The sequence below is a fragment of the Notolepis coatsorum genome (assembly GCF_963971535.1).
Source record: "Notolepis coatsorum genome assembly, chromosome: 14".
In the NCBI taxonomy this organism is placed as follows: Eukaryota; Metazoa; Chordata; class Actinopteri; order Aulopiformes; family Paralepididae; genus Notolepis; species Notolepis coatsorum.
In genome coordinates this window covers 28,236,277-28,361,214 of record NC_140178.1, presented here as the reverse complement: position 1 = coordinate 28,361,214, position 124,938 = coordinate 28,236,277, and the positions used below count along the sequence as shown (strand labels likewise).

Sequence of the window (124,938 nt, the reverse complement as noted above, 5' to 3'; positions counted from 1 at the left end):
CTCAGAATGGATTTGACTCGAGAGAGAGATCATCAAATTACACATGGGCAAAAACAGAGTCCATTCTCTTCGGTTCAAATAACAAAACTCAGCAAGACCGACGGCTTCTCAGTTACAGTGGGTGACAATATTGTCACAAGGAAAGATGAAATTACCTACCTGGGTTCCATCCTAGAGGCTAATCTCTCCTGTGACAAAATGGCATCCAATGTAATAAAAAAAGTCAACCAACGAACTCGATTCTTGTACCGGATCTCCTCTCTGGTAAACAAGAACACCCTGAAGACTCTGGCAGGAGCACTCATTCAGGGGTACTACGACTATGCTTGCACCTCATGGTACCAAAGCACCTCAAAGGCGCTAAAAACAAAATTACAAACATCTCAAAACAAACTGGTCAGACTACTGCTTGACCTTACTCCTAGAACCCACCTCACCCCTGCCCACTTTGACAACCTAGGATGGCTTAGAGTAGACGACAGAGTACAACAACTTGCAATGGGCCTGGTCTACAAGATACACTACACGACCAAGGTACCCATGTACATGTCAAAATACTTCCCAAAGGTCAGTGAATACCACGATCACAACACCAGAGGGAGCTCCACAAATCATGTTAAACCCAGATTCGGCTCAAATAAGGGACTAAACACGTTTCGCAATTATGCCACATCAATGTGGAACGCCCTACCCAAAGCTGTAAAGGAATGTGGATCACTACCCACTTTCAAAACCTCTCTCAAGGGACACCTACGGGAGACTGCAATTCAACACTGGCCCCTGTAAATATCCTAACCCAACCCCCTCCAATGTACAGTCATTTACCTAGTATGGTTTTGTCAATAGTTCAATGTACAATTGTGTTTGTTTGTACAGTGTCTCCCCCCCCCCCCCCCTCAATGTACAGTGTTACTTGTTTATACAGTGTGCCCCCCGGCCCCCCCCCCCCCCCCAACCACCTCCAATGTAAATTACCCAGTATGGTTGTCAATATCCCAATGTACCCAACCCCCCCCACCCAACCTCCTCCAATGTACAGTTTCTACGTCAAATGTATATACTCCCTTTTCTTGACTCCTTCTGTATCACAAACAGTACTGTATTTGCAAATCTGGTATGTCATAAATGTATAGATGTAGCAGTACTGACTATCTGTATGTCATGTATGTCATATATGTCTATATGAATTGAAAATGGGGGACCCTGATGGAAACAAGACAAACGTCTTTCTCAGGTCTGCATCCCCTTAACAATTGTATGTATTGAGCCGTACTGTATTGTACCCATTCTGCAATCTGTTAAATAAAGTTTTCATTCATTCATTCATCAGCAGGCTATTATATGATATTCAGACTCTAGATCTATTTGCAGAGCCAGATGAGATGAGGCAACCTGTGCGATTGGCTCTTGACAATTAATTTTGCACGTACTGTATAGCTACAGACAGTATGTGTGTATGCGCGCACTGCGGGAGGTGGCCAGAAGCGCGCAACTAGCCAACTACTATTATTACTACTATATTAATACAGTTTGATCCATCGCAAAGCGCTCCAGCGCTTGAATACGGCCGGGGGATCCGCTCTATACAATGCAGACCCACGGCTCTCGTATTATAATGAGCCCGCGAGGCGTGTTATTATTAGAGTTAATAATATTGTATATTGTTTACACTGCCTTTTTATTCCATTTTTACTTCTCCACTGTACTATAATTATGTGACCTGTACCTCTATGTCTTCTACTACCTGTACCTCCCCTCCCCATGCTGCTGATTTTATATTATTTTATGAATACAACGTTTAATGTTCGCTTAGCTAACGTAGAGAAACGTCAGACGTAATTCGAGATACGTCAGACGTACTTCGAGATACTTCCGCATAGTCCTGCCACAGGACTATTACGTCAGACGTACTTCGAGATACTTCCGCATTAGTCCTGTGGCAGGCCGGAAGTACCAATCTGGACCTCGAGGCTCCGAGTCTGCAGCTCGACCCTACTCGATTATTGGGCCGGCCCCGGTCGTTGACCAAACGGCCCACTAGCAAATAGTTACCGAGGTCCGGACCTCGGTGACCTCATAGCTGGCTACGGCCATGTGCATGACCTTGGTGGGCTCTAGGTCAACTCCTGAAAAGGGGGTCAATGTCAGACTTTGCAATCAAAATTTTTACGATGAATTGGAAATGGGGGACCCTGGTGGAAACAAGACGAAAGTCTTTCTCTGGTCTGCATCCCCTTAACAATTGTATGTATTGAGCTGTACTGCACTGTACCCATTCTGCAATCTGTTAATAAAGTTTTTCATTCATTTCATTCATTCAAAAGTTAGGGGGCTAATAACCCTTGCCATAATTTCAGTGCGCCCCCTAACTTTTGATTGCAAGGTCTGACATTGACCCCCTTTTCAGGAGTTGACCTAGAGCCCACCAAGGTCATGCATATCAAGTTTGGTCAATGTCAGACCTTGCAATACACTGTAAGGCACTGTAAGGCTACTGTCCTGCCTCACTTCCAGTGATGAAGCTAAGCTATGCTAACGGAGCGTCTATTCCCAAAGCTAAAATGCATGCACAGAGACAAAAAAGGTATGCATCTTCTTGTCTAACTCCAGGGAAGATGTTAAATAAGCTAATTTCCAAAAAAAGTGGAGTTCCCCTTTAACCAGTGATAAACTAGGTGTTAGGTAGTTTGCAGGCTGTTAGACCCGGAAATGGGCAAAGACACAGCTCGTCACGCCATTGGGCGCACATGTCAGTGGCCAATCAGAGAGCGTCAGTCAGTGGCCAATCAGAGAGCGTCTCCGCAAAATGCGGCTAGGTTTAAAAATAACTTCGGTTAGGATGACAGTGAGCGTGATTACCAAACCTAGCCGCATTTCTCGCAGACGCTCTCTGATTGGCCGACGCCTGATTCTACACTGGTTAAACTTAGGCACTCTTCGAAGTTGGTTATGGTTAGAGTTTGTCTTAGAGCATGGCGATAGAACACCAGGTAGTTTGCAGGCTGTTTGACGTGGAAATGGGCAAAGACACAGCTCGTCACGGATTGGGCAAACGCGTCAGTGGCCAATCAGAGAGCGTCAGTCAGTGCCAATCAGAGAGCGTCTCCGAGAAATGCGGCTAGGTTTGGTAATCACGCTGACGGCGAACAGGCTTCAGCTTGTGGCCTGCTGCTGTGATTGGTGGAGGAACAGGAAGCTAATTCATATCGTCCAATGTACGCGGTGAACCAATCAGCGGTCAGCTTCATAAGACGCTCCTATTTCAAATGAAATAAATGGTCAACAAGTGAAGCGCTGTGAAGAAGAAGAAGAAGAAGAAGAAGAGGCTTTTCAGGAGCATTTACCTTCGCTGTGAGTGTTTCTTTCTTTCTTTTAATTTAAATTCTTTCCTTTACTACACCCGTCGCTCCGTTTGGTAAGGCGTTAATGTTATTATTTCACACATTGTGTCTTTAACGTTAGCTACTAGCGTCGTTGTCCTCCTAGCTCTATTGACGACAACGCTCGTTTGTCTGACTGTATCAAATCATCGGAGACATTTTCAATGCTTTACATAAAAACGAACGTGGCTTTTCACTACAGAACTATATCGACGAGCTAACGTTAGGCCACGTTGTGTTGGCGATCTTTTTAATGTCGATGTCCAACTGACGTTGTCGTTGGCCAGCTAGGTTAGCTAGTAACGTGTGCGGCTACAGCAGTAACACGGGGCAGAGGTTTAACTTTGTTGAATGAATACACTTTATTTAACAGATTGCAGAATGACTACAGTACGGCTCAATACACACTTGTTAAGGGTGATGCAGACCAGAGAAAGACGTTTGTCTTGTTTACATCAGGGTCCGCCATTTTCAATTCATAGTGACATTTATGACATACACAATATGCATGACATACAGATATAGTACTGTTACATTTGTGACATATATGACATGCAAATATACAGTACTGTTACCCATAGATCCTGACAGAGAATATATACATATGATGGGGAGGAGACTGTACATTAGGAGGGGGTGGGAGAGAAATGTATATACATGTTGTGATGCACCTTGTTTTGTTGTCGTTATACTGTTGTCTTTGCTGCTCTGGTCTTGTCTTAATTGAAGTTGGTGGTTTTATTGAAGACTACCTAAACCGAGAAAGAACCATGGGGGATGACAGCGTGTGGATGAAGTTACCGGTCGACCAGAAATGTGAACACAAGGTAATTGGTACAGTCAATGTACAGTTTCTTTCTACGTCAAATGTATATACTCTTTTTTAGACTCTTTTTGTATCACAAACTGTACTGTATTTGCAAATCTGGTATGTTATAAATGTATAGATGTAGCATTACTGTCTTATCTGTATGTCATATGTTATGAATTGAAAATGGGGGACCCTGATGTAAACGAGACGAAAGTCTCTCTGGTCTGCATCCCCTTAACAATTGTGTGTATTGAGCTGTACTGTATTGTACCCATTCTGCAATCTGTTAATAAAGTTTTCAATCAATGGTTAACCTTTCCCCATTGCCCCCCCCCCCTGTCACAATCGTGACTCGAATGTCAATACTTTTAGTGGGTAACTTTAAATGGCTATAGTTCCCGTTTCACAGCCCCTCTATATAAAACATAGCTTCACCTATACCCTGATGGGGAAAGTGGTGCAGTGACCTTCTGAGCTTGTTCTGTAATCTACCTTGTCCCTTCTTGCTGTTCCAGGTATGGAAGGCCAGGCTAAGTGGCTTTGAAGAGGCTCTCAAGCTGTTCCAGATCTTGGACGAAAAGAGTCCAGAATGGGGGAGGTTTCAGGGCATCATCACAAAGTTTGTGACTGAGTCCAATGCCATAGTCCAGCTGAAGGGACTGGAAGCGGCTCTGGCCTATGTAGAGAATGCACACCAGGCTGGCAGGTACAGTAATGACTCACTTGAGTTGATTTGAACAATTGGACACGTCCTGTATTTGTTCCATGCCTTAACAAGGTCCTTAATAAGTGCTTAAATAATTTTTTTTAACAAGGTGGTTAAAGTCCTTGAAATTCAAAACAACCTTCACATTGAAAGTTTTGTTCATCCATGATCAAATTGTTCTGAATCAAGAAATATATATTTTTAAAGTGTAACAAGTTGTCGGAAATGTGTTTTAAAAAAATGCATTTAAAAGTAAATTGTATCCTTTTTAAATGCATTTTTTTTAATAAAATAGTGCTTAGAAAAGTACTTCAGTCCTTGAATTTCATTTTGCAATGTCTGTGGGAACCCTGCTTAGACTTTCTCTCCTGTCCACAGAACGGCAGGTGAAGTGGTGAGCGGCGTGGTGTGCAAAGTGTTTAACCAGCCCAAGGCCCGGGCTAAGGAGCTGGGCTCTGACCTCTGCCTCATGTACATGGAGATCGAGAAAGCAGATGTTGTACAGGAGGAGCTCATCAAGGGGCTTGACAATAAGAACCCTAAAGTCGTCGTCGCCTGTGTAGAAACCATACGCAGAGCTCTCTGGTGAGTGGAGCCAGGAAGTGGCCCCGACACGTCAGACCCGTGGAAGGCTATGCAAGCTAAACTGGCACTTTGGCCAGGAGCGAACACTTCTTAAGTGAAAATGGTGGTTGGTTTTGTAAAGTCACTCAGACTTCCCATGTTGGTGTTTTGTCTTTCAGCCTCTAGTGAATTCCACATGATTTAATAACAAAGTGGGGGGGAAATCTTATTCTTTTGAGTCTGTACAAGTCGACAGTTTTTCTCAGCCTTGCACGGTTGACCTGTACAGACAAAATTGGGTGTTTTTTGCCTTTCGTTGTGATGACATCACCAGGAGAGACTATATCCCAACACACCACCATGGTAGCCTCCTACAGATATGTTGTGTCATTCTGAGGTGTAGGATATATTGAACTGTGCATCCAACTATCTGCGTTTAGACAAATACGTTTTTTGCTATAAATTGCAGAAGATTTGTTATGTTTGTACCTAGCGTCCACACTGCCCTGGTGGTTTTTAGTTTTAATTTTTTTGCTCCAATGATTAAGACGCTGCCCATCGCCCGCTCTTGCTTCCAAAACAAACTACCATGTGCAGCACACAAATGGAATTTATATTAAAAACGCAAGATACTAGGCGGTTAGGTGGCGTAGCGGAGATTGCGTTCGTCACCAACCCCGGAGCTGTGAGCTGGATTCGCCTGTTCGAATCCAGCTCACAGCTCCGGGGTTGTCACCAGCTTGGCTGGCCGTTCACACTAATACAATTGGCTGTATTAGAGGGTGGGAGAAGCTGGCGGGGTGGGTCCGGGTCGTTGTAAACAGCGACTCCTACAGTTCGGTCGGGGCGCCTGCTAAGCGCGGATAGGACCTGAGTGCAGTGGTGCAGTGCTGGTATAACTCGGTATAACTGCGTTATACCTCGGTCACTGAGGCTGAAGTACGCGCAATCGCTTTTTACATGGCATTATCCAACCGGACTCCCGGAGAAGCATGCAGCTGCAGAGCCAGCGGCGCTCTCTGGGCCGCGCGCTGACGGCCGCGCTGTGAGGCAATAGTATCCAGCTGCAGGACGAGAGCAGCCAAAAAAAACTGCATGCGCGCGCAGCGTTTGACCTACTGTCAATTTGCCACTGCACCACTGCCTGAGTGGGATAGTGTGATCCTTCCACACGCTACGCCCTCTCGGGGAGGATCCGCGCTGCCAGGTGAAAAGAAGCGGTGATTGGCTGGACGTGTGTCGGAGGAAGCACGTGATGGCCTCCACTCTCCCAGATGATCTGACTGTGGCGGGTAAGTGCGCAGCGACCAGGAAAGGGATTGGGAATTGACATACGACTAACATTGGGATGGGAGAAAATCGGAGGAAAATGGAGGGGGAAAAGATCAACAAACAAAAAAAGCAATTGGCCTATTCGGAACGGGCACTGCACGAGTGTTATGAATGGGACATCTTTTGCCATCCCCACTGGAAACGCCCATTCATTTAATTTCTTAAAACCTTGTACCATGTGTTGGTACGACTGAATTCTTTGCCTCTCTCCCTCCAGTGAATTTGGGTCCAAGACGGTGACTCTGAAGCCCGTAGTCAAAGTTTTGCCAAAGCTGTTTGAGTCCAGAGAGAAGTCGGTGAGAGACGAAGCCAGGCTGTTGGCTGTGGAGGTCTACAGGTGGATCAGAGACGCACTACGGCCTTCACTGCAGAACCTGGCGCCTCTACAGGTCAGTCTAGCTGTAGTCTGCTCTTGACTAGGGTTGGGTTACAGGTCAGTCTAGCTGTAGTCTGCTCTTGACTAGGGTTGGGCTACAGGTCAGTCTAGCTGTAGTCTGCTCTTGACTAGGGTTGGGTACAGGTCAGTCTAGCTGTAGTCTGCTCTTGACTAGGGTTGGGTACCGTTGGATCTCCTGGCGCCTCTACAGGTCAGTCTAGCTGTAGTCTGCTCTTGACTAGGGTTGGGTACCGTTTGATCTCCTCGTGCCTCTACAGGTCAGTCTAGCTGTAGTCTGCTCTTGACTAGGGTTGTGAACCTGGCGCCTCTACAGGTCAGTCTAGCTGTAGTCTGCTCTTGACTAGGGTTGTGAACCTGGCGCCTCTACAGGTCAGTCTAGCTGTAGTCTGCTCTTGACTAGGGTTGTGAACCTGGCGCCTCTACAGGTCAGTCTAGCTGTAGTCTGCTCTTGACTAGGGTTGTGAACCTGGCGCCTCTACAGGTCAGTCTAGCTGTAGTCTGCTCTTGACTAGGGTTGGGTTCTACAGGTCAGTCTAGCTGCAGTCTGCTCTTGACTAGGGCTGGGTTCTACAGGTCAGTCTAGCTGTAGTCTGCTCTTGACTAGGGCTGGGTTCTACAGGTCAGTCTAGCTGTAGTCTGCTCTTGACCAGGGTTGGTACAGGTCAGTCTAGCTGTAGTCTGCTCTTGACCAGGGTTGGATCTCCTACAGGTCCGTCTAGCTGTAGTCTGCTCTTCACCAGGGTTGGGTTCTACAGGTCAGTCTAGCTGTAGTCTGCTCGTGACTAGGGTTGGGTTCTACAGGTCAGTCTAGCTGTAGTCTGCTCGTGACTAGGGTTGGGTTCTACAGGTCAGTCTAGCTGTAGTCTGCTCTTGACCAGGGTTGGGTTCTACAGGTCAGTCTAGCTGTAGTCTGCTCTTGACCAGGGTTGGGTTCTACAGGTCAGTCTAGCTGTAGTCTGCTCGTGACTAGGGTTGGGTTCTACAGGTCAGTCTAGCTGTAGTCTGCTCTTGACCAGGGTTGGGTTCTACAGGTCAGTCTAGCTGTAGTCTGCTCTTGACCAGGGTTGGGTTCTACAGGTCAGTCTAGCTGTAGTCTGCTCTTGACCAGGGTTGGGTTCTACAGGTCAGTCCAGCTGTAGTCTGCTCTTGACCAGGGTTGGGTTCTACAGGTCAGTCTAGCTGTAGTCTGCTCTTGACCAGGGTTGGGTTCTACAGGTCAGTCCAGCTGTAGTCTGCTCTTGACCAGGGTTGGGTTCTACAGGTCAGTCTAGCTGTAGTCTGCTCTTGACTAGGGTTGGGTTCTACAGGTCAGTCTAGCTGTAGTCTGCTCTTGACTAGGGTTGTTACAGGTCAGTCTAGCTGTAGTCTGCTCTTGACCAGGGTTGTTACAGGTCAGTCTAGCTGTAGTCTGCTCTTGACTAGGGTTGTTACAGGTCAGTCTAGCTGTAGTCTGCTCTTGACCAGGGTTGTTACAGGTCAGTCTAGCTGTAGTCTGCTCTTGACTAGGGTTGTTACAGGTCAGTCTAGCTGTAGTCTGCTCTTGACCAGGGTTGTTACAGGTCAGTCTAGCTGTAGTCTGCTCTTGACTAGGGTTGTTACAGGTCAGTCTAGCTGCAGTCTGCTCTTGACTAGGGTTGTTACAGGTCAGTCTAGCTGTAGTGTGCTCTTGACTAGGGTTGTTACAGGTCAGTCTAGCTGTAGTCTGCTCTTGACTAGGGTTGGGTTCTACAGGTCAGTCTAGCTGCAGTCTGCTCTTGACTAGGGTTGGGTTCTACAGGTCAGTCTAGCTGCAGTCTGCTCTGGACTAGGGTTGGGTTCTACAGGTCAGTCTAGCTGTAGTCTGCTCTTGACTAGGGTTGGGTTCTACAGGTCAGTCTAGCTGTAGTCTGCTCTTGACTAGCGTTGGGTTCTACAGGTCAGTCTAGCTGCAGTCTGCTCTGGACTAGGGTTGGGTTCTACAGGTCAGTCTAGCTGTAGTCTGCTCTTGACTAGGGTTGGGTTCTACAGGTCAGTCTAGCTGTAGTCTGCTCTTGACTAGCGTTGGGTTCTACAGGTCAGTCTAGCTGTAGTCTGCTCTTGACTAGGGTTGTTACAGGTCAGTCTAGCTGTAGTCTGCTCTTGACTAGGGTTGGGCTACAGGTCAGTCTAGCTGTAGTCTGCTCTTGACCAGGGTTGGGCTACAGGTCAGTCTAGCTGTAGTCTGCTCTTGACTAGGGTTGTTACAGGTCAGTCTAGCTGTAGTCTGCTCTTGACTAGGGTTGGGTTCTACAGGTCAGTCTAGCTGTAGTCTGCTCTTGACTAGGGTTGTTACAGGTCAGTCTAGCTGTAGTCTGCTCTTGACCAGGGTTGTTACAGGTCAGTCTAGCTGTAGTCTGCTCTTGACTAGGGTTGTTACAGGTCAGTCTAGCTGTAGTCTGCTCTTGACCAGGGTTGTTACAGGTCAGTCTAGCTGTAGTCTGCTCTTGACTAGGGTTGTTACAGGTCAGTCTAGCTGCAGTCTGCTCTTGACTAGGGTTGTTACAGGTCAGTCTAGCTGTAGTCTGCTCTTGACTAGGGTTGTTACAGGTCAGTCTAGCTGTAGTCTGCTCTTGACCAGGGTTGGGTTCTACAGGTCAGTCTAGCTGTAGTCTGCTCTTGACCAGGGTTGGGTTCTACAGGTCAGTCTAGCTGTAGTCTGCTCTTGACCAGGGTTGGGTTCTACAGGTCAGTCTAGCTGTAGTCTGCTCGTGACTAGGGTTGGGTTCTACAGGTCAGTCTAGCTGTAGTCTGCTCTTGACCAGGGTTGGGTTCTACAGGTCAGTCTAGCTGTAGTCTGCTCTTGACCAGGGTTGGGTTCTACAGGTCAGTCTAGCTGTAGTCTGCTCTTGACCAGGGTTGGGTTCTACAGGTCAGTCCAGCTGTAGTCTGCTCTTGACCAGGGTTGGGTTCTACAGGTCAGTCTAGCTGTAGTCTGCTCTTGACCAGGGTTGGGTTCTACAGGTCAGTCCAGCTGTAGTCTGCTCTTGACCAGGGTTGGGTTCTACAGGTCAGTCTAGCTGTAGTCTGCTCTTGACTAGGGTTAGGTACCGTTGGATCTTTAGTCTGCTCTTGACTAGGGTTAGGTACCGTTGGATCTTTAGTCTGCTCTTGACTAGGGTTGGGTACCGTTGGATCTTTAGTCTGCTCTTGACTAGGGTTGGGTACCGTTGGATCTTTAGTCTGCTCTTGACCAGGGTTGGGCTCTACAGGTCAGTCTAGCTGTAGTCTGCTCTTGACTAGGGTTGGGTTCTACAGGTCAGTCTAGCTGTAGTCTGCTCTTGACTAGGGTTGGGTTCTACAGGTCAGTCTAGCTGTAGTCTGCTCTTGACTAGGGTTTTTACAGGTCAGTCTAGCTGTAGTCTGCTCTTGACCAGGGTTGTTACAGGTCAGTCTAGCTGTAGTCTGCTCTTGACTAGGGTTGGGCTACACTCCTACAGGTCAGTCTAGCTGTAGTCTGCTCTTGACCAGGGTTGGGCTACAGGTCAGTCTAGCTGTAGTCTGCTCTTGACTAGGGTTGTTACAGGTCAGTCTAGCTGTAGTCTGCTCTTGACTAGGGTTGGGTTCTACAGGTCAGTCTAGCTGTAGTCTGCTCTTGACTAGGGTTGTTACAGGTCAGTCTAGCTGTAGTCTGCTCTTGACCAGGGTTGTTACAGGTCAGTCTAGCTGTAGTCTGCTCTTGACTAGGGTTGTTACAGGTCAGTCTAGCTGTAGTCTGCTCTTGACCAGGGTTGTTACAGGTCAGTCTAGCTGCAGTCTGCTCTTGACTAGGGTTGTTACAGGTCAGTCTAGCTGTAGTCTGCTCTTGACTAGGGTTGTTACAGGTCAGTCTAGCTGTAGTCTGCTCTTGACCAGGGTTGGGTTCTACAGGTCAGTCTAGCTGTAGTCTGCTCTTGACCAGGGTTGGGTTCTACAGGTCAGTCTAGCTGCAGTCTGCTCTTGACCAGGGTTGGGTTCTACAGGTCAGTCTAGCTGTAGTCTGCTCTTGACTAGGGTTGGGTTCTACAGGTCAGTCTAGCTGTAGTCTGCTCTTGACTAGGGTTGGGTTCTACAGGTCAGTCTAGCTGCAGTCTGCTCTTGACTAGGGTTGGGTTCTACAGGTCAGTCTAGCTGCAGTCTGCTCTGGACTAGGGTTGGGTTCTACAGGTCAGTCTAGCTGTAGTCTGCTCTTGACTAGGGTTGGGTTCTACAGGTCAGTCTAGCTGTAGTCTGCTCTTGACTAGCGTTGGGTTCTACAGGTCAGTCTAGCTGCAGTCTGCTCTGGACTAGGGTTGGGTTCTACAGGTCAGTCTAGCTGTAGTCTGCTCTTGACTAGCGTTGGGTTCTACAGGTCAGTCTAGCTGTAGTCTGCTCTTGACTAGGGTTGGGCTACAGGTCAGTCTAGCTGTAGTCTGCTCATGACTAGCGTTGGGTTCTACAGGTCAGTCTAGCTGTAGTCTGCTCTTGACTAGGGTTGGGCTACAGGTCAGTCTAGCTGTAGTCTGCTCTTGACCAGGGTTGGGCTACAGGTCAGTCTAGCTGTAGTCTGCTCTTGACTAGGGTTGTTACAGGTCAGTCTAGCTGTAGTCTGCTCTTGACTAGGGTTGGGTTCTACAGGTCAGTCTAGCTGTAGTCTGCTCTTGACCAGGGTTGGGTTCTACAGGTCAGTCTAGCTGTAGTCTGCTCTTGACTAGGGTTGGGTTCTACAGGTCAGTCTAGCTGTAGTCTGCTCTTGACTAGGTTTGGGTTCTACAGGTCAGTCTAGCTGCAGTCTGCTCTTGACTAGGGTTGGGTTCTACAGGTCAGTCTAGCTGCAGTCTGCTCTGGACTAGGGTTGGGTTCTACAGGTCAGTCTAGCTGTAGTCTGCTCTTGACTAGGGTTGGGTTCTACAGGTCAGTCTAGCTGTAGTCTGCTCTTGACTAGCGTTGGGTTCTACAGGTCAGTCTAGCTGCAGTCTGCTCTGGACTAGGGTTGGGTTCTACAGGTCAGTCTAGCTGTAGTCTGCTCTTGACTAGGGTTGTTACAGGTCAGTCTAGCTGTAGTCTGCTCTTGACTAGGGTTGGGCTACAGGTCAGTCTAGCTGTAGTCTGCTCTTGACTAGCGTTGGGTTCTACAGGTCAGTCTAGCTGTAGTCTGCTCTTGACTAGGGTTGGGCTACAGGTCAGTCTAGCTGTAGTCTGCTCTTGACTAGGGTTGTTACAGGTCAGTCTAGCTGTAGTCTGCTCTTGACCAGTGTTGGGTTCTACAGGTCAGTCTAGCTGCAGTCTGCTCTTGACTAGGGTTGGGTTCTACAGGTCAGTCTAGCTGTAGTCTGCTCTTGACTAGGGTTGGGTTCTACAGGTCAGTCTAGCTGCAGTCTGCTCTTGACTAGGGTTGGGTTCTACAGGTCAGTCTAGCTGCAGTCTGCTCTGGACTAGGGTTGGGTTCTACAGGTCAGTCTAGCTGTAGTCTGCTATTGACTAGGGTTGGGTTCTACAGGTCAGTCTAGCTGTAGTCTGCTCTTGACTAGCGTTGGGTTCTACAGGTCAGTCTAGCTGCAGTCTGCTCTGGACTAGGGTTGGGTTCTACAGGTCAGTCTAGCTGTAGTCTGCTCTTGACTAGGGTTGTTACAGGTCAGTCTAGCTGTAGTCTGCTATTGACTAGGGTTGGGCTACAGGTCAGTCTAGCTGTAGTCTGCTCTTGACTAGGGTTGGGCTACAGGTCAGTCTAGCTGTAGTCTGCTCTTGACTAGGGTTGTTACAGGTCAGTCTAGCTGTAGTCTGCTCTTGACCAGGGTTGGGTTCTACAGGTCAGTCTAGCTGTAGTCTGCTCTTGACCAGGGTTGGGTTCTACAGGTCAGTCTAGCTGCAGTCTGCTCTTGACCAGGGTTGGGTTCTACAGGTCAGTCTAGCTGTAGTCTGCTCTTGACTAGGGTTGGGTTCTACAGGTCAGTCTAGCTGTAGTCTGCTCTTGACTAGGGTTGGGTTCTACAGGTCAGTCTAGCTGCAGTCTGCTCTTGACTAGGGTTGGGTTCTACAGGTCAGTCTAGCTGCAGTCTGCTCTGGACTAGGGTTGGGTTCTACAGGTCAGTCTAGCTGTAGTCTGCTCTTGACTAGGGTTGGGTTCTACAGGTCAGTCTAGCTGTAGTCTGCTCTTGACTAGCGTTGGGTTCTACAGGTCAGTCTAGCTGCAGTCTGCTCTGGACTAGGGTTGGGTTCTACAGGTCAGTCTAGCTGTAGTCTGCTCTTGACTAGCGTTGGGTTCTACAGGTCAGTCTAGCTGTAGTCTGCTCTTGACTAGGGTTGTTACAGGTCAGTCTAGCTGTAGTCTGCTCTTGACTAGGGTTGGGCTACAGGTCAGTCTAGCTGTAGTCTGCTCTTGACTAGCGTTGGGTTCTACAGGTCAGTCTAGCTGTAGTCTGCTCTTGACTAGGGTTGGGCTACAGGTCAGTCTAGCTGTAGTCTGCTCTTGACCAGGGTTGGGCTACAGGTCAGTCTAGCTGTAGTCTGCTCTTGACTAGGGTTGTTACAGGTCAGTCTAGCTGTAGTCTGCTCTTGACTAGGGTTGGGTTCTACAGGTCAGTCTAGCTGTAGTCTGCTCTTGACCAGGGTTGGGTTCTACAGGTCAGTCTAGCTGTAGTCTGCTCTTGACTAGGGTTGGGTTCTACAGGTCAGTCTAGCTGTAGTCTGCTCTTGACTAGGGTTGGGTTCTACAGGTCAGTCTAGCTGCAGTCTGCTCTTGACTAGGGTTGGGTTCTACAGGTCAGTCTAGCTGCAGTCTGCTCTGGACTAGGGTTGGGTTCTACAGGTCAGTCTAGCTGTAGTCTGCTCTTGACTAGGGTTGGGTTCTACAGGTCAGTCTAGCTGTAGTCTGCTCTTGACTAGCGTTGGGTTCTACAGGTCAGTCTAGCTGCAGTCTGCTCTGGACTAGGGTTGGGTTCTACAGGTCAGTCTAGCTGTAGTCTGCTCTTGACTAGGGTTGTTACAGGTCAGTCTAGCTGTAGTCTGCTCTTGACTAGGGTTGGGCTACAGGTCAGTCTAGCTGTAGTCTGCTCTTGACTTGCGTTGGGTTCTACAGGTCAGTCTAGCTGTAGTCTGCTCTTGACTAGGGTTGGGCTACAGGTCAGTCTAGCTGTAGTCTGCTCTTGACTAGGGTTGGGTTCTACAGGTCAGTCTAGCTGCAGTCTGCTCTTGACTAGGGTTGGGTTCTACAGGTCAGTCTAGCTGCAGTCTGCTCTGGACTAGGGTTGGGTTCTACAGGTCAGTCTAGCTGTAGTCTGCTCTTGACTAGCGTTGGGTTCTACAGGTCAGTCTAGCTGCAGTCTGCTCTGGACTAGGGTTGGGTTCTACAGGTCAGTCTAGCTGTAGTCTGCTCTTGACTAGGGTTGTTACAGGTCAGTCTAGCTGTAGTCTGCTCTTGACTAGGGTTGGGTTCTACAGGTCAGTCTAGCTGTAGTCTGCTCTTGACCAGGGTTGGGTTCTACAGGTCAGTCTAGCTGCAGTCTGCTCTTGACTAGAGTTGGGTTCTACAGGTCAGTCTAGCTGTAGTCTGCTCTTGACCAGGGTTGGGCTACAGGTCAGTCTAGCTGTAGTCTGCTCTTGACTAGGGTTGGGCTACAGGTCAGTCTAGCTGTAGTCTGCTCTTGACCAGGGTTGGGTTCTACAGGTCAGTCTAGCTGCAGTCTGCTCTTGACCAGGGTTGGGTTCTACAGGTCAGTCTAGCTGTAGTCTGCTCTTGACCAGGGTTGGGTTCTACAGGTCAGTCTAGCTGCAGTCTGCTCTTGACCAGGGTCGTGTAGCGTTGGATCTTTTCGATCCTGGGGCCAAAATCCATACTCTTCCTACATTTTCTCCCTCCAACAAAAACCAAGCCAGTTTTGGGGGGAAACGTGAAACGTGCTTGAAATGATCTCATCTATAGAAACCATGGCCAACATTTAGGATTTAGGCGGAAGTAAAGCAAACTCATAAGTGTGTGTGTAGTCCTTCGAACGATTTCATAAAACAAACTACACTTCCCAGCTCATGCCAGCCCTTTTCTAGCGTGAACCTTTTTTCTTTATAGTTTTTTCGGGATCATATCTCAAGGGTGGAACACACGCACCTGAACGTTATTGCCATAAAATAGAACGCAGTTAGTTTCTCTACCTTCTGTGAACGTCTGGCAAAAAAAACTTGTTGCAATCTGATGAAAAATGGCAGATATTTACATTATAAAAAAGCAACTACTTGCAGTAGATTTCATTCATTGTGTTTGCTGCCCTGTCAGGGGCTCCCGGTGGTACTAAATCCAGATTGAACTCTTGCCATTGGAAAGGGGAGATTTGGCCCGATCCATAGATGTGTAACTTGACCGGAATGTAATTTATAGGCCTGATATGCTATATTCATATTTCATGTGTCCGCATGGCAAAATTCAGTATTGTATCTACAAAACCCCCTGTAAATCATCTGCCCTTTATTAATTTGCTTAGATTTCTTGTACACGTGATCTCAAGAAGGTGCTAAATGAGCTCGGTGGCAATATTTCATGCCTGGAGAATGTTAGCATGGCATTATTCACTGTCGGATGAAAGAAGAAAACATAAACGCATTCCAGGGCTGCATTATTAGTGTCCCATTACAAAAGTATACATTTCACATGATTAATACTCTATTCTCTAACTTTCCCAATTATTATGGTGAATAATTTCAAAATTATACATCCGCAGGCTGTGGTAATTAACAAAAGGGCCCAGTACTTAAAACATTTTAAGTAAGTCTTTCCATTGTGTATATTGCCTAATAATGTCCATCCAATTTTCTTTAGTTGGACTTGGAGGTTCTTGTTGATACCAGCAACACGTGATCGCTTGCCTATGACTAGACCCTTCCAAGAGAAATAAAAACATTATAATTTAAATAAAATTTGAACATGAAATCCATCAAATATAAGGTCTTAACGAAATTATATGAAGCAAATTACCAGCCCTTAAACATCCAAATTAAAGTCCATACCAGTGGAAATCCCTGCTAAACAGTTTAATGAGTGGGACAAATTGATTTCTAGGTCATATGGAGCGAGGGAAAAAACTAAGAACTACCATCGGACACTTCAACTCCCTAAAGAAAGGGGAGGCATTTAAATCAACTGATATCCCACTCCAGGCAGTAATTGGAGATGGGACAGCAGGCCTAGACCCTATATAGAACCTTGAACCCATTTATTGTGCTCACTCTGCGAACATGGTTTAAAATTGTGAAACGGTTCAAGTAAAAAAAAAAAAAAAAAAAGGATCGGGATCCTGAGGTGGTTTGCCTTCGATTTAGGATTTAAACCAAGAATGTATAATCAAACATTTAAAGAATGGGCTCTCCATGGTATTTCCTCATTCTGTACAATGTTAGAAAATGGAGAACTGGTGAGCTTTTTTAATTTTTTTTAAGATGCCTACAGCTACGCCAGTATTTTCTAAAAGAGGTTCTTCTTCTGGTGTGTCTTTAGACCTGCAGCTCAGTTGAGGCAAGCCAGGCCAACGTTTCATCGTCCAGTTCCATCAGACCGCGTTCTCCATATGGTGGCCGGTGTTTGGGGCCACTGGTGATTATATTTTCCACAGTCTGTGCAGGGGCTCCACACTCGCATGAGGCACTGTCTTTGAGGCGACGTAGTGTCCAACGCCGGTCCTTAGGCGGTCGAGGGTTGTCCACTGCTTCTGGGACAAGTCCTGACCAGGGACATCCAGAGGGTCATTGATGTAGAGGTGCAGCCTGCATGGTTCTGCTGACCTCCACTGGTCCCTCCATCTCGTCCTCCTGACCCAGGAGGCCTTGGAAGTGTCAGATGGTGTTGTGTGGAGTAGGCTTGCATGGAAAAGGGGCACCGTGACTTTAGGCGCACACACGTCGTGGTGGTATTGTGAAGGAGGAGGGATGCACTGATCTGTGCCTTGCGGGAAAGGGCCAGTGTGGCTGCTTCTCGTCTGATGGTAGCCGGGGCAATACCAGCGAGTACGGGCAGTTGGTTTACCGGTGTGGCTTGTAGGCAACCAGAGACTGTCCGCAGGACGCTGTTGAGAACAACATCCAGCTTCTTCACGTGGGTGCTACGGCACCAGACCGGGGCGCAGTACTCGGCGGCAGACAACACCAGGGCCAGTGAGGAGATGCACAGTGTCTTTGTTGAGGCTCCCCATGTGGTGCCGGCTAGTCGTCGTATCAGCGCGGCACGGGCGGTTGTTTTTCCCCTGGCACCTTCCAGGTGTTTGAATGACCGTGTTCTGTCAAGCTTCACACCGAGGTATGTTGGTACTGTAGCCGGACGTTATCCACCATGACGCTCATCTCACGGGTCTAAAAGAGGTAAATGTGTAAGTCCAATAGACTGTGTTATACAGATATTCATTCAGGCATACAAAAATAGGACAAGTAAAACTGTCTTAATTATATAATGGCTTGGTTCAGGCCAGAACTGACTCACAAGTTCCATTAAAATAAATTGGGAAAATTAATAAAATATTGAAATAACTGATTTATGAATGGGAGAACATGTGCAGAACTCAATGTAGCTCGACTAACTCAAAAACAGAATTCTGCTGGAAAAACATGACTAGATTTGTCATAACTCCCAAAATCAAGAGCAACCATGTTGGAGACTGTGTGGCCAGAGGGAGGCAAACCACTCTCGTATCTTTTGGAATTGTCCAGGTATTCAATGTTATTGGCAGGAGGGGACTTTTTATTTTTTTTTATATTATATTTTTGGGTTTTCTGTATTTGCCCCACTGTCAGCCTGGGGAGGGTGTACTGGTGTAGAACTACCACATGCCACCTCCGATGCATGTGGAGTCGCCAGCCGCTTCTTTTCACCTGACCTCCAGAGTCTCTGCAGTGGTAGGCGAGCGCTTGGTCCACTGCGCTACCCAGCTGCCTAGGAGGGGCCAGATATTTGATAAATGCTTTCTGCAGCCATTTAACACAAAAGGATGACCCTCATGCATTGCAAATTTGCATCAAATTCAAAAGTTAATCGCGAGTTAAAACAAATGGTGGCATTAATAGAATTGTGCGTTAATACCACGTTAACTTTGACAGCCTTGGTATATACCTTTTTGATTTGGGGTTTCAGGCGATCAACCAGAACGATTTGGGCATATTGCATATAACTCGTCATATCTTGCGATCTATGAAAAAAGACTGGATTATTTTGAAAAGGGGCGATGTTTAGCGTGTAATGGTGCACAAACTACACTATGTAGAAATTAACTAGTTAGTCAGTGATGGACTATAAACAATGCCTGCCTATGAGCCTTACTATTGTCTCCATAGCTATAATACAGAACACATGATGGGTCTGCAAATATCGCTAAAATGGTCTAACGCTGGCGCCATTAAGTAAAGATGGGGGGGGGGGGGGAGGGGGGGTGTGGCGCTCAAAAAGATAAGGCGTAAATATACTTTCATGTGTATTAACAAATGTTGGTTGTATTGTTGTGTCTTGTCACCAGTTGAAGGAGCTCGATGAGGAGTGGGCTAAGTTGCCCTCGGGAGCCCCCCGGCAGAGCCGCTTCCTGCGCTCCCAGCAGGACCTGCGGGCCAAATATGAGCAGCAACGGCAGCCAGAAGGTGGCGTGGATCAAGCCGACGGTACACAACTGGCATTACTAGCGTTGCAGTGGTTGTGTAATATGCTAAATGTTTTCCAAGCCTGAAATTTCTGTTGGATGTACAGGTTTTGGAAATGGATTAACTTTTTAAAATTAGTTTTTACTTAAGATTACCCTAACCAAAAATAACAATTCCATATATGGCCCCAAGTTATAGCTTCAAAATCCAACAAACATGTACCTCTTGATCATTGACGGTGACAAATATTGTTCATAGAAGTTGTGCTGTGTACAGGGATTAAAGCGCTCAGTCTTGAGACTGATTTCCGGCAATAAAAAAAAATAATTATCTTTCCCCCCCCTCCTTTATTCCGATTTTTCTCCCATCCCACGGTTAGTCGTTATGCCAATTCTCAACCCCCTTCCTGGTTGTTACGCACTCCCCCCTACTGTTGGTCCGAGAGGCCGGAGACTGTCTCATGCTTTCCTCCGACGCATGTGCAGCCGGCAGCCAGCCTGGCAGCGCAGATTCTCACCGGGAGAGTAACGTGTGGAAGGTCACACTACCTCCCTCCAGATCCTACCCTCGCTGTGCAGGCGCCCCGACCGAACTGTAGGGGTCGCTGTCCACAACGCCCAGGACCCACCCATCAGCTTTCCCACCCCACACTGCTGATAGTAACGCCGAGAGCTGGATTCGAACCCAGCGTCTCCAGCGTTGATGGCGAGCGCCTTGCCCACTACACCACCTAGCCGCCCAAGATTTCCGGCAATTTGATTCAGATTTTCCGTCAATTGGCTACCTGGTATAATATGATTTGTAGATGCATACAGATTGCAACTAAATTGAGCCAATCGGCGGCTTCAAATATGATTTTAAAAGGGGCTTTTTTCTGTTCCGCCGCCGCCCCCAAGCAGAGTCATTGGTGTGGGGGTGCGCGGGCTGATGATGACGAACAATGGATGCAGCGACTCGAGAGACGGATTACGCTAAATAGTTTGTCGTCGGAAATGGATAATAATCGCAAGATGCATTCGGACAGTGTTGGATCTAACGATGGATTTATGGACACATTTCTGCCTGGACCACAAAGCTTATCGAAGGGTTAGCGCGGCAGCTCTACCGGGGAGACTCAGCCTGTTGTGATATGAAGATGTAATTGTAGTGCTGTCAGACCCTGATAAGAGTTGTCTTTTCCTTTTTAGCTAAGACTATTAAATAAAAATATACAGTGGAGGTTAAAATAAGAATATGACTTCAGGAGTCAGTCAGATTTTTTTGCTTTAATCCCTGTGTAATAGAATGTGATTACTAGTGGTGGGGGGAAATATCGACAACAAGGACGCCTAGTATCTATATTTTTTCTAGTAATAATAGTACAGTAGTCCACACACTCGTGTGCATTCAGTTAAGTTGTAATATGACTGTAATACAAACGGTTCAGTTTGTCGGGTACATGCAACACAGATTAGTGTTGACATTGAAGTGAGATGAACAGACTGAAAACTTTATTTGATTAGATAAACATGTTGACAACGTTTAACTTTGCAGTTGAGAAAAGGTAATATATCGCAATACTCAGCATATCTCAATATATTTTGAATCGCAATACTATCGTATTGTGACTTAAGTATCGTGATAATATCGTATCGTGAGGAACCATCCTATTTTTATTTAAAATGCAGGTAAAGTGAAGCGTCATCTTTTAGGACCACACCGGTAGCCATCCCACCAACATCCTCCCACCCTACACTACCGCTCTCCTAGTGTAGCATAGTGGTGAATGGCAGCTTTCCCTTTTACATCCCATTAATGGCCTTTAAAACAGCTTGCATTATGCGTTCTATAAAGGTGACTGTATGTTGGTCCAATTACTGCCTACCATAAAAAGGAAGTGTAAGCACGGACCAGGTAGGCTAGGTTTATCACTAATGTTTGGAAGAATAAAACAAAAAAATGTATTTGAAAAAGTGTATAATGGTCAGGGGTAATGTAAAATATGTGCTGATTAGTAAATGGGCTAAAACTCATTAAGACTAGTACGGTGGTCCTTTTAACATCTGTTGAATAAAGATATTTATTCCCTGAGCATCGGGTCCCCCCAGGGCTGTGTTTTCAGTCCCCTGCTGTACTCACAGGTTCAGCTCCAACTACAACTCCATAGTGAAGTTTGCGGACGGGGTGGTGGCTGATGTACTGGGGCACGTTGGTGCAGGGATAACAGCCTACTCCTGAACATTGGTAAAACCAAGGAGCTGATCGTGGATTTTAGGAGAATACAGCAGGGGACACACAAGCTACTGTGGATAAATGGGTCTATCGTAGACAGGGTGAGCAGTTCTTAAGTACCTGGGGGTCCACATCTCAGAGGACCTGACATGGTCAACTCGCATAGCCACTGTGGTTAAAAAAGGTGACACAGCGCCTCTACCACCTGAGACAATTAAGGAAGTTGTTCAGAGTATCGGGGAAGATACTCCACTCCTTCTATTCCGGGGCTGTAGAGGGCGTTCTGACTGGGAACATCACTGCCTGGTTTGGAAATGGCACAGCCCAGGATAGGAAGGCCCTACAGAGTGGTGCGCTCATCAGAATGGACTACGGGTATTGCACTACCACCCCTGCAGGATTTATACAATAGGAGGTGCAAATCCAGAGCCTGTAGAATAATGAAGGACCCTCACCACCCCAATAACAGCCGGTTCAAACTGCTGCGGTCAGGCAAGCGCTTCCGCCTTCCGTATACACGCACAACAAGAACAGCGAACCTAAGGCTCAGCTTCTTCCCTCAGCCCATCAGAACAATGAACACTGATCTCTCCACACACACAACATTCTGCACTCGCGCACACGCACCACAGGTCACTTTACAACAAGTGTCCATTTCTTGTGTGTTTATATTAACCGCAAGTATAGCATGGGGACAAAAACGGCACATTGTATAAGAGTGTACATATGATCCAGTGCCTTTGCACAATCGAAGCGGGCATGGTCAACCGCATTTCACTATGTGATGAATAAAACTCTTGAATCTTTCTTAGGTGAGGAGATGGAGAACACTGTGCCACAGGTGGACTCCTATGAACTCCTGGACCCAGTGGAAATCCTCTCCAAATTGCCCAATGACTTCTATTCAAAGATTGTAAGCTTCGCTCGTCTTCCTATTAAAGTATTCATTGAATAAGCCTGGGGGGGGATCGATGCGTAGTAGTATCGTGATACTTTGCGTGGTGATACTGTATTGATATTTAATTACCGGTATTCATACAAATTACATTTTAAGTTTTTTTGTATAAGGAAGTTGCATTGTTAATTTCAATACCTGAAATAGTACAGTAGTCCACACACACGTGCGTTCAGTTAAGTTGGAATATGATTGTAATACAAACAGTTCAGTTTGTCAGGTACATGCAACACAGATTACAGTGTTTACATCCGTCTGCTTGAGAAAATACCATGTTCTGCAATAAAAATGATTGAAGTGAGATGAACAGACTGAACTTTATTTTATTAGATAAAACATGTTGACAAAGCTTTACTTTGCAGTTGAAAAAGATAATAAATAAATTAAAAAAAGATTTATCGCGATACTATCGTATTGTGAGGCCTCTGGCGATTCCCACCCCTGGTAGCTGGTAAATGAACGTCCTCCGGTGTTTCATTGCAGGAAGCAAAGAAGTGGCAGGAGAGGAAAGAGGCCCTGGCTGCCTTGGAGACGCTGGTTCAGAACCCCAAGCTGGAAGCGGGAGACTACGGGGAGACGGTGCAGGCGCTGAGGAAGGTACTGCAGTCTGGAGTCTGGGGCTGTAACTATGGTACTGCAGTCTGGAGTCTGGGGCTGTAACCTGCAGTCTGCTCCCTGGGGCTGTAACCTCAGTCTGCTCACTGGGGCTGTAACCTGCAGTCTGCTCACTGGGGCTGTAACCATGCCACCTCAGTCTGCTCACTAGGGCTGTAACCATGCCACCTCAGTCTGCTCACTAGGGCTGTAACCATGCCACCTCTCTGGGGCTGGAACCATGCCACCTTAGTCCTTACTGCAGTCTGCTCACTGGGGCTGTAACCATGCCACCTTACTGCAGTCTGCTCACTGGGGCTGTAACCATGCCACCTCACAGTCTGCTCACTAGGGCTGTAACCATGCCACCTCTCTGGGGCTGGAACCATGCCACCTTAGTCCTTACTGCAGTCTGCTCACTGGGGCTGTAACCATGCCACCTCACAGTCTGCTCACTGGGGCTGTAACCATGCCACCTCACAGTCTGCTCACTGGGGCTGTAACGATGCCACCTTACTGCAGTCTGCTCACTGGGACTAACTATGCCACCTTACTGCAGTCTGCTCACTGGGACTGTAACGATGCCACCTCAGTCTGCTCACTGGGGCTGTAACGATGCCACCTTACTGCAGTCTGCTCACTGGGGCTGTAACGATGCCACCTTACTGCAGTCTGCTCACTGGGACTGTAACAATGCCACCTCAGTCTGCTCACTGGGGCTGTAACGATGCCACCTCAGTCTGCTCACTGGGGCTGTAACGATGCCACCTTACTGCAGTCTGCTCACTGGGGCTGTAACGATGCCACCTCAGTCTGCTCACTGGGGCTGTAACGATGCCGCCTCACAACCATTCATTTAGATTACCATTCTTCAGGCAACTATTCAATCATGCATCATGAAATCTCTTTTGACCACGATTCGATACATTTTCTTTAATTCCCCCAAAAAATTTGAATACACAAATGTGGCTGGGGGAACTGATTCACTCAGCATGAATGGACTAAGTCAATAAAAACAATACACACACTCTTTTATTCTTTCATTTTGATTATAATCTATTCTAACATTTTCAAATCGATGCAGTTGAATCGTCACATTAGAATCGATGCATCGTTACACCCCTACTGCTTACTGCATCAGATTCCAGCCTAATGGTACTAAGGTTGGGTAATTCCCATTTGAACCGGTACCAGTTCCTGGAGTATCTGTACCCAGCGGTACCTCTTGACTCTAAAATGTAATTTCAGTTGTAAATGAATACGTTTTTGTTATTTAGAAAATTGTATTGTAACGCCACACAAAATAAATAGCATGATCATGTATTGTGTTTTTTAAATATCAACATTATCTGGCCATCCTCAGTAAAAATTGTCAAACTCCTCTGACCTTGTCTGGTCTTTCCAAAGACCCAACAGACGGGTCATATATCTAGTAATGTATATATATTTGTGGAAAAGGCTCCCTCTTGTCTAGCATATTACACTCGATCTGGCGTGAATCGGTACTCCGTAGTACCTACCGATGTAATTCGTACAGAGTTCGGTAACCCAACCCGACTGTATACCACATACACTAACTCTTACTCTTTGTTTGAAGGTCATTGGCAAAGACTCCAATATTATGTTGGTATCTCTGGCGGCGAAATGCCTTGCTGGGCTGGCCTCTGGTCTGAGGAAGAAGTTTGGCACATATGCTGGCCATGTAAGTTCCCTTTATGTCATGAATGAACAAACTGACTCGTATGACTTTATAACTGATATAAAGGCTGATTTTTTTTTTTTATAGTTGCAGGCAATCATTTTTAATTGAAAAACGTATTTAAATTCTTGTGATTTTATAATTTTTGGGTGGGGGGGCGGGGTCTGTACAACAAAGTATTTACCGGTATTTTAAGTCCGTTAAATGCAATTTGTAGGCCAGGGCATCTCTGTAGTAGCACAATACTTAATTTATAATGGTATTTTGATATACATTTTGCTTGATATATTCAGGGATTAAAGTTCTCCGTCCTGTGACGGATTTCCGTCAATTTGATTCCTAGTCGTGATGGATTTTCCATCAATTGGCTACCTGGTATAATATGATTTGTAGAGGCATACAGGGTATTTTGTAACAGTAACTTGCGCATAACGCATGGCACAGACACGGAGCCCTGCGAAGCCTGCATACAGTAAACTAACTTGATCGTTAATCTAACTGTTGTCCTTGTATCTTTACGCTTATGAAACCATAAAATAATAATTATCTCCCACAAACCTGAACGTTATTGCCATAATACAGAACACTTGCTCTACCTTTCTGCGAAAGTCTAGCAAAAAAAGGCGTTGCAATCTGATAAATGGTGGAGAAATATGCATTAAAAAAATTTCATTCACGGTTTGTGAATCACACCTGGTGATGCTAAATCCAGATTGAACTATGCAATTGGAAAGGCGAGATTTGGCCCGATCCATAGATGTGCGACTTGGCCATAATAAGGTAATTTATAGGCCTGATATTCTATAAATCATATTTCAAATTTGGATGGCAGAATTCAGTACTGTATCTACAAAACCTTCTATTTAATCATCTCTTTATTCATTTGCTTAAGATTTTTCAGGTCTGGAAAATTTTAGCATGGTGTTTTCAGTCAAAGATTAAAAAGAAATTATGAATAGATATTCTCCTTTTTTGGTTCATTACAATTTACTCAAGCCTAGTAACGACACAATATTTCTGACACTGGGAATACATCCCCTGAGATCCATAGAATCGGATACCAAGAACATGCAAATGGACAATAAAAAAAAAAAAAAAAAAAGTCTGTAAATATATATATAATTTTTTTTTATTATTTTACCATATGGATGGCACATTGACCAGTTGGCCACCCCTGGCTATTCTAATGGCTATCCGCTGTGGGCTATCTCCTCGCCAACGGACCAGTAGCATATATCATTATGATCACATTCCTATGTCTCCAAGGAATCGTGCGGCTCTGGGGAAGAAATCTTGGGAACCCCTCCTATAGCCTATCCTTTATAATGTTATAGGCTATTTTTATTTACAGTAGTCTATATGATTTTTGCCATAGCCGGTCTCAGTTATGCTGTGGCTGAGACGGATCGGGATTAATGAAGCTGCTAGGAGACTGCTTCTCTTAAGGCTACGAATTAAAGCCACAATTAAAAATAATGTACTTCCTTTCTTGACAATAGCCTATAACAATATTATGAGATCCATATTTTGTTATGCTTGCATAAAACCCAGAATTAGGAGTTTTCTGTATGTAAGCTGCACTTCTTGCACGTTTCCCTTTTAGTTCCTTGTTCAAGTCATAAGCTTGTTCAGTTGTCACAATGTAAATAAAAAAACCTGCACTGAAAAGTTACAGTATGTATTGTAGATGGTTGATTATTTTTATGACTAAGTCAGTCAACCCAAAAAAAATCATTTGATTTAATGAATTAACGGCATTTATATTACGTAAAAGCAAACGGTCAATAGAAAATATGTTCAAAATATACAGTGCAGGTTAAAATAAGAATATGACTTAAGTTCGGTCAGGAGATAAAATTAAGAAAAAATGTATGCGCTTGAATTCCTATATCTCTATGAATTGCACGTGGCCATGTTGCTATTTAGATGTTGTATTAATTGTGCAGCGCTAACTGCACCCGAGTGATGTTTGAATCTTTCTTTAAAGGTGGTGTCGACGCTTCTGGAGAAATTCAAGGAGAAGAAGCCCCAGGTGGTGCAGCAGCTACAAGAGGCTATTGATGCCGTCTTCTTAACTGTGAGTGGTTGGGTTCCATTAAGTTCTTGTTCGCTGATCTCCTGTCATCTCGGTCCATGTCCTGTGTTGGGTTTCTTTATTGCTTTTCATGCATCAGAACACATTAGCTAGTTGAGAGGTGAACCAAGAGAATTCCCTGACCATTTACAGCTCCATTCCTCAGGAGTCTCTAAACGAACTAATATTAAGGAAGTTTGTTAACCTCTTAACTGGCACTGACCCGGGACGTTTTGAGGACTATTTGCCCACTGGCCCGATACACCACTTTGGTGACCTAGCGGCTCTGTGTGCATATATTTTTAATACAATATAGATTAAATTAAAGCCCTAATTTGTTGCCGTCGATCGACAAAAAATCTGCTCGGCGGTTCTCGAGTTGCATGCTGATATGTGAGGCGTGCGCCAGCAGACTTATTTTTTAGAATACCACCCGCGACTCCTGTCAATCATTTGGCGATCTCAAATTATTGACAGGGTTGTAACTAGGGGTGTAACGGTACACAAACCATGGTACGGTTACGGTACGTACCTCGGTTTTGAAGTCACGGTTCGGTACGGGTTTTCGGTACAGTGGGGGAAAGTTTGGCTTTCCATGTTCCACTCAGGGGTGATGTAGTGTGCAGTAACTAATTGTACTTGTAGGGCTGTCAATGAATATTAATAATGTACTTGTAAAAAAATTATAATATTTGTGGGGAAAAGCCCCCAGTGGGCGGTCGTTAGTGGTTAACATACCGTTGTATTCCTTCGGTACACAATGAAACGGTTCCGTTCGGTACGGCTACATGTACCTTTACACCCGTAGTTGTAACCAATGAGTGGCTTCCCAATGATACCCCATGTGATGTGGGGATGAGCGAATCAGGGATCCGATTCCGAATTTCAGCAATACAAATTTATTTTAGTTATTGCAACTACGGTACTACAAAAAAAGTTAATTTTCTTTATTGTATCAAACTTCAGAATGTTATCTTGCATATGCTATAAGTATAAAGTGTAGTATTTTGGTTTGGAAAAAAAAGTATGCAGTCCTCAAGTTCAAGTTTAAAAATGGCCACTTTTATGGGCGCCAGTTAAGAGGTTAATGAATAGAATGTCTCATGTGCATTTGGAGCTGCCTGTACTTAATCTTCCTGGAATTAAACTCCAGGACTGGATCGATGCTTAGTCTATCGAAGCCAATTAAGAGCCCGTAGAGCATATTTGCCAAAGGAATGCTGTGATGTAGGGTATCGAGAGTATCTGCACAGGGGCCATAGTGATCCATCCATGCCATCATTCCTTTGACAACTAGGCATGTCTGTTAGATGTATTCCATTTTGACCGTGTTGTTGCATCATGTCCTCAGACCACCCTCCAGAACCTGAGCGAAGACGTCCTGGCTGTGATGGACAACAAGAACCCGAACGTAAAGCAGCAGGCCTCCTTGTTCCTGGCCAGAAGCATCCGTCTCTGCGCCGCCTCCACCCTGCCCAAGGCCCTGCTCAAACCCCTCTGTGCTGCCCTGCTCAAGGTGCGCACAGCTAGTGCCGCTCCAACACCACTGCTCATATGGAAACCTTCAAAATAATGCTTTAGGGATGTTCGATATTGGCTTTTTACCGATATCCGATATACCGATATTGTCCAACTCTTAATTTCCAATACCGATATATGCGGGGCCCCCCCCCAAAAAACATTATGCATACTTTTCACAATAAATATAATAAGAATTTGTTCTTACTTGCCTGGGTAAATAAAGGTTAAAAAAAAGATTGGATACCGATATTACATTTGAATGCCAATATCGGACATCCCTACTTTATTCCATTGATCCAATGACATTGTAGATGGTACATTCATTTGTAACCATTTCATTTCACACCTACCCTGTTTGGTCCACTTTAAGTGGACCATGGTCCCTTTAGATCAATAGTCCGTTTGGTTTGTACAGGTGTGAACGCAAACCGAACTATATTGAGGACCAAACAACCGAACCATGGTCCTCTTGAAAAGTTGGGACTCTGTTCGTTTCAAAGTGGACCATGGTGCGTTTGCTGTTGGTGTGTACGCCATCGAACTTTATATAGTACCTAATCTAGAGCAAATGAGTGACAGACTCTTAGTGGCGGCTGGCGCGCTCGTAATCGTATCTCATTACGCTGCCGGCAACTGTTGTGAGTGCTATAGTCCAATAGATGCGACTGTATGTCCTTTGTTTACAAATTAGATCCGCACCAAAAAGGGTAGTGTGAACGCAGACCAAAATCAAACAATGTATCATTTTCACATTTGGTCCACCAGAAAGTCCGGACTATCCCCGGACTTTTAGGTGTGAACACGCCCTTAATTAATAAATGCATCACAGGAAACAAAATATTGCTTGCTATTGATCAGTTTTGTTTTCCCTGTCCCCATGGTAGCAAGTGATGGATTCTGCTCCTGAAGTGCGTGACGCTGCGTTCGAGGCGCTGGCCACCATCATGAAGGTGGTTGGAGAGAAGGCGGTTAACCCCTTCCTGGCTGACCTTGACAAACTCAAGCTTGACAAGGTGAGCTACAGGGTTCAATTCACTTTTCATTCAAAGTCCAACTAAACGGTAACGGCTAGCTACAATGGCAGACGATTCAAGAGATATTTTGCTATAATATTATCAAAGGATGTTCACCAAATCTCAGGTTTCATGCTCGACATATTTACTCGCAATCTATCCTATCTCACACAAACTATACACTATAACTGGATAGTTGATGATCATCATAAATAGTTCAGTTAATTAGCTATATTGGAAATATTCCCAAATGATTTAAGTCTGCTAATGGGCCACTACCACTCTGGTGTGCGTGTAGGTCTAGTGTGTAGGTCTATAGCAGGGGTCGGCAACCCTAGGCACGCGTGCCTGCATAGGCACGCGGGGGCATTTGCATAGGCACAGGGGGCAGCAGTAAAAAAAAAATATATATATATATTTTTTTTTGCTTTTTTTTTTTGCTCTGAAATATTATAGTGAAATATTTTGCACTGTTGTCGCATTTATCTTGTTGAAATCCTCCGACAGGTTCTTTTACTACCACATATTTAATTGAGACCCTTTATTTGTTTATTATTTCAATTTAGCTGGAAATACATTGCTACATCATTCAGTAACATTTGCAGAGCCTTATAACAAAAACATTATTACGGTCACCATTGTGACCAGTGGGATTAATCAACAATTTTTTATTTTTTTTTTTATCCACTTTTTCTCCCATTTTCTATATTTTCTCCCATCCCAATTTCGTAACATCCAATTCAACCCTCCCCTGTCACGAACTCTGTTTCTTGCCTCCCACAAGCCGGCTGCAATGTGGACTAAGTCATACATAGCACAAGTCCCCTCCGGTACTTGAGGTAACAGCAGTCGCATCTTTTCACCTGCGCAGCTCGATCTCTCAGTGGCGAGGAGTAACGCGTGGGAGGCTCACGCTGCCCCCGACACTTCCTGATTCTACTGCGCAGGCGCACCAACCGACCTGTAGGAGTCGCTGTCCACAACGCCCGATCCCCACCCATCAGTTTCCCACCCCCTAATACGGCCAATGTGTATTAGTACGGACGACCAGCTAAACTGAAAGCAAATGTGGAGCGCTGGGCTCGAACAGGCAAGCCCAGCGTCTCCAGATTTTGTGGCGAGCGCCTTGCCCACTACGCCATGTAGCCGCCCTAATCAACAATTTTTATTATTTATTTTTCTATTTCATTGAACATTGCACATGTTAAAAGCCATTTTTTTTTACTCAAAATGTGAGTATTACCAAGTCAACTTGTGTTCTTAAAACAATGACAATAAACATAGTTTTATTAGGTTGAAATAATGTGGTTGTGTACTTATTTTTCTGTTAACTTATTATGGATTGAAAACTGAACCTTAATGCACAGTAACTGAACTCAATATTTTTAAGTTCTGGTAACTTATTATAATTTTTTTTTACAGTGTAGTCTTGCGATCAATCAAAACTTATTTACACGATATACCTCACATTCACCCTCCATTCACATCCTGGTGTTCTCCATTAGGCCTGTAGGTGGAGCTATGACAGCACACGTACAGTACACACACCGATGGTGTGTGATGTGTCCAAAAATGAATGGGCAAATGTGAGTGAAATGGTCGCACTGTATGCAGCTGTTTGTCTGCATTGCATTCCCCATCCCCCCCCAAACTCAGATTTAGGGTTGATACAACCATCATAATAATATTGTTAATAATAACAATAACAATAATGATGTAATAATGTAAAGATTAGCATTAAAAATACCTGATTATCAGAAAAAAAATTACGATGCATGTAATATTGTTGAGGCACACTAGTTACAACTAGGGCTGCAACTAATGACTAATTTGGTAGTCGACTAATCTGCAGATTATTTTTTCGATTAGTCGACTAATCGAAAACCAATGTAAACAACAATTTTTTTTTTTTTTTTTTTTTAATATATATAAATGACCTATCTTTGAAAGTGGCTTCTCAGCTCTGGTCCAGCTGAAGACAGAGCAGAGGAACAGATTGGACATTGAGCATGACCTCAGAGTTGCTTGTCTACCATCACCCCAGACTTTGAGACTCTTGTCAGGACCAAACAACAACATCATAACATGATGATCCCATAGCAAATTAAAATAATTACTCATGAAACATTTGAATTTGGATCTTTAAGCCACTTTAAATGAAAATGTATTTGAAGAACAATACAGCAATCACTCATAACAAGATAAATAAATTAAATAATACAAATTAAAGTGGAAGTGTACTTTAAATAACTTTTGTTTGCTGTGTGTGAGAGGAGTGTGTGTCTTACTCTGATCGCTGTGAGTGAGAGGAGTGTGTACTGTGTAATTTGTGTGTGTCTTACTCTGATCGCTGTGTGAGTGAGAGGTGTGTACTGTGTAATTTGTGTATGTGTGTGTGTCTTACTCTGATCGCGCTGTGTGAGTGAGAGGAGTGTGAATGTGTGTGTGTCTTACTCTGATTGCTGTGTGTGAGAGAGAGGAGTGTGAATGTGTGTGTCTTACTCTGATCGCTGTGTGTGAGTGAGAGGAGTGTGTATGTGTGTGTGTCTTACTCTGATCTAAAGCTAAAGTAAACCGGCTTCTCTGCTGGCTGTGGCTCCAGAGGAGTTGAACAGTTCTGGCTCTGCTAGTTTATTTTCGATCTTTTGGCGCTTTTTTGGTGGACAAACCACCGCACATGTGCACTGTGACTCGTGACTGGAGTCTAGTTCTGCTAGCACACATAGCCTACTGTGTACAGACGGTTTCAAAATGTATTTTAAATTAGAAAGCAAACTAAATAAATGGACAAGAGAAAAAGAAATCTGAATTTGGTCAGTATTGTCATTTGGACAAGCAAAGCCATTACTTTAAGTTGCAGGCAAGAAAGACAAGTCTGTCCACTGTCTCTGGTTTTAAAACTGCCCTGTTGCAGGTAAAAAAAATAAATAAAAAAAATTAATTAAAAAAAAAAAACGATTTTTTGATTTTTTTAATTTTGATATTCGATATCGATTATTAAAATATATCGCGATATTTATCGTTATCGTTATATCGCCCAGCCCTATCTGGAACCCTGAGAAGCCACTCTCACAAAGATAGGTAGTGCACAAAAAAAAAAAAAAAAAAAATTAAATAAAGTTTTTTTTTTTTTTTTTTTTTTTTTTTTTTTTAATGACTAATCGACGCAACAATTTCTCGTCGACGATTTTTTTATAATCGACGTCGTCGATTATGTCGACTAATCGTTGCAGCCCTAGTTACAACTATATTTCAAACGGGCACTCCATGTCAAAAAGGTTGCTGACCCCTGGTCTATAGGCTACTCCTAATGCAGAAAAAGAGGTCCTATTTTTTTTTCACAAGGAAGATGGCTGCTTTTCATTTGCGTTATTATATTCCCATAGCCCCCCTGTCTTTTCATAATGCCACACAACCCCAAAACATTCTAATCAGATGCTCCACAAAGAATGTAGAACGGGTCATATGCAGCACTACTCTTTCATGGCTTTAGATAAAAGTTCATCATACATCTGTTATTAGGCCGTCCCGCCTGCCGGAGATTTGTGCTTTCTAGTAAAAAAAAAAAAAAAAAAATGCTTTTTTTATATGCATATTTAAATGTTTAATAGTGTACCTATTTCGAACAAGGCTTTAAAAGTATTTTTCCTGTAAATTCTCTTGATGACTTCAGTTCTTTAGAACGGTCAGTCGGCCCAGTCCCATACCTCTTATGGCTTGATTGCTTCAGTAATTGTTTGTTCTCCAGATAAAAGAGTGTGCGGACAAGATGGCGCTGGCCGGGGGGAAGAGAGGAGGAGCAGAACAGGAGAAGCCTGCCCCCAAGGCGGCGCCTGAGGCCCCAGCCAAGCCTTCAGGGCCTCCGAAGAAGGTAAGGCCTGACGTTTTAGATTTGGAATTTTACTGGGTTGTCCTCTTGCCTCACACCAGTTGATTTTACAATATCCAGGGTTTGCACAAGGTCCTTGAAGTGCTTGAAGAAAAAAAAAAAAAGTCAAGGCCTGGAATACAGCCCATTTTCTTTTACACTGTGCTTAAGTCCACAATTAGAATCTACCCAAATCAAAAGCCCTGGGTAGATAAATCCGTCCGTGAGGCTCTGAAAGTGCGCACATCAGCATACAACACGGGGCTGGTGACAGGCAACATGGAAGAACACAAGACGGCAAGATACAACGTCAGGAGAGCAGTAATGGAGGCAAAACGGCGTTACAGGGATAAAGTTGAACTTCAGTTTGAACAGGCTGACTCTAGAGGCATGTGGCAGGGCCTCAGAACAATGACAGATTACAAAGGCACCCCCCTCAAACTGAACAGTGACATCTCCTTAGCAAATTATCTCAATTCCTTCTATGCAAGGTTTGAGGCTGTGAATAACAACACCAGCCTACAAACCACAGCAATGGGGGGGGGGGGGGTCTGCTGATGGGAGACTCAGTGTTCAGGGTAACAGAGCATGAGGTGAGACGGATCTTTAAAAAAGTTAATATCAGGAAGGCAGCAGGACCGGACGGCATCCCCGGCCGCGTCCTAAAAGTCTGTGCCGACCAACTGGCCCCGGTATTCACTGACATCTTCAACCTGTCCTTGGAACAGGCTGTCATCCCCACCTGTCTGAAGAAGTCCACCATCATCCCTGTACCCAAAAAATCTACGCCCGCTTGCCTCAACGACTACCGCCCTGTAGCCCTCACCTCCATAGCCATGAAGTGCTTTGAGAAGCTAGTGAAGGGCTACATCTGTTCCTCCCTCCCCATCAACCTGGACCCCCTGCAATTTGCATATCGCCCCAACAGGTCCACTTTTATGGGCGCCCCAACAGACGCCATAGCCCATGTGCTGCACACAGCAGCATCACACCTGGACAAGAGGCAGGGGAACTATGTGAGAATGCTGTTCATCGACTACAGCTCAGCATTCAATACCATAGTCTCCTCCAAACTCATAGCCAAGCTCAGGGACCTGGGCTTGAACTATGACCTCTGCCAGTGGGTCCTGGACTTCCTGACGGGCAGACCCCAGGTGGTAAGAGCAGGCAACTGCACCTCCTCATCCATCACGCTCAACATAGGGGCCCCCCAGGGCTGTGTTCTGAGCCCCCTCCTCTACTCCCTGTACACGCATGACTGCGTGGCACAGCGGAACAACAACACAATCATCAAATTGGCTGATGACACAGTAGTGGTGGGCTTGATCTCTGCCAACGACGAGAGGGCCTACCTGGAAGAGGTAGAGAATCTGTCACAGTGGTGTCAGGAGAACTGCCTCTCCCTGAACGTCAGCAAAACAAAAGAGATGATTGTGGACTTCAGGAGGTCAGGGGTCAAGGACTACAGCCCCCTCAGCATCGACGGGGCACCGGTTGAGAGAGTGAACAGTTTAAAGTACCTCGGAGCCCACATATCCGAGGACTTGACATGGACCACACACATTGAGTGTTGTGAAGAAGGCACAACTACTTCCTCAGGCGCCTAAGGAAGTTCCAAGTCAGTCAGAAGATCCTTAGGAACTTCTACTCATGTACAATAGAGAGCATCCTGACTGGCAACATCACCTCCTGGTTTGGGAATAGCACTGCACAAGACCGAAGCAGACTACAAAGAGTGACACGTTCAGCCGAACGCACAATTGGAGGGGGGCTTCCCACCCTCCAGAACATTTACAACAAGCGGTGCAGGGGGAAGGCTAAGAGAATTATTAAGGACTCGAGCCACCCGAACAACTGCCTCTTTGAACTGCTGCGGTCAGGCAAGCGATACCGGAGTCTTAAGGCGAGCACAGAAAGACTCAGAAGAAGCTTCTATCCCCAGGCCATCAGGCTGCTAAACGAACAATAAACACTATGCAACAACCATCAAATGCACACAGCACACACACACGCACACACTCACTTAAACCACACAAACACACTTTATATTTATTGATAAAGGATTTGCACTACAACTCGTACACCCACTGTAAATTGTACCTAAATTGCACCTCATCCCATTTCTGCCTTGCACTATATAGTATTGTATTAGTACACTGCACAGTATTGTATATTATATGGTAACTCAGTAACGTCTATTCTGCATCGAACATTGTACATATGTCTATACTGAACACTGTGACCTCATTTTTTTTTTACTTCTAATTTACATGCTATACTATGTTATTTTATTTCATACTTATCTTGTCTTGCACAGTCTCTGGAGCGTAACAGTAAGAAGCATTTTGTATAAAAGTATTCTGTACTTCTGTATGACAACTATTAAAGAAACTTGAACTTTAAGTCCTTGACATTCAAATCGACCATTCGCATTGAATGTTTTGTTCATCCATGATCAAATTGTTCTCAAACAAGAAATCGCTTTTTTTGTTTTTAATAAAAATCTGACTAGTCGTTGTCTCACACGCTCATTTCTTCACGTGTGATGCTCTAGCTGGCAAGCAGGCCAAGAAGATGCTTAAAAAAACTGCATTTAAAAGTGAATTGTATCCTTCGAGTGACATCCTTGAAAATGAAATAGTGCTTGGAAATATAAAATTAAAAAAAATCTCTGAAGCGAATGGGGAACCAGTGCTGGGAAGCCAGCACTGGTTTTATGTGTTCACGCTTCTTTGTGCCGGTCAAGAGGCGTGCAGCAGGGTTCTGCACCAGCTGCAGGCATCGCAGGGAGAGCTGGTCTAGACCCACATACAGCCAGGCATTACAATAGTCCAGCCTAGATGATATGAAGGCATGGATAACCCTCTCCAGGTCATTGGGAGAGAGGTAGGGCTTTACGTTAGTCAAAAGCCTCAACTGAACAAAGGAGTCTGTCAAATTTAAATCTCAAAAGTGACACCAAGGCTTTTGATAAAAGAGCGTTTTTTGGCATCGAGGGGCCCTAAAACACCAGCAGACTTGTTTTTCTATACAGTCCAGATGCCAAAACACTAACCTCTGTCCTGATGAATTGAAAATGGGGGGCCCTGATGTAAACAAGACAAACGTCTTTCTCTGGTCTGCATCAGTGGTGTAGTGGTGTTTCTCAAGCGGCACGGTGGTGTAGTGGTTAACACTGTCTCCTCACAGCAAGAAGGTCCAGGGTTCGATTCCCGCTTGGGGACCAGGTTTCCATGATGCCAGGTACCCAGGTGGGATATCTCCCAGGCCTTTCTGTGTGGAGTTTGCATGTTCTCCCCGTGCTCGCAAGAGTTTCCCCCCCGATAAGAAACCCAATGGAAAAACATGCACAACAACAGATCGCTAACGCTGTGGCGTCCTTGACGAAGACTGACAGGAGCACTTGGATTGGTCCCCTGGCGCGGCTCACGTTGACTCCTGTCTGCTCCCGGCTGCCCTTGGGGGGGGGGGGGGGTGAAGGACGACGGGATGGGTTAATCGCAGAGACAAATCGCATCTGCGATCCTAAAGAGACAATGCATGCGTGTGTGTTCCGGTGTGTGCTAAAAAAAAAAAAACGAACCACTGTGTACCACTAAAACATTGAGTGTCGTTCCATGCCGAATAAAGACCTCTGCAACAGGTCCTGCATTATCATTATTATATTATCATCCCCTTAACACATTGAATGCCCATCACGAGAATTCTCGGATTTTTTTTTATTAGTGATCTGAATTCATATTTCATCAACCGAGTCTACAGTTGGTAATCCTGCCCTGCCAGGTGCTCTGATGTGAAAAAAGCGCCCCTATCATCTCCCAGATGGTAATGCACCATTTTGGATTGGACTCGATGAAAATCGATGAGAAAAAAAAACCTCCGGAATCCACATTTTACTTCTCGCACATACCGGAGCCGATCAGATTCATTCTGGACCCTCAGCACAGCGTGTAATGTGTTTTACAGTATACGCATGGGATCAATAAAAGGATAGATTTTTGGAATGGCGATCAGGAATTGGAATAATCCATTTGGATACCATCTGATCTCGTGTAAGGAATCTATTTTACCAGTCTTAGGATAATCTGACCCGTTTTCACGGAGATATAAGCTTTTCCCCTATAATGTGATATGGCTGTTTGACTGTAAGATCAATCGGGAACGGAGATAATCGGATTTTCAGCGCGCGGCACCAGTGTGCACACGTACACATACTATCGATCTAGCGTTTATTTGAAAACTTCATAAATAGGCCGAAAAATTACAACGTTCTAGAATATTACAGTACAGGGCGATTTTCATGGAATGTTATTTTTCCGTGAAAACGAGGGCTTTTCAAAATGCTATAAAACGGAAATGAACCGATAAAAAAACAATCCGCTTTGACAATGTTGACTGGAAATGAGTCATTGATAATGCGACGGGCAGATTAGACGCATAGCATTAATATCGCTTAATCTGTTCATTATGGCTAACATTGCAGTGGATGGTGGGCATTCAAGCACTAAATGTGCGTCCCCTGCTGGGCACTGAAAGTGTTAACAATTGTGTGTATTGAGCTGTACTGTATTGTACCCATTCTGCAATCTGTTAATAAAGTTTTCAATCAATGTCTTACTGTCATTAACTCAATGGACGCCACAGCGATATGCCTGATGTGTTGTTAAAGGCCGACGCTCTAAAATATAGGAATACGTGGCTGTTTGCAGGGCTATTACTATATTCTATATTATAGCTATGGATACAATACTATGGCCCATTTGACATTGACTATCAATTCTATGTGTTAAAGGTCCCCGGTCTTATAAATGGCCTTTTCCAGTGTTTAGCATTGTTTTCTAGCAATGGGTGGTTGTAGGGGTGGACGGTATAAACGGTATGAATTTGCTCTACGGTATGGATTTTAACTATACAGTGTAACCGGTAGTGCAGCTCTAAAATAGCAATGACGTCATGTAACCACAGCGCGACTATTTCACTCGCATTTGCCCCTAAAAATAGATAGAATTAGTCATAGATAATAGATATGTGCGAACTGGAAAAAGTTATTTAGGAGGCTTCGTGCAGTGGGCGTGCCAGTCCCTACAGCACGCATGTAAACACGGGTCTAGTGGGACGGGACACGGGAGCTGTCGGGAGGACGGCGGCGTCTCCCTGAGCTAACGTTAGCTTAGCTACCGTTACAAAATGACCCAGTCAACTATTCACTTTTAGTTTAATACATGATGAGGCATTGTCTAACCGAACGGTATCTAGTCGGCCAGCTACCGATAGCTCCTGACATCAACAAACGCTCCACAAAGTCTAGTAGAGACGTGTGTGCTACCTGTTATCTGTTAGTTCACCGTTCAAAACGAAATGTCCCATTGAACTAAATAATTCACTGAGGCGTTGTATTAACGTTATATATCCGGCTAGCAGTAGCTATAGATAGCTCCTGATATCAATGTCTTATAACACTGATTCGATGCGTATTCGAGCTGAGGGCTTGCTAACGTTATACCAATACAATAGGGTCCAGGTGCAGCGCCGGAGAATCCTGGCCGTAGCTCTGCTCGAGGCTACTCGAGTATAGGTCCAGGTGCAGCTCCGGAGAATCCTGGCCGTAGCTGGAGGCTACTAGAGTACACACAGACAGTGGAGCTTGTTGCGTGGTGGCGATGTCTCGCAGATAATTCAAGTACAAGTCTAATTATATATATTTTATATAAAATAAAATAAAAAAAATTATCAAAAACGATGATACCGTGATATATACCGTTACGTCTATGCTTCAAATTATACTGTGGTATAAATTTTAGACCATACCGTCCACCCCTAGGTGGTTGTATCAACTGTCTGTCTCAGATTCTCATTTTGGCGGATTGCTCTAGTTCAGATATCACGAGATCCTCCCCCACTGAACTAAGCCATTCTGATTTGACTGTTTTGCTGACGTGAATAAGGCACTGATCTGCTCAGCCCCTGGTTGTAGTCACCGCCCAGAATCAACAATTCGCTCAACAACGGAGCAGTGGGAATAATGCAGAAGCGGTTTCTCTGTCCCCGACTCTCTCCCTCTCTATCTCTCCAACCTGCATTTTACACACAATCGCAGCCTCTCACACAGCGCATACGCACGCTCACGTCCCTGACTCTCCCTCTCTCTCTCCAACCTGCATTTTACACACAATCGCCGGTCGAGCCGCTCGCACACGTTCACGGAGCGATCTCTCCTCTCTCTCTCGCTCCCTCTTGTATGTATCACGCTGTGTGGGTGACTGTCACTCAAAGCGCTTTGCGAGTATGGGCGGAGCCCAGCCCAAAACGGGGAGTACTTGATTAGAAATACAAAACAAAGATTTTTTTTGAAAACCTTACAGATGTGTTCAATATTATACTCTCAGGAATTGTGTAAAATTGCCAGAATAGCAAAACGGGGGACCTTTATTCATCCATACATTCCCATTTTATACCGTGATGAATACGACCATAGTTTTAGAGTAGTCCTGTCTAATCCCAGAAAACGCTATGCAGCAATACGTGCAACTAAAAACGTTGCCGTTTCTCGCCTGTACACGCTACTATTTCGAAATCACATCTATATCGGCACGTTTCATCATGAATGCATGAAAGGGTGGGGGGGTGGGGGTAGTTTTTTGATGCTTTGATCGTTACCAACGGCACACGTTGTAGAGTAACGTTACACACATATATTGTGATCTAAGTGAAATCATGGTTGGATCACAGCAGGATTGATACCATATAGGCCTTACCTTCACTAGGATGTACCACAAAAGAATATTCCAATTATCTGATCGCAAGTCCAGTGCTGCACTTTGGCATTCTCAGGATGATTCCCCATGTTAACCCAGATGTCCGTGTGCCTGTAATGAATGGAAATATCGAATAAAATAAATAACGATGAAAACCCGACTATACTCGGGTCTGGCGCTGATGAGTTAATATTGAGGACATGTAGGTCCATCCAAGTCTTAATGTCTGCAAGAGCAGCTAGCAGAGGCTCAAGAAAATCCTTGCACTTTACTTTTAAAGGAAGTTAGATTTGCATAACAGTGAAAAGAAACGATATGCTTATGTAAAATAGAACCTAAAGGGCCTATGATGGAGCCTTGGGGGACACCACGGGTAAGAGGGGCCACATTTGAGGAGAATTCACCCAGAGGGACAAACTCCTAATCAGTCAAGTACGACTGAAGATGCATAAGAGAGCAGCACCTCTGATGCCAACACACTGTTATAGGCGGGATAAAGGGTCTTATGATCCACAGTATCAATCTAATGTTACCATTATCGAAGCACACCCAGATTCCACAGATTCCACAGTTTAAAACAAGATCATTGTTCATCAGGCTGTGTGCAGCAGGCTGAAAATATGAACCACTAGGGCAGCGAAGGCTTGTGTTTCATTAGCTGTGTTTCAGTCCTCTTTAAGAATCCTTTTTCCTGTGATGGTCTAGGCTGAAGGAGGACCTAAGAAACCCAAGCCAGGAGTTGCCAAGAAAGGCAAGGCGGCAGCAGGGAAGACCAAGAAAGCGGCAGACGCCAAGGAGGCAGTGGAGACGGAACTCTCCGTGAGTGACGATGAGCTGAAGAGAAACGCCGGCTAAATCAAACCCTGATGACTTATTTTTTTTTAATGCAAGCGGTGGGTTTGAGATATGTTTCATACTGAGGTGTGCTGCTCTGATCTCAGGTGGAGGCGTGTGAAGAGAAAGCCGCTACTGTGCTTCCTGCCTCCTGCGTTCAGCAGCTGCACAGCGCCAACTGGAAGGACAGGCTGGCCAGCATGGAGGAGTTCCTCAAGGTCACCACCAGCACTTATTTTTGCAAACGGTGTCTGTCTTATGTTTTCGTAATGGATGCCTCCGACACATCGACTAGCAAAAAAAAAAAATCACATCCCTAGTCTTTATATTTTGCTCACGTTACCCTTCGCAGAGCGTCTCTTTGCTATTGCTTTGCCTCCCATGTGTATGAAAGTGTTTTTGTGATCCTCTTGTCTGGTCCAGGCTGTGGAGGCAATGGAGAGCAGTGAGATGCCCTGTCAGGCTCTGGTCCGCATGCTGGCCAAGAAACCAGGCTGGAAGGAGACTAACTTTCAGGTCCTTGCCCACAATACAGTATTTACCAATGGATGATAAGGCCGTGCAAAATAAATGGTTTGGTTCCGGTTGCCGACCGACCCTGCCGATTTTAGGTGCGACCCAAATTTATTTTATGAGTTTTCAAAAAATCTTTTTTTAAACTAAGTTTAGTTAAAGTCTTTTTAATACTACTACCTTTGTAGTACAGTGTCTTTGTATTTTAACCTTTAGTATTATGGATATTAAACATGCTGGCACTGGCAGAGTACATGCATCCATGTTGTCGTGAACATTTTTATTAAATAAAGAAATTCCCTATCCATAGTCGCCGTGGGATAAAATAAAATAAATTCCCTACCTACCCATGGCCTTAACTGACAACAACCAACAGGAACCAAACTAATTTATTTTGTTAGGCCTAACCCTTATCCATTGGATAAGGCTACCTGTATTCCATTAGACACGGAGCAATATGTTGTATTTGCTTAATGTTTTGTCCTATTCTTCATTGTTTCAGGTGATGCAGCTGAAGCTGCAGGTGGTGGCAGCAGTAGCCCAGAGGGGTCGTTTCTCCAAGATGTCTGCCTCTGTGGTGCTGGATGCTCTGGTTGACAAGGTGGGAGACGCCAAGTGTGGAGAGAAGGCCAAGGAAGCCCTGACTGCCATCGGGGAGGCCTGCTCTTTACCTTGGACTGCTGAGCAGGTAACTAGTAGAGATGGGCACGTTATTCTGTTCTAAATGATGTATTTATTCTACTATAGCTGATGGCTTTCATTTGTCAACGGCACTGATCCAGCCTACTTATTGATCGAGTTTATTTGTTCCATATTTATTCAACTAATAAAGGGAAAACTGTTCTGATTTATTTGTTTAGTAAAGGCAAGGATCTGAGAAGCCCTTCTGGCTATGAGTGCACTGCGCTCTTCTTTATTTTTAATTTGGGGTAGTTTGATTTAACACTTTGAGTGCCGTGCTGTTTTCGCGCCCCATCTATTCAATGCCACGCTTTAAAAGATACGAGTCCGTCACCTTGTTTGTAGAGCTATAACTATATTCTATATTCTAGCTATGGATACAATACTATGGTCATTTGACAGTGACTTTCTTCCGGTCAAGATGCAAAAAAGAGAATTTTACCATGCATACATTCAAGCGTTATACCGTGGTGAATATAAGTGTTTTTTAGATCGGTCTGGGGTAATTCCTGAAATGATGAGGAATGGCCTTATAAGTGTATACTATAACTGTTGCAGTTTGTTGCCTGGACCCGCTATTATTCTCAAATCTATATCATAGGTATTATGTTTAATCATGAATGCATGACGTTTTTTGATGCTTTGATCGCCACCAACGGCATACGTTGTGGACTAACGTTACACACACGCGCTCGGATCGAGGTGAAGACATGCTTGGATCAACTCAAGATTGATATCATATAGCACTTACCTTGACTAGGATGTACCTCAAAAAGAATATTCCAATTATCTGATTGCGATTCCCAAGTATTGATGTCCATCGTGTCGCCAACATAATCCACCACACATCATGTATCGGGAACATTTGATTCTTCTCACTCCGACCGTTATAACCGCTCAGCTTGAGCAACAACAAAAACGACCCGGAAACATTAGATCGACGCACAGGCCAAGATACAAGGTGTCAAAGGGTGGTCGATACCGACGTCTAGCTCGATGCGGCCGGTATTGCACTTTGGCAACCTCAGACTCATTCCCTATGGTAACAACGGTCTCCCTGGATGGATAATGAATAAAAATAACGACTCAGAAACTACTTAAGTTGTTTTTGGCACTGAATGTGTTAACGGATTCTACAACAAATCTACTCAGGTGGTGTCTCTGGCCTTTGCCCAGAAGAATCCCAAGAACCAAGCTGAAACGCTGAGCTGGCTTGGTAATGCTGTGAAGGAGTTTGGTTTTGCAGGGTAAGCTGGTGACATTGGGATGGGGTTCAGATTTGGGTCGATTAACAATGTTGTTTGTTTGCAGTTGTATTTAATCTAGCGCCTCCCTTCTCCTTCCAGAATAAACGTGAAGGCTTTTCTCGACCATATCAAGACTGCTTTGCGAGCCAACAATCCTGTGAGTGTTTCAGCCTTAGTTAATTCTTATTCAGCACAGCGCGTGTCTGAGCTTTCCTGGCTCAAAGCTATGCTGTAGGTAGGAAGGCGTACCTATTTGGAGTCGCAGGGCTTTATCTAATTTTATTGTTACAAACGACATATCACATACGGTAGTTTTTCCTGCGGCAGAAATGTTAGGTGGCATCTTGGTGCGTTTGTCAGAGTTCGCACAAGGTTCTTAAAGTGCTTGATTTCTTTTTACCAAAAAAGCCAAGGCCTGGAATTCCTTAATACAGCCTATTTTTTAACGAGGTGCTTAAAAAGTCCGTGAAATTCAAATCAACCATTCGCATTGAGTTTGTTCATCCATGATAAGAAATGTCTGAATCAAGAGATTACATTTTAATTTTTTTAAAGTAACTTAATTGTCGGAATGGTTTTAAGCCATACATATTGGATCCGATCTTTCTTCTATAAAAACGGCATTTAAAAGTGAATTGTATCCTTTTAAATGCCCTTTTAAAATGAAAGATGTTGCTTGGAAAAGTACTTGCGTTTCATTTAGCAATGTCTGGGAACCCTGTTTTGTGTTGCAGGCTGTGCGAGCAGCAACCATCTCCCTGATGGGTGTCATGTATCTGTATATGGGCGCTCCTCTGCGGATGTTCTTTGAGGATGAGAAGGCTATCTCCGCGATAGACGCAGAGTTCCAGAAGGTAACTGTACACAACAAATGCTACCTTTTTATAAGTCCTGTGTGACGTTACTTGGAGGTCCAAACAATGTTTGTTTAAGCTCCCGTCTGTACAAGCTCACCGAAATTTACATTGTGTGCACTGTGGGGTAAATTTCAGTGAGCCTCACCCATTTACTTTGCATTGCTTTGTGGCTAACTAACTAGCCGGAGCTAGTATTGGGGAACAGCTTTGATTGTACTGAAGGTTCAGTATTGGTAGGTAAGACATTTTAATGGGGCTAGGGTTCCAAAAATCGGAACCTTCTATAGTCGGTGCCTCAGCACCAGGCTTTACATCCATGTGACGACACAAATTCAAGCATTCTTAACAAATATTGACTGAACTGTCCCAGAGCACAGGAATAACGACCATTTTGAAATTGTTCCGTGCCGTCGGGCCTCCTTGAAGTATGACCGTATATGTTCACTGACTGAATGTGCTGTGTTTTAGATGCAGGGCCAGAAGCCTCCTGCTCCTACCAGGGGCTCCACTAAGGGGCCTGGGGGCCAGGAGGATGACGACGAGGCTGAGGAGCAGGAGGAAGAGGGGGGACCAGCAGCGGTTATGGACCTGCTTCCCCGCACAGACATCAGGTCAGTGTCTCCAGCTCTACTCTGACTGAGCGTTAGTGATCTTTCTTCTTTATTTATCATTTTATAAAAGGTGTAAAGGTGCAGAATTAAGTATTGCTTTCTCCCAAAAAAATATTATGGATTTTATGATTTATTTATCTTTGGGTGTCAAATGAGTTGTATGCATGTATCCCCTACCCTACTTCCCATTTCCACATGTGGAATGCACCTCATTGGATAAATATGCTGCTAGTTGTTGACTGGTCCCTATTTCGCTGCTCCGTTTTCAAAAAGAAAATGGCGGCTTGCTTGCTCATCAACTTCATTTTCAACCAAAAATGTTAATGTTTCTGACGACTATAGTATAAACTAATGGTAGTAGACGGATTGATCTGCACTTAATTTGATACGCAGCTTCAAAATAGTGTACAATAATTGTAATTATCTAGGCATCCCGCATGATTTTTTCCTGTAGCCTCTGTTTGCGAAGACGCTCTCTGATTGGCTAGCCCGCGTACAGCGAAGACCCTCTGATTGGTTTAGCTCCGAAGGGCTCTGGGATATAAATGTCCGCTTTGTACATATATTCTCTGCTTTGAAGTGGTTATACTTTGGCCCTCTTTCGAAGTGGGTTAGGGTTAGCCCAACCCTAACTATAACTCTAAGCATAACTTATTCTGTTTTGCAATAATTTTTTTATTTTTTTGGACCCCAGGAAGACTAGCTGGTTGCCATGGCACCAGCTAATGGGGATCTGTAATAAAATCATAATCATAACCCACTTCGAAAGAGGGCCAAAGCATAACCACTTCGAAGCAGAGAATATATATGTACAAGGCGGAAGAGACCCTTCGGAGCTAAACCATCGGAGAGGGTATTTTCTTCTTCGCTGTACGCGGGCTAGCCAATCGGAGAGCGTCTTCGCAAACAAGAGGCTATGGACAAAAATCACACAGGCACACCATTGTTTGTGGCTGGTGCTCTAGTGCAGAATCTAGTGGCTGAATTATATATAGCACATTTTAGACGGTTATATGGTTTTCAGCTGACCTTTGTCCATATTTCTTCTTGCAGTGATAAAATCACAGGGGAGTTGCTGGCTAAGATTGGGGATAAAAATTGGAAGATCCGGAAGGAAGGACTAGATGAGGTGGCTGCCGTCATCTCGGAGGCTAAGCTCATCAAGCCCTCTGTGGGAGATCTTCCCGTCGCTCTCAAGGCACGCCTTGGCGACTCCAACAAGATCCTGGTGGGTAGGAAGTCCATTGCTGCCACAAACGTTGGCCATGATGCTTGATGTGGCACTAGTGTGCGTGTGTGTGTGTGATACCATCCTGTTGGTGTGTTTCAGGTCCAGCAGACCCTGTCTATCCTTCAGCAGATGGCCACGGCCATGGGCCCTGCCCTCAAACAGCATGTCAAAGCGCTTGGCGTGCCAGTTATCACTGCTCTGGGAGACAGTAAGGTACAGAGTTGGAAAATGGGTGCAGTTTGAATACTAAGGCCTGTCGACCAAAGAGAGCTCATTGGCGAACAGTGTTTACACTATGTGAAAATTCATCAACTAATATTCTGACCACCCCTGCTGCTCACTGCCGTGTCCCCCTCATGGTTGTTTGTGTGCGTTTACCTTAGAACACTGTTCGTGCCACAGCGCTGGCCACCCTGACCATCTGGGTGGAGCAGACTGGTATGAAGGAGTGGCTGGAGGGAGAGGACCTCGCCGAGGAGCTCAAGAGGGAGAACCCTTTCCTCAGACAAGAGGTGGGACCACCACCACCACCACTAGTTCTTCTTGACCAATATGGAATTTATTGATTGATTGATCCTGGTGTCGTCATGGCGAGATGATGCCCTATGGTGGTCTGGGTTACAGACAAACGGATGTTCTTTAGTATGGAAATGGTACATTTCTCTGACCTGAAATAAAGAGAATTCTCATAAATAGAATATTAACATGTATTCCCATCTCATTTTAATTACATAATTAGTCTGTCTGGAAGTTTGATGTGTTTAGAGGGAAACTATCGGAAGTAAGACTTTCCTCTGACTGCTCCTCCTATCCAACAACTCTTCCATCCACTTAAAGGATTACAGTTTGACATAGTTTGATTTATAGCATATGGTTTCAACAACTGGCCAAAATTGATAGCAGCTTATTTGACCAATGTTATGCTCCAAGTCGGCCTATAGCAGGAACTGGTTAAATGTGCAATCTTTTGCAAATATTGTTTATGTATAACTTCTTGACATCCATTAGGGGCAGGGGTGGTGTGTGCTAGGTCACTTAATTAATGGCAATGGTAGGCATAATAAGGCACCAGCTGTTGCACCATGTCAACGGGCTCATCTGTGCTCTCGATGGCTCCTCCCCCTAGGTGCTGGGCTGGCTGGCGGAGTGCCTGACCTCCATGCGATCTGTGCCCTCTGACCTGATGCTGTGTGTGGCCCCTCTGTATGTCTGCCTGGAAGACCGCAATGGAGACGTGAGGAAGAAGGCCCAGGATGCCCTGCCTGTTTTCATGACGCACTTGGGGTTTGATAAGATGAATAAGGCTGCAGGGAAACTCAAGGTAGGCCACGTGGACTGGATTAAGTGACTGCGCTTGTGCCATGAGGTCAATTGGTCCGTCTTAAACCCTGCCCTCTTTTTGTGATCCTCCAATCGCCCTTTTTAAGCCCTTGTTCTTCAGTGGGAATTTGTATGCCTGGTTCTCTGCAACGTATTCCAGCTTGTTTAGGAAATGTGACTATGCTTTTGTTTACTTATGTTTCTCCACTGTAGCCTTCTTCTAAGGACCAGGTGGTGGCCTTGCTTGACAAGGCACGGTCGCTCATGCCAGCCAAACCAGCTGCTCCTGCTAAACCAGCTGCACGTGGTCCCCCTGCCAAGGTGACCACAGGTACGGTCCTCCTGTCTTCATCCAAACGAGGGGAACGTGTCCCTGTTGATTTTCAAGCATGGGTGAGCGTTGTGATTAAGTGTTGACTCTGTCCTCTGCAGCGCCATGTGAGCCCCCCCCGGCTTCAGACTCGTCGGAGGGCAAACACGATGCCAAAAACACCAAGACGGGAGGAGGAGCACCCAAAGGAAAAGTGAGTTATAGACAATTATTGCTTATAGGGATCAGTCAGAATATTTTAATTGTTAGAGTCCCTGGTCTGACTTTGTGGCTGCTTTTTTAATGTACCAGGGGAGGGGTGAGTGAGTTGCAGTCATGGATGTATATCACTTAGGGATGCTCGATATTGGCTTTTTTTACCTATACCGATATTGTCCAACTCTTAATTTCCGATACCGATATCAACCGATACCGATATATGCAGAGTTTCCCCCCCAAAAAACGGAATAATTTCAGGTAATTAACATTACATATCTCTTGTTGTGGAATTAACACAACATTATGCATACTTTTGATTTTATAAATAAAATCACAATTTGTTCTTACTTGCTTGCCTGGGTAAATAAAGGTTATAGAAATATTAAAAAAAAATAAAAAGAAAAATCCGATATCACATCCGATATCACATTTAATGCCTATCTGCCGATAATATCGGACATCCCTAATAGCACTAGATTTAGATGACTCACCCGCGCTGCTGGCCAACGGAGACCGACACACGGCCATCTTGCGTGGGTGTAGCATGCCCACTCGTAACATGCATGTCTATGGTGCATGTACTATTGAAATAACCATAACTTGCTAAATGTTCAACCGTTTTGTTTGTTAAAAACGTCAGATGGACTATGATATAATAATACTCTTAATAACCTTAACACATTGACCGCCGGGGGTTGTGCCCATCTCATACCCCTCTCTGCCACCATTAAAAGCCTATGGAGATGTTTACCTTCTTTGCAGGGCTATAACTTTTTTAATTGTATTGCTATATTGACATTACTATGGCCCATTCAACATCGCCCATTCAACATCGATTATCTATCGTTCAGGATGTGGGAACGTTATACTTTTTCTTTCATACATTGTTGTGTTAATACCTTCGAGAATATAAGCGTTTTTAATCTTTTCTGCTGTAATTCCAAAAACGCTAGTTATAGGCCCATCGCATGATAGATTATCGATTGTCGTTTCTCTCCCATACACGCTATATTAAAAAATTCAAATGTATATGATCGGTATACATTATGCTTCATGCGTGGAGGGGGGTCGTTTATAATTCCTTGATCATCAGTAACGGCTTTATGTAGTATGGGTGATGTATTGATCAGATGGTTTGCAGTGAAATGAATAAACAATCGGTCTGAAAATAACGTTATATTCCCCTTACCGCGGGCCGATGAGACTGGTGGTGAAATATCCCAATTATTCGACGCCGATCGCCTAGGTCCATTTCCGGTTTGTATGGCGCAATAAACTCCAAAATCATGTCGATTATTAAGTTTAGAAAGCGATCCATATGTACTATAGTGTCTTGTCAGGAGTAGGGTTGGGAATCGTTTGGATTTGAACGATTCCGATTCTCCATATCGATTCCTGTTCTAAACGATTCTCTATTCCGATTCTTTGAGGTGCAGGTCAAAACGGGTCACAGCTTATTTCGAGTTTTCATAAATTTTCTATTGACTTGATGCAAAAAAAAAAAAAAATATTAAGAATCGAAATGCAAATATGTCACTTCCGGTTCCGGAAGCGGTTCCATTAGAACCATTTTTCGGTGCCCAACCCTAGTCGGGAGTCCCGTAGTGAGACTGCCGGAGGAATTTCTTTGATGCACCGATGGCACTTCCGGTTTTTGTGAGGAACTCTCCCAACCATCCACCAGGGCGGCGGTATTGAGCCGTTGCAGTCACATCTAGGGTCCCACTGGAGTCCGGAAGTTGGCTGGATGAATTATGAATGCCATGGCAAAAAAATGAAATATTAATCTCAAAACGCTGTACAGCGATCTTGGCAGACAACGCATGGTGGGCAATAACGCTGGAAAGCGTTTCTGGCACCAAATGTGTTAAGCCCGGAGCCCTATTCTCTGAAAATCCGCCTAAAATACATGTAAATGGTAGATTGCTCCACTTCTGCAAGGTCATGTTCTTGGTATCTATGGACCTCAGTGAAATGTATTGTGTCTATTACTAGGCTTGCTTAAATTGTGATGAAACAAAGGAGAATATGATTTTTCTTTGCATCTTTGACAGTGACCAGACATGAAGAACTGCCACTGAGCTCGTTCAGCATCTTCTTGAGATCAAACGGAAGGTTTTGTAGATGCAGTACTGACTTCTGCCATCATTCTGGAGCCATGCAATTTGAAATATTATTATAGCATATGAGGCCTATAAATTACCTTATTATATAGCCAAAGTGCACATCTATGGATCAGACCAAATCTACTCTTTTCCAATGGCCGAGTTCAATTTGGATTTAGTATCACCAGGCGTACATGAAGAACAGAATGAAATCTACTGTAAATACAGTCTGCTTTTTATTTTTGCGACAGGTCTGACCGCACGGGTGAAAGAGGTTAATAACGTTTGTAAAAAACCAAACCGACAGTATTTTTGTTTGTGCAGATCATCACATTAACACATTGGGTGCCACGCCCCTTCCGGGAAGTGTATAGGCTCATGTCACCCATTAAACCAGTGTAATCGGTCACCTTGTTTGTAGAGCTAATTCTATATTATAGCCATGCATTCAATACTATAGTCATTTGACACTGGGTTTCTTCCGGTCAAGATTAAAAAAAAAAAAAAATTTCCATCCATACGTTCCCGTTTTATACCGTGGTGAATAAGAGTTATTTCAGAATGATCCGGGCCAATTCCTGAGAGGCTGGTTATAAGTCGCAACGTGTATTATAGTAAATGCATTGGCGCTTTGTCCCTACACACGCTACTTAAAAGAAATCAAATGCATATGATCATATGTTCCATCATGAATGTAGGGGGGGGGCGGGGGTTTCGAAGCTTTGATCGTCACCAACGGAATACGTTAAGAGTAGCGTTACAGACGTATGCTCGGATCGCAATGAAAACATTATTGGATCAACGCAAGATTGATACCATATAGCCCTTACCTTGACTAGGATGTACCCCGAAAAGAATATTCCAATTATCTGATCGCCATTCCAAGTATTGATGTCTTATCGTTCCGCCAACATAATGCAACTCTCCACTTGCACAACCTGAAAGTAGGCACTTCCGGCTGACTTCCGGTTGATGGTACTTCCTGTCCCATCCAAATACATTGGTTTTAGCTACTTTTCTCCCCTTATTTAAACAACTTTGTCGTCACAGAGAGGCAATGAAACGTTTGTATTATTACAAGCAAACGTTTGTCAGCAGGGTTTTTGGGCTGTATTTCATGTAAAAACGTTTACTGTTAATTTCCTTGCTCAGCCAGCATTAGCCTTCATTAGCTAAACATGACCTGTCTATATAACGTTGAGGAACAAATTATAAGTGTGTGGGTGTGTTTTGGTGAACATTGGACTGCAAACAGAAAATGCATCACAGTTAGCATTCCATTCTAAACGTAACGTTAGTTGTTCAAAACATTACCCGTCTATATAATTTGTTCCTCAACGTTATAGACGGGTCATGTTTTGTAAACTAACGTTATGTTTAGAATGGAATGAATACATGGGTCGGGAAAGATAGTTAGCTCAAAGCTAATCCGGAAGGGCAGCTAACAGTAGCTACTGTCTAACTGTGATGCATTTTCTGTTTGCAGTCCAATGTTCACCAAAACACACACCCACACACTTATAATTTGTTCCTCAACGTTATATAGACGGGTCATGTTTTGTAAACTAACGTTATGTTTAGAATGGAATGAATACATGGGTCGGGAAAGATAGTTAGCTCAAAGCTAATCCGGCCTGTTTAACCACTAGCTTCTGTTAGCTAATGAAGGCTAATGCTGGCTGAGCAAGGAAACTAACTGTAAACGTTTTTACATGAAATACAGCCCAAAAACCCTGCTGACAAACGTTTGCTTATTAAATACATTAATACAAATGTTTCATTGCCTCTCTGTGACGACAAAGTTGTTTAAATAAGGGGAGAAAAGTAGCTAAAACCAATGTATTTGGATGGGACAGGAAGTACCATTGGCAACCGGAAGTGCCTACTTTCAGGTTGCAAGTGGAGAACACAGAATCCACCACGGGAGTAATTGTTTCTTCTCAATCCGAGCATTAGAACCGCTACACTTGTCTGACCTATATCATCGACGCACAGCCAAAGACTCAACGGATGTGCAATACCGGCCACATACCACCAGGCGGCAGCATTAGACTTGGCTCTTCCATCCATAAAAAAAAAGAAAATAAACATTTAAAAAAAATTAATCGTCCATTTGCATGTATCTGAATCTAGGGACATATATGAATCGGTGTCAAATAGTGTCTGTTACTAGGCTTGAGTAAATTGTAATGAACCAAAGGAGAATATCAATTCTATTTAAAAAAATTTTATCATTGACTGTGAATAACACCATGCTAAAATTGACCAGACCTGAAAAATCTAAGCAAATGAATAAAGGGAAGATGATAAAACGGAAGGTTTTGTAGATACAGTACTGAATTCTGCCATCTTCTTTATAATGTAAATTTCTCCACTATTTTTCATCGTATTGCAACACCGTTTTTTGCCAGATGTTCACAGAAAGGTAGAGAAACTAACTGCGTTCTGTTTGATGGCAATAACGTTCAGGTTTGTGGGAGATGATCCCAAAAAAAGTAAATCCAGAAGTCCGATTGACTGGTGTGAGCTGGGTAGGGTAGTTTTTCAAAATTCGAAAGCCCTGAGTCTCTTCCTTCAAAAGACTACACTCTCTTTTGGATGTGCCACTTCCTCCTGTCAATATGCGCCGGTTTCCGACTCAATACCCTGAGATTTCTATAATCTTATATTTCACTAACAGTTAAAATAATTGGTAAACAAACGTAATGCTGAAAATATACACTTTTACTGTATATCTCGGGCTTAAGAGGTGAACCCTGTGAGGCCCAAATTAAAAAGACATTAGCAACTTCAGAGGCCAGAGGGTGGGACATATAAACACATTTACTGTCAAATAGCATTGTGAGGCTGAACAACAGGACCAATTGACTATACATGTGCTTAACATTTTTTAAATAAACATTATTTTTTTTAAATGGCAAGTGATTTTGTCATTTTGCAACCGTGGGTCTCACAGGGTACTTTTAACCCTGAGGCCCAAATAAAAAAAGACATAAGCAACTTCAGAGGCCAGAGGGTGAGACCTAAACATGAAGGGTGCCGTGACTGAAAAAAAAAGGTTGAGAAAAGCTGGTATATGGTGTGGCTCTTTGTGGTACCACAGCAATGTTTGTGGCTCTTAGTCTCCGACTGGTTGGCCACCCCTGGAATAGGGTATTAAAATCGGGGGGGGAAACTATCCAGAAATGTGTTAACTAGGGATGTCCAATATTATCGGCCGACCAATATTATCGGCCGATATCGGCAGTAAAATGTGATATCGGAAAATATCGGTATCGGTTAAAAAAAAAAAAAAAAAAACAATAACAATATTTGTTATATATATATATCCAGTGAAATTATTAGTTACCTGAAATTATTCAGTTTTTTGGGGGGGGGGAAACCCTGCATGTATTGGTTGATATCGGTTGATATCGGTATCGGAAATTAAGAGTTGGACAATATCGGAATATCGGTATCGGTAAAAAAGCCAATATCGAGCATCCCTAGTGTTAACACGTGGATGGCACTCAGCCGTCGGCCGTCAGAAACGTGTAAATCCGTGATTGGCACTGGTAGTGTTAAAGCGGTAGTCTACTCAAGCAAGATGGCCGCCTGTGAACTACGCAGGAGACTCCACCTTGAGCCATCTAGTGTATATATCTATGGTTGCAGGTGCACAGGCACCCCGTCCCGACTCATCTGGGGACATGCCATCTAACTGCCCCCTACCCACCAGCACAACATGTAACAATATGCTCCTCTAAAATCCACCAACACCAGATTATAGCTCATATTCAGAAGCCGTAGAACGGGCACTATTTTTCTTCTCTAGGAACACATATTTTTTTATTAACGGCGATTGCCTCAGAAGTAGTTCAGGCAGACTCTAGGCAATTGCAATAATAATTATACTGACCAAAGCAAACGACAACAGTGGAGTTCTGACTATGGGCTACAATTTAGTATTTGCTGGACTCTAGAGCTCTTACTTTGATCTTTAACATTAATAAAATGTTAAAGCTTGTACTGCTCCTAAAAGCATTATTTTTTTTATTGTCAAACGTATGTACAGTTGCCGTCCATTTCTAAATATACCATGATATACAACATTTTAGGCCATATCGCCCAACCGTAGTGCAGCGTGTCATGGATCCTCTTGGTTGAAATGTGACTTGTTAACTTACGTGGCTAAAAACTAAAGGCTGAGTTGTGATGTTGTCATGTGGCCAGCGGAGGTCTCAAGAGCTCAACAGCAGCGCCAACAGCAGCCACAACAACAGTGATTCTTCAAACCACTCTTCCACTATGGAGAAGAAAGACTGCTCTAGGAAAGCCACAGCCAAAGGAGAGGCGAACGCACGCAGACGGGTACCTGATGGCAGTGCACTTAAATTTTCTTTCACTTTGGTTAACCAGTTTGTTTGTGTTGTCACGTGGTAGAGGTGAGGCTTGTGGTGTCTTCTCGCACTCTGGGTGTGGTTTCTACCTTCTCATCTCTCCACGCACGGCGAAGGATGAGTCTCTATACTGTTCACGATGACTATATCGAACTCTGACTCAACCGACTGAAGATTATTATTATTATTTTTTGCTTGGCTTTGGTTTTCATCCCTTTCTCCCTCTGGTCATTCCTTCCGTTCACCAGACTGTCGCTGCAGGGAAGAAGGCCCCGGGGAAGGAAGAGGAGGACAAGACGGGGCCCCTCTTCATCCTGGTGCCCAACAGGAAAGAGATGCGCATCAAAGACGAGAAGAGCTTGAAGGTGTGTAGCCATACGTTGCACTGAGACGTAATCCAGGCGTTGATTTCACTTCCTTGCAGCCGTGTACAGGATTTTAAGACTTTAATGATTATACTTTAACTCCAAACCAAACGCAAGACACGGCAACACAATTCTGTGTTTAACAAGTACCCTCTTTTAACATTAAAAACCTTATCTCCCAAGGCAGGAAGATATTTACTAAAATGTCCAATGCACACTATTTTAAGTGTGTAGGACATTAAAGCTTTATGTGCTCACAGTTGACTCGTCCACAAGGCTCCTACTCTGTGTGTTTCAGGTACTGAAGTGGAACTTCCCCGCTCCTCGTGACGAATACATAGAGCAGCTGAAGACGCAGATGGCTCCCTGTGTTGCCAAGTGGCTGCTGGAGGAACTTTTCCACCCCGACTTCCAGCACCACATCAAAGCGATCAACGCCATGATTGAGGTAAGGAAGGACGCACAACCCTGGGTGTTCAAACGGCACACACTGATGTAGCGGGGGAGGGGTGCGAGAGTGATGAGTTGCACTCTTGTCGGGGCGCTGGTTGCAGTGTCACAGGCGCCCCGTCCCGACCTCATCTGGGGACACGCCATGTGCACGGGGGCCATCTGACTCTGCCCCCCCCCCCCCCTACTCCTCTAGAATCGGGCATGCGTTTCACAGCTCCTTCTCTGTAGACTGTAGGACTGAGCTTGGGTCGTATTTGTGTTTTTTTTTTTTTTTTTTTTACTCAGTATTTTAGATGATGCAGTCAGAGGAAATGTACTGTACGCACACTCAACCATTCCACTGGTGGTGCTGGATACAAAGTTTAGTTGCATCAAAGAAGGATATCCACACACTGTATATTATGCTCCCATGGTGAGATTAATCATGCAAGGTTTCGTCGGAAGACAAAATACGTACAATACAATAAAATACAATACGTAATATATTATAATATAACTTATGTAATTTACCTTTTCTCCTGTGGTCGATTAGTACGGCACTTTATTTAGGATTTCTGATCAAGTCAAGAGTTTAATTTGTCACGGCATACAAGGCATGCGGGTGGTCATGCCCGCAGCGATTGTGCAATAATACAAGTAATAAGAATAACACGTAACGGGTATAATGTACATTTAAGTATTTTTTTTAAATGCATGGTAAAAGACATGCTAAGGTCCTGCGATAGTGCAATACAGTGTTGGCTACAGATGAGGCACTGGGTCTTATGTACACTACTATACAATACTATGCTATACAATATGTCCTTATAGTATTGTAGTGTACATATGTCCTTATGCTATCTTGCTGTATCCATCTATTTACTATACAAGAACCACTCCCGTTCTTAATATTTTTTTAAGTATTTAGTATTGAGATGAGATGTGTTCAGAGCTCTATAATGGGAATGTGTCCAATCTTTCAACATATGAAAGGGCAGAATGTTTTTCTGAGTGATCTTGTATATATTAGTGCGACTGACTCCTCTTCCCTCTTTTGAACCTGCACCAGCATCTGGATGCGGAGAACGAGGCCATCTTGTCCTGCTTGGACTTGGTCCTCAAGTGGTTCACCCTGCGCTTCTTTGACACCAACACCAGCGTGCTGATGAAGGCCCTGGAGCTTCTGAAGCTGCTCTTCGTCTCTCTCAGCAGACAGGACTACCACCTGAGTGACTCGGAAGCCAACGCCTTCATCCCTTACCTGGTCCTCAAGGTCTGTATAGTGGGTGGACCGTCAATACCAGCCCACGCTGCTATTGTACGTTTTTGCGATCACGATAATGAAAATCTCATGATATTGTGATTTTAAATGACTTATCAGTTAGTGGTGGGGGAAAATATCGATACGTAGTAGTATCGCGATACTTTGCGTGGCGATACTGTATCGATACAGGGACGGCAAGTATCTATATTTAATTATTTATTAAAAATTAAATGGAATTGTATAAGGAAGTTGCATTGTTTATTTCAATACCTGTAATAGTACAGTAGTCCACACATGTGCATTCAGTTAAGTTGGAATATGACTGTAATACAAACAGTTCAGTTTGTCAGGTACATGCAACACAGTTTACAGTGTTGACATCTGTCTGCTTGAGAAAATACCATGTTCTGCAATAAAAATGATTGAAGTGAGATGAACAGACTGAACTTTATTTTAAATGACTATCAGTCGAGTTGCTGGTGGCAGTGGCTCATCTCCATTGACTCGGCCGCTTGTTTGTTGGTTCTGTTGGCACTCTCTCCCTCCCCTGCAGATGGGCGAGTCGAAGGACGTGGTCAGGAAGGATGTGCGGGGCATCATGGGCATGCTGTGTAAGGTCTACCCTGCCAGCAAGATCTTCCCCTTGCTCATGGAGGGCACCAAGTCCAAGAACTCCAAACAGAGAGCTGGTGAGTGGAGATTCGGGGACCCCCACAAGTCCTCAAGGGGTTCCAAGCGGTCCTCGCAAACTGGATTGGTTTAATTTTTACAATTTCACTCTGTAAAAGTAATCTCCTCAACTACAGTATAGAAACGGCCATGGGATTGTGAACTTAACCCTGTATTGCCTGACCCAAGAAATAATGGACTGAACTCTATTTGCCCCTTTAACTAATTCAGGGCCAACCACGAGATTAGTCGGGTTAACTCGCCATGCGTTGTGTGCCAAGAAAACTCTGGTTTTAATCGTTATTTCTTTTATTAGTGATATCCAGCCTGACGTTATCATTGGGAATGGGTCTGAGCTCGCAAAGGGCAAATACCGCCGCCTATCGTCTCCCGGATGGTATTGCACATCATTGGATTGGACTGCATCAGAAAAAAACTCCGGTCCGGGGTTTCCCTTCTCGGGCAAGCACTATCGTGTTATCACATTCACTGGCGAGGCTGGGAGAAGGGTCGATTATGTGTTTTGGACTATAACGTTGGATCAATAAACGTGATCAATATTTGGAATGGCGATCAGTAATTGGATTAATATTTTTGCAGAACATGTGATGTGAGGTAAGGACTCTATTTGACCAGTATTGGGTTAATCAGATTTTTTTTCCTCCACAATCGGAGTGTGCCGAGCAAGGCACGTATAATCGATTTTTCAGCCTGCTTCTCTAGCGTGCATAAAGACACATATACTATCGATAATCTAGCGTTTATTTGAAAACTATTCATAAATCAGCTGAAAAATGACTACGTGTTTTGTGTATTCCACTAAAGAGCTATTATCACTGATTTCTCTGGAATTACTAGAAATCTCAAACTATACTCTTATTCAAAACTGAAATGTACCATGAAAAAACAATCCGTTTTATACATGTTGACTGCAAGCAAGTCATTGATAAGCGACGGGTGCATTAGACCCATAGCCATAATTTAAGATATAGTTTAAGCGTTCGCAAATTTTATCACATTTTTACCCTTCACTCACACGCCGATGGCGGAGGCAACCATGCACGGTGCCAACCTGGTCATCGGGAGCAATTGGGGGTTAAGGGCGTTTTCTCATTAGGAACAGTTGCCTCCGTTCCGTCCTCGAGAACGATAGTCCCCACTCCCCCGCTGGCCAGCTTCCTCACTACCAATCTGGTTTCGTCCCCGAGCACACTTGAGGGAGCAACACCCCGATACAGCAGGTGGCGGTATGCGCCTAGTTGGTTTGCTATAGCTGGCGCTCCTTCTTTGCTCTTCGCTCTCTGCGAAAGCATTTCGGGATCAAATGAGATGGAATGAGACGTGCTTTACCGGCAGCACTTCTCTCTCTCTCTCATCTCTCATCTCTCCCTCGGCTCTCGGACACACGCACACACTCGCCCAACTTGCGTCATGTACACGCACATGCATGCACGCTAGGGCTGAGCCCAAACATTCGGACCTTCGTTCGTTACGTTGGCATTCGAATTCTAAATAAACATTCAAATTCTTTATTTTTTTTTAACCAATGGGGGTTTTCTTCAGTTGTAGAATGGATAAAGATTAGGCTACACTAATATTATAGTATTAAAAACTGAGTTATATTCATTAGAGACTAATTTAATCACTTTATTCAAATTGAGGATTTAGTTTGAGGATATTTATAAAAAAAAAAAAAATTTAAATTAAAAACGAAGGTTCGAACATCTGTTCGGAAAAACCCTGACGGAAGTTCGAATCCCAAAAACGGGTTTTGGGAACAGCCTTAACGCACGCATGCCCATAGACAGAGCTGCGCGTTTGTTACGTTTGGAGGAAGAGAGAAGCGTGAGAAGTGAGTTTAGCGAGTGGACACGGCGCGTTAAGGTGGTATGAGAGGGCACATATCTTATCACAATCTTAGCATCTGAAAAGACATAATTGCAGCTTCCCTCATTGGATCAGCTTTATAGACTTATCCCAAACGGACCTAAATAATAATTTTAAATTGTAGTATGAATACAACTCTATTCTGGGCAAGCAGGTTAGAACTCAACTCGGACAGAAGCACTTATTACAGCAAGCCTCTTCCGTGTTTTGGTGCAGTTGTGCTCACATTTGCAATCGTTCTGTGCCCGGGGACGCTGATTCGCTCCCCAAACCACCTTTTCAAGTGGTCCCGATTACCCGTCCCCGGGGACGGAACGTAGCGTTCTCATTACACTACTTTTGGGGCGATCGTGCTCCGATTCGTCCCCGGATGCCTAGTGAGAAAGCCCCCTCAGTGTCTTGCTCAATGACAATTCGACAAGCTGCCCGGGAGTAGCGGGAATCGAACCGGCAACCTCTGGATTGCCAGACGACTGCTCTACTTCCCGAACCACTGTCTAATATTGGAAATGCTGCGTACCAAATTATGTGTTTTTAATGTTTTGTACTGCATGTTCTCTCTCCCTCTCTCTGTACAGAGTGCCTGGAGGAGATAGGCTGTCTCATTGAGCAGTTTGGTGTCTCCGTCTATCAGCCTACCGCTTCCAAAGCACTCAAGGAGATCGCAGTGCACATTGGAGACAGGGACACGTCTGTACGCAATGCAGCCCTCAACACCGTGGTGGTGGTCTACAAGGCATGCGGAGAGCAGGTCTACAAATTGATCGGCAATGTATGACATCATCTCGCAGCTTCTACATCTACACTGAGCCCTGCACTGCTTTCCTTTTCTCCTCGTCATGTTAACGTCGTAACATGAAAACCTTGTAGTTTGGCCTTTTCATGTCTCTGAAAAGCACTTTCTCTGGCTGTTTTGAACTGTTGAGGAGATATTCCTTTATTGATCCACTTGGGGAAATCCAGGCAGCATGGGGGAGGTACAGATATGGGCATGGTAATAGTAGAAGACATAAATATAGGCAATACAATTATAGTACAGTAAAAATTAGGAAGTAGGCAGTGTAATCAAAGGTGCAGATGAGGGTCAGTTATATTATGTTACAATAAATAGTGCTGTCTATAGATAAAAAAAAATCTAACTAGTTAATCTCAACTTCACTTTCTGTAATTAATCTACATTAAAAATAGCATTTTTCTACATGAGACCGAAGCTTGTAACAGATATTTACTTGAGTAAAATCATGGAATTAATGTAAAATCAATACAGACTATTTTAATAGCTTTCTTTGAATACAGTTTATTGAAGATTTTTCACTCCATAGATTAATCTAGATTAAAAGCATTAATTTTGACAGCCATACACTATTGAGGAAGTAAAGTATACATGAGTGCAGTGTACATAGGTATCCTAACTGCCATGATATGTTATATGTTGACTCGTCATATGTGCTCTCTGTGCCCGTGTGCCAGCGCCCCACACACGTGTACAAGGAGAGACTTTAATAACTATAGTTTCTTTCCCCAGCTGTCCGAGAAGGATATGAGCATGTTGGAGGAGAGGATCAAGCGTTCAGCCAAAGAGACTGCCCCGGCCCCCAAGCAGGTGGAGGAGAAGGCACACCGGGTCCCTCCCGCCCACCCTGGGGCCGCTTCACATGCTCTGGTGGCCCAGCGCGAGGCCCCGCCTGCCAACACCCCAGCCGAATTCTCCCTTGATCAAGACCTGCTCGGCGACCTTTGCGTCCTTTGTCCTTCCGTCTGCGAGCTACCGGACTTGGTGCAAATTGACGACGTGGAGCCTTTTCCTTGGCCCGAGTAAGACACACGCGCACACATTCTGAGCCTCAACAGAGTAATCTAGGGAGAGTAGTTCCCCATCTACACGACAGACCAGATGCGGTCTTGCAACTAGTGCGCCATTGGAGGCAAATTCGGCGCCACCTATTTCGTCTTCATTAGAGATATAATGGTGGTTGCTCCTTTGCTCACTCTCCCCATCTCTTGAGTAGTTGACGCTGTTCTGTTCAGCTGCCCTCCAGGTAGCGTTGCATTCCCAGACCATAGGGTCTCCTAAGCAGTTGGATATGATGTTTCTAGTGTCTTAGGTCCAGGGACTGAGATCCAGCTGATGACTCGTCTGACAGTCCATTCAAAGTATTGAGGTCGGAAGTTCCCAATTGGAAAATGTAATTTGAATTATGAGCTTGATGTGTTCCAGTGCCCAAAACTGCCCATCTTGGAAAAAAACCATACATATGATATGTAGATTATGTTGTTTATCTAACGGAGAAGCGCATGACCCTGGAAGCAGCTGGTGTTTGAGCACAATGTATGCTTGGAAATGGTTATAATATTAGGCTGCCACACTGGTATTGATGAAAATCTAGCTTCAATTGTCATCTAAAGATAAAAAACATTATTTATAGTGTGTGCATGCCACCATGTTAAAATTACGTCTGATAACCGCATTCATCAGACCGGCACACCTGGGATTTTTTTTTGCGCAACCCTGCCTACTTTTGAGGAAAACTTACATGGTTCCTATTGACCGCTATATTTTTCCTGTATAAACACTCGCACTAATGAAACGTTTCCAAAAATGTAAGCGTTCCGCTGGATCATCTTAAGTCAAGCAATTTCTTTCCAACACTGGCCTCCACTGGGCATCACACCACTGGGGAAATGGGCCTGATAACATCAGTCGGGTGTAGGATGTTTCCTAATTTCCTTACCTGGACTTTTAATATTACGCTTATGAATCTCAGTGACTTAAAGGGGACATGCATTGCTATTCCCTGCACTATTTGGGCAACTTTACACAATTCCTGTGAGTCTATGGAAGTGTGTTTTTTTTTTCTTTTTTCATTTGTTCAAAAAAATGCATTGTTTTATATTTCTAATGAAGTACTCAAAAGCATAATTTTTCAACCTCAGGATTTCAGGCTGTTATTGGATGGGCTCCGCCCATAAGCGCTTTCGGTGACAGTCACCCACACAGCGTGATACATACGAGAGAGATGCGTCCCGACACACACGCAGTCAAGTTTGTGTGTAAATGCTCCGACGAGGGAGAGAGATGGTGCACACACATTTACACACTTATGCACGGTCCCGCCGGTCCCTCTCTCTCGCTCGCCCGTTCTCGGCCTCTCTGTCAAAACCCGTTTGAGGAAGTGTCGGGTTACACTATGCGCTACAACCATAGAGGGGGCGTTACTGCAAATCAGTACCTTATTCACGTCAGCAATACCGTCAAATCAGAACAGCTTAGTTGAGTGAGGGAAGATCTCGTGAACTCGAGACTAGACTGTATGATAATTAACGACACAGACCACATTGATATAATCCCCAATTGCTAGGATACAATGCTAAACACTGGAAAAGGCCATTTATAATTACCTTTAATATTACGCTTATGAATCTCAGTGACTTACAACTAAGATGTAATGACTATCTGCCTTGATGGTCTTCAATATGATTTTTTTTATATCCCTAAGTTTTGTCCTAAAGTTATAGTTTATGAATAAACACCACTATTTATTCCCCGAGATGTTTTCCCCCAAAAGAGGCATGGCGATCAAAATTTGGGTGTAGATGACAATACTGCTGGTCTGATGAATCTCTAAGTTGAGACGCTAATCCTTTTTCCTGTCTCAGTTTCATTACCAGAGCCCAACCACTTCCCCCTAAAGATCTCCACGCAAGCGTAGCCGCCACTCTCCACCTGGCTATAACTCAGTTTGCCTCTGGAGACATCGACAGCAGCATACAGGCCCTGACACAGGTATACATCCAACACACACCGGCATGCCATGTCCTCTACACACACGACACAGTAGTGTGTGAGCCATCTCACATGTCCCCCTCATTGTGTGTAGATTGACAAAATGATGATCCGGGACGGCCCGTCGTGTGACGTGATGGTGGGTCACGTCGACCAGTTCCTCGCCGCCGCCTGCCTCCAGTTGGGCCTCGTGCAGAACAGACTCACGGGCCACCAGCCCAAGCAAGACCTCCCCAAGCTCTACACCTGCATCATGGGCACCATGCTGACTGTGAGTATACTGTGGACAAAGAAGAGGCCTGAAACTGGTGGCTGCTCTGCTCAAATATTCCTCTGTGAAATGGGTGCAACTCGGTGCCCTCTTGTTGTAGGCGTAGATTGGCACTGAATTATTTATTTACCCCCCCCTCATGTTGTCACGGGTTGGGTACCTTCACATTTGAACCGGTACCCAACTGTTCCTTTTTTCGGTACTTTAGTCTCTAAAAATGTAATCTACCTACCTCAGTTGTAAAAGAGAATTCAAAACTTCAAATAATTTATTATTTATTTAGAATTTGTTAATATATATACTGTATATAATATTGCAGCGAGCGTTGTCTGCATCTAGCTTTGTAAAGTGTAACACTTGCAACCGTTTTCGGCTTGCCATTGCCCCGACTGCTTTGTTTAATCAAGTCAAATCCTAGGTGAGCGTGGGGCGGCTGATTGGCGCAGTGGGCAAGGCACTCGCCACTAACCGAATGTCATTTTTTAACATTCAAAGCTTCTATTGAAGCTTTAAAAAATAATAATTTACTCTATAACAAATATATATATATATTTAAAGTGATTAATCTGATTAAATGAGTTATATTCATAAATAATCCAATAAGGTTGGTATGAAAGTGATGGTGACATCTTATACTATAATATTAGTGTAGCCTAATCTTTAACTGCAACTGTGAAGAAAACCCCCATTGGTTTAAACTGATTGAATAGACTCATACAAAAAAAATATTTAAAAGGGAAACAATTTTATTTATTTATTTTTGCAGTCAGGCCACTGAACTTAGAAGCAGGCCAGGACAGTGTTTCTAGTTGCAGCAGCGCAATAGTTAGATAACCTAGGTGGGGAACAACCAGGAGGTCACTGCAACTCGCACAAGTTGGAGAACTATCTCTCTATAATTATAATAATAATAATGGATTGGGTCTCTCTCTTGCTCTCACACACACAAAAGGAGCCGCATGTGATTGGTGGAGGCGGGACCCTTACAAAAAACTGTTGTTGCTAATCATTGGCACATGCTAGCCTGTAATAATCCCCCCCAGACAAATCTACTTTGCATTTGATATATTGCAAATACTGTATATGCCATCACACACACTGGCATTTAAAGGGTTAGAATTATAAAATTAATATGTAGTGTTATGATCAGGGCTGAAGTTTAATAAAAGATTGTATTATTTTCAATCTGACATTACAAAAAACTGAAAATCCATCAAAATCAGTGTTGTTGCTAATCATACATATGCTAGCCCCCAGACCCCCTGCTTAAAAAGTGGCCTGAATGGGGCTATATTTTGCACTATATTTCCTGGCCTGAATGATTTCCCCAGTTTGGCCCTGGTTAAAAGCCTCCAATGCTTATTAGTGTGTGCGTTTGAACGTGTGCCTGTTTCAACCATACATTTCCATTTATAATTTTTTTTTTACCTCCTATAATAGTGGGGGTCGCGGCTCTCTGACCCCGTTATTTTTGGGTCGCGGCCTGAGAAGTTTGGGAACCCCTGTCCTAACAGAGTAGTGAATAGCATGTCGAGTACCATTGCTGCTGAAAGAGCCCTTTGCTCTTAGTGCAGGTTGTGACATTAACCCTTTCACTACCACACTACAGACATACTGTAGTACATTATATAGTCTGGTAGTGAATATAGAGGAGAGTTTAAATTGACTCGTCTGCAATGCTCCTCAAGATCACCGTCAAAGTCGCCCGATTCTATTAACGCCACTATTTTTTTTAACTCACAATTACCTTTTACGATTTTTTTTTTTTTTTTTTTTTTTTTTTTTTTTTTTAATACTAGACTTCACTCGGGTGTATTATTGATGCTCTCATTGATGCTATGTTTGTTTCTGAAGTGTGTGTGTGAGAGAGGGGGGGTGAGAGATGAGGAAGGGGAAAGAGAGCTGGGAGAGTGTGAGGGGGGGGGTGTGTGATTACTCAGCCCTTGTGTGGGTGAACGTTTTCTTTCCCTTATCCTTATTTCATGCACACTTTATTCATTGTTTTAAATTATTATTTTGTGCATCACTCTGTTTTGAATTTGATGCAAATTTGCAATGCATGAGGGTCATCCATGTTAAATGGCTGCTTAAAGCAAGCATTTGTTGACTCATGTTAAGAGTATTAAAACTTGGAACTTGAAAAAGATCCGTTTAAGGTAGAAAGAAAATGCGATTAATCGTTTTAAATCTTTTTATTTTTCATGAGGTTTCACATTCAATCGACAGATCTACAGAATGTTCAGTGTCACTCATGAACAATTTTTAACAATTTTCCTTGTGCTCCCCACTCAATCCATTCTCCCATCTCTCACTCACACACACTGGGACATACACACACGTACATGCGCACACACGCGTATACAGGCATACATACACACATACACTTGCCCACATACACACAAATAAACAATTAGACAACAAAAAAAAGAGAATAATAATAATAAAAATAAAGGGACGGTAGGTAAATCATAAGTAAATAAGGAATAAGGAATAAAAGTGCAAATGTCGGTATTGTAAACAGTGACATTTTATAGCACCCAGTTGCTCACACCCGCTTATCGATGGCTACTCCGACAGAGAAGGGTCCGGGCCGCTGCGTGTTCAGCTCCCTTTCCCAGACCCGACCCCGTGGGGGCGGGGTTTTGACAGCCATGCGCAGGCAACCAGGCACTTATACACAGACAAAGAGCCTCAACAGATCAGCTAATCTAATCTGCTAAAACTCCAAGTCTGTTATTTAGATATGACACATTTATAGGACTACATTATGAGTTTCCAGTTGAGTATAGAGTGGATTCCAAAGTTCTTGAAATAAGTGACCCTGGTTGTGCTTTTCAAGCGTTATCTTTTCTAAGGGAAGAAACTGAGATATTTGTTCTATGAACATATTGAATGTTGGTGCGATTTCATTTTTCCATAGAAGAAGTATACATTTCTTTGCAAAATATGTTATGTATACCAACGGTCTGCATTTCTTTTGGTCTAAGTGGCAGTTTGTTATATTATTTAATAGATAGACACATGGTGATAACTCAAATTCCAACTCCATGACAGATTTAGTAAATAAGTGGATCTTGTTCCAGAAATGCTTCAATTTGCTACATTGCCAGAACATATGCAGAAATGTTCCTTCTTTAATTTTACATCTTGGGCAATTTGGTGAGTTTTCTTTCGAGATTTTGTGCATTTTTACAGGAGTAAGGTAGAATTTATGAATAAATTTGAAATTACTTTATTTGATCTTATTGCTTGTAAAGGGAAAGAAAGTTCGATCACAGATATCTTGCCAATTGTTTTCTTCAAATTTCGTTGCCAGGTCAGTCTCCCAGCATCTTAATAGAGCTGGGAAGACTGTTTGGCATTCATTATTTAGAATTTCATATAGTTCACTGATTTTACCTTTAATTGTGGATGAGGTAGTTAGTTTTTCTTCCAATTCTGTCATTTCAAAGCTTAACTTGTTTTCTTTAGTAAGTGAACTTAAAGTGCTTTGAATTTGCATATATTTTAAGAAGTCTGAGTTAGGAATGTTGTATTCTTCTCTTAGCTCCTGAAATGCTTTTAATTTCCAGTTTTTATGAAAAAGGTCTTTAAGTTGAGTTACCCCCAAGTGTCTCCACTTGTTTATATCAGTTGAATGAAAATATTTTTTTAGGTCAGGGTTTTGATGAATAGGTGAATAAACAGAGATGCATTTAGTTATGCCAAACTTTTTCGAGCAATCTTTCCATGCAGATAGGGTATTCACAACCGTGAAATATTGCTTTATATTTTCTATTTTGTCAATTCTTTATAAAAAACAGTTTAGAGGTAAAGGATCAACCTGTCCCGCTTCTATCTGTATCCAGTGTGAGTCTGGTCCTCCCAATGACCATGATACTATAGTTCGAAGTTGGGCTGACCAGTAGTAGTGTTGGAGATTGGGAAGACCTAGACCACCCATGGACTCAGGTTTCATAAGAGTCAGTAATTTAATCCTTGGTTTTTTATTGGACCAAATAAATTTTGAGATACGTTTATTCAATATGTTAAAATATGTTATAGATAGGTAGCAGGGTACATTTTGAAAGAGAAAGTTCAATCTCGGAAGGATATTCATCCTGATGACGTTTATCCTTCCTAGAAGGGATGGGGGTAGTTTGTCCCATCTACCTAGATCTGTGTTAATTTCAATTGTAAGAGAGTGTAATTTTTTTCAAAAAAATCATTTAATTGCGGTGTACTCCCAAGTATTTGAAGCCTCCTGGTGACCATCGAAATGGGTAGGATTTCTGCATTTCTTTTGTTGGTTTCATATGTAGGAGACATGCATTAGATTTATTATAATTTATCTTGTATCCTGAGTACTTTCCAAATTGTTCGATTGTGTTATACAGATGTTGTAACTGAGGGGTTACAAAACCCTGACTGTATTAAAGATTGTGATAGATTAAACCACTGCTAGTTATGTACTTTAATTACTGGCCAGACAGTACATCGAATATAGATGGTGAACACTCACAAGAACACGGCATTGACAAAGAAATAGTATTTGAGGGTATTTTATTATTATGCAACATTAGGTTACAGAATGAGAATTAGGGTTGCGCTTGTATGGCGAAGAATATGCGTAAAGTCAGTCAATAGCATGAGTCACTAAGAATAGCAGGAATCCTACGATGGGTCTAAGTTGATGCCACCGGTCGTATAATAGCAACTGTAGAAGGCAACGCTGGTACCGCCTGGAGACACTGGGTTCCCTCCGGGGTTGTAAGGCCTAGAGGGTAGAGGAATGTTCGGATACTCAGTCTGATTCAATGAGGAATAAAGGGACTCCACGTACAGAAGTCGGTCCTTGTAAATCCAACGATCAGCAGCAAAGCAATAATTGTAATCCAAATGCTCGATAGCACTGATGACAGCTAGCCAGCCTCCTCGGGTGTGGGCGACGTATTTAGGCCACACACCCTGGCTAAGGTACACTAGCTAAAACACGACGAACCGCTGGGTAATGCTACACACGAACGAACTGTGGCCGCACAATATACAATAAATGAACGACTATTTACTTCACATTAGATTAGGTCGAACTTGACGTTACTGCATTAAACTCTGACACTTTACTATTCTATTCGCACATGTTCTCAACGCACGGTTGCTCACTTCACCACGATGAACTACGTTGGCTTGTTTTGATGGACAAGCAGGTGATCGGGGTAAGGTGGGGTAAGGTACTGCTGTGCGCACCTTGCGCTGTATATATACTTAAGTGATTATCTAGTCCCAAACCGCAGTCCTTGTCTGGGATCAATACGCTGTCTCCGGGCATGTTCTGACATGCCTGAACTTGTCTTTGAACCTGACGTTGGGGGCTTGCGAGGTGGCGCCTAGGGCGCTGTCCAATAAGGAGAGCGAATATTACTCTGGTTTGAATGCAGGTAAAGGGATATTCCGTGTATATATAAATAATATACAAAGTATATCAAACAATAAAGGTAGATTCTCAGTTTTAATCTGGCCCTTCACAACAGATGTAATAAGGAGTTTTCTGGTTGCTCAATGTATAGAACAATGTCGTCAGCATATAAAGATATTTTGTGTTCAACCTTATCGATATACACTCCTTTTATGTTAATGTTGTCTCGTACAGATGCAGCCAAAATTTCTATTATTGCGAATAATGAGCTTGACATTGGGCACCCCTGTCTTGTTCCCCTCATTAAGAGAAACGGATCAGATGTATTGCCATTAGTAATAACTGCTGCTTTTGGAGTTTGATAAATTGCTTTAATCCACTGGATAAAATTTGACCCTATATTAAGTTTTTGCAACACGTTAAAAAGAAAGTTCCACTCGACTCTGTCAAAAGCCTTCTCTGCATCCAGAGATGGGAGTAGAGAGGACCTCTGTTTTAGATTCAAATGATTGGTTATATTTAATAACCTTCTGATGTTATCGGTAGCATATCTTCCCTTAACAAATCCAGCCTGATCTGGGTTTACCAATTTCGGCGTGATGGTTTCAAGTCTTTTCGCTAATGCTTTGGTGGTAGTCTTATAATCATGATCTAAAAGACTTATAGGTCTGTATGATGAACAGTCTAGTGGATCCTTACCACTTTTATGCAGTACTGTGATGTTTGCCAAGCTCATTGTTTGAGGAAGTGCCTTGTTGCGTCCAAAGTTGTTAATGCGATTAATCGAGTTAAACATTTTAATCGATTGACGGCACTAATATATATATATATATATATTAGGGATTCTTGATTTTGGCTTTTTTACCTATACCGATATTTTCCAACTCTTAATTTCCGATACCGATATATGCAGGGTTTCCCCCCCAAAAAAATTGAATAATTTCAGGTAATTAACATTACATATCTCTTGTTGTGGAATTAACACAACATTATGCATACTTTTGACAATAAATAAAATCAGAATTTGTTCCTACTTGCTTGCCTGGGTAAATAAAGGTTATAGAAATGTGAAAAAAAAAACGATACAGATATTTTACGATATCACATTTTAATGCCGATATCGGCCGATAATATCTGACATCCCTAATATATATATATATATACCTACAGTGATAAACGTTGTTTGTTGTACGTGTGTGTAACCTGTTTGGGATGTCTCCGGCTCTGGTCTGCCGTAAATGGAATAAAATTATGAAGCTGTGGTCTGGTTGGTAGCTAACCGGCTCTCTCTCTTCCTAGATGCTGGGGATCGAGCGGCTGGCGCTCCAGGCCTCTTGTGCGGTGCTGAAGGACCTGGTGGCGGGCTTGCTGACGGTGCTGCTGGACCCCAGGGTGGAGGCGCTGCAGGACGGACCGCAGGTCATCCACTCTGTCAACAAGCTGCTGGGACGCCTCTTCCAGAAGGCGGAGCAGACCAACCTACTCAGGTGTGAACCAACTAGTCCACCGCTCTGTTTCTGATGTAGCATTCAAACAAAGTCATTGTGGCTCGGGAGGTAGAGCAGTCGTCTGGTAATCCGGAGGTTCCCGGTTCGATTGCCTGTCGGAAGTGTCCTTTAGCAAGACCCTTAACCCCTAACTACCCGATGAGCAGATTGGCAGTGGCACCTTGCATGGTTGCTTCTGCCGTCGATGTGAGTGAATGGGTCCAAAATTGTAAAGTGCTATAATATACATTTTCCTTTTCCTTCTCAGTGCCCTACTGCTGTTACTTCAGGAGTCCGTCATGTCCTCTTCCGGGGACACCAAGTTCTCTGACCTTGTCATGAAGGTAAAACCCACCTCTGGGGAAACCAGGAGAATGTTTTTAACCCTTTCACTGCCACACTACAGAAGGTTAACCCTTTCACTACCACACTACAGATGGTTAACCGTCTAGTGTGTGAAAAGTTTGAGGCTTAACATGCTGGCATATGAAGCTGTGCTCGGAGCAGTCTGTGTGCCTGTGTTCCAGCCATAATTATACTATTCTATTGTGCTTCTATTTAATTTACTTTATCACATTTTATTCCACCTTTTTTTATTTTAGTTGTACAGCCCTGGCCTATTTATTTCATAATTATATTCTATTGCTTCCATCTTAATTTGGTTAATATTATATTTTATTCCACCTTTTTATTTTATTGTCTGTCAGTTAATGTCGCACCAAAAACGACCAAATAAAATGTCTTGTATGTGTAAACTACTTGGCAATAAAGACCTTTCTGATTTTTAAAAGGCCAAACTAATGTTGACTAAACAAATGGGTAGCCCCATCACAAAAAAAATTTATGAATGGAAACAAGGATTTTGTTTGACTACAGATGAGCATGGTTTTTCTTTTTGTAGTTGATGTTGTTAATGTTTGCGAACACTGTTTTTCTTTTTGTAGTTTATGTTGTTAATGTTTGCGAACACTGAAGTAAAACACTTGTATTCTGATTTGACCCCAAACTTATTTTCCATCTACACATAAAACCTTCAAAGAATGCATGTGAAAATACCCCACATTCATATAGTCAAAAAGGAATTGCAGATGGGGCCTTTTTAACCCTTTCACTACCACACTATAGAATGTTAACCATTTCACTACCACACTACAGTTTAAAAAAGAGTTAACCCTTTGCAGTGAAAGGGTTAAAGAAATGTTTACATGGCGAGTCTTGTGCTTATCTTTTTTCAGTGTCTATGGAGGAAGATCAAGTTCCTCCCAGAGACCATAGGTAGCTTGAACCTGGACACAATCCTGCTGGACCTGCACAACTTTATGAGGGTCTTCCCCAGAGAGAGGCTGCGCCAGTTCAAGTCCGACCCCTTCCGCACGCTCAAGACCCTGCTATATACTCTGTGCCGCCTCGCCGGCCCAACGGTGTGTGTGCATGTGGTGCTCGAGACTTGACGTTAAATCATAATAATATGGCAATACCGCCAAAGATGTACATGTTTCATTTTGGAACAGATTGTGGAACCTGGAGGACTTCACAATCGCTTCACGAAAGTGCCGTTGTGCAGAATGCCTACATCTGTTTATTGAAAGAGGAAACTGACCAAACTAAGCACAATCTCCTTGAGATGACATGATGCTATTATAGTCTAGTCAAGAGTTTTATCTGTCACGGCATACAAGTATACAGTGACATGCGGGGGGTCTTGCCCGCAACGATTGTGCAATAATACAATAAGAATAGGATGAGAATAAGACATTTGTGCAATAATACAAGTAATAAGAATAAGACATGATGGGTATATGTACATAAAGTATATATAGTTTTCGTGAAATTTCAAGTCTTGTTATTTGTTGTGTGACTAGATCCTGAACCACCTGACCCTGATTGCCAACACTAGCGAGTCTGCGCTGGTCTCCTACCTGAATAAGGTGTTGAAGTCGATGAGCGACAGGGGGCAAAGGAACCTGGTAAGCAACCTGGTATGTCAACACACGGATGGATGAAGACTGGATGTGTCAGCAAACGGTATATTGTACACATTACATTATGCTTGTTCACTATGCCAGTTAAAAGCGTTTTTCTCCTTTTCTATAAAGGACCCTAGGGCAATGAAAGAGGTGGAGAAACGTAATATTCTCCGTGAGCGCAATAACAAGGTACTTTTTACACTCTTATCACACGCAATACATGCACAACACAGATGTCAGTCAAGTAAACTGCAGTAGATGTAGCAGGGTACCTAATGGTACTTTATTTTTTTACTTTCACACTATGTGTTATGACTAGGGATGTCCGATATTATCGGCCGACCGATATTATCGGCCGATATCGGCAGTAAAATGTGATATCGGAAAATATCGGTATCGGTAAAAAAAAAAAAAAAATTTTTTACATTTATTTAACCTTTATTTACCCAAGCAAGTAAGAACCAATTCTTATTTTATTTATTGTCAAAAGTATGCATGTTGGTTTAATTCAACAAGAGATATGTAATGTTAATTTTAACTTTTTTAATTATCATATTTTGCACAGATAATGCTTACATTTAGAAAGCCTTTTGAATGTATCCAGTGAAATTATTAATTACCTGAAATTATTCAGTTTTTTTGGGGGGAAACCCTGCATATATCGGTATCGGTTGATATCGGTATCTGTATCGAAATTAAGAGTTGGACAATATCGGTAAAAAAGCCAATATCGAGCATCCCTAGTTATGACTGTTTCTATTTGGACTAACTTATGTTCAAATTAGGGATGCTCGATAGTGGCTTTTTTACCGATATTGTCCAACTCTTAATTTCCGATACCGATATCAACCGATATCACATTTTAATGCAGATATCGGCCGATAATATCGGTAGGCTGATAATATCGGACATAATTTCTATAGAATGTAAAATAATAATAATAATTTGAAAACCGATACCGATATTTTCCGATATCACATTTTAATGCCGATATCGGCCGATAATATCGGACATCCCTAGTTCAAATACAACTAAAAACGACGTGTAAACACATCATCGGCGGAGAAAGGGTTAAATTAACTGCATTCGTTTTGAACACCACACACGCTGATCAGCTGGATCGATATGAAAACATTGTAGGGTGAAGTTGATGTCATGTAATCCTTTTGATAAGGGTTATTCCAAAAAGAATATTCCAATTGTCTGATCGCGATTTCCAGTATTGATGTCCATCTGGTCCCGGACATAATTTGGCACAATTTATGGATCGAGTGTGGTAGATGCGCTTCGAAGTGGTCGGATGAAGCGGTTTACTTGGCTCCGTCTAAATTCTGCGCCTGGAGGGGTTTAAATGTGACACAGGGTGAGATATAAGGTTTCAAAGGGTGGGCGATACTGCCACCAAGCAGGATGCGGCCGGTATTGCACTTTGGCGATCTCAGAATGATTCCCTATATGGGAACACCGAGGTCTGTGAAATTAATAATGAATAAAAATATCGAATAAAAGATCTCTGGTCTGGCGCCCAACACATGGCGAGTTAACCCGGGATATCTCGGGTCTGGCGCCGAATGTGTTAAAGGGGACATACGTTGCTATTCCTAGAACTATTTGGGCAACTTTACACAATTCCTGTGAGTCTATTGAACACATCTGTAAGGTTTTATTAAAAAAAAAATCATTGTTTTATATTAGAAAAATCAGAAAAATCATTGTTTTATATTTCTAATAAAGTACTCAAAAGCCACATTTTTTTTCACTGAGTGACAGTCATCCACAGTCTGCGACTGGCACAGAGAGAGATGGGGAGAGACTGAGGGGGATACTAATTAATTTTGCCGCGGGGGGCTAGGGCCGTCTTAAATACTTCGTTCGATGGGTATGGGATTCGATTATGATAGAGATTTTTTTTTTTTTGCAAAATCAACTCTGCCTCTCTGTTAATTACAACAATCAATGCTGTTATTTAAGATGAGGTCGGACTCGGCACTGACAGATTTGTGTTCATTGTGCTGCTTTTATAAAGCCTCAAATGTCTGCTTACAATAATTCATGGAAGCAAAGTGTTTAGTTTGTCTAAGGTTTAAACAACTAAGATTTAAAAAGGTTTAAACTTTACAGCACTGACAAAGTTGAACAAAGTGCTGTACAAGTCTCACAAAAATTTCGAAGTAAAATCTAATCTCTGCCCCGAAGCTTCGAATTCCAAAAAAAAAATCGAAGGTCAGCCCTACGGGGGGCATAATCCCACGGGACAATGCATTGGTAACTTGTTTCAAATGACAATATATACCTCTGGGATTATTATTGTACGGATCGGAATAAGGGCGTGCGCGTGGGAGCATGTGCAAAGATATTAGTGATATGCTAGTGCTCCCGACTCGAGAGAGACGACAGCGTGACGTATGTGTGCTCTGTCGCGAGTGTGTAAACTAAGCAGGGGCAGACAGCTGAGGAGAGATCGCTCAGAGAAACGCAGCGTATGAGCCTCTCTCTATCCGTTTCTCCCCCTCTCTCACTCTCTGCCTCTCCCTTTTGAGGAAGTGTCGGGTTTCACTATGCGCTACAACCACAGCCAATCTGATCACAATCAGCTCCACCAGCTCCCAGTTACGTCACCGAGCGAGTTAAATCAGAATGACCTAATTAACTGGAGGAGGAAATCGTTTGTCTCAACTGAATGAGAGCAATCCGCCAATATGGTATTTGGAGACGCAGACCCATTGATACTAACCCCTATTACTATATAACAATGCTAAACACTGGAAAAAGCCATTTATAATGCATGTCCCCTTTAAGAGCTTGAGGGTGCTTTCACACCTGAGCTCTTTGGTCTGTTTTTAACTGACCAAAGAAAATGGAAAATGTAACTTTTTGCCCTCATCGTTGGACCCTCGTGGCCTCCTACTGGTTGCCCAAGTTTGAAAACCACTGACAGGATATGGAGCAGCAGTGACTGAACTTGTGTTTGCCCCTCTACCCCAGCTGAAGGAGACCGAGGAACGTCCCACCCCAAACCCCCTGCTCTCCAAGTGCCCCGGTCCTCCCTCCCTGTCCTCTCGTCTCCAGAACCAGCCACGCCCACAGAGCTCTGCCCCTTCCTTTTAACCTTTTAATCTGTATATATATAATTGTGTTTTATTAATTTTTATGTATAAGATTGTTATTTTTTATGTATTTTTTTAATCGATTAAATGGACCATTTTATTCTTTATGTATATGATTGTTGTATTTTATGTATGTTTTTTAAATTAATTAAATTGACCTTATCAAAAGTATACATGCGAGTGTCTAGTCTTTCCCTAAACCATTTATTTACATTTGTCATCGCCATCTTAACCCTTTCACTGCCACACGACAGAAGGTTAGCCCTTTACTATCGCACAACAGACGGCAATGCTCCATCATTGGCTCCGCATCCGCAGAGCTAATGATGGAGCATCGCCGTCGGTTGTGTGATAGTAAAGGGCTAACCTTCTGTATTGTCACAGTGAAAGGGTTAACCGGCTGTCGTGTGGCAATGAAAGGGTTGACCCTTCTCTTTTGTCGCCAACTGTTCTTTCCAAACCACCTGTGGAGCCTTTCTTACGCGGCTCCTTCTCTCAAGATGCAGCTCAGCCGGGCGCCCCCTCATGGCTGCACCACATGGTGCCTGGCACACCCATGCAGCCGTGCCGAGCTCTCCTCCCGCTCCCGGGGCATCGGTTGTCTCATGTCCTCCCCACTTCTTCTCCCGTTCACCCTCTCCTCCTCTGTCGGTCATGTCTGACCATGAAAAACGCTAAAAATAAATCTTAAAAAAAAAAAAAACTTAGCAGCAGTTATGAATGAGATGAAAAATGTGGTTACTTGGAGTGCTGATGAAAATGCTAATGATATTGACATACCGGTAAGTCGTACAGTACTCTTAAAGATGGTGGTCAATTAAGTGGCACAAGTGGATATGTTTATTTGATGAGGTGCCAAACACGCATAGCATGAAGGACATGCAGTTTTCAATAGATATGGCCATTCAAAGGGCTTGGATAAAAGCGTCGGCTAAATGTAAATGATGCCCGTTTTCAGATTTGGATAGTTTTATTTGCCATTATACTAAAAGTACAATGGGATTCTTACTGTTTGCTCTACAACATAAATTAATAAAAAGCAACAATTAACAGGATGAAAAAGCAGGCATTTATATACAATAAACTCTGTGCTATGTGATGTCCAATAACATAAGTATAAGTAAGGGATGCAGCCCTTTCACTGCCCTTTCTGTGATGCATCCTTATTCAAACCAATAAAGTTGAAGAGCCACTTGGAGGTCCATTTCAAGTGGGCCGTTGCCTATGAAGGTAAATTTTGACCAACATTCTCTGGGAAATGCAAATGGAGTTATAGTAGAGACCAATTCCATTTGAGAAATTAATCAAAACTAACCCTTCTGTGATGTCTGGCAGGCATATGATTCAGATGTTGTGTAGCTTATTCAATTGACGGCAGTTCCTCCAGGGCCCTCGTCCATCAGTCTCCATCCACTTCTATCCATTCTTCCCTACCTCCTTCCTAGCTGGGTTGTCAATTAAAATATATATATTAGTGGTGGGACTCGATTAAAAATGTTAATCGAATTAATTCAAGACGTTATATCGCATATCAATATTTGATGCGAAAAGCAATTCTTTTTAATTCAAATGAATTTTGGTATACGATTGAATCAATGAATGTACATACGTTTAAGCAGAAAAATCCTGTATTGGCTACTACACAGACCAACGGATCGATGCAATTTTTAACAAAGTGCAGCAATTTTAGGAATAATATATATATATATATATATATATATATATAGCCCAAAGGACCTTTTGTAAACTCAAGCACTTTCGAGGTAAAAGTAAAACGCAGTACATTCCAGAACAGTTGACCATTGAAAGAAATCAAACTCTTGATCTCAATTTCTTATTAAATTTTTTTTATGAACAAACCAGACTAAGAAAAAATGTTTATTTGCGATTTATTATACTTATAGCACATGCATGAGTCTGGTCTCCTTTGAAAGGTAACATTCTTACACGATAAAGAAAAATCATCATGCGATTAAATGCATCAATTTTTTTTAACTGAATTCTTTCTGTAGTTAATTAATCGAAATGTATGAGATAAATTCCCAGCCCTAATATATATATATATATATATATATATATATAATAAAATTGACAAACTGGTTTAGGCAACTTAGGGCTTGCGTCCATCTACCGCATTTTTCCAGCCCCGTCCCCCATGTCTTTGTGGCAGATGAGGCCTTCCCTCTGCGAAGGCACATTATGAGGCCCTACGTAGGGAGAGAAGAGGGTCTTCAACTACAGGTAACATACCTGTCATGTATGTCCCTATGCCATAAATGTCATGTATGTTGTGTATGTCATAAATGTCACAATGAATTGAAAATGGGGGACCCTGATGTAAACAAGACAAACGTCTTTCTCTGGTCTGCATCCCCTTAACAATTGTGTGTATTGAGCCGTACTGTATTGTACCCATTCAGCAATCTGTTAAATAAAGTTTTCATTCATTCAGGCTTTCCCACACCAGAAGAACAGTCGAGTGCTCCTTCTGCATCATGGCGGCTCACTGGAGGCTGTATAGGAGGGTGCTGTGTGTCTCCAGAGGTTAATAATAATAATGCATTTTATTTATAAGGCGCCTTTCAAGGCACTCAAGGTCGCCGTACAACAATTTAAAAACAGTTAAATTCACAATCACAATCCATTAAAAAAAAATCGGACAAAAAAATTAAAAAAGAATCAGACATACGCCTGCCTTGCGGAGAAAGTTGTGAAAGCAACATGCATGCTCCACAACTTCATGAGGTATATATAAATATCTGTCAAATGTCCTGATGAATTGAAAATGGGGGACCCTGATGTAAACAAGACAAGTCTTTCTCTGGTCTGCATCCCCTTAACCGTTGTTTGTATTGAGCCGTACTGTATTGTACCCATTCTGCAATCTGTTAATAATGTTTTCAATCAATCAATCAATCAATCAGATGGGACGATGGATCTGTGCCGGTGCCAGCAGAGCCACTCCCTGGTGCCCAGGCCCTCAGAAGGATGGGAAGCAACAACGCCACCAGAGAGGCCATTATTGTCAGGGAAACCTTTACTGGGTACTTCTCAGCAGCAGGACAGGTGCCACGGTGGGATCATCTGAGGACCTCCTACTGCTACCTCCTGTATTCACCTGGGATCATCTGAGGACCTCCTACTGCTACCTCCTGTATTGACCTGGATCATCTGAGGACCTCCTCCTGCTACCTCCCGTATTCACCTGGGATCATCTGAGGACCTCCTACTGCTACCTCCTGTATTCACCTGGGATCATCTGAGGACCTCCTACTGCTACCTCCTGTATTCACCTGGATCATCTGAGGACCTCCTACTGCTACCTCCTGTATTCACCTGGATCATCTGAGGACCTCCTACTGCTACCTCCTGTATTCACCTGGATCATCTGAGGACCTCCTACTGCTACCTCCTGTATTCACCTGGGATCATCTGAGGACCTCCTACTGCTACCTCCCGTATTCACCTGGGATCATCTGAGGACCTCCTACTGCTACCTCCCGTATTCACCTGGGATCATCTGAGGACCTCCTACTGCTACCTCCTGTATTCACCTGGATCATCTGAGGACCTCCTACTGCTACCTCCTGTATTCACCTGGATCATCTGAGGACCTCCTACTGCTACCTCCTGTATTCACCTGGATCATCTGAGGACCTCCTACTGCTACCTCCTGTATTCACCTGGGATCATCTGAGGACCTCCTACTGCTACCTCCTGTATTCACCTGGGATCATCTGAGGACCTCCTACTGCTACCTCCTGTATTCACCTGGGATCATCTGAGGACCTCCTACTGCTACCTCCTGTATTCACCTGGGATCATCTGAGGACCTCCTACTGCTACCTCCTGTATTCACCTGGGATCATCTGAGGACCTCCTACTGCTACCTCCTGTATTCACCTGGATCATCTGAGGAGCTCCTACTGCTACCTCCTGTATTCACCTGGGATCATCTGAGGACCTCCTACTGCTACCTCCTGTATTCACCTGGGATCATCTGAGGAGCTCCTACTGCTACCTCCCGTATTCACCCAAAGGCTCTTTTCAGAGCCACCCCACTTTGTTTTGAGAGAGTTGTTCCCATGCTCAACCAAGATTATCCTTGTATCCAAAATTCTTGGACGGTGACTACAATAACTATTTATTACCAACAATTTTGTATAAATGTTATTCATAACTAGCATTAATGTTTTGGCTATTACGATGCAAATCAAGATTAAACTTTGACCAATGCATATATACAGATAATACAATATGGGCACGCACACAGGTACATTTTAAGACATTGAACTGATTATTAAAACAGTGTGTTACATATTTATTTATTTACAGATCATCAAATAAGGCACAGGTAAATTGAACTGATTACAATTAAATTAAATCATTAACCCTTTCACTGCCACACGACAGAAGGTTAGCCCTTTACTATCACACAACCGACGGCGATGCTCCATCATTAGCATCAATCCGCGGAGCTAATGATGCTAATGACGGAGCATCGCCGTCGGTTGTGTGATAGTAAAGGGCTAACCTTCTGTATTGTCACAGTGAAAGGGTTAACCGGCTGTTGTGTGGCAGTGAAAGGGTTAAAAACAAGCAAACCTAAAAACAATTGAACTGATTACAATAAAACAAAGTAAACCTAAAACTAATCTGAAAACTCTACCTCATGCAAAAACTGCTGGAACTTCATTCGAACAAGGGAGTTTTTGCGGCCATCTAATCTACCAAAAGCTGGTAGCAGGCTTAATAAAAAAAATGCATCCCCATTGACTGGTACTGGGACTGGCAGTTTCCTGATTATCCACAGTGTTTCCTGCTGGTAGGTAGTCAGGGCCGCGGTGGTGGTGGAGGTTCGAGCCCTGCGGTTCTGTCCCCGCGGACGATAGGGAGGCCAGGGACCTCCCTCTGTGCAGCAGGTGGAGCAGGTATCTCCGCTGGTGGTACAGAGTGGGCCAGGGTTGTGGCAGGACCAGGAGCACAGCGGCTGACTGGGATCAACTGTGATCCCCCCTCCTCCTCACTGCTCCAGTGCTCCAGCCTTGGGTCGTCTGGGTGACACAATATTTCAGTTTGGAGATAAATTACTAGAATAATTCAATTTAAGTTTCCAGTTTTCCACAATGCCAAAGCTATTGTTATATATATATATATATATATCGGATAGTTTGCCATTATGTAAACAAACCTGATTACATCAGTGGTATCTCGCACACATTTTGAGAATGTTTAACAATAAAAACCTTGTGACTGGAAATGTTATCTGTCCATCTGTGTTAAATCTCTGTACAGCTTTTGACTAGTTAATATATGATCAACTAGTATACTAGGCAAGACACTAGGTTACAGTCTGACGGCGTTCTTATAAACAACAGCCAAGGTTGAGGAGATATGACATTTGGCCTGGACTCCAGTTTGTGTGTGAAGACATAAAAGCCATAGACTCATTCTTTGTTATGATTCTTCTCATATTTATCATATCTGGTATCTCATATAAAATATGTATTTAATGTATGTCTGACCAAGACCTCTTTGTCACTTTCTGGTCAGACGCTGGTGTGTCTCTGATGATGAACTGATCACTTTTTTCTGTGGCCATGGAAACAGAAATAAACTATGTTCTATATTTTTATACAAATTGACTCCTACAGCTTCACTGTTTGGCTCATTTGAATATTCCACAACAACCTTCATCTCCTACTCCCTGCTTGCACTGAAGTGATCAGGCCCTAAAGTCAATACCTCTAGCATATATGTAGCAGGGTGGATTATCCCTGCTTTATGGGAGTGGTTGTACACGGCCACCTGGTAGCGGGATGCAGTAGAGTTTAATCTAGCTGAACCCCAGTCTTTGGGCCCGGAACGTCGAACTGGAGGTCGGGCAGCAGGAGCGGATGGGGCCCAGGATTTACTAACCTGGGGGGTGGTACTCTGGTCCTCCTCGCCCTCCAGGGCGGTCAGCATGCTCCCATCTACGTCTCCTTTATATAAGGCCTTGTCAAGTATCGGATACAGGGTTATATCTTAATGTGGTTAATATGCAATAGGTTCACACTAGGCACCGGGTGCTCTCACTCACAATACAGGGGAACGTTATTCCCCAAAATAGGCACCTTGTGCTCATTACATTAATTCTACTGCCCTGTTTTGCGGTGGGGAAGACCCAGGTACATATTAAAGGAGTTCAATGGGAAATTCAATAACGTCACACAATTATTACACTCAAAAAGAAATGACATGTGGGCCCACGTTACCAAATAAAAGATCCTAGCTAAATCTGGCTTAAAATGGTTGGGGTACCCCTAGACGCTGCTGCTAGCGTTCGTTTCGAATAGATATTGTTTTGGCACACTGAGTACCGCTGTACTTAACAGAGATGGCGGGTCCACTCTCACCACCACTCGTCCGGTGGACAAGATGGCCGTCGGGCGATCCCGCGGGCCGGGGCAGACAGCCAGCGGGCCGGGGTAGACAGCAGAGGCAGTGGCATAGCTGGAGGAGCGTGCTGTGTTGTGGCGACCTCTGCTGGAATAAGAGGTGTCCTCGGCTGCGTCGACGAGACGTCCACTGCGGGGCTGAAGGCTGAGCTGGCGCGCGCTAATCTGTGGGCTACCTTAAACACAGCTAAACTGTGGGTCTTGGTGGACCCTCCTGCTGTCGCCTATACAGCTAACGCAACGTGGCTATGTGCACCACCTGTCTTCAGCGACGCTCGCCTAGTGGTACACTCAGAGTCACTATAGCCGTTAGCAGCAAGCTAATATACCGCTTCAACTTCTAGGATAACCAGTGTTATCTACTGAAGTTTGTTCTTCTTTCCGTTTCACTGTTCACACACTTCTCTATCGCTTGTACTTCTAGGATAACCCGTGTTATAGCAGAGTTACTCGTTCTCTCCCGTTGCTCTTCAACAGGGCTCTTCGAGAGCACACGTCCGTTCACGTTCGAGTTCACTGTCGAAGAGAACTTCCTCCTGTTCCGCCCTCCAGGTAACCAGCTTCTCACTCGCTCGCTCCTTCCTCCTCCGCTCCTCCTGCCACCACCGCCCCCTGCTGGTGACCGCAAACTGGTCCCACAATGGGACACTCAAGGCAGGAAGAAAGATGATTTAATGTCACGTTAATGATCCTATCGAAGCCGGAGGGAAGAAGAGAACCTCGCATTATTAGTCCGGGCGAGATATCAAAGAAAAACACTGGTTATCATGTCTTTGTGCACACAGGGGAAGTAACAGGTTAAGTCAGCACTTCTGAATAATAGAAGAATATTCAGGATGCTACATATATGATGGAGACATGGAGCCAAGCAAGGAGTCCACAGTCTGCTGTCTCTCCATCTCCTCCCTGAAATGTGTGCTGGTCTCCCTGTCCTGATATAAGGTTCTAAAAAAAACTCAGGACGCTCAAAAACATCCACCTCTTTCTTTCTCCACCTTCTGCTCCACTCTTCTTCTCTTTCTCAGCCTTTCTATCTTTTCTATAATTTGTCCCTCAGGTATTTCCATTTTGACTGGCATGCAACATTCACCTATAATCAGATAGCAGTGACAATTATTATTAAATAATGACATATTATGTAAAAGGTATCAGATTGACATCGCTAGCTAACGGTAACTAACAGCATTAGGACCAACGCTAACAATATAACAACGTCGGATATCGTTTCGTACAGTGGATGATATAAACAAATATAGGCCTATAACTCACACTGTACACTGTACATTGGAATGCTGACAAAGCCATATGTGATGCCCACTAGAAGTGGTATCATGTTAATATCTTTAGATTATGTGTCAAAACAGTGTGAACATATGGGTACAGGATTACCTCCATCAGAAACAAGTTAGAAGAGTCATTTATATGTAATGGGAGACATTAACATAATCTGGTCAATAGGTGGCGGTATAGGACTGGTGTTTAGTGACTTCGCCTTCCAGGGACCCGTTACTGTGTGCTTAGGAACGCACAAGGCAATCTCAGCCTCACAACCGGGAGGAGCCAGAGTCAATAACATCGTGTCTGCACCTTTCCTTTGTCAAATGATTAACTACAACCTGTTTCATAGGTGGGTAATATACTACAAAACACACATAAAGGTTAACAAGGATACATGCAATGTCGAGGGTTCAAATGAAGTAACTATTGTCGATGTTTGAGTCAAGTTTAAGAAGTTTAAGACGACAGGTAACGTGGTTGAGAAGCAGACCGTCTATTGATGGCGCCACGTTTCGTTGGTACATTTAAATAGTGTTGGAACACAATTGTCCATTTAAGCACTAACGTGTCGAAGTTAAGTATCGCCAAGGGGATTATAAAGGTTTATGTTTTGAAATACATACTGTGTTGGGTTGAATTGCTGTGTAGTAAATGTGTATATTGTGTACAAGATGGTTAGAGGGAAAGTACTTTAGCTTACCCTACCAAGAAGGTAGCTAAAGACGGGGCTGTACCACATGCTCTCTCTCTCTCTCTCTCTCTCTCTCTCTCTCTCTCTCTCTCTCTCTCTCTCTCTCTCTCTCTCTCTCTCTCTATTGCGCCCTCAGTTAAATGTAAATATAAATCTATTCCCTTGAGTTATACCATGGTCACGGTTTAGCAAATTCCTAGTAGGGTTGAGAACGGCCCGATACAAATATATATATAAATGTACTTTCAGTGCACATTTGAGTTTCAATAGAACTTGAGACAGGAACACAACTATGGATAACACTGAGGTGTGGAGGTATTTCGGTATACTAGAGAATAGTGGATATGACTGATGATAAGTGACTGATGATAAAGGTAACACTTATTGGTGATTTAAGGAATTGTTTGACAGACAATGAGAATGACAGTGTTGGTTAAAAGACATACTATGGTCCCTTCCAACATGCCTAGACATGTCTAGACAGAGGTTAACAGGATAATGTTTCTCTTCTCACGTGCTTATATTTAAGACGCCAAATATGTATAAAGACATAAGTAATCACAATGTACAGTATATAATACTGGATAACTACATTTAAAAGGAAAATGCTATTGAAGTGAACCAGGGTATCCTAAAAGGGTAGAATGTGTGTTGCAATGATGAATATGCTTTTGAATTAATAACAAGTATGGGATTATAATTGAATGTATTGAAGTAATGTAACTAAATGATACAATGATGATACAATGATTATACAATGATGATACAATGATGATACAATGATGATACAATGATGATACAATGATGATGATGATTGATTGATTATTCTATTGAATGAATAAATGTTGTTGAAATATACAACCGGGAGGAGCCAGAGTCAATAACATCGTGTCTGCACCTTTCCTTTGTCAAATGATTAACTACAACCTGTTTCATAGGTTAAACATATCTCTGCTATCAGGTGCCATATCCTGGTACCTGTAACAGTTTATTGGGGGCTCGTCCGGGATCAGCGCCACCTGCTGGATGGGAGCTGATCCAGAGATCTTGACACCTGGACCAACCGCGACCCGATGAACCAGGAACCAACGCCCGGTGTAAAGGTCGTCGAATGAGGGATTGATCTGCGCAGTATCGACAGCAGTGAAGTGCCTCATCTGATGCCAGATGACAACAAGACTACGTCCACTACTCTACCTGACGAGAAGGAAGACCGGTGTCGTGTAGAGGAGATCCACCCACCACGGAAAGTCGTCACAGTGATCCTGAACTGAGAGCCAAGTGCGAGGAATCGGGAAGCAGCCATGGGAGACAGCGAGAGGAAAAGCTTGGTGTGGGACATCAAGAAGAGCCTGCTCACTCTACCTGCGGATGAACTGTTTCGCATTGCCGAGGCATTGGAACTGATACCAGGACTGGAGACGTCTGACCGAACCCACCTTACCGTAGACGACGTGGAGGGGTGCTTCGACTTTATCAACGACTACCTGTACAGTAAGGTTTTACTGGAGTTAGAGGATACAGGGTTGTCTTATTTATTACAGATAAAAGATGTAACTGATGGACTTATGCAGAGTGAGGTGGTGGGTCTAGAAGAGGGTAAAACCGAGGGACTACGGTCCACCAGTCAAAGTGATGCAGTACCAGTCGACCCCGTTAGCGTCTTTTATGATGTAAGTGAAACCATTGAGGGTGTGCCCACTCCAAAAGTAAGCAACCAGGTTTTACAGTGCCTGCCCAGTGTACCACCACCCACAGCTCAGGCTGTGCCATTGAATAAGAGTGTAACAGACACCGAAAGTAAACAGGAAACCCCTGGTGTGTCGCCAGATAAACTAATATCTTTACGAGAACTGTCGTACCTTCACCGCAGGGAGTTTAAGCTCCAGGGAGGTCAGATAGGAGACCAGGGATCAGACATTAGTTACAACAGTGTCTGCAAACAGATCGACGAAGGTCTGAAGGAGCAATTCCGCGATGCAGAGGTTGTTAGAGCAGTCTTGAGAGTGATCAAAGCTGGCAGCTTTAAGGATATGTTAATGGTAAAAGACGATTTGACTATCGATGAGCTGAAGGGTTTTCTCCATTCTCACCTCGGTGAACAAAGTAATACAGAGTTGTTTCAAGAACTCATGTGTACAAAGCAAAAGGATAGTGAAACACCACAGCAGTTTTTGTATAGAGTCATAGGACTCAAGCAGAATATTTTACTAGCATCAAAATATGCTGCTACTGACGTTAAGTACAACGAACGAACCGTTCAGGATGTCTTTCTCCACACTGTATATCAAGGTTTAGGACACAAACATGATGACATTCGTAGGGAACTCAAACCCTTACTTGAAGACAGAGTACCTGATGAGGCCATTCTCAGACAGATGAAAAAAGTCATGAGCGATGAGAGTGAAAGACAGCGACGGTTAGGGCCTACCAATCGCAATAGACCCCCCCATGTACATAGTGCAGGTGCTGAGGTGAAGGGAGCACAGTGTCCCCCCCCCCACTAGGGAAGAAAATACAGGAAAGAAACTTAAACTAGACCCGATCCAGCAGTTAACAGAGAAAGTAGAGAAACTTACCAATCTAGTGGATCTCCTGCAACAACCACCCCAGGTCAGAACAGGGAGGATAAATAGGCAGAGGGACAGGCCATATGGCTGTAGCAAATGTGTAGCACAGAATTTACCTAATTGCCCTCACTGTTTCCATTGTGGCGAAGAAGGCCATAGAGCGTTAGGCTGTCAAAAGAGACCACCGCGTCAGGGAAACTGAGGCCGGTCACTGCAAGAGGACAACCATTGACCGGTTCCCCTTTACTGTCCCAACCTGACAGCCGTCGTACTAGTGAGCCTGAGAAGGAAAGAGTAAGAGAGGAGAAAACTGCACCTAGAACAGGAACCAAGACGGTAAACCAGATACAGAAGCACACAGACCCCCCTAATTTACCAAACACTAAGAGTGAATGCCTCGCCAAGCTCGTAGGGAGAAGAGCTCTCACCCATTGTAACCTAAACGGTTTAGCAGTCCAAGCCCTGCTTGATACAGGGGCCCAAGTAAGCATGATTGACAGAACTTGGAAGAATAGATACTTACCTGACATGCCAGTCAGGCCCCTTAGCGAAATCATCGAAGAAGAAGAGGAGTTGAAAGTCTACGGCGGTAAACGGTGAGGTCCTCCCATTTGATGGTTGGGTGGCCCTTACGGTGAACTTGAAGGGGAATGAAGATCCTAACCTGTCAATCACTGTGCCTTTCCTTGTAAGCAGCCTTGTCCTTGAGAGACCCCTACTGGGTTTTAATGTGCTGGAAGTGATGATACAAGAACAACCTGGAAGACTGATCCCAACTCTCACCAGCCTGCTCTGTAACGCCATGGTGATACCAGCCAAGAAGGCAGAACTCCTGGTGAGTTATATCCAGACTGACAGACCCCCTGTCCAGGTTGGTCGCCTACGAACAGGTAAACAAGCCACTGTCATCCCCGCCGGTCAAGTGGCCTGGGTCAAGTGCCAAATCCCCCCCCACGTGGACCTGTCTGACCCCACCTTCCTGTTCGAACCAGATAACAGCAGTTTAGCGCTGGCAGAACTGGATGTTGGAGAAGGCCTGCTGCAAGCGCAAAACCCCAGGAAGCCGTATGTCACCGTGCCTGTGGGAAACAACACAAGGCATAACGTCACTCTCTCCAGGAAGACAGCTCTGGGCAGCATCCATTGTGTTGGGAAAGTCATCACGACAGACTCCCCACGGCAAACCCCCATCCCAACCTACTCACCTGAAATCTCCCAGCCCACGGTACCCCCCAACCGTGCTGCTACAACGTCGGCTGTGCCCAGCTCCATCCTGTTCAAACCCCCCGTCGATCTCAGTCACCTCGACGACGAACAACAGACAATAGTCAACCGGATGCTTTGTGAAGAGGCTGGGTCCTTTGCACAAGACAGTGGTGACATTGGGTGCATCCCGAGCCTGCAGATGACAATCGCTCTCCATGATACTGTCCCGGTCCAGAAGACGTACTCATCAGTACCAAAGCCACTGTTTAAAGAAGTAAAAGAGTACATACAGGAACTGTTAATGAAAGGTTGGATAGTCAAGTCAAAGTCTCCATATTCTGCCCCAGTAGTCTGCGTCAGAAAGAAGGACGGCAGCCTACGGCTATGCATCGACTACCGCCTCCTGAACAAAAAGACTGTGCCCGATCGTCATCCACTACCTAGAATACAAGACCTGACTGACACGCTTGGAGGCTATACCTAGTTTAGTATCCTAGACCAAGGGAAAGCCTACCACCAGGGCTTCGTCGCCGAGGGTTCATGACCCTTCACCGCCTTCATCACTCCTTGGGGTCTTTACGAGTGGGTGCGCATCCCATTTGGACTCTCGAATGCCCCTGCAACGTTCCAACGGAGCATGGAGGAGATGCTAGGTCCCCTCAGGGACGAATGCTGTATCCCGTATCTTGACGACGTACTCTGTTACGCAAAGACATTTGAAGAACATGTAGAGACCCTCCGCAAGGTTCTCCAAGCCCTTCAACGTCACGGAGTGAAATTGAGACCTGAGAAGTGTGACCTCTTCAAGCAAGAAGTCAGATACGTGGGTCGCCTTGTGTCAGCAGAAGGGGTCAAGATAGACCCACGAGACATTGAAGCCGTGAAAGCCCTGTCAAGTAAGACACCCAGAACTGTCGGCGAAGTGAGGAAAATAACAGGATTCCTGGGATATTTCCGTTCATACATTCAGGATTTTTCCCGAATTGCCAGACCCATCTACGAGCTACTCCAAATCAAGCCAGGAAAGACCCCAGCCCCAGCGCGGAGTAAGAACATCAAACGCCCCCAGTTGCCCTCCAGAGAGCCCATAGAGTGGACCACGGAACAGCAGAGAGCACTTGAACAACTAATTGACCTTCTCACAAACCCCCCTGTCTTGGCATATCCTGATTTCAACCTACCCTTCAGGTTGCACACGGATGCCTCCGACCAAGGCCTGGGAGCTGTTCTGTATCAACATCAAGATGGAAAACTGAGTCATCGGGTACGGGTCAAGAACATTGTCACCAGCCGAACGAAATTACCATATGCACAGTGGGAAACTGGAGTTCCTTGCATTGAAATGGGCTGTGTGTGTGAAATTCCGTGACTACCTGTATTATGCCCCACACTTTACTATCTACACCGACAACAACCCGTTGACCTATGTAATGAGTACTGCCAAGCTCAATGCAGTCGGTCATCGGTGGGTTGGAGAACTGGCAGACTTCCGGTTTGACATCAAATACAGACCCGGAAAGTCCAACATAGATGCAGACACACTTTCCCGCCTTCCCCTGGATATGGAGAGATATGAAAGGACCTGCACAGAAGAGCTCTCTAATGAAGCAGTACGAGCAACGTGGGAAGGAAGCCAAGCAGCTGAAAGGAAAGACGTGGCATGGGTTGCGGCGCTCAACATCGCGTCCCCAGACTCAAACCAGCAGTCTCACCCACACCTACAAACAATCAGTCACGATGAACTGGTGAAGGCCCAAAAAGAGGACCAAGCCATCAACACGATCAGGGAGTTGAAAGAGTCGAACACGAAATTGTCAGACGACGTACGAAGAACCGTAAGCGCAGCAACCCGAAAGCTACTTCATGAATGGAGCAGATTACATATTGAAAATGATCTCCTTTACAGAAAGACCAATCAATACCAACAGTTGGTCCTCCCTGTAAAATATAGAACACTTGCCCTGAAACATCTACATAATGAGATGGGTCATGTTGGAACAGAAAGAGTGATCCACCTCGCAAGAGAAAGATTCTACTGGCCTTTCATGTCCAGAGAGATTGAAGAATATGTGACCCGAAGATGTCCTTGTATCAAGTCTAAGAAGCCGGTCACCCATGTCCGAGCTCCCATGGGCAGCATTACCTCCAACTTCCCATTAGAACTTGTGTGTATCGACTATCTACATCTGGAAACCAGTCGTGGAGGGTATGAATATATCCTAGTGGTGATCGACCATTTCACAAGGTTTGCCCAGGCATACCCCACCAAGAACAAGAGTGGGAAAACAGCTGCAGAGCGTATCTTTAATGACTTTATACCCAAATTCGGTTATCCCTCGAAATTACATCACGACCAGGGTCGAGAATTTGAGAATAAACTGTTCCAAGCACTGCAACGGCTGTCTGGGGTCGGCCACTCTAGAACATCACCCTACCATCCACAGAGCAACCCAGCGGAGCGGCTCAATCGGACCATACTACAGATGTTGAGGACATTGACTGAAAATGAGAAATTGCGGTGGAAGGACCACCTCCCGCATGTGTTACACGCATACAACTGTACAAAACATGAATCAACGGGTTACTCACCTTTTTTCCTCCTCTACGGTCGTCATCCACACCTCCCCGTTGACCTGTTGTTTGGGTTAACGAAGAAAGAGGAACCGTACTCACCCAGAGGATACGCGGAGCAATGGGCTGAGAAGATGTCTGAAGCCTATCGGATTGCTTGCGAACATAGTAAAAAGTCCAGTGCAAGAGGAAAAGTAACTTATGACAAGAAAACAAAAGGAGTAGTGCTGCAGTCAGGAGACAGAGTTCTGGTGAGAAACCTCAATCAGCGTGGAGGACCAGGCAAGTTGAGATCGTACTGGGAGAAGGCGATCTACGTGGTCAAAAGCCAGCTCGCTGAGAGTCCAGTATACATTGTCTACCTTGAACATGGAGACCAGAAAAAGACCAGAACACTACACCGAAATCTCTTACTGCTGGTAAATGATTTGCCCGTGGAAATGACTCCACCACCAGCCAGAACTGTCCCTGCGAAGAAAACGAATGACAGACCAAGACAAGGAAGAATGTCAGACACACAAAGACAAGTAGAGACAAGGGACAGCAATGACAGTGATTCGGATGATGACAGTGACAGAGGATACTGGCTAAGGATACCTGTTGAAAGGACAGAGGAAAGATCACTTGGACACTGTGAACGACGACCTGAAGTCATGCCAGGCCTGCGCCCTGAGAGTGAAGACGACAGGGGAGGAAACATGGATGGGAATTTGCCTGTCTTGGCCAGACCGGAGGGAGATGTTAGTGAATCAGGGGAAGAAGAAGAAAGGGAGACCCCCCGAGCTCACTCTCCAATACCCCAAGCTCACTCTCCAATACCCCAACCCCACTCCCAAGCTCACTCTCCAATATCCCAACCCCACTCCCAAGCTCACTCTCCAATACCCCAACCCCACTTCCAAGCTCACTCTCCAATACCCCAAGCTCACTCCCCCGTAGCCCAGCTCAATCTCCGAACCCCTCCACTCTCGCCGGTAGAACAGGTCCAGTCAGAGGTTAGGAGGTCTGCCCGTGACAGAAGGCCTAAACAATGTCTCACGTATGATATGCTAGGTGAACCGTCAGTGCAGAACAAGGTGACCGTGAATTCAGTAGTACAGTGGCCACCGATGGTGCCCGCACCACACCACAGTCCACTACCACGTCAATTGATACCCTTCGTAATGCCATGGTTGCATTCAATTTTTTACAGCCTTCCACGACATGGCCAGTATGCTTACCGTCCAGCCGTCACCCACGGTCCGCCCATGGGAAGTTTGTTAGGGGTTCACGCCTGAGGGTGATATTGGATGGGTGTATTTAGTGATTTTCGGAAATGTCAGGAGCCATTTTTTTAAGGTCAGGGAGTGTGTGATGCCCACTAGAAGTGGTATCATGTTAATATCTTTAGATTATGTGTCAAAACAGTGTGAACATATGGGTACAGGATTACCTCCATCAGAAACAAGTTAGAAGAGTCATTTATATGTAATGGGAGACATTAACATAATCTGGTCAATAGGTGGCGGTATAGGACTGGTGTTTAGTGACTTCGCCTTCCAGGGACCCGTTACTGTGTGCTTAGGAACGCACGAGGCAATCTCAGCCTCACAACCGGGAGGAGCCAGAGTCAATAACATCGTGTCTGCACCTTTCCTTTGTCAAATGATTAACTACAACCTGTTTCATAGGTGGGTAATATACTACAAAACACACATAAAGGTTAACAAGGATACATGCAATGTCGAGGGTTCAAATGAAGTAACTATTGTCGATGTTTGAGTCAAGTTTAAGAAGTTTAAGACGACAGGTAACGTGGTTGAGAAGCAGACCGTCTATTGATGGCGCCACGTTTCGTTGGTACATTTAAATAGTGTTGGAACACAATTGTCCATTTAAGCACTAACGTGTCGAAGTTAAGTATCGCCAAGGGGATTATAAAGGTTTATGTTTTGAAATACATACTGTGTTGGGTTGAATTGCTGTGTAGTAAATGTGTATATTGTGTACAAGATGGTTAGAGGGAAAGTACTTTAGCTTACCCTACCAAGAAGGTAGCTAAAGACGGGGCTGTACCACATGCTCTCTCTCTCTCTCTCTCTCTCTCTCTCTCTCTCTCTCTCTCTCTCTCTCTCTCTCTCTCTCTCTCTCTCTCTCTCTCTCTCTCTCTCTCTCTCTCTCTCTCTCTCTCTCTCTCTCTCTCTCTCTATTGCGCCCTCAGTTAAATGTAAATATAAATCTATTCCCTTGAGTTATACCATGGTCACGGTTTAGCAAATTCCTAGTAGGGTTGAGAACGGCCCGATACAAATATATATATAAATGTACTTTCAGTGCACATTTGAGTTTCAATAGAACTTGAGACAGGAACACAACTATGGATAACACTGAGGTGTGGAGGTATTTCGGTATACTAGAGAATAGTGGATATGACTGATGATAAGTGACTGATGATAAAGGTAACACTTATTGGTGATTTAAGGAATTGTTTGACAGACAATGAGAATGACAGTGTTGGTTAAAAGACATACTATGGTCCCTTCCAACATGCCTAGACATGTCTAGACAGAGGTTAACAGGATAATGTTTCTCTTCTCACGTGCTTATATTTAAGACGCCAAATATGTATAAAGACATAAGTAATCACAATGTACAGTATATAATACTGGATAACTACATTTAAAAGGAAAATGCTATTGAAGTGAACCAGGGTATCCTAAAAGGGTAGAATGTGTGTTGCAATGATGAATATGCTTTTGAATTAATAACAAGTATGGGATTATAATTGAATGTATTGAAGTAATGTAACTAAATGATACAATGATGATACAATGATTATACAATGATGATACAATGATGATACAATGATGATACAATGATGATACAATGATGATGATGATTGATTGATTATTCTATTGAATGAATAAATGTTGTTGAAATATACAACCGGGAGGAGCCAGAGTCAATAACATCGTGTCTGCACCTTTCCTTTGTCAAATGATTAACTACAACCTGTTTCATAGGTTAAACATATCTCTGCTATCAGGTGCCATATCCTGGTACCTGTAACACATACATGGTCATTTACTGTACAACTGGGTTAGGACATTTGTAGGGGCCTCCTTGCTCAACCCCCTCCCCTCTCACACACATTTTCGAAGAATTACAGGGGATTACAGACTGAACAGAACAGGGGTGGATGCAGCGTGATTTCGGCAAATCGTTTGGTAAAATGTATTCTCATTATTATATTATGTGGCATATCAGATAGGCAGGCTATTAGAAATAATCACTGTATTGTATTGGCTGGCTATTTTGAAGTCAAATATTCACAATGTCTTATCTGAGACTTTTGAGGACAGGCATTTTTACTTTTTACAATAGGGTACAGATATGCTGTTTTGCTGTAGATGATAGTTTGGTAAAGAAAGCACATTACCCTATATTTGTGCATTTGTTTGTGTTAACCAATATGTCTTTTTGTTTGAACTATTATTAATTTGGTTGATTCTAATTGTGTTTATGTTCTGTTAACATATTTGTGGACTCAGCGTCAGGATCAACTGGGTAAGAGAGGGTTCTCATTTCTCCTTTACTTAAAGGTGTGTATGCGAGTGTATTCATGCATGTATGAGTTAATGCTAGGGATGTCCGATATTATCGACCGACCGATATTATCGGCCGATATCGGCAGTAAAATGTGATATCGGAAAATATCGGTATCGGTTTAAAAAAAATAAAAAACAATAACAATATTTGTTATATATATATCCAGTGAAATTATTAGTTACCTGAAATTATTCCGTTTTTTGGACGGGGAAACCCTGCATATATCGGTATCGGTTGATATCGGTTGATATCGGTATCGGAAATTAAGAGTTGGACAATATCGGAATATCGGTATCGATAAAAAAGCCAATATCGAGCATCCCTAGTTAATGCATTTGTGTGTGTGTGTGTATGTGTGTTGTAAGGGAAAATTATTTATGTATGATATCTCATTTATAATGTACAAAATTCACAATTAGATATATTTGATCTCAGAGCATAAACTGACTGTCTGTCCGTCCAAAGGTTCGCTTATGCAAACAAGCCATTGTACAAGCTAACTGCCCCCAACTCAGGGGCGGGGCTAGGGGGTGGCTACTGGGGCTCAAGCCCCGAATGTTTTCTGAAAAGCCCCGAATCTATTAAAAAATTAAAAAATTAAAATTATATATATATATATATATATATTTTGTTTTGACAATTCATCATTGTTACATGAAAATATGTTTGCACCAGATTTAGCAGAAGCTAATTTCCATCTGTGGTCTATCCAGCTGCTAACTGTATTTGAGTGAGTTAAGTCTTGGTGTTATGGTAGACTCAGACCTAAGCTTTAAATCACAATCAACAAGTTGACAAAAACGTAATTCTTCCACCTTAGAAACATAGCTAAAGTACGGCCATTTATAAATCAAAAGGACGCTGAAAACCAGATCCATGCCTTTATCTCAAGCCAACTCAACTACTGTAATGCACTCCTTACCGGCCTCCCGAAAAAATACGATGATAACTATTTTATTGCAATGCACTATTGCATTATTTTATTCTATTTTACTAACTATTTTATTGCACTGCACTATTTTACTTTGTATCAGTGAATCATAGACGCCTGGCCATAAGAGCATTCAGAGCATCTCTGCTCTCCCACTATTGAACTTGGGGGAGCAAAGGTATGCTCTTGCTCCACCACTTTTTGATCATATGAAAAATATGATATATCCCCCCCCAATATATAAATCTAACCATAACTACGTTATGGTTAACTGAGTTTTATAGTGAAAAGAGCAGCTTTATTGGTCAAGATTGAAGGCTCTATATTGCAGGAAATTGCACGTACAGATTCATTAAATAAAAAAAAAACTCAGGCAACCACCCCTTGCCTGCCCAAAAAAAAAGAAAAAAATACGGGCACCTATCTGGGCTAAGCCCCGGATCTCCTACAATCCTAAATCCGCCCCCTGCCCCCCACCTTCATGTAAGTCATTTCTATAAACCCTGTCTGCCCCTCAGAATCATACCACTATTTATCACTGCTTTTGTCATCATGACCTCAAGATGACATGACTTGTACCCCCCTTGTATTGGCCCTGTGTAAACATTACACCACTGCTTCCCTTAGATGCGACTTCCTTAACGTGCATGTATTGGATTGGATGACAACCGCTGTCATCTATGTGATTGGATCAAACACTATCATGTTACCATGCCCACTTTTACCCTATATAAACCATATTAAAATGTTCATTCAATTGTCCAACTCGGGGTAGAGCATTTTGTGTGCTCTGCCTTGACTTGTCACCATTTGTATTCTGCAGAATATGATAATAAATCACTTTTGACTGTGAAAGACTCTGTATCCAAAGCCATATTTATTTCATGCATCACCAGAGTTTATGACGACTTTTATTTCCACAACAGTGTGTGTGTGTGTGTGTGTGTGTGTGTGTGTGTGTGTGTGTGTGTGTGTGTGTGTGTGTGTGTGTGTGTGTGTGTGTGTGTGTGTGTGTGTGTGTGTGTGTGTGTGTGTGTGTGTGTGTGTGTGTGTGTGTGTGTGTGTGTGTGTGTGTGTGTGTGTGTGTGTGTGTGTGTGTGTGTGTGTGTGTGTGTGTGTGTGTGTGTGTGTGAAAGAGAGAAAGAGAGAAAGAACTGTTCCTTCAGTGCAGAATAAACATCCACTATGTTTCCAGAAAGATGTGGAGGGAGTGTTTCTTCATTTCCTGTGTCCTTCTCTTGGTCGACATATCTGTGGGTGAGTCTCCACTGACAGCAGCCTGTTAATGACATAACAGTACATGAAGAATGAAAACATCATGAGAATTAATGATCAACACAGAGAGAACCTCAGAAACATTTTGACTTGATTATGGTCGTAATTAAAACATGACAATTTAATACTTAAGAAATGCTTAGTCCACTAAGGAATTTGTTGACCTATTGATCACTTGATTCAATTGAAAAATCTGTAAAATTGTGTTTAATTACCACGTTGTTGAATGCAGTCATATATAGATGACTCATGAGTCCAAGAGCCATGCCTGTGAACCGCCACTAGGGGCAGAGTGATGTGAGTGAGTCAGAGAGTAATGGTTAACAGCATGGTTAAGCGGTGCTGCTGACGTCACGTGACATTGCTACAGACGAATGGCACTGAAGGACAGGGGTGGTGATATACATACTGTACCAGGGTGGCAGTGCGGGTTATGACAGGGTTTCCCATTAATTACCTAGACTATGGCGGCCCGCCACAGTCTTATTAGTCCCGTCACAGTTGTATAATGAACCAAAAAAAAAGTTCATAATAAAAAAAAAAATATTATATATATTGTAGCGCTGGGATAAAGGAGTCGGAGGCGGTGTATCGAAGTTGAACCTAATTCCTTTATTCAACAGCAGCATAACAACAATGTCAACGTAGTCGAATCGATAGATAGAATGTATGCTCGAGGCAGGAAGTGCTACACACAATATCGTCCGGGGGGAACTACTATTCCCAACAACAGTTCTGTGTGAATTATGTACAGTCACTACACAAGCCCCCCCAGAATTCACCCATAGTCAAAATCCCCCCGGCGTGGGGGAACAATTGCCCGGCCTCGGCGTGTGCGGAAAACCGGGGGCGGGGAGGGCGGAGCGGCGTAAGTGCTCGCGCCGTCCACGACACCCGGGGGCACGAAACGGCCTCGGCGAGCGCGGAAAACCGGGGGCGGAGAGGGGAAAGCGTCGCAAGCGCCCGTACCCTCTCCGACACCCGGGGGCACTGGCATCGGTGAGGCTGCCGGTGGCTCTGTGGAAGGCGGCTCCCGGGGCAACGGCGGACGACCCCTGCGGGGGGGGAAGGGCCAACTCCAAAGGTTGGGAAACGTCCACGTGAGCGGGCTTGATCCTGTCTATTGACACGGTCTCCGTCCTACCGCCCATGTCGACCATGAGGTCCTTATCACCGCGTCGCAAGACCCTAAACGGGCCATCGTAAGGGGGGGCGTAGGGGCCCACGGTGCACGTCGTGGCGAACAAACGTACTCCGCCGTGTGCAGGCTGCGCGGCACCCAGGAAACGGGGGTACCATGCTGCGACGTGGGAATCGGGGCGAAGGTCTGAGCCGCTTCCCGCAGGATGGAACGCTGGCTGGCCGCGGACCAAGGGGTTGTCGCGTCCGGAATGAAATCCCCCGGGACGCGCAATGTCTGGCCGTATAACAGCTCCGCGGACGAGGACTGCAGGTCTTCTTTGGGGGCACTCCTAAGTCCGAGCATGACCCACGGCAGCTTATCCACCCAGTTGCCGTCCGTCAGGCCTGCGCGCAGCGCTGCCTTCATGGACCGGTGGAAACGTTCGCATAGCCCCTTGGCCTGCGGGTGGTACGCGGTTGTACGGTGCAGCTTAACCCCCAGGCCGCTGGCGACCGCGTTCCAGAGCTCCGAGGTGAACTGCGAGCCCCGGTCGGAGGAGAGGTCGGACGGGGTACCGAAACGTGCGATCCACGTGCTGATAAAGGCGCGGGCCACGTCGGAAGAAGATGTCGAGGCGAGGGGAACGGCTTCCGGCCATCGGGTGGTCCTGTCCACCATAGTGAACAGGTAGGTAAACCCGTGAGAGGAAGGAAGCGGGCCCACGAGGTCAACGTTGACGTGGTCGAATCTCCTCTCGGGAACTCGGGAACTACGTGTCGACCCAGGCCATCACGTCTTTCTTGAGCCCTCGCCACACAAATTTCTGTGACACCAACCTGCTCGAAGGCTTCCTACCGGGGTGAGACAGGTCGTGCACCGCCTCGAAAGCCCGCCTGCGCCAGCCTATAGGGACCAGCGGCCGGGGGTGCCCGGTGGAGAGGTCACAGAGCAGGGACGTGCCCGAGCCGCCAATCGCGACGTCTCTGAGGCGCAGACTGGTATCCGCTGTCCTGAGGGCCTGGATGTCGTGGTCGGAGGCCTGTTCCGAGCCCATGGCGACGTAGTCGAGGCCCAGTTGCACAGCTCCGATGACGACCCTGGATAGGCAGTCTGCGACCACGTTGGCTTTCCCGGCGATATGCCGTATGTCTGTCGTGTATTCAGAAATATACGAGAGTTGGCGCTGTTGTCGCGCGGACCACGGTTCAGCCACCTTGGACATGGAGAATGTGAGGGGTTTGTGGTCGACGAAGGCCGTAAACTCCCGGCCCTCCAGCATGAAACGCAAACCAGAGGCCGAGGAGCTCTCTGTCAAATGCGCTGTACTTGCGCTCCCTGGGGGTCAGTTGACGGCTGAAAAACGCCAGCGGTTGCCGGTCTTGGTGGCCGCGAAGGCTGTCGTCCTCTCGGCCGTCCAGTCGACAGGCTGGTTGGGGGACTTGTCCTTCAGAGCCTCGTAAAGCGGCCGCATGGTGTGGGCCGCCCGGGGGATGAACCGGTGATAAAACGTCCCCATCCCGAGGAATTCTCTGAGTGCTCGGGTCGTGTGAAAGCGGAAACGGCTTCCACTTTCGACGGGAGGGGGGCGGCCCCCCTCCTGTCAATGAGATGTCCGAGGAACTGTATGGAGGTCAACCCGAACTGGCACTTAGCCGGGTTGATGATTAGGCCGTGTTGGCCAAGCCTCGTAAAGAGGCATCGGAGGTGCGCCAAGGTGCTCTTCGGGCGATGAGCTGGCAACGAGGATGTCGTCCAGGTAGACAAAAATAAACGGCATGTCTCTAAGCGTCGAGTACATTAGCCTCTGGAAAGACTGTGCCGCGTTCTTAAGTCCGAACGGCATCCGTAGGAACTCAAATAGACCGAAGGGTGTTACCACCGCCGTCTTCGGGACGTCCAAGGGGTGTACCGGCACTTGGTGGTAACCGCGTACCAGGTCTACTTTTGAAAAGAACAGCTTACCCGTCAGGTGCCCTGAGAAGTCCTGGATGTGGGGGACCGGGTAGCGGTCTGGCGTGGTAGCGTCGTTGAGGCGTCTGTAGTCACCGCACGGTCTCCATCCCCCGTCCGCTTTGGGCACGATGTGCAGCAGCGAGGCCCAGGGGCTGTCCGAGCGTCGGATAATCCTCTCCATGTTGGCAAACTCTGACCTAGCGACTGCTAGTCTGTCAGGGTTGAGCCGGCGGGCCCTAGCGTACACGGGAGCGCCTTGAGTCTCGATGTGATGCTCGACCCCGTGTTTGGTGGTCGCGGCCGAGAACGTAGGCTGTGTCAAGCCGGGAAACTCCCGCAGTAGGCGTTGGTACACGTCACCTTCTGCGAGCGAGCTGGCCAGCCCGCTGTATACTACTTCATTGCGCACACATGTCAAGGAAGCATATGTCTGGGCGTCTACCAGGCGGCCGTGCCTCACGTCCACGAGGAGCCCATGTGCACAGAGGAAATCCGCCCCGAGTAGTGGGAACGAGATGTCGGCCGTGACAAACTCCCACGTGAACCGCTGTCCCCCAAAACACAACTCCACGGTCCTCGTGCCGTAGGTGCGGATCGGGTTACCGTTGGCGGTCGTCAGTCGCGGACCCCCATCCCCGCCGGCGGTGTCCTCCACCGTCGCCGGTAGGACGCTTGAAGTATCTTTCACTTCATTTATATCTATTCTATGATCGTATAGTCTTTTACCCTTCTCTCTGCATTTTTTTTTTTTTTGTATTTTATTTTTTTTATAATTTTTTAAACAAACATAAACAAACATGACAACACACGATAAGATATACAAGCATTAGTTGTCAGAGCACATCCAATGAAATCACATTTTAGTTAATTGACTTATATAAGATATACCCCTAATACCTGTTATCTAAAAACCTACACACATATGCTCCAGCTCGAACCCCCCCCTCCCGGACCCCACCTTGGGTAGTACCTCCATTATCCCTCGCACCTAACCAGACACTACCATTATAAGCTAGCTTTTATTCTCTCCACCACTTCTAACCACATTGACATTTTGGATTCATTGAGACCCAGAATTCTTGCTGTAGATATTTCTTGATAAATCACATCGAGATATGTAAGAAACCAAACTTTCCGGCACATTTTTTCCGGTTGAAACCAGCGTGATGCGATCAGCTTTTTAGCTACTGTGATACCCGATAAAACCAATCTCTTTAGCTGTGGATTTACTGCAAACTCAAAAACATCATTCAATAGTAATACCGAGGGGTGTACAGGTATATTCCAAGATACGAGTTTTGATAATTGTTGGGTTACATCTTTCCAGAATGCCTTAACTGGAGGGCAGTCCCAATACATGTGCATAAATGTCCCTTCGTCCCCATTTGTACATTGGGAGCATTTGGAGTCTTGTTTAAGACCCATTCTGCTCAGTCTTATAGGAGTCAAGTATGTCCTGTGAATATAGTTAAGATTGATTTGTTGATGGTCCGGGTTCCTTGATGTAAGTCGGACATTTGCCCAGGCTCCTTGCCAATCAAAGTCATTTTCCAGGTCTGGTATATCCCTCCTCCAGGCAGAGTCTAGTTGGAGGGTTTCATACGAGGACGTTAGTAATTGATGATAAAAATCTGAAACAAAACCTCTCGATGTCTCTCTTTCATAGAAGAATTTGTGGTATCTGTGGTGTTCAATTGGTATGTCTAATGGAACACCGTGAGACTTCAAACATAGCTGTAACTGTATGTAAAAAAGCCATGTGGACTTGGTGAGATTACATTTTTTGCATATTTCTCTATAACTACAAAAACCCTGTTTGTTAAAAACATCCCCTAATGAGTGTATGCCTTGCTCTTCCCATATAGGGAATCTTATAGGTCGTTTTTCAATTAAGAGTGCATTGTTATTGAATAAGGGAGTATGATTGTGCCATTTATGTGGGTTAGGATTTTTTTTTTGTGTTTCACGCCATATCCGGATCGCATGAGTAATTATGGGGCCAAATTTCCGTTCACAGTGCTTGATTGGTAGTTTAGTGTATGCTATGTCCTGCAGTCTATGTGGGGCTACTATGTTTTCTTCTAATTTTCTCCAGGATACTAATGCTTGGGGGTCAAACCATGTTGTCAATGGTCTTAATGTGTACGCCTTAAAATATTGGAAAAAATCTGGAAATGCCATGCCACCATCTGCTTTATTTCTCTGTGCGGTGGATCTTTTTATACGTGGTGGTTTGTTATTCCAAATAAATTTGTATGTGGAGGAGTGTAATCTTTTCCAGTAACCCTCTGGAGGGGGTAACGGTAGCATTGAACTGAAGAAGTTGATTCTAGGTAGTACATCCATCTTAACTATTGATATCCGTGCTTGTACTGTGTTTTTAAGTTTTGCCCACCTATCAAGGTCGTCTTTGATTTTGTTTTGGATTTTTGTGTAATTGTGCTTCACTGTTTGTCTTATGGTGGGGAATATTTCCACTCCCAAGCATCTAAAATGTTTTACCATAGGTATCTCTCCTGGGAGGGTTATATCTTTTTTTGCAGGGGTGTTAAGTGGAAGGAAAGCCGACTTCGGCCAATTTATCTTAAATCCCGATAAATCACCAAAGTTCTCAATCAACTTGAGCAGATGAGGCAATGTGGTGTTGGGGTTTTGCATGAACAATATTACGTCGTCCGCATATAAACTAATTTTATGTTGTGTGCCCTTGATTACGATTGGTTCTATGGATTGGGATTGTCTTATATATTGTGCTAAAGGCTCTAATGATAGATTGAATAGTCCGGGACTAAGAGGGCAACCCTGTCTGGCTGAGCGTGATACCGGGAAGATTTTGGAGATGATTGTACCTGTTGTAATCATGGCCGATGGGTCTTTGTATAATACTTTAATCATATCAATGAATCCTTTTCCTAACCCCATCCTTTCTAATACTGCCCATAGATACGACCATTCCAGCCTGTCAAAGGCTTTCATAGCATCCAGGGACAGCATCGCCTTAGGTATGGTGTCATCCTTGTCGGCATCTAGTACGTGCAGTATTCGTCTTATGTTATCAGTGATCAGGCGGCCTCTTATGAAGCCAGTTTGGTCCGGGTGAACTAAAGACGTCATATGCTTTTGTAATCTGATGGCTAATACCTTAGAGTACAGTTTGATATCGGTTCCGAGGAGGCTTAAAGGTCTATAACTACCGCACTCGTTGGGGTCTTTGTCTTTTTTAAGGAGGACTGTTATGAGTGCAATATTGTCATTCTTATGGAAGTTCCACTCCTTGACTGAGTATAAGATCATATTTAGTAATAAGGGTCCAATTATGTCCCAACAAGAAAGGTACATTTCTGATGGGATACCGTCTCTTCCAGGAGCCTTACCACTTTGCATTTCGGATATGGCCTTCTTGAGTTCCTCTAGTGTGATCGGTGTTTCTAACTGTTTAGCGTCATCCTCTGAAAGTTTAGGGAGAATAATTTGATTAAGATATGTGTCCATTTTGTTTTGATCGAAGGTCGTTTCTGATTTATATAAGTCGGAGTAGAATTCTTTGAATGTATCGTTTATTTTTACAGGGTCTGTTTCAAGTACTTGTTGTGCTCTAATGGTAGTTATATCTGCAAATGTTGCATTAATTCTTAATCGCATGGCTCTCTGCATTGTTTGTAGTTTCTGGTGTTCGGTTCTATTAAGGAAAAACGCAGACGAGGTGGTCTGAAATCAAACAAATGGGGTGTTTATTTCCATTGTTAATAAAACACAGCTATGCGTCAAACAAGTACAGGATCTTCATTTCATCTCTAATCGTCTCTTTGGTGTGGCAGTTTTGTCCATGATCTGATCAGCTGGGGCCGATCAGAGCGTTCTTCTCCGGTGCGGTTCTCTGTCTCGGGTTGTCCATGACAACACGCGGCTTCTCTTTGTGGTTGGTGGTCGCCAAGGCAACCTTGGTTTTCGGATCCTCAGCGGTTTGGCAGGGAGCGCTTGATTTCGTCTCGGCGGATCTCTGCTATGAGGCGCTCCTCTGTCATCTGGTGTCAGTGGCTCTGAGTTTCCGGCTCGGCTCTCGAGCTCCGGTTGGTGAGTCTCCAGCGCTCCCCTCCTGTCCAGGTCTGTCTCGCTCCAGGTTCCCCCTCTGTCTCCTCGCCTGCCCTTTTAATGAGATAGAAAAGACCTTTCCCCTGCCTGTCAGGTGACGTCACCCCGCAATCGGGCTTCCCCATTGGCCAAATTCCTTCTAGTAGGAACTTTCTGTGAGTGACACGTCCTCCTGTTCTGTTGACACAACGTTACACAGTAGAATCCGACTGGCTGTTACCTTATTTGGGGCTCCTTTTCAGCTCTTCTCTCCGTGAACAGATAATTGCATACGTCCTTTTCAACAGAAATAGTATACTAGCTTTTTGATTAACCTTTGACCAATACTGTATAGTTTTATCTTTTAGCATTAAGAGATTTTATTCTTTTATCCTAATAGTTTTAAGTTATGCCCACATTGTAACTCATGTAATTGTCTTATTAACTGTTTCCATCCTACTGATGGTTGTCTATTCTCTTAGTAATAACCTTTTCTTTAATCCTTAATTTACTACCTATGTTTTCTTATTTGGTTCACTTGTTGTCCACTTTTCTGGCTTGCTAAACCTATTTATCTAAGGTGATTTGGTATGACAGCTCCCTTTTAGTACATTATTGATTGCACTGTTTTCTAAGGACATCTAACTAATCTCTCTGACAAAGCCATCAGTTTTTTATCTATTTCCTCAAGGGCCCAGTTTGGCTGACGAGGTTTAACAGCACCCTGACCTCAAACTGTATTCTAAGTTTTATGATTGGAGCTAGTTCCTGTTTCTTTAACGACCCTATCTCTCCCTGACAGAAGGTTCTTGCCAAGGGGGGTTTTCTCACAATGGTTGGTTACTCGCTTATCCTAAAAATAAACAAGACCTCCTGCTTGATCACCTCAATATAGTCTGGAGGGGTCAGTTTATGACCTTAATGGTCGCCACCTGGTCGGGGGAGTCACTGTGTTTCAACCTTTTTAAGCCTGGGGCCACAGAGGAAGTGGCCCTTCTGTCAAATCAGCATTTCCGTCTAATATTATTTTGTACAGTTTAGTTGCTATTTTCATGTTTCATTTTGATAAATTCACGACACGCTCCGGTGTCGCAGAGGAATTTTCGACCGGAGAGTGTGTCCTTAATGAAGAGTAGCCTGTTCGACGTACCTGCGCTCACGGCCGCTACTGGGCGCAGGTGTTGGCGTTTCCCGCCCTGACAAAAGTACAAGGTGGGCGGCACTTTGTTGCTCTCGCGCCGAAGCGCGCATGGAAATAACACAGGCCTGTGTCATTATTGCCGTCGGCCGCGGCGCCTCTCTCCATCTTCGCCCCTCCCCCTCTGGGCATGTGCGCCCGTGTCAGGGCTAGCACCTCTGGGGCTAAGTGCTGCGTGGCCAGGTAGAACCGGTCCGCCTCTTCTGCCAGAGCACGGGGATCCACAATGGTTGTATTGGCAAGTGCCGTCTGTACCCGTGGCAGCATTTGTCTGAGGAACAGCTCTTTAAATAAAAAAATTCGGCTGTTCGGCGCCCAGTAGGTTCAGCATCATCTCCATGTGCTCTGACGGCTTGCTGTCTCCCAAGCCTCGTATATCCAGCAAGCGTCGGGCCCGCTCAGACTGTGATAACTCAAAAATCCTGAGTAGGTGCGTCTTAAACGCCTCATATTTATTCTGGGCCGGTGGAGCGGTAATGAAGCCTACCGTCCTCGCCGCCGTAGTGTTGTTCAGGCTCGAGACGACGTGGAAGTATTTTGCGGCGTCATCCACGATTCCCCGTAGGGCGAATTGCGCCTCAGTTTGGGCGAACCACGCAGCTGCCGACTGCTCCCAAAACTCAGGCAGTCTGAGAAAAACAGCGTTGTTTGCCATGTTCGTCGTATTCTCTGTCTCGGAAACTTCTTCGAGACTAATGTCGGGGTCACCAGTGTAGCGCTGGGATAAAGGAGTCGGAGGCGGTGTATCGAAGTTGAACCTAATTCCTTTATTCAATAGCAGCATAACAACAATGTCAACGTAGTCGAATCGATAGATAGAATGTATGCTCGAGGCAGGAAGTGCTACACACAATATCGTCCGGGGGGAACTACTATTCCCAACAACAGTTCTGTGTGAATTATGTACAGTCACTACAATATATATATATTTTTTTTACTATTTTTTTTTAATATAAAGTTTGCCAATATGGATGTATCGGTAGTATTGGCAGTGGTAGTAGTCGTAATAGTAATCCACTATATTCTTTTATTTTCTAAAAAAAATAAACCAGTTCAACACATACCACTTTTGCTTAATTTCTTTGATGGCTCAAATGTATGCTCAGTGGTTCTCAAACCTCTCCTCGAGACACCCCAGCCGTTCCATGTATTTGTTAAATTCCACCACCAGCACACCTTGATTCAACTAATAAAGGGCTAGTTAAGTTGAATCAGGTGTGCTGGTGGTGGAATTTAACAAATACATTGAACGGCTGGGGTGCTTCGAGGAGAGGATTGGGAAGCACTAGTCTAGTCGATTTTGTGTTTCGAGCACAAAATTCATCATAGATCTAGCCTCTTTATTTTGCTCTCAAAGTGCACCAAATTGATGCATTTAACTTTAAAATTATTGGCACCAGCCTCCTGTTTTTGCGTTACACTAGTTTTACCCCATTCACACACATGTCCCAACAAGACTGTTAATATATAATTATAATGCAGGACCTGTTGCAGAGGTCTTTATTCGGCATGCAACGACACTCAATGTTTTTTAGTGGTACACACAGTGGTTAGTTTAGCACACACACCGGAACACACACGCATGCATTGTCTCTTTAGGATCGCCGATGCGATTCGTCTCTGCGATTAACCCATCCCGTCGTCCTTCCCCCCCAAGGGCAGCCGGGAGCAGACAGGCGTCAACGTGAGCCGCGCCAGGGGACCAATCCAAGTGCTCCTGTCCGTCTTCGTCAAGGACGCCACAGCGTTAGCGATCTGTTGTTGTGCATGTTTTTCTATTGGGTTTATCTTATCGGGGGGGGGGGAAACCCTTGCGAGCACGGGGAGAACATGCAAACTCCACACAGAAAGGCCTGGGAGATACCCCACCTGGGTACCTGGCATCATGGAAACCTGGTCCCCAAGCGGGAATCGAACCCTGGACCTTCTTGCAGTGAGGCGACAGTGTTAACCACTACACCACCGTTAACTACATTGTATAGATGATTCAGTCTTTTAACTTGAAATGTGATATAGATAAAACTTTATGTATAGTAATAATACAACATTTAATTAAGAATTTATCATTTACATTTTGTTTTGCGAGTGTACCGGAGGTCCGTGAGTATATCTACAGTCACGATGGACTTAACCTGTTAATCTGTAGACCGTTTTCGCCTAAAGGTACATGCCTAAGTAAATGGAAGATTGCTCCACTTCTGCAAGGTCAATTTGCATGTTCTTGGTATCTAGGAACATCTAGGGACTTGGGGGTATGTATTCCCAGTGTCAGAAATATTGTGTCTGTTACTAGGCTGAGTAAATTGTAATGAATAAATTAATTATGATTAATTATGATTTATGATTTTGATGATGATGATCAAAAATTGATAGATTTTCTGATAAATGCTCACTGAGCTCATTCACCACATTATTGAGATCATGTGTACAAAAAATCTAAGCAAATGAACCGCGGAAGATGATTAAACAGAAGGATTTGTAGATACAGTAATTAATGATAATCGACTTGAATTATAAATTCATATTTGACCTTGAACTTGACCTTGACCTTATTATGGCCAAATCATACATCTATGGATAGGGAAAATGCTCCTCTTTCCAATGGCAGGGTTGAATCTGGATTTAGTAATTTCTTGCGGTTTTTACGATAATTAGCATTTTCTGATACATTTGTATTTCCGATAAAACATCGGTAAAAAGGAAAATATACACGTTGACTACTGTTTTGATAGGGTTATGGTCTTTACTCTTGGCTACAAAAAAAAATATTTAAAAACATTGACCTCTTAACATCCAAGGGCCCACATGTGGACGATTCTTTGCCGACCTCTAGTGGCTCGGGTGTGCATTTCTTTTAATACAATATATAGACGGAATTAAAGCCCTATTTGTTGCCTGTCGATTGCCCTTTCAGGTGACAAAATCCGTTCAGCGGTTCTCGAGTTACATGCCGATATGTGAGGCGTGCCCCAAAGTACGCAAAAGTACACATTACCACCCCTGACTCCCGGGGCTCTAGCTCCGTCAATCATTTGGCGATCTCGAAAATCAGGGTTGCACAGGGTTGTAGCCAATGAGTGTGGCTTTCCAATGATACCCCATGATATGATAATTGGGGATCTAATACGGTCTCTATTGATCGATTTATGATAAAGAAAAGCATATAGGGGGACCTTAAGACTTAACAGGTTAAAGTGTTGTGAAATGACTGTGGCACATAGCGGTACTGCAAGGAAAACTCATCCACCCATAAAAGGCAGGCAGACACGTTACCAAAAGGTGAATTCACCTCTTGGTATAGTGGTCTGCGATGTCGCCCGTGGTGCGGGAGACCCGGGTTTGAGACTCACTCGGGGCAATCCCTTAACAGGGGTCGAACTTTAGGAGGGGTGGGTGGGGGACACTGTACAACTGAACAAGCAAAACTGTACATTGGAATATTGACAAGACCATACTTGGTAATTTACTGTACATTGGGGGGGGGGGGGGGGGGGGTGATACAAAGTACCAATCCAGTCCATTACTTTTACTGAACAATACAGATGTCAATGGGCAAAAATGATTGAGATATTTGTGAAAAGTCACTTGGATTTCAGTATTGGGTAAATTATCTACACCAGCTGCTTATTTCAGCCTGGTATCATTCCTACTATCTGATACCAGTATCTGCATTGTTATACCCATATTACATTGATCACATCCCATAACTTCCCTTGGAGGTGCGTAGAGGATGTGAACTAAGGATGGCAGCAACAACGAAACTACTTGCTACAAAATAATAATGTGATGTGATTTTATGTTGGTTTTTATGGGTTGAAGGTATGGACAATAAATTAATGAATTTAATTAACATGAATTCCTGGAATGAATGAATGAATGAAAACGTTTATTTAAAATGGACACCACAGCTACATTGGACCAGTCACAGTCGACAGACCAGATGTGTTGTTTTGCGTGTTTATAGCACAAGTGCTAGTTTTCAACACATTGAGGCTTTTCTAAAAGATAGAATAAAATTAACAGTAAAATACAGATCAAATCACAAATCAGAACAAATAGTTACCAGAGCAAGAGTCCATGATCAAAATAACAAAACCAGTCCGCGTCTAGTCTACATATGTGAGCACTGCTGCTTTGATTTCAGCCATACCTTGAGTCCTCTACTGAAGACGTTGGCATGGACTCCAGTTTTAAGCCAGTAGGCAGAGAGTTCCATAAGTTTGCCCCGTTAACAGAGAAGGCAGACTGTCCAAACGAACTCTTGCACATGGGAACAGTACAGTCACCATTATTGGAAGCTTGTGTGTTTGCTCTACTAGAGCTTCAACGTCTAACCACCAGTCCAGAAAATAATGATGAGACATGATCGTGCAAACATTTAAAAACAAGTCTAATATTACAGAAAATTACAAAATTGTCAAACGTGAAAAGATTGTGCTTATTCAAAACACTGCAGTGATGCCATCGTATTGGCTTACGGTCCATGATTTTTATAGCCTGTTTGTATATTATAGTTAGGGGTTTTAGTATGGTTTGTGAGGTTTGTGACCATGATGTGATACAATAAGACATGCCATTGTTTAAAAGCGCCTCTTGAAGTGAATCTCACCCAGTAAAAATGAAATGAAGAACACTCCTTCCTTATCCATTCCGATAAGGAGTGAAGGCCTTTTTGTGCAGGCCTCATAGTACCTTAAAGCAGTTTTGGACAAATCCCATTCATTGGATTTCTGCTGAACACATTATCTGTGATTATTTTAGCTGGGAGTCAGAACATTTGCGTTCCTATTGCAGATAAGCTAATATCCGTATAATACACCATTGTTCATAAAGGCATGAGAACATTCTTAAATGTATCTTCTCCAACCAGAACAGACTGGATCTCAGGGACGTTTTCACTGGGCAAGATTGACGTAACAGACACAACACATGACGAACGGTCACCGCCTTTTTGGCATGAACAACCATTACCTTTTATCACTATATTGATCAATCAGCAGTCTGTACATATGGAAAGTAAAACGAATTTATGGGAGGAATTTACGTGTATAAAATCTGCTGTCAGTCACAGCATTCCATCTGTGGACCTCCTGCGTGAGACCGCGGTGGAATCCTTTACTTGTGTGACTTAGAATAAACTCATCCTTTGTTATATTCTGAAATCGGACTTCGTCTCAATCTTATAATTATATTTAACCACCTGTGTGTATATTCAACCCTTTGTCCTTTGGCAGAAACCAATGTATGTGAAGTGCCTTCTCTTCTGACGTAGATGAGTCTGCTCTTGGCCTTGTTCTCCACAAACTCCAGACTGCTGATGTCCTTCAGACAGGCCTTGTACTTCCTCATCTGTTCTGTGATGATCGACTCCACACACCTACAGAGAGCACGTATTTAGCACCATATACATTACAAAACAATAGAATAAAGCAGAGTATAATAGAATAGAATAAAGCAGAGTAAGAAAGAAAATAGAATATAATAGAATAAGATACAGTAGAATAAAACAGAATAGCACACAATAAAATGGAATAGAATAGAATAAAAATGAAAGGACAAGCATATTCTGTGTTTGTCCCAAATACAAGATAGAGTAGTGTTTTCTTTGGCCACAAATTACACCCTGAAACGGGGGGAGGGTTGTCTTATATTCACGCTCCAGAAATTGGAGGTGTCCTGGTACAGAAACCCTGGATTCCTTGCCATCTCATGGTATCAGTGGCTTTACCTGTCTTAAAAACTGACCTTTCTTTATGAAAAACAAGATTTGATCTTAAAAATATTCTTGAAATGGCAAGATTTGTGAAAAAAAGGGGGGCCATCTTATATTTGGGCCAATACAGTAGAATATAATGAAATAGAATAGAACAGAAGAGAAGTATGATGATGGAAAGGAACAGAAGAGAAAATCCTAGAATAGAATAGCAGCAGGTGGTTATTGTGAGGTAACAGGGAGTCGTACGCGGTGGTCTTGCTGTTGTCCTGGACGCTCTGCAGGGGGTCGATGGTGTTGGGGCATCGCAGGATGCAGGGAGCGAACACTATCGCCAGAGCGTTGGCCGACATCCTGTTAGTCTCCTCCTGGAGAGCGATTCTGGAACACACCACCATACAGTACATGTTATAGAGGGACCTCTTAAAATAGGGTTTATTAGATTAGATTGAAATGTATTGTCATCATACAGCACAAGTATAGTACAACAAAGAGAAGTTTGGGCGGCTACGTGGCGTAGTGGGCAAGGCGCTCGCCACAAAATCTGGAGACGCTGGGCTTGCCTGTTCGAGCCCAGCGCTCCACATTTGCTTTCAGTTTAGCTGGTCGTCCGCACTAATACACATTGGCCGTATTAGGGGGTGGGAAACTGATGGGTGGGGATCGGGCGTTGTGGACAGCGACTCCTACAGGTCGGTTGGTGCGCCTGCGCAGTAGAATCAGGAAGTGTCGGGGGCAGCGTGAGCCTCCCACGCGTTACTCCTCGCCACTCAGAGATCGAGCTGCGCAGGTGAAAAGATGCGACTGCTGTTACCTCAAGTACCGGAGGGGACTCGTGCTATGTATGACTTAGTCCACATTGCAGCCGGCTTGTGGGAGGCAAGAAACAGCGTTCGTGACAGGGGAGGGTTGAATTGGATGATACGAAATTGGGATGGGAGAAAAATATAGAAAAATGGGAGAAAAAGTGGATAAAAAAAAAAAAAAAAACTAAGAGAAGTTTGACGTCCAACCAGAGTGCAAATGTGACAGTGAAGTGCAACAGAGATATACAATGTAGGCTACAGTTGATTAAACTGGGTACAAAATATATAAATTAGTACTACTGAGTGTAGTGCTGCTAATCAGATGTATATACAGAGTTGTAGTATAATATGTACCTGTGAATCGATACCGGTACCCAACGGTACCTTTTTTCGGTACTTTAGTCTCTAAAAATGTAATCTACCTATACCTCAGGTGTAAAAAATGAATCCAAACTTCAAATAATTTATTATCATTATTTATTTAGAACAATGTTAATATATATATATATATATATATATATATATATATATATATATATATATATATATTAGTGCTGTCAAACGATTAAAATATTTAACTCGATTAATCGCATGATTGTCCATAGTTAACTTGCGATTAATCGCAAATTAATCGCATTTTTATTTAAAAATTTTTTTTACCTTAAGGGGAGACACTACAGGTGAATAGGGTAAAAAAATTAACTAATAGATATCACAATGAAACTTCCCCAGTTGATTACTTATATTAAGACAAGACTTTTTTGTATTACAAGTTTTCTAAAATTGTATGTTTAAATATGCAAATGATGCATTATCTACTTAAATATGCACTAATTTGCATATAATTCCAGGACAGAAATCTGAACATTGGATAAAGCCATTTTCAAAATTATAGTTTCATTTTGTTGACATATTAGAGCCAAAGGTTATTACAGAGGGGATTTTGGATATCTCTTTTTATCACTCCATAAATCAGAAAATACTCCATTCAGTCAATTTTTATGGTAAAATTCCATATTTCGCCATGTTTTTAGGAATAAAATGTGATATAAATCAGGGTATGAATGCGATATCAACAAACCCTTCTGTAAATACCTTCAGAACATAGATATGAATAGAACTGGAAGGTTTGGTGTATGTGAGTGCTACTGAAGTGGAGATTTCTGGCTCAGAGTATGAGGAAAAACTCTTAAAACTCATTTTTGGGAAAACGCCTTCAAAGTTCTGTATTGTAAAATGCCATACTTTTTTTTTTAAACAGATATTTACAAACACAATATCTAATCAAACCATTAGTAATAGACAACCTAAACACATGCCTGATAACTGAATAATAATAATAATGATGTTATTGAACTGAACAGAACTACACACAGGCTACAAACAGTGTAGTACAGTGTAGTACCCCCTAATAGGCAACAAATATTTAAATAGATATCACTATGAAACTTTCCCAGTTTGTTATGTACATATAAACTAAGAAAAAATATATTGCAAGTTTTCTGAAATTTATGTTTATATATGCAAATGAGGCACTTCCCCATTAAATATGTGTACATTTATGGATGCAATAAGGCAAAATGAAGTAAAATAAACAACTAAATGTGTGTTATTGACGTTTTATTGTCACTAGTTTCATAGAAGACATGTTTAGGAAGCAAAATATAACAAAATCTCAAAATCAACAAAAAAAGTATATTTGCCTATTCACCTGCAGTGTCTCGCCTTAAACAGATCTTTTTCAAGTTCCAAGTTTTAATACTCTTATCAACATGCGAGTCAACAAATGCTTGCTTTATGCAGCCATTTAACACAAAATGATGACCCTCATGCATTGCAAATTTGCATCAAATTCAAAACAGAGTGATGCACAAAATAACTTAAAGGGGAACTCCAACATTTTGGGAAATTAGCTTATTTAACATCTTCCCTGGAGTTAGACAAGAAGATACATACCTTTTTTGTCTCTGTGCGTGCATTTTAGCTTTGGGAATAGACGCTCCGTTAGCATAGCTTAGCTTCATCACTGGAAGTGAGGCAGGACAGTAGCCTTACAGTGCCTTACAGTGTATTGCAAGGTCTGACATTGACCAAATTTGATATGCATGATGTAACTGAGGGGTACAATTCCCTGACTGTATTGTTAAGTATGGTATTATTAAACCACTACCTCTTGTACTTTAACTTCTGGCCATCCAGTACATGATATAAATATGATGAACACTTTCCCACCTGATGAAACGAAGTCCACACAAATGTACAAATCGAATATTTAATATAGCAAAAGGTATATACAACGTTCACTTGTTTACACTTATGATTTGAAATGCACTTGTATGGCAAATGAGTATTCGTAGGTAAATCAACATTGAATGTCCAATCTCTGGTTACGCAGGGAGTAAGTATACAACCTGGTTCTTTAGGAAACTATAGCGATGGTACTTAAATGATTATAGCTGGATACACTAAGGGGGGGGGGGGTCCCGCTGGTTGTAAGACAGTAGGAGGGGGGGGTTAGAGAAGCCGCTGGCGGTATCCCATCTGGCCGACGATTTCTTGGGAGAATTCAAAGTCTTGAACACGGTGCCCACAGAACCTCGGTCCGCAGACGAATACAGCTGGACCCTCTGGTGGACGGTAGCTGCCGGTCCACAACGGAGAGACGTGAGGCGACCTCACTGGTGTAGAGCGCCGTCTCACCTGGACTCCTCTCCGGGGGGTAGTTCCAACACTCCGCAGTGTTGGCCGTTATCCATGGAATAATCAAAGCACCCAAAGCATAATCGCCGTCGTCCGGGTAGAGTAATCCAATGTACAGGTCCAGTCGCCCTGGCCCGGAGCTCCTCGGATGCAAGCACCACTAGTGGTCTGCCCAGCCTGGTTAAGACTCCAGATAACGTCAGGAACGATGGGGGTGCTGATAACTTTATAACTCTAACCGAACGATGCACCATACATAAATAGACTATTATTAGCTTAATAGAATACGTCCAACTCGACGGTATAGTGCCAAACTATGACAATTCAACTATTAATCCACACGATATCTCAATGCCTATTCTGAGGCCAAGTAGGCCTTACTGCACCACACGTGCGTCGTGGGTGAGGCTTCGCGTCTGTTACTCGGTTGGAGGGTAAAGAACTAATGGACTAAAAGAAAGTTCTACTTTACTTGCGCCATATATATATGCGCTGTGAACAAATAGTACCATTCGTATTTCGCCAGACGTATTCCTACGCGGAACCGGGCTTGCCACGACATGTTGGGCGGCACGATTGAACTTGAACCTAGGGGTATGGCTGCTGGCGCCAGGTTCTCGTCCAATGGTAGAATGAAACTATTATGGGCTGTTTAGTAGACTAAAGGGATATTCAGTGCATATTGTACAAGGAATATACAGGGGATATCAAACGATATACAAATACTATTTAAATATATATATATAAATAAATATATATATTCGGTTTAATCTGATCCTTCACAACAGCCGCCCCCTAATTAGTCCCACCTAATTAGCTAAGCAGAGACAGATTAACCGCACTGTCTACCACTCAAGGTCCGCTGTAAGGGTCAGTCAACTCACAAAGTCATGGGGTCATGGTCATCATCGATAGTGTCTGGGAGTCGGGGCAGTTCTATTAGCCTCGCCACGGGTCGTGTGTAAGTGCGCCCTTGGACGGGTACTTCAGCTGCTCGGACCTTGCCATCGGCACCGGTGATCACTTTGCTTACGCGGCCAGCCGGCCACATAGCTCTGGGTAGTGACTGGTCGATAATCATGACGACTGTTCCTTCTGTCAAATTGTCTCTCTCTTTTACCCACTTCTGGCGGGTCTGTAGAGACGGTAGGTAGTGGAGTAGGAAGCTGCTCCAAAACTTGTCAGCTAGTACTTGACTGTACCTCCACATTCTTCGGCCGTTCGCTTCTTCAGGCCTGTACATTGTCTGGGGTAGTGCGGGGTCCAGCCGCCCCATTAAGAGTGTGTTGGGGGTGACTGGGTTGACATCTGCTACATCACTGGAGACGTAACCGAGGGGCTTTGAGTTCAATACTCCCTCGATCTCCGTGAGGACTGTCATTAGGACTTCCTCCGCCACAGTCTGGGCCCCAAGCACGGCGTACAGGGCTGTCTTTATAGAACGTACTTCTCGTTCCCAGGTTCCACCGAAGTGGGGTGCGTTCGGGGGATTAAACTGGAAGTCAATCTGGGATGGAGCGAGGTGGGTCTTAAGTTCTGGGCCCATAGCTTGGAAGCTCTCTCTCAGCTCTCTTTCTCCGCCTTTGAAGTTTGTCCCGTGATCAGACAACAATGTAGACGGTTTTCCTTTCCGTGATGTGAATCTTCGGAAGGCCATAAGGAATGAGTCTGTGCTCATGGTCGGAAGGAGCTCGATATGTATCGCTCTGGTGGTCATGCATTTGAATACAATACCCCACCGCTTCTCGGTTCCTCTTCCTCTCTTTATATACAACGGGCCAAAACAGTCCATGCCTGTGGAGTGGAATGGCTTGTCGCCGAGTCGGAGGCGACAGGGAGGTATGTCAGCCATCCGTGGTATGCTGGGCTGCGCGCGCCACTTTCGGCAGTCTAGACAGGTTCGCTGGAAGCGTCGCACCGCTTCTCTTCCTTGAAGTATCCAATAGCGACGTCTGATCTCCGCGAAGACTCTCTCTGCTCCTGCGTGGTGTACATCCTCGTCGTATTTCTTTATGATCAGCTCTGTGACCTTGTGTCGGCTGTTCAAGACTATCGGGTACTTAATGTCATCCGGTAGATCGGGGGCTCTCCGCAGGCGACCACCCACTCTGATGAGATTATGGGCGTCACTCTCGGGTGCCAGGTGGAGCAGTCTGCTGTCTAATGGGACGGGCTTTCCTCCCTGTAGACAGTCTAGCTCATCGGGGAACGAGTCTCTTTGGGCTCGTTGTAGTAGAAGAAGTTCTGCTTCTTCGTAGTCAGCTGCTGACATGTCAGTGGTGGACTGAATCTCTGGGTGGTGCCACAGGAATGTCCTTTGCTGCGCACTCTCTAGGGTAATGCAGTCATCTATGTTGGGGTCTGTGGAGGCGACTGTGCTCAGTCCACAGAACATAGGTTTCTTGTTCTCAGCCTCCTCGTTACTTGCTTCCCGTGGGGTGGGCGTAGGCCACTCTCCTTCCGGGAGCTTGAGGAATTCTGGTCCGTCACTGTAGATGTTGCGACGGGTGAGGTCATCCAGAGACATTCCCCGGGTGATGACGTCAGCTGGGTTGTGTTTGGTGTCCACATACCGCCAGCTCGCTGCTTCTGTTAACTCTTGAATCTCGGTGACTCTGACTCCCACGAAGACTTTGTATCTGCATGAATCAGACTTGATCCATGTGAGTACTGTCGTGGAATCTGACCACAAGATTGTTCTGTGCACCGGAATGGTGAGTTCACGTTGGATTAACGTGGCTAGATGCGCTCCTGCTAGGGCTGCGCAGAGCTCTAGACGCGGGATAGATTGTTGCTTTCGTGGGGCTATTCTTGAGCGGGCCAGGATGAAAGCAGTGTGTATCTTTCCTTCCTTCTCTTGGGTGCGCAAGTAGGCCACCGATCCATAGGCTACTTCGGAGGCGTCGCTGAAGACGTGTAGATCAATCTTGCATGTCTCTGGCCTCACTGTGGATGGGAAGTAGCTGCGGCGTATGTTGACGCCTGGGAGTGAGCGGAGTTCCGTCTCCCACTCTCTCCATGTTGAGGCAAGGTGTGCGGGTATTGGGTCGTCCCAGCCCTGGTCCTTGTCCCATAGTGCTCGTACAATCATCTTTGCCCTGGTGGTGTAAGGTAGAATACATCCCAACGGGTCATATTGTCTGGCGAGTGTTCTGTACACACTCCGTCTGGTGGTCGGTGTCGCAGTCGACCTTCCCTGCTCTGTCAGGGGTTTGTGTCTATAGTGGAGCGAGTCTGTTTTGAAGCGCCAGACTAGTCCTAGTGTCATTTCTTGGGCTTCTCCTGGGATGGTCGCCATCCAGGTCTCGCTGCTGGCAGCCTTGTCCGCGGGGGAGAGGCTACGCAATACGTGCGGGTCACTGCTGGCCCACTGCCTGAGATCAAAGCCGCCTTTGATCAGGGAGGCGCGTAGCTTGATTAGGAGAGCCTCGGCTACTTCTTGAGTCGAAACGCTTTGTAAACAGTTGTCCACGTAGAAACTGTTCTTCACACTGTGTCGGACCTCTTCATCTGCTGTTGGGTCCTCTGCGACGTGTTTCTGTAGTGCAAATGTAGCACAGCACGGGCTGCATGTGGTTCCGAAGGGGAGTACTTCCCACTGGTAGATGGCTGGGTTCTCATCTCCGATCCTCTCTCTCCATAGGAACCGCAGCAGGGGCTTGTCCTCCTCCACTAGTCTCACCTGCAGGAACATCCCTTTGATATCCCCGCTGATAGCCACCTTGTCCTGGCGGAAGCGCAGTAGCACGCCTAGTAGGGAGGGGCCGAGTGTGGGGCCGGGGAAGAGCTCTTTATTCAGATTTTGGGATCCGATCTGGTAGCTGCAGTTAAACACAATGCGATCCTTGCCGTTGTGGTGGACCTTGTGATGCGGCACGTACCATGATTCGGTCGTTTGATCGGCCTCTTTAATGTCAATCTTTGTTACGTGTCCCGCTGTGATTAGCTTCTCAATCTCAGCGCGGTACACACGCTCTTGAGCGGGGTCTTTGGCTAGGCGCCGCTCTGTGTTCAATAGATAGCGCTCCGTGGCGTCTTTCTTTGCGTGAAAGGTGGGCATTCCCTCTCGCCTCAGGAGTGGAGTTGCGTATCTCATCACTCCGCCGACTGTGACTCTCTTTGTCCCCTGCTCGAGTAGGTTGATGGCGTAAATGTCTTCTTTAGAACGAATATCTTTCTTTTCGTTCTTAAAGGGCATTGTCTCTAGTGTCCATAGCCTCTCGACATGTTGCAGGAGAGTGGTGTCTTCTTCTGTCGTTCTGGAGTGGAGGCAGCTAGTGGCTGCTGTTCGGTTCAGAGATTTAGCGAGGGGGCCTTGTAGGGTCCACCCTAGGCGGGTCTTGACTGCTGCAGGACAGCCTCGGGGTCCTGTATGGACCCGGTCAATCGGGACTATGAGTTCTGCATGGTCGGAGCCTATCAGCAGGGTCGGGGTAGCGCCGTCTATGAGCGGGATAGGTAGTTGTCGCAGGTGCACATATTTATCCATCAACTTGGCGATAGGGTAGGTGTACTGCGATAGTCCTATTTCTTGGCTGGTGAAAGCATTTGTAATCCTATACCGTCGCTCTGGCTGCCCGTTTGCTGCGATAGTGAAGGAGACATTCTCGCCCTTTATCGTCTTTAAATCTCTTCTTATTGTCCGAATTGTCATTTCGTTCTTGCTCCCCCGCAGTCCCAGCTGGGCCGCAGCGGACGCGAGCAGAAGGGTCTTCTCTGACCCGTCATCAAGGACGGCGTAAGTGTCCATGACTTTATCTTGGTAGCTCAATGTCACACGGACTACCTTTAAGAGCACTTGGGCGCCGCTGCTGCTGGCAGGGTCAATGTACATGACACTTGCCTTGGTGCCGCTCGATGGTGCAGGTGAAGGCCGTCTTCTGTTACTTTCGTGTAGTATATCTAGATGGGCTCCGTCGCACCGACTGCACCTTTTCTTTAGGCGGCATTCGGCTGCCATGTGTGGTCGCGCACATCGGTAACAGCGCCTGTTGGACTTTATCCATTGACTCACTTCTTCTGCATTCATCTTTGTGAATAGGTCACATTGTGACAGCCAGTGTTCTTTCTCACAGTAGGGGCACGCCATCTTCCACTTCTCCTTTCTCGAGGGGGTACTGTGGCTCTTACTGCTCGGTACTGACTCTGATTGGTGCATGACAGTCACCGATCTTCTTCCATCATTTATTCTCCTGGGTCCCGTGAATAGAGTCGGGGGTCTGTAGCGCAGCGCCGCGGGGGTATAGCCTGGGCTGTACTGGACCTCCTGGTCCGGTGGAGTACTGTGCTGTCGTCGGGCTTGGTTCTCCTCCTCTCCCTCTTCTTCCTCTATCAGGTCTTCCAGATCCTGTAATCGTTTATTTAGCTTCTCCGCAGTGTATGCCGCTCCTTCCTTGTAGCTGGGTCTCGCTTGGACCGGTCTGGGAAGGGGGTCTGCGGGGGGTATAGGCTCGGTCTGTTGGTCAAGTTCAGGGTCGCTTGCTCGGTTAGGAGACGCTGCCCTTGACTGTTGTCTCGACGAGTTCCTTGAACCCCTGGCGGAGGGAGAGGGTGTTGCCTTGCGGATCAGCTGCTCCATTAGCTGCGCTTGTAACTTGTCGCGCTCGACTTCGCGCTTGGTGAGATCTGCTTCTCTTTGGGCACCGGCAGCGGCGCGCTGGGCGTCGGCCCGGTCTCTTGCCATATTCTCTTCCGTCTGAAGGCGTCTCATCTCCAGGCGTGTGCGCTCTTCTTCGCTCCGTTGCTGTGCTTGGAGTCGGTCGCGTTCGCCCTGAAGTCGATCGCGTTCGGTAGAGGCTGTCAGGCTGACGAGGAACGCCTGTTGTAGCATCCTCTCCGCTTCGCTGGGGGAAGGCGGTTGTGGAGGTGAGCCGCTCCTGTGTGAGCCGCTCCTGGGTGTACTCGTTGGGGAGTCCTGGAGCTCTATTTCCTCGGCGCTCTCCTCCTCTTCTTCCGTGCAGAGTTCTCTCTCTGTAGGGTTGTCTTCCTCCCGGGGCTGGTCGGGGACTACTTCTTCGGTATTGGCGGGGGGTAAAGGCATGTCAGCTCCCTCCTGGTCCCCACCGTGAGCTTGGTCAGTTACATTAGAACCTACTAGGGCCTCTGTGGTCGGGGAAACCTGGTCGTTAAGGTCAGACATAATTTTACTTTCTACTTTTTCCGCGTTTACCGTTTGTCGAAGGCTAGGTAGTTGACTGACAGCGTAATCCTCTAAGTACTGAGGTGGCTGTCGTCTGCGCCGCGGGCGTTCTACGTTAGGAGGACCGTTTCGTGGAGTGTTCATCATAGGCCATTTTAATATTAATAACACTATATTAATATTACACTAGTTACCATCCGGCTCGAAGGACCAATTGTAACTGAGGGGTACAATTCCCTGACTGTATTGTTAAGTATGGTATTATTAAACCACTACCTCTTGTACTTTAACTTCTGGCCATCCAGTACATGATATAAATATGATGAACACTTTCCCACCTGATGAAACGAAGTCCACACAAATGTACAAATCGAATATTTAATATAGCAAAAGGTATATACAACGTTCACTTGTTTACACTTATGATTTGAAATGCACTTGTATGGCAAATGAGTATTCGTAGGTAAATCAACATTGAATGTCCAATCTCTGGTTACGCAGGGAGTAAGTATACAACCTGGTTCTTTAGGAAACTATAGCGATGGTACTTAAATGATTATAGCTGGATACACTAAGGGGGGGGGGGGGTCCCGCTGGTTGTAAGACAGTAGGAGGGGGGGGTTAGAGAAGCCGCTGGCGGTATCCCATCTGGCCGACGATTTCTTGGGAGAATTCAAAGTCTTGAACACGGTGCCCACAGAACCTCGGTCCGCAGACGAATACAGCTGGACCCTCTGGTGGACGGTAGCTGCCGGTCCACAACGGAGAGACGTGAGGCGACCTCACTGGTGTAGAGCGCCGTCTCACCTGGACTCCTCTCCGGGGGGTAGTTCCAACACTCCGCAGTGTTGGCCGTTATCCATGGAATAATCAAAGCACCCAAAGCATAATCCAAGCCGTGGAAGGCTCGCCGTCGTCCGGGTAGAGTAATCCAATGTACAGGTCCAGTCGCCCTGGCCCGGAGCTCCTCGGATGCAAGCACCACTAGTGGTCTGCCCAGCCTGGTTAAGACTCCAGATAACGTCAGGAACGATGGGGGTGCTGATAACTTTATAACTCTAACCGAACGATGCACCATACATAAATAGACTATTATTAGCTTAATAGAATACGTCCAACTCGACGGTATAGTGCCAAACTATGACAATTCAACTATTAATCCACACGATATCTCAATGCCTATTCTGAGGCCAAGTAGGCCTTACTGCACCACACGTGCGTCGTGGGTGAGGCTTCGCGTCTGTTACTCGGTTGGAGGGTAAAGAACTAATGGACTAAAAGAAAGTTCTACTTTACTTGCGCCATATATATATGCGCTGTGAACAAATAGTACCATTCGTATTTCGCCAGACGTATTCCTACGCGGAACCGTGCTTGCCACGACATGTTGGGCGGCACGATTGAACTTGAACCTAGGGGTATGGCTGCTGGCGCCAGGTTCTCGTCCAATGGTAGAATGAAACTATTATGGGCTGTTTAGTAGACTAAAGGGATATTCAGTGCATATTGTACAAGGAATATACAGGGGATATCAAACGATATACAAATACTATTTAAATATATATATATAAATAAATATATATATTCGGTTTAATCTGATCCTTCACAACACATGACCTTGGTGGGCTCTAGGTCAACTCCTGAAAAGGGGGTCAATGTCAGACCTTGCAATCAAAAGTTAGGGGGCGCACTGAAATTATGGCAAGGGTTATTAGCCCCCTAACTTTTGATTGCAAAGTCTGACATTGACCCCCTTTTCAGGAGTTAACCTAGAGCCCACCAAGGTCATGCATATCAAGTTTGGTCAATGTCAGACCTTGCAATACACTGTAAGGCTACTGTCCTGCCTCACTTCCAGTGATGAAGCTAAGCTATGCTAACGGAGCGTCTATTCCCAAAGCTAAAATGCACGCACAGAGACAAAAAAGGTATGTATCTTCTTGTCTAACTCCAGGGAAGATGTTAAATAAGCTAATTTCCCAAAATGTTGGAGTTCCCCTTTAAAAGAAAATAATAATTTAAAACAATGAATAAAGTGTGCATGAAATAATAGGGGAAAGAAAACGTTAGGAACTTGTTACATTCACACACACAAGGGCTGATTAATCACACACACCCCTCTCTCCCTCACACACACAATCTCCCAGCTCTCTCTCTTTTGCCCCTTCCTCATCTCTCTCACCCCCTTCTCTCTATATCTCACACACACACACACACACACACACACACACACATACGTGTTTACAGGTACTCCCGAGGACCTTGAGATATCAATAAGGTTGCGAGGACCCCCCTTTCCGCTGTGATATGGACCCTGAAAAAAATATATTTACCAATAGATGGCGCTCAACTGCTGGAAACTGACTTCAAAATAATTTAACACACATGTTTGTTTTTTGTGTTATGTTATGTCATGGGACAGACTCGTGAGGACTAGTGGTGTAAGCCAATCAGATACAGACGTGGGGCGGGACATGAGGGTCCTCAGAGAAGTGTATAAATAAGAATACACACGTCTGTCCTCAGAAAAGCATATACACCGGAACACACACGTCTATATAAATACATATCGTTTCTGCCTTCAGAAGGTGTTATAACATATAATTTCTGCCTCCAGAAGGTTTTATATGGTTTTATATGAAACATATAGTTTCTGCATTCTCTGTCAGTCAGGATCTATGGGTCCATGTCACCCCACTTCTTAGGGACCTGCACTGACTCCCCATTGCTGCATGTATCCGCTTCAAGGCCCTCGACCTAGCATACCGTGCGGCAAAGGGAACCGCTCCCGCCTACCTCCGGTCAATGGTCTCTAACTACACACCCTCAAGACCCCTACGCTCTGCATCTTCTGGCCGCCTCAGACCTACTCCTATCCAAGCTCCCGGAGGGTCATCAAAGAGAAGCCGCCTATTCTCAGTCCTTGCCCCACAATGGTGGAATGAACTACCCATTCCAGTTAGGACAGCCGAATCCCATCCAATCTTTCGCCGTCGACTAAAGACTCACTTCTTCAGCCATTATCTGAAATGATATAAAAAAAAAAAAAAATCTAACCCTGACTAACCTTACTGTCATGCACTTGTCCTAATAAACTAACCTACACTGTAACACGCAACACTTTGATGAACATTGTTACTCAGCTGATAGAGTTGTACCCTTCTTGCTGTCTTGTCGTACAGAACTTGTAAGTCGCTTTGGATAAAAGCGTCAGCTAAATGACTAAATGTAAATGTAACATCTTATGTTTCACTTGTTTTCTGAAATGTTAAACGGGGCTACCGTGGACAGGGTGAGCAGCTTCAAGTACCTGGGGGTCCACATCTCAGAGGACCTGACCTGTTCATTTTAAAATGACCACTTTGAAATTTGGTTGGTTTAAGTGACCCACACAGACTGCTCATGGCAATTTGCATGCTTGTATCACCAAATAAACCTTCGGTGTCGTCCATCTTAACATTTCAAATGTCTTGGACAATTTTCTTGTCAAGTGACCCATGGAGTCTGCTCATGTCAATCTTCACGCTTGTATCATCAACTGAAGGATTCTGATGACAATAAGCACTTGGCCACTAATGCGCAAATGTTTATGCACAGCCTAAGTAATGATTACATTGGTACAAAAAGCAGTTGACCATATTCACACGGTGGCTATTTTGTTCGTTGTGCGCTGAACCTACTAGTTACGCTGCTGAACAGTATGACTTACTACCAAGTGTCTTTATACCTGTATCATTGTACATATTAATACTACAACTCTACATACATCTGATTACCAGTATTATTCAGTAGTACTCATTTGTATATATAGTCCTACAGTAGCTTACCTCGACTTAATTGTTAGAAAAAATAAGATAAGATTAAAGACAAAGGAATAACACTACATCATCACTAGTTAACAATGATTATGCTTCCAATAATTACAAGTTATTTTGATTCATTTATTTTGATTTATTTCACATCAACATTATTACGGGGGCGACATTTGATTTATTTCACATTTCAACATTATTACGGGGGAGACAGTGACAGTGGTAGAGCAGTCGTCTGGCAATCCGGAGGTTCCTGGTTTGATTCCCGCTCCTCCCGGGCAGTGATGGGTCAAATGTGAGTAACAAATTGTAAAGCGCTTTGGATAAAAGCCATTACCTTCAAGGAAGATATACATGCCGACATTGGATTTTGTAAAGGCCAACGAACGTGAGATTACTATTCAAAGAATGGCTTAATCAATAATTGTATATATTCTTCTCTCTGCGAGGGTTTAGACCTGTATAAGGGCGATATACATTATGTCGGTGTAATTTATACCTGAAAAGCCAAACGATGGAAGATTGACAATCAAAGATGTTACTATGTGTATGTTTTATATTTTATTATTTATATATGTGGACATTTTGCTTAAGTCAGTGTGGTTTTTTTTTCTTTCTTTTTTTCATTTTTGAGTATTAAAATTAAAAAAGCATAATCCGTGCCTGGGAAGGCGGGCTGTCGTCGGTAGAATAATCTGGTATGCAGGTCCACTCGCTCGTCGGCTCTGGGGCTCCTCGGGTGCAGCCTCACATGGGGTCGGCCACCCTGGATAAGCAGCCAGTTCTCTGCCCGAAACGATGGGGTACTGACTACGATAGTATTCTCACCGCACGAAGCACTACATATGAATAGATAAATAAATAAATATATATATTCGGTTTAATCTGGCCCTTCACAACATGTTGTGATGTATGTCTATAAATGTTTAATAAACATTTAAGTTTAAAAAAAAAAAAAACCATTACCTTACAAAAACTTAAAATTTCTTTTTAGAGTTTATGTAATTATGGACATAATTCTTTACATCTCTCCATTCACGATTGTGGAGTGCAGGCTCAGCTTCCAAGCAATTAACGCAGAGGTCTTTGCCGGGAACCTTCCGTAGTGCGATGTAGGTTGATAGCTGCTTCCACACTGCTTTTCTTTCGTCAGTTGTCCATGGTCGCTTTTGAGCTTAAGCAAGAAAAAAAGGAAAAGGGATCACATGTGGACAGGAAAAGCCTGGGCCCTCATTTATCAATGTTGCGTACGCACAGATATGTGCGTAACCTGTGCGTACGATCATTTCTAAGCAAAGTGTGGGACTTATCAATTTGAACGTGTGCTTGACATTGTGCGTATGAATTCAGCCTGGTTCATAGCGTTATTATAGGAATACTTCTCGCGGTGTGCGCTCAGATGTTTTCAGAGATATAGGGCAGTCTATTTGCAGAGAGAGAACATAATAATATTAAGTAGAGTTCGCTACCCGAGACACATTCTCCTTGATTTGTACCGCAATTTGAGACCCACATTGGAGCGTGAAGCAAAACGCACTTCTCTCAACATCTCCTGGACGCGTGAATATTAAAGGCAACCAACTTGTGTTCGGCTTTTCTCTGATTGGCCGCGCCCCCCCGCCCCCACGCGCAGGCAAGCGCAGCCGTCCCACGTCCCAAATGAAATCCAAAGAGCAAGCGCGGCAGCGCGGGCAACCAACTTGTGTAGTGTTGGGCTGCTGTTCCAACGCACTTGTGTTGGGCTGCGGTAGCAGTGGAGCGCTGCTGACTGATTATTATGTTTCGCGTTTTTATACAGTTATGAAATAATAAACACTGTTAGGACTCGCAATAATAAACACTGTTACGACTGTCTGACTCTTAATAATAAACACTGTTAGGACTATCTGACTCTTACTAATAAACACTGTGTTAGGACTATAAACACTGTTAGGACTATCTGACTCTTAATAATAAACACTGTTACAGTGTTAGGACTATCTCGAGTCACTACTGTAACTAGAAACTCTGGGTGTCACTGTACATCAGTAACGTTATTTCGCGATATTTTAGCCATATTAGACACATAGCCATAATTTAAGATATAGTTTATGGGTGGTGGCAGCTTACTAACAGTAGCGATTTTTATTGTTTTGTCATGACCAAACATAATCCCAACATAGATAGGAGGTGTACTACTGTATGTCAAATGTCGGTCATGTGGTGGAAGAGTTTAGCACAGTCGCACAACAGAACACCAGTGTTTCTAGTAGATATGTTTATACATATATATATACATACATATATGCGCATGCGCAGCCACTCTGCCGCGACTGCCGCGTCTCTCTTGTCTCTCTTGTCTCTCTTGCCGCAAGGCCGCGTGCTAGTGGATTGATTGATTGGCCGTGTGGCCAATCAGAGAAACGCTGAACGAAAAGCTGAACACAAGTTGGTTGCCTTTAATATTCACGCCTCCCGGACACACTCCTCAGGCACATAATA

The 124,938-nt window shown here is 44.3% G+C and overlaps 1 protein-coding gene across 4 annotated transcripts; it reads left to right on the top strand.

Moving 5' to 3' along the window:
- The first annotated feature begins 3,284 nt into the window (after positions 1 to 3,284).
- Positions 3,285 to 74,555, top strand: LOC311239952 (cytoskeleton-associated protein 5-like). 4 transcript variants are annotated; one of them, XM_084328399.1, is made up of 42 exons: positions 3,285 to 3,351; positions 4,128 to 4,207; positions 4,707 to 4,897; positions 5,276 to 5,482; positions 7,011 to 7,182; positions 18,650 to 18,788; positions 21,791 to 21,891; positions 22,417 to 22,530; positions 24,125 to 24,229; positions 26,214 to 26,303; positions 27,652 to 27,816; positions 28,706 to 28,834; positions 32,583 to 32,705; positions 40,163 to 40,276; positions 40,399 to 40,509; positions 40,715 to 40,807; positions 41,307 to 41,492; positions 42,638 to 42,732; positions 42,832 to 42,889; positions 43,467 to 43,586; positions 44,058 to 44,200; positions 45,254 to 45,428; positions 45,531 to 45,644; positions 45,815 to 45,943; positions 46,558 to 46,752; positions 46,965 to 47,082; positions 47,184 to 47,275; positions 53,598 to 53,735; positions 54,013 to 54,129; positions 54,428 to 54,577; positions 55,631 to 55,834; positions 56,379 to 56,514; positions 58,960 to 59,153; positions 59,907 to 60,196; positions 62,039 to 62,165; positions 62,260 to 62,436; positions 69,131 to 69,318; positions 69,587 to 69,662; positions 70,554 to 70,739; positions 71,181 to 71,297; positions 71,415 to 71,474; positions 74,271 to 74,555. In XM_084328399.1, the coding sequence occupies exons 2-42, from the start codon at positions 4,151 to 4,153 to the stop codon at positions 74,391 to 74,393; spliced, it is 5,619 nt and encodes a 1,872-aa protein (XP_084184525.1). In that variant the 5' UTR covers positions 3,285 to 3,351; positions 4,128 to 4,150; the 3' UTR covers positions 74,394 to 74,555. The 4 variants fall into 4 exon arrangements, with proteins under 4 accessions (XP_084184525.1, XP_084184526.1, XP_084184524.1 ...); XM_084328400.1 differs by having other exon boundaries at positions 3,293 to 3,351; positions 4,110 to 4,207; positions 71,181 to 71,285; XM_084328398.1 differs by having other exon boundaries at positions 3,293 to 3,351; positions 4,110 to 4,207.
- The last annotated feature ends 50,383 nt before the right edge of the window (positions 74,556 to 124,938 follow it).

Bases quoted from the DNA above. Each gene is read 5' to 3' on its own strand.
- LOC311239952 (XM_084328399.1), top strand. From the start codon at position 4,151: ATGGGGGATGACAGCGTGTGGATGAAGTTACCGGTCGACCAGAAATGT. The intron at 27,817-28,705 runs GTGCGCACAGCT...TCCCCATGGTAG, and splicing joins TCTGTGCTGCCCTGCTCAAG to CAAGTGATGGATTCTGCTCC. The intron at 32,706-40,162 runs GTAAGGCCTGAC...GTGATGGTCTAG, and splicing joins CTTCAGGGCCTCCGAAGAAG to GCTGAAGGAGGACCTAAGAA.